A 137687-nucleotide genomic window follows, 5' to 3' on the forward strand; every position below is an offset into this window, starting at 1 on the left:
ACCCATCAAAGTTCTGGATGCCATTTTGGTAGTACAGTGATACCTCTACTTACGAACTTAATTCGTTCTGTGACCAAGTTCTTAAGTAGGAAAGTTTGTAAGAAGAAGCCATTTTTCCCACAGGAATCAATGTAAAAGCAAATAATGTGTGTGATTAGAGAAACCACAGGGAGGGTGGAGGCCCTGTTTCCTCCCAGGAGATTCCTAGAGGGGCCCCACGGAGGCTTCTCCCTGCCTTTTCCGGCCCTGTTTCCTCCCAGGAGATTCCTAGAGAGGCCCCACAGAGGCTCCTCCCTGCCTTTTCCGGCCCTGTTTCCTCCCAGGAGATTCCTAGAGAGGCCCCACAGAGACTCCTCCCTGCCTTTTCCGGCCATGTTTCCTCCCAGGAGATTCCTAGAGAGGCCCCACAGAGGCTCCTCCCTGCCTTTTCCGGTTATAGTTTCGGAGGCTCAGGTTTGTAAGTGGAAAATGGTTCTTGAGAAGAGGCAAAATAATCTTGAACACCCGGTTCTTATCTAGAAAAGTTCGTAAGTAGAGGCATTCTTAGGTAGAGGGACCACTGTAGTTGCTTTCTTTAAGATGGGTGTTAAGTTCTGGTACTGAAGAGACTTGCAGACGGCAGTAACCAACAGTTCTTGATTGCCTAGTAGTAAGATCCAGCAAAGGAACCAGCTGGGAAGCTCTCTCTTCAAATAGAGGGCTGCTGGCTGCTCCAACCAATCAGAGGTCTTTATTTTCCGGTCTTTCAACCTTAGTGCATAGCCCTGCTGAGGCCTCCCCTCCCTCGCCAAGGCAGACCCTTGCTCAGACGCCCTCTTTTCCTGAACCAAGGCTCCTGGCTCACAGCTCATTTTTGGAAAGGCCGCCTAGCCTGAGTGTCTGTAATCCACTCAGAGGGCTACAAAACACTACGGGGCAGCGTGTCAGGCGGTGGCTGCTGCTATTGTACTGCTGTTAGGCTTTCCTCTCCTTGGCTCCGGGTGAAATTATCCAGTGGTGAAAATTACCCTTCCAGCTGCTATGTAAGCGAGGCCCCTGGTCTAAAGCCCCATGACTCAGTTCACCCACCAAGCAGGGCTTTTCCTTGGCATCACCGAATCCCTCCTGACCCTCTCTCCCTTTCTCCAGGGACTGAAAGCCACAGCATGCTTCCTCCAAGCACATCTGGTTCACGCCAAGGCCTTTAACAAGCATTCCACCGGGTGTCCTCTTCAGCAATAGCAATCACAAGGGCTCTTTCCCCCTGCTGGTTCTTTGGATGTGGAGGTGGCAGGAAAGGATACTGCAAAATCCCCATTCCCTCCCCCACTCCCGGGCCCAACCAGAGGTGGTGTTTGCCAGTTCTCCAAACTACTCAAAGTTTCTGCTACCGGTTCTCCAGAACCTGTCAGAACCTGCTGGATTCCACCGCTGCGCTTAGCCTTGTAGGCCCCTTCACGGTGTTTTACAGCCCCCTCTAAGCAGATTACAGAGTCATCCTCTTGCCCCCAACAGTTCAGTTCTGATCACAGTACACTTCAAAATCTTTTAATACCGACACTGAAGAAGTAGCAATAATGCTTATCAAATGTGCAGATAAATTGAGAAAGGAGAGTTTAATGGCAAGAGGACAGAAATAACTTTCAGAACTGTCTTAATAGGTTAGAGAGATGGGCTGAAAATCAAATCTAGCAAAGCAGGTGCCATGGTCTTCACATAGGAAACGAACATGTTTCAGCCGTGTGAGGCGGCTGCAGAGGAGATTTTAGGCTGCCCCCAGCAACCTCCGATTGGTCAGTCTTCCTCTGAGTGGGATGAGAGCAGGTTCAGAATGGGGGGAAGAGACAGGTGAGTCATAACCGAGGGGGCAGGAGGATCACACTCTGCCAACCGCCCAGGGAAGGTGTTCCGCGGAAGGAAGGCGATTCCGTCGGGAAGGGGGGGGTCTTTGGAAAGCAGGAGGGGGGAATCCCAGTCCCTGCCTTTTGCCGCCTTCCATTGGACCAGCGAGTTTCAATCCTGGTTCTTCTCTTCCTGAGATGGCACAAGGAATGCAACACACACACACCCTCCTTCCCTTGATGGCGAGGGGCTTCTCTTTCTTCCAAGGGGCCTGGGTGAAATGACCCCCTTCAGGTGGGCTGCAAGATGCCCCTCCCCCCAGGTGGCCTGCTTCCTCCCTCGCTTCCATGGCATCTCCACCCTCTTGCGCTCCCAGTCAGCACAGGGTAATTTACTGGCAAAATCTTTCCCAGAATACAGCTTGAAACCAAGCTGTAAAAACAGCTGAGAGTGTAAATAATTCATGCCGACAATATGACTTTTTTATGTAAATTCAGTGCATTAACCCTCTATTATAATGATGGACGACAAATATAGGGAGCGTTGCCTTGGTAAGAGCTAATGGATGGCCACCATAAATTCACTGCACATTTTATTGTGTTGCTGGAAATTGCGCCTTCGGGCAGTGCTGTTTACTTTTATGTAAAACTCTGGGTTCCCTAAATATTACAAATATTTTACATTCAACTCCTCAGCATTTCAGAGGAGAGCACAAATCAAGCTTTCTTCATGCAAGTTGTAATTAAAGGTTTGTTGTTTTCTTTTCTAGGGACAATTATCTAGAACTCTAAAGAGATAAATTTCCTCTCCCGACTGTTCAGTCATTGGCTGATCCCAAATTCATTTAAGGAAGAAAAAGAAGGGAAGGCGCCTGGCAGGCACTTAAAGGGCTGGGCCTGAAGTTGGGCATCCTTACACACACACACACAGAGGGGGGGCTGCTGCCCGGATAGGGGGATGGACCACAGTGGGGGTAGTGGAAATGGAGCTCCACCCCAGAGCCCCCGATTTGCACTGAAAGATGTTGAAAGAAAATGCATAAGCCCCGCCCACAGTGTGGTGGTGAAACTTTTGGTAGCCCTTCGGTGCACACAAACCCCCTCCCCCCTTTGGTTTCTCTTTGGTTTACTTAGGCCTTTATTACACACACAATATTTTTTTAAAACAACAACACTATCAATACAATTTATACCTAGTTTTTAACAGACAGATTTTTAGAATCTGTTGGTAATTCTCTTAGTAATTAATTGAAAATTGAGCTAATTGGGGAAATGTCTTGATCCAGGTGCCCCGCCTGTCACTTACTTAGCTCTGGGCTGCCAAAGCCTCCTTAAGCGCCACCGAAAGGCTCCTCTGGCAGCCCAGAAAAGCCCGAGATGGCCCGGATTAAAGGGGGAAAGGCAGGAAACTGACCAGGTCTTTGTGCCGCTCCCAAATTTCCTGGGAAATTTTTCTGGGCTCGGGTTCTTAAGTAGAAAATGGTTCTTGAGAAGAGGCAAAAAGATATTGAACACCCGGTTCTTATCTAGAAAAGTTCTTAAGTTGAGGCCTTCTTAGGTAGAGGGGCCACAGTATTTCTTAATGAACCAAAACAAACCCATGTTTTTTCCACAATGCATTTTAGATACTACAAGAGGAGGAGGAGGAGGCAAAGAGGGGATGTTCTTCTTGGGGGGGGGATGAAAAGCTCCCCACTCAGAACAAAGACCTAGGAAAGGAAGGAAGCTGAGAAGGGGAGCGTGCAAGGGATGCAGCTAGAGAACCATTTTTCAACATAAAGATGCATTCCTGATTTACATAATTTATCATTTGCATTATTTTGCTGCAGGAAGGGAGCTGTGGCCTTCATCTCGCCATGTGCCTGGAGAAGGGAGGGCAATGGGGGGGGCCTCCCGGGGCTCTGGAAAGGAAGAAGGGTTTCCCTGGAGGGGCTTCCATTCTCTGATGGACACACTCGCCTTTCCAGGGAGAGCCCTTGGCTATCTCCAGGGGCCTCCTTGGGTGGACACCTGCCCCGGGCCACTCGGCCACCTCCCCTGCTGCTCCCTTCTCTCCAGCTGGGGCAGAAACATTCTGGATCCCCTCGGGCTTTGTGGCCAGAGATAAATCAGAACGGTGGTCTCAGTCCACTCTGCCTCCTCTCAACAGACAGGTAGATGTCTCTCTCCGGCCAGCAAAGGGGACCAACGTTTGCTTCCTCTCGTGCCATGTGGCCAGACATGCGCCTGCCCAGTGGTGAAAAATCCTAAACCACACACACACACACACACTCCAAAAAAATCCGAAGACAAGATGGCAAACCAAAATCCCAGCTTCTGCGTATGCGTAGAAAAAGAAAAAAGCTGGGGGGAAATTCAATTTTTTTTAAAAAAAAAAAATTCAGTTTGGACACCAAGATTTATATTTATTTATATCCCACAACCGAATTTGTCTAGATGGGGATGCTAAGGAGCAAGGAGGGGAAAGTTAGAAGCAACCATTAGAGGCAAATATATTTAATCCGGAGCTATCTGCAAACATCTGAAGGGCCATCATGTCGTTTTTTTCACAACTATGTTGTGGGATGTTAAGAGACGAAAAGAAGGAATAGAGGATTAAAATTATAAGGAAGGAGATTTCATTTGGAATCAGAAAAACACTTAACTGGAGCTCAGAAGTGGCTAGGAGTGGACTTTGCTGGAAATCATACAATAGAAGTTGGGTGACCATCTGCCAAGGTTGCTGAGGTCTAGCACGGAGCACCACCAGGTTAGAGACGGTGATCCCCCAGATCTACTCCAACACTTCAAATAATGAGGCCGTGTCAGGCATGATGGACCAGGTCCAGGGGTGCAAGTTCCAACCGCTCTGATTTATTAGGCTCATGCCTATGCGCAGGAACCTATTCTGCTCATGGTTCTTATTCATTTTAGGACTACACAAGGGCCAACAGAACTCAAGAGAAATTAGTCCATTTGTAGCTACTTAGAGACTCCAGGCTGATTCCTCTTTTGACCCCACCCTCACGTTCCACCACCCCTTCTCCCACAATTCCATGCACACAGAACAGTATCCAAGGTGGCAATTCACCGGACTCTACTTGTGCAGCCACGGTCTGTGGCCTGATCAGGCCAGAGCATATGATGAGCCCCCTATTGCTTCCTTTCATCCGCTCCACAGCCTCAGCCCGGTATCAGCTGGGAAGCGGTGCAACCTCTGGGCCTTGGCCAGCGGTGGCGGTGGGTGGGCGCATTCAGCAGAACAGTGGCAGCAGGAGAGAGACTCCCTGGGAGCTGCCACTTCCCTTGAAGCAACTTCCACACCCAGTCTGAGCCTGCTGGAAAGGCAGCTGGAGACAGATCAGCAGCAATTCTGCCTCAAATAGCGACAGCGGGAGAAGCCCAGCAAATGAGGACCTGTCAGATGAGCCACTGCCAAAGAGGTTGGAGAAGAAGGTAGCAACACATCAGGCAATGGTTTAAAGTAAAACAAACTCTATTGCAAAAAAGCCGTAAAGGTATCTGATTATCCAATGGGCAATGCCACCCAACTGCTAATAAAACTGGGTGGCCCACAGTGGAAACTATCGCTTCAATGTAAAATAGATTAAGAACAGAATTGCTTCAAAGTCCAGTGAGAGTTAACGAAGACAGAGTCAGGCATGTAATCCCAAGGAGAAAGTATATACGGACAAGAGGTTAGAACACACGACACAAAACAGAGTGATAGTAAACGTCATAGCATGACAAAATCAAGGAAGATCTTGACAGGCATAAACAGCTCCCCAACCAGATCAAATTCTACAAAGACAAACGCAAAATTCTGCCTTTGGGTAGGGAAATGAAAGGGAGAGAAGAATGTTGTCTGAGGACATGAAGAGGAAGGAGCAACATTATTCAGAGTTTGTCCAGCAGGCAGAACAAGAGACAACTTTCCTAGTGGGTGTGCAACAAAGAGGCAGGTGTGGGACTGCCAAAGGGTTAGAACAGAGCTTTCAGATATTCAAATAACAAAAAGGGGGGAGGAATCTAGGAACTACAGACCAATCAGCTTGACATCAATATCTGCAAAAAACCATGGAAAAGATATTCAAACACCAGATTTATGAGCTCCTAGAAATAAGCAAAGTGATTACTGGGAGCCAGAAAAGGTTGGTTAAAAACATGTCATGCTAAATAAATCGCATTGCCTTCTTTAATAAGGTGATTAAAACTGTGGCTATAGTATACTTAGACTTCAGTAACTCATTTCATAAAGTGGACCGCAACCTACTTCTTGGTAAGGTAGAACAACGTGGGACAGACAGGACCGACACCATCAGTCCTCAATGGAACTACTTCTAACTGGAGGGAAGCACCCAGTGAGATACTTCAAGGTCTTTGGCTCCCCAACATCTTCATAGATGACTTTGTTGAGGGGATTGAAGTGCTGCGCGTCAAATTTGTCTATGAAACCAAACTGGAGAGAAATGCGAACACTCTGGAAAATATATTAAAAGGATCTTGACAGATCTCAACGTTGTGCCCTGTCCAACAAGATGCAGTTCAATGGAGAGAAAAGATCCTGAACGCAGGCAGGGAATAAAATCTAACGCCTAGGGTACAAGTTAGGCAGCACCAGATGCCCCTGAGAGGAATCCAGCTGTTTCGATGGCCCGTCATCACTTATGTGGGAGTGAACAGCCTGCTGCAACTGCCAACACAGTTCTGGGCTACCTCAACAGAGGAATAGCATCAGAGCAAGTGGTAGTATAAGGTAGTACCACACTACCATTGATGAAGCCCCGTTTGGAATGTTGTGTTACTTTCTGCTCTGCAGAATGAAAATAAATAAGCGCTGAAGCCTTTGCATGAGTTCAGCGAAGAGCAGCAAAGGCAAGGAAGCCAAGGGGGAAGCAAGTGGGTTTAGCCCAGCAAAGAGAAGGCTCAGGAGGGAGAGGGTGGCACTTGAAGGGCTGTCACAGGTAACGGGGCCTGGACGTATTTCCCTGAAGACAGGACAAGGAGAGAGATCTCGCTTGGAAATGAGCCAAAAACGCCCTCCCAGAGCCTCTGTGTGAGCCAAAAATCAGCTGGCCGGCACACACATGCCGCCATTGGAGCTGAGCTAGGGCAACTGCTCACGTGCCGGCAGATATGGCTCTGTGTGCCATCTGTGGCCCCTGTGCCATACGTTCGCCATCACTGGTCTAGGAGTTGCAGATTACAGGATACATTTTCCCTGAAACCAAATCCTTTCAATATGATAGCATGAGAATGGAGCCACTCCTGCAGTTCCTTCTGGTGGACCAAGGTCTTTACATCCAGGACGTTTGCTCCGTCAACTGCCTCCAAGTCAGCACAAAACCATTTTTCTTCCCTTTCTCTGGCTACTCCACCTACAGGAAGGAGACTCGTTCCCTTGGCACATGCAGTGATCTTAACCCAACGGCTGAAACAAGTAGGAGAATAAGCCCCTGCAGCACTCCGGTCTCCAGACCCTCCAAGCGCTGGCGGTGGGAAAGGCACAGCAGATACTCTCCACGCCCCGTGCTCTTCTCTTCTGCTTGCCTTACCAACAGCTTGTCCGTACGCGAAGGGAGCCCCAGGAGCAGCCTCGGTTCCAGCAAGGAAGGGCAATGCGGGCCAACCCAAGCGGTGCTGGGAAGAGCAGCAGGTGTTTGTAAGGCACCTGGGATCTTCCTGGAGGCAGCTCGGGCGAGGAGGTTGCTTCTGCCGGCAGCAGCTGCCGCTCCGTGTGTGTGTGATCCGCCGCCCCCCCTTCCTCTGGCGAGCGGCTCCTCAAAGGCGCGGCTCCCTTTGCCTGTGTGTGTCCTGAACTTTGCAGCTGCCCAAGAAGCTGCCGCCAAGCGATTCCCACAGCGGAGGAGACGCTGCCCAACTGTCACCAGGGGCTGCCTGCATATTTCAGCCGGGTGAAAGTTAAGTCTCAGGATCTCATGAATCCAGCGGACTCCAGTCCCTTAGAAAGGACCCTTTCTCGCTACGTTTTGCCCGTATTTACCTCCCAGAGAGTGAGAGACAAAAGGCGTTGGGGAAGAGGAGCCGTTGCCTCAGTCAGGACGGTCAGGACGGTCAGGACGGTCAGGACGGAAGAAGCTACAGCGACCTCGCTCTCTTTTGTCCAGGCGAGTCCGGTGGGGTCCCGGATCTCTCTGGCAGACTCCCCCAGCATCTGGGCACACCGGCTGGGCTTCACACTTCGTGGCCGACCAGCTCCGTTAAAGCTGCACTCACACATGTTAGCTTTGTGGCTTAGCTGAATGTGCTTTGCAAAGCCAATCCATCTGATTAATTTAAGATCACGGGAGGGTCATCCTATTGTCTGAACCCAGTTGCAGTGCCTGTGGATTGTGCCGCACTCGGCCTCATTTCTGGCAAGGGAACCGCGTGGCCCTTCCTCTGTGGTCTGGGAGCCATTGAAGGCTCAAGGGACCCCCACCTCTTTCCCTTCAGGATTTGTGGGTGGAGACTTGTATTTGTCTGAAATGGGATATAGAGCAGGGACGGTGAATGGGCACCCAGTGCCCAAACTGGAAGGCCTGCGTATGTGCGCGCACAGGAGTGCTGCAAACCCAATACCCAGTTGGTTGGTGCGCATGCTCGCATCAGCCAGCCAGTCTTTGGGTTTCTGGTGCACGCATGACTGCTAGCCAGGTGGACTTTCTGCACGCGGGCACACCATTCGTCTGGTCTTTGGGTTTCCGGCACTCCAGCGTGCATGAAGACCAACTGTCTGGCATGCAGGCATGCGCCAGGAACCAGAAGACCAGCTGGTGATGCTACACGTGCATGCCACAGGTTCGCCCTCAGAGGTCTAGGGTCTCCTCCTTAGGCAGGAGGCTAGACTAGAAGACCTCCAAGCTCCATTCCAACTCGGTCATTCTGATATTTTTCCTTTACGAGCTTATAGGGCTTCTTGTGCATAGCTGTTCATCTAGAGTTGTTTTTGTTTGATGCATTCTGACTCAAGGCTCATGGTTGACTTTTATTTATGCATTTGTTTTATTAAAACATTTATCTATCCACCTCTCTTATAAGCAACTCTGGCGGCTCCACCTTTCTGCTCACCTCCAGGATTCCCGGCGGCTTCCTCTTTCTCTGCACAGCCACTGGTGTAGGAGAAGGGATTTCTTTTTTTGCCCGGAAATTCATGGCAGTTTACAAGCTCAACTTTTTAGAGACAAACAGTATTTATTTTAAATTTATTTGCATCTCAAATTCTTCAGCCTGACCTATAATTGAACTCAGAATAGTCAGAGACATGTGCCACATACATGTTGCTAAAGCACCAAGAGCTGAATATCACCAGCTTATTGGCATCGCCATCCGGTGAAATCCCAAATGAGTTTTCTAGTGGCATCATATAGATTTCTTATAACATAGAGGACAAGATAATAAAACTATATGGCCATAAATCACAATCTTCTGACACCCTTTTTTGATTCAGTCCAACAGATAAGACTAAAACAATCCCGTGAAGAAGGATCCAGTCCAGCTCCTAATCAGGTTGCCTGCAGCCTATTTGCTATGAAATACCATCTCAGTTTTTCCATCCCAGCCTTCCAATTAATAGATGCGAAGGAAAGTCCCAATTTCTTCCATCTATAACTGTGACAAAGCCCGTCGCCTGATTCATTCACCCAGTGACTGTTGTCTGGCTTCCTAATATTATACATAAAGAATAATACTCCTGAGGGTTTTATTTTTCTGGGAAAATGCAAAGAGAAGGACATTGGGGGTAGGTGGGCATGGGATGTGAAAATTAGGGACGCTTCCCTGTAAACCTTATTTGGAATGGAGAGGAGACATCGAAAGCAGGTGGACTTTAACAAGCTTGGTGTTCAATGCCGCACTCAACTCTGGCCACAGGCTGAGAATCCATCTGGACAGATGTTCCATGGCCTTGTTGTCCTGTCACTGATTTCTTGACATTCTCTTCGCTCTCATCCGCCCCCCACCCTCAGAAAAGTTTCCTGGAGCAAGAACGATGTTCAATCCAAAACGAAGCAGAGACCACTTGCCTGCCACGAATTCCTTCCCCTGGCCAAGATGAGGCCGGCCACTGGCGAGGGAAGGAGAGCTGGTTTCAGCACCACGGCCAGGTCCACCGGGCAGGCCCAAGACTGTTCAAAATCCTGCAGTGTGTGGGGGGGGGGGGGGGGGGGCTAGGCAGAAGATGCAACAACGGGGTCAGTCCAAGGTCATCCCAGGTTAAATGAGCATTTAGAGCTCGTTATACTTCACAGAGACTATTTCCTTGCAATAAAACTTTCATGAGCAGAATGGAGAGGGGGGGCAGTTTGCCAAATACCTTCGTTTTTCCTCCCTTTTCGAACACTTTTATCAGAGCTTGGGGGCAACGGGGGGGGGGTGCATTTGCCTTATTGTCGTTGCTGTTGTTTAAGGGGAGAAGTGAACCAGGACTGACGGTGGGACTCAGAACCTTAAGGAAGAAAGGGAAGCGAGAGGCCCACTCTGTTGGAGGAGGTGTAGGTGGGGGTGGGGGGGATGTAACCTTGTGAAATCTGAGCAATTCCTCAATGCCGACTTCACTTTCATCTTTTCCCCTAAAAGGCAACTGTGTTCAAATAGAACTGATAAAGGGGAATAGTGGCAACCCAAGGTAAATAGAGACACTTGGGAACACCTGATTGGCAGAATGAATTGTCAATCAGCAGAACTAGTTCAATGACAGCTGAGAGTAGGAGGGACCTACTGGATGCCACCTTGGAGCCCCTTTCTGTGATCTTCAGCAAATCATGGAGGCTGGGAAAGAGCCAATGTTATTTCTACCTTGGGGGGGGGGCGAGGGAGGGAAGGAAGGGGACAAGATAACCTGGGTATCCTCAGACTTCTCTCCTGGACAAAGATTCTAGGCAAAGCTCTGAAACAGACAGTTAGGCAGTTTTTGAGAATTTGGGGAAGCATTCTTGGTAAAAATCTGTTTATCAAGAACAAGGCAAACTAAACCATCAGCATTTCAAGATAATTCAAATCAGGAAACAGATTCCATAAAAAACTCTAGAAGTCTCCTTAACTGAGACAGGCTCTAATAACAGAATCCTGAAATCCTGATTTTTCCCCCCCTTTCCCTATTTTATTATTTTATTTATATAGCCACCCATCTCGAGGTTCGACTACTGCAACACTCTCTACATGGGGCTCCCTTTGAAGAGCGTTCAGAAACTGCCAATCGTGCAGAGAGCAGCCTGCCCAGATGTGCCCGTGTTTCTCCAGCACTCCACGGTTGCCGATTGGTTTCCGGGCACAATTCAAAGTGCTGGGTGTGACCTATAAAGCCCTACATGGCACCGGACCAGACTACTTGCAGGACCGCCTTCTGCCGCATGAGTCCCAGCCCCCGGTCAGGTCCCACAGAGTCGGCCTTCTCCAGGTCCCGTCAACTAGACAACGTTGCTTGGCGGGGCCTGGGGGAAGAGCCTTCTCTGTGGGGGGCCCGGCCCTCTGGAACCAGCTTCCCCCTAGAGATTCACCCCCCCCCCGCCCTCGCCCTCCTCCCCTTCCAAAAGAGTCTGAAGACTCACCTGTGTCGCCAGGCTTGGGGCCATTAGAGTCTATTCCCCTGGCTGATAAATGTAATGTATGTTTGTTGTGTAAATGGTAATGATTGGTTTTCATTATTATTCAGGTTTTTAGAATAACTAGTTTTAATTTAATTGGATTAGGATCAGAGTCCTCAGAGTGGGGCAGCATATAAATCCAATAAATAAATAAATAAATCTCACTAGAGGTGGGGAAATCTTTCATTCCTAAGCCATTCTGCCTGGATAACTTGGACCTTTGGATTTAATTTCCTGCAAATACGGTATTCATGTGCCTTATTTTGATGGGGTGCAGGAGACTACTTCCATTCTGTATCATGTGAATATTTTACCTCTGAGAATTTGAAATGAAGAGCCTATTATAAATTTTAATAAAAATATTGCAGCAAATGTTGCTTTCAGTCTAGTGAGGCTTTGTAGAAATATGTCACCTCTTTAAAAAAATGTATGTTTTAAAATGAATTAAACAAGACTGTTCTTTTTATTATTATATCTTTATTGATTTTCAAAATACAAGATTGGAAGATAAACATAGATAAAAACATTGAAGAAAAAAGATCAAGAAAGAGGAAAAAATAGTGCAAAAAGGTAAAGAAAAAAAAGATAAACAGAAAGACTTTCTGACTTTTAAATTATTAGATTTGTTGTATATTGTTTTATTGTTGTTGTGAGCCTCCCCAAGTCTATGGAGAGGGGCGGCATACAAATCTAATAAATGAATGAATGAATGAATGAATGAATGAAGTGAATTTTATAAACCCATCAAATTCTTATTCTACGGTTAACACTTGCCTATATAATTTCAATAAACCTAATTCTAATTATTAAAACCCATTAATCAACATTTCATTTCTTTCAGTTTCTGTAACAAATCCAAAAATGATTTCCATGTGGAAATAAATTAGTCAATCCCTTTTTAAAATCAAAGCTACCAATTTTGCCACCTGGACCTGTTCCATCAGCCTTTAGCTCTTCCATTGTAGGCATTTGTAAGCCTTCCACCTTTGAGCTGTAGTGGTACAGTGGTCAGAAGGCTACTTGCAGGCTGATTCAGCTCTGCTAGGAGTTCAATCCTCACTGGCTCAAGGTTGACCCAACCTTCCATTCTTCCGAGGTTGACAAACTGAGGGCTCAGATTGCTTGGGGCAATGGGATGATATGCTCTGTAATCTACTTAGGGAGGATTGTAAAATCTCTATAAAAGTCTTGCTGTTGTTAGCATAAATAAAAGCAACTTTCCATAAGATGTTTCCATTTGTTTGCCCCTAAATTTCAATAGAAAAACCTCTCATTTTCATTATAATTTCACTTTTAAAGTCTTCGGAATCAGAATATTTTCTAGCTCTGCTTGCCCACCGAGGATGACTAAACATACCCTCGGTGGGGCTGCGTGTTCTCCTGCAAACCTCTCCTTTGCCTAAGCCCAGAGCATCCTGTTGTGAGCCGCCCCGGGTCTGCGGAGAGGGCCGGCATACAAATGTAATAAATCAAACCAAATCAAATCCTCCGGGCGATGGGGCTGCCTCGTTTGAGGAATGAAGCCAAGAAAGCTCAGGGGGCTCCAGGAGCCCTCGGTCCAACCCCGAACTGCAACTATTCCCCCACCCCCACCCCCTTTTTTGGGGTACATCATTCACAGTTGCCCTCATGTCCGGTGTCAGGGATTCATCTGCTTATAGAAATTCCCTTTCAGATTCCGATTCAATGTAAATGCGGACTCTAGGGCGGCCTAGAAATCCGACCAAATAAATTGATAAATAAAAAAGACGTCAACCGGGCTTTTTACATCCTCCTCAACTGACCAAACTGCCTATTATAACCACAATGCTTTGCCCACTTTATACTGCTCAACGTGTTCATCCCTTTTCAACAAAAGTTTATACATCTGAGCAATAACATGATTGTTTGTACTCAACTCCATATCAAATTAACTTACTACTTTTAAATTCATAATTGTAATAGATTCACAATTTGTACCTGACCTTATGGCTGCTGCAACGCCCCTTAGTCCCCTCCCCCACACACGCAGGGTCAGATGAGTACAACAAGGGCACCTGTCCAGCCAGTCTCCCTTCCCGCCAACTGCAGGGGCTGCTCTCGCTCACCCATCCCACTCAGTCCCTCCTCCTGGGCGTCTTCTTCCTCATGCCACGCACCTCTCCTGGACTCACCCCCCAGGAGAAGCAGCCAAGGACCGCAGGGCCATCTTGGAAGTGGTGGCCATCCAACATCACTCAGGGCAAAACACCTGCTCACTACAGTGGCTGGACCCCAGCAATTACTCTTCAGTATCTTCATAAGTGACTTAGATGAGGGAACAGAAGGGGAATTGACCAAATTTGCAGGTGATACTAAGTTGTCAGGAATAGCCCACACCCTAGAAGATGTGCTCAATATTCCACATGGATCTTGGCAGACTTGGACCCTGGGCCTCGTGTCACAAAATGAAACTCACTGTAGAGAAAACTAAAAGTCCTGCACTTAGGGAAGAAGAACCATATAAAGTGGGTGGAACCAGGCTTAACAGCAGCGGCTGTGAGAGGCATCTTGGAGTCTTAGGAGACAACCAGCCAAACATGAGCCAGCAGTGTGCAGTGGCAGCTTAAAAAGCCAACGCCATCCTACGTCCCATTAGCAGAGGGATAGAATCGAGATCCAATACAAAGCCTTGGTCCGGCCACAGAGAGCAGCCGGGATGATTAGCAGCAGCAGCAGCAGTGGGTTCTAAAACCCTTTACTCCTGGTTCGTGCGCACGCTTTCATGCACACACAATGCTTCAACACAAGTGTAGAGGCGTCCTGGGTGGGTGGGCCGAACCTCCTGCTGCCGGTGCTGCCAGCTCTAAGAACTGGGCCGAATCAGGAACAACCTTCCGCTGCTTAGAGGGCTGGAGGCTGAAACATATGATGAGCAGCGCAGGAACTGGGCCTGGCTGGGGAGACAGGGCAGCTGTCTTCCAATACTGGAGGGGCTGCCCCAGAGAGGACGAAGGGGGGCAGGCGATCTTCCAAGGCCAGACAAGGAAGAAGGGGGGGGGGACTGATTCAGCCTAGAAATATGGAGGGACCTTCTGGCAGTGAGAACCATCAACCGAAGTTGCCTTTGGGAGTTCTGGGAGCTTCATCCGTCCCTGGGAAGCTTTCAAACGAGACTGTCAGAAAAGGTGTGAGGGGTCTCCTGTTGGGGCAAGGTGGGGGGGCTGGACTAGGTGACCTTCCAACGCTGCTCATCTCCACCTGCATCTGATTTGCATGGTGCAATCGAGAGAAGTAACGACCTGGAGCCAGTGTTCCCTCTAATTTTTTGGGGGGGGTGGGCGGAAAAGTATAGTGTCTGAGCGGCAGGACTGGGCGGCACAGAAATAATAAACAAACAAACAAACAAACAAACAAACAAACAAAAAACCCACCCTGTTTTGCCTCAGAGAATTTCAAAATAAAATACTGCACTGTGTGTCTATAACAGTGAACTCATAATAGGGCAACTCTATCAATATCAAAATGCCACTTAAATAGTTGAGCTAGTTTCAAACTAGATTTTGATTTTCTTTCTCTCTTCCTTACTCCCATTCTTTTTCTTTCTCTTTTCCTTCCTCTCTTTTTCCTATCTGTTTCTCTCTCTTCCTCTCTTCCTCTCTCTCTCCCCTCTCACTCTTTCCCTCTCGGCTTCTGGGCAGGTTTGGAAAACTCTGAGTTGATGATGATTTTTAAGTGAGCGATTGCTCACTGCTCAGCTTAGAGGGAACTATGCCTGGAGCTGCCTTACAGGAGCCGTCACTTTCGCACCTGAAACTGGGATTCAACTGGGAAGCCAGTGAACGTTTAGATTTCAGTCCAAGTCCAGAGGTTCTTCCTTACCTGTACTGGGTTTCCAAAGGGGTGCTGGCAAAAGGTGAGGACCTGCCGTGGGGCCGGACACTTGGTACCAGCATGAAAGATGCTGCTACCAATTGCTGCCAGGGAAACCGTCCGAACCATGAGCAACCCACCTCTGATTGAGGGACGGGGTGGTCACTAAGTGAGGACTACAATGTACACAGCATTGCCTTGGTAGTTTAGGTGCATCGTCAAAGGAAGCAGGAGGCTGAGCAGCCTGGCCTGCAGTTTCCTGGGTTCACTTCCAGCCCCCCCCCCTTTAAAACAACCTTGGCTTTTCTCTGGCCCCTCCCCACTCTCCCAGATTTATGCTCTCCTACCTGGGAACCCAGGAGCTCCTTTCCCCCTTTACTTCTCTTTTGTGATCTTACTTTCGTGTTTATTAAAATTCACTTTTGATGCCAAGATATCAAATCTGCTTAGTTACATTTTGCCTTAAAATCAAGGATTCCAGCATTGCCAGATCATCTCCAAGCCCTCTGCAGCAGTCGTGGCCTCTGACACCCTCCACGGCCGGTTCATGAGCACCCTTGAACATGGGCAGAGCCTAAGAACCGGTCCCGACCCACCAGTCATGGGCCACGCTCACACCCTCTTCTCCTCAACAGAGCTAGTGCCCTGATCCGGCTAGCAAGCCTCATCGCCACATGGTTAGCAAGGTGGAGGGAGCTGCGGCCTCCTTCAGTTCTGGCAGGCTCCTATGTGGGCTCCCCCCCACCGTGGCCCTTTTGGGTCGGGCTACAGCAGGGACCAGACCTCCAAACTCCTAACTTTAGTGGCCAGAGGTTTCAGCATTTTTACTGATGACCTGAATGAAAGAATTGTGGGGATGATGATCACATTTGCAGATGATACAAAATTCTAAATATTTGGCTAACAAGTCATTCATTCTGTTGGGGGGGGGATCCCTCCCTGGGAATCAGAATGGGCGGAGCCAGCCCAGGCGTTGGCTGTGGGAAGTGCTGAGGCTGCCCAGAGACGCTGAGCCTGGCCTGCCCGCCTCAAGAGGGCCAATGCTCCTGCAGTCCCCGCTGCCCTTCCCTCCACAGGGGGGACCCTGCAGGCACCCCTCCCTGGCAAAGGAGGAGGAGGAGGAAACGCTTCCAGGTGCCCAGTGCTGTTTTCATGGCCTCGTAAAGAGAGATGAACTTGAATTTTGATATTCATTTGTTTCTGTGATGTATAAAATACATATGTATGTTTATAAGGTAGATGGTCAAGGAAACGTACTAATATAAAATGTGTCCTTTTCGTGAATCATATATTTACGTGCCTGTTTAGGGTGTGGGTGACTTAAGGTTTTCTTTTTTCATGAGAAGCAAATGCAGTTAGTAAGGACATTCCCAGTTCTGGAACGTTACTGAAATCCACAACAACCCCCCCTCCCCCGCATTTCGCAACCCCTGGAAGCAGAGGCCTGGCAGGGACCGAGCCACCGTCTTCTTCCAAAGGGCCGTCCACTCTCCCACGCTGGCTGCAGCCCTGGGAATCCTCCCTGCCTCCCATCAAGCACAGACTGCAGGGGGCAGCCGCCGAGATCGACTGGAAAGTGCCGCCCAGAGAGCGGAAACCATCCACACCTCCCCTGCTTGGGACACGCTGGTTTCAGCCGTGGGCAGGACTCTGGGCAACGGCCTCATCTAGAGTGCCCCTCTGCGGGAGGGGGTGCTGGGGAAAGGCCCCCTGCCCCAAACTCTGCACTTCCGGGTCGTTCTTCCTCCAGGTCCATCGGTCTCTTCCGAAAAACCTCCCGTGATGGACAGCCACAGTTTCCGGAGACAAGAGGTCCCACGGATTTATTCTTCCCACTGATGGGAAATTTCTCCTTTGACTCTTGCGCAGTTTTCCCTCTCAAATTCTCTTAAGAACCAGCTTTAGCCCAGTGGCTGGTCACCAACGAGGCTCAATCGGTCTCCAGCCCCTCAGGAGAAATTTTCTGACTGCTAAGCAAGAGGTCACTGTGGACGGCGCCTTCCGTCCCCTGAGGAGAAGACGGAGAGAGAGGAGCATGAGGGTGGTTGCCGCCGGACATTCGGACACGGAAGCAAAGAGGACGGGTGTCCCTGGCCCACTGGAGATGGGAAGCCGAGGGGGACTTGCCAAGAATTGCCAGGTGAACGGCCGGCCGGGAGGAGACCTGCATTCAAACCTCTCTTTGCCCTCCCAAAGTCCCCCCCCAAAGGCCATGACCCGTGTCTAATCGATTGATCCACTGGGTACGATTGTGGTTGTCCTTCTGCCTGCTACGCACACACACACACACACCGCATCTCTCTGTCCTGGCCTTGCCCCATTTCTGGCCTATGGCCTGCCTGCCACTCTGCCCGATGACCAACTTCAGCCTTCAGCCCCCCAAGCCAGACCTCAAAGTAGCAAAGGCTCCATTGCCTTGGGACAGAAATGACTTCACTTTTCGCACGTCCAGCCCTTCACTCTGCAGCCATTTGTTTCTGTTTCAATAGCCTGCTCTTCCCCCCACCCTATCCTTGCAATGCTCTGCCTGGCTGGGGGCAAGGAAGGGGGCAGCTGCCTGTGCTGGCTCCCTCCTGATCCCCAGAGGCCCAGGGCGGTGTGGGGCAAGGTGGTGGCAGGCCTCTCACTTTCCCAGACGGGAATGATGCAAACCTCCTTCTCTGCCCACCGGAATGGAACTGGCGCCCGGCCAGCCACCGCCGCCACCAGGGAAGGCTGCTTCTCACCAAGTTGCAGCCACAGCAGCCGCGCAGCTCCTTGTGGGCGAGTCCAGGCTGGAAGAAATTGTCCCCGGGGCCTCGTTGACAAAAGTGGGAGTTGGTGAAATGCAAGCTGAGCAAGACAAGTTGTGGAGCAGATTGTGGCTCCAGCAAGACGGGTTCAGGGAGTGCTGGACCTCAGCCAAGGAGGCCTTGCAACACACCACAGTGGGAGACAAAGCAGAGTGGACTTGCTGAATAAGGACCTGACCCGTGGAGTCCTGCAGCGAACGATCAGAGCAGCATTCAGGTGAGGCGTTCGGAAGGACCATGTCCATTTTCCTGCTCTGGAGGACCAAAAGCCGAGCAACGTGTGTCTCCTGCCAGTCAATTAAGCAAGAACCGGCAGCGCACAAGTGGGGGCCAGTGGAACTCCTCCGACTGATCCATCTGCAGGCAAACCTGTTCTTATCTTGGGCTTCCCTGACTTCTCCATGGAGGATGTTAACGCGGAGACAAGATAAAAGAACAGGCTGTGCTGGTCTAGATCACACAGAGGGCCCAGAGCGCAGTGAGGATGGGATGGGGAGGAATGATGCAGCCCAGCAGCAGCGACCGTTGTGGACACACATTCCAGGCTTCCCACCGCACTTCCAGGAGTCTCTCTTCACGCTGGCCAGCTGATTCTGAGGAGGAAACCACGGCCAGGCCAAGCTCCCTTTGGTTTCAGGGTTCAGAGTAGGATATACAATAGAAAAACATTAATTTATGAAGGAATAACTCTGGAGTTTGAACCCAAGCTACCAACCAAGAAAGCTTTGATAATTTAATTATGCTACAATTATATGGTAAAATGAGGTGCAGGCTAAACTCTAGCCACTGAGATTGGGACCTGAATGGATTAGGGCAGGGGTCCTCAAAGTATGGGCCTACGCAGGATGAGGCTTTCCCCACCCACCTCGCCCCACCCATCCTTTCATGAGTAGAGGACTTACCTTTGTGAGCCCCAGGGGCTGGAATTGAAAGGGGGAGGCAACATTCGGAGGCCAGGGAGGTGAAAAAGGGCTTTCAAACAGCCCATTTTCACCTGCTTCTGGGGATGGGGGAGGTGAAAAACGGGATGCAGACCCCCCAGGAGGCCAAACACGGGCAAGGACAGGGCATTCCACCCCCAGAAGAGAGCGCGAGGCAGAGAGACAGAGACAGTAAGAGGGATCAGAGACAGACAGACAGAGAGAGATTTCTCTAGCTCCTTTTTGCTGCAAAACTGAGTTTTCCAAATCGGACCACTAAACTCCTAAACAACTGAAAAAACGAGCGAGCAGAAAGAAAACCCAACCCAAAGAGCAACATGCAAACTAAAGCAAGGGAAACACCCCTGGAGCAAAACCCATTAAAGTTTAATTTCTCTGCATTGTTTGATGGACTGTTAAATTGGCCAGGCCCATCCAGTCACATGACCACCTAGGCACCCCCATCCAGCTGGTCCATGCAACCCCCCCCCCCAACAGCCTGTGGGGCCGTGAATTGGGGGCCCCTGTTTAAAAAGCTTGAGGACCCCTGGAGTGGGCCCCTCCTCACGGCCGGGTGGGGCTGCCAGTCGTGCCTGGGCGCTGGGTGTCCTGAGTCCAGCCGTGTGTCCCAGGCAGGAACCCAACGGATGAAGGGGTCCAGCCCTTCCCCCTCTCGGACGGCTCTCACCGCTAGGAACATTTTTCAATCTGCCTTTTGCTGCGTTAAGCCAACTAACAACAACAACCAAATCAGAAGGAACTTCATTCATGAAAAAAAAATTAAGAGAGATAAATGCAAAATTCTTTAATTAGGAAACAGAAATGAAATGGGCAAGTATCATTCGCTTGGGGGGAAAGATCTTAGTGGAGCAGGCGATTGCCATCATAGTAGTGTGTGTGTGTGTGTGTGTGTGTGTGTGTGTGTGTGTGTGTGTGTGTAGGGGTGTGTCACTTTAGATCCAATCTCCCAGGTGCTTTTCCAGGCTCAGACCCCACCTTGAATGAGCTGCACAGGTCCAATCAGAACCTTCCAAGAAGTCCCCAAAAGCCTGGAAAGAGCAGCAGAAAGGATCCGGTCAGCAGACGCCGAGTCCCAAGGAGAAACGGGTTTTAAAAAAAGTTTGTTCAGCCTTGACTGCCTTCTTCAAATTTATGTATTTATTTATTCATTTAAATTTATGGGCCGCCCCTCACATAGAAGATTGACAACAGAAATCATCAACCGCCCCCATATTAAACATCTGTACCTCCTTCATTCAAACTACTGGCCGGAGCAGATTTTAAAGCTCAGCGGCCTCAGGGGGAGTTGATTCCAGAGGACTGGAGCTGCCACCAAGGAGGCCCTTCCCCGCAGCCCCGCCAGCTGACCATGCTTGACGGACAGGGCCTGGAGGAGCCAGCTCTGTGGGATCTGGCTGGCCGCTGGGATACGTGGGGCAGAAGACGCTTCCGTAAATCCCTAAAAGGCTGCCACCGGGGAAGGAAGCCCCACTCAAAAGGAGCCACTGTGGACCATCACTTAAACGGGCGGCGGGCAGCAGAGTGCGGCAGCAGCCAAAAGGGCGACTCCAGTCCTTGGTAGTATAAACAGAGGCAAGGAATCAAAATCACGGGAAATGTTACTACCGCTTTATAAAGCTTTCGTACAGCCACACCTGGCGTTCAGTTTTCTTCAACTAGGATGATTAAAGGCCTGGAGACGGAATAACAGTTGCGGGATTTGGGCTTGGCTAGTCTAGACTTACGAGGGGCGACATGGTCACAGTCTTCCGGCATTTGAGGGGCTGCCACCACGAGGAGAGGGTTGACTTCTTTCCCAAAGCCCCAGGAAGCAAGACAAGAAACACTGGATGGAAACTAATCAAGGAGAGAAGCAACCCGGAGTTAAGGAGAAACGTCCTGAGGACAATTAACCCATGGAACAGCTTGCCACCAGAGGTTGTGGGTGCTTCATCCCTGCAAGTTTTAAAGACAAGGCTGGACAGTCACTTGTTATGTAGGCCAAAATAGGGTGGTGAGTTTCCAGTTCAGCATCCTATGGGAAATCGGCCGTGGCACAGTGGGCAAACCAGGCCGTGGTATTAACAGACAGCCCGGCTTCTTTGGCCATCCCACACATGGGCATCCCTCTGCTGCCAGAGCAAAAGGCTGCCAGGCTGCCCCTTGCTCAGCCCTGACTCTCAAGCCCCTACCCCAGCCGCCCACCCTCTGCTCTGCTGCCTCTGCGGAATTGCTCCGGAGCCTCTGCAAAGGAGGAGGAGGCCTTGGAGCTCTGTGGCCAGCTGCACGGGCCTTCGGGAAACCCTTCCCAGCTGCAGAGAAAATGGGGGAGGCCTGGCTGCGACTGCCCACAGCCGAAGGAGCTCCTCAGAAGACCCCTGACAACAAAAAGGAGGCTGAGCGCACCGGTGAACTTCTGGTTGCAGAGCAAAAGGCAGGAGAATTCTTGGTTTCCCTCACCAGTCTCTACAAACGGGCACAAGACAGTTAAAAAGCAGAGAGGAACACAAGGAGAATTATTATTAGGCTTTGTTACATAATTACCCAGATGTGTAGGCTGGATTGGGCATTTTCAACCACTGATCACATCCTTCCCAAGGACCCGATAAAGACAGATGTTCCATGAATGGTACCATCGCAAAATGCAAGCTGTTCTGAATAAAGTCACTTTTTGCACTTGATGGAGGGGAATTTGTCAATGCCAATGGGGTTCCAATGGTTGCCCACAACAATGTGAAATCACAGCTGCGTATTATTTAGCTGCTGTTGGCCTTCATACTTATCTACTAGTTATTTCCAAGAATCCAGGATATCCTAAAGTATCAGCATCGTCAGACAATGTGGCCTTTTGCAATTGGCAAATGGAAATGTTGTCAGGGCATAGATTTCCAAAACGCCACCCAAGATCTTTTCAGCATGACACCCAGAATGGTGATAACCACAGGTACCACCACAGTCAGTTTACACCATAAACTTACAACCTCAATTTCAATTTTGATACTTTGTGATTTCCTCTAATTCTTTTGTCTTCTCTCCTAACATCCCCTGACATTGCCACATTAATTATACACATTTTCTCTTTTTTTTTCAGCCACTGTTAAATCTGACATGTATGTACCAATGGTGGGATTCAAAAAAAGATTACTACCAGTTCGGTAGGCAGTGTGGCTTGGTGGGCATGACAGGGGAAGGATACGGTAAAATCCCCATTTCCTCCCGATCAGCTGGGACTCACTCGGGAGGCAGAGAATAGATGGGGGAGGGGCCAGCCAGAGGTGGTATTTGCGGGTTCCCCAAACTACTCAAAATTTCCACTACCGATTCTCCAGAACCTGCTGAATCCCACCTCCGGTTTTACCAAGACTTTATTTATTTTATTTATTTATTTATTGGATTTGTATGCCGCCCCTCTCCGGAGACTCGGGGCGGCTAACAACAGTAATAAAAAAATGTACAATAATAATCCAATAAATACTAAAAATGATTAAAAAACCCATTAATATAAAAAACCAAACATACATACAGACATACCACACATGAAATTGTAAAGGCCCAGGGGGAAAGAGCATCTCAATTCCCCCATGCCTGGCGGCAGAGGTGGGTTTTAAGGAGCTTACGAAAGGCAAGGAGGGTGGGGGCAATTCTAATCTCTGGGGGGAGTTGGTTCCAGAGGGCCAGGGCCGCCACAGAGAAGGCTCTTCCCCTGGGTCCCGCCAAGCGGCATTGTTTAGTTGACGGGACCTGGAGAAGACCCACTCTGTGGGACCTAACCGGTCGCTGGGATTCGTGCGGCAGAAGGCGGTCCCTGAGATAATCCGGTCCGGTGCCATGAAGGGCTTTATAGTTCATAACCAACACTTTGAATTGTGACCGGGAACTGATCGACAACCAATGCAGACTGCGGAGTGTTGGTGTAACATGGGCATATTTGGGAAAGGCCACGATTGCTCTCGCAGCTGCATTTTATCAGTTCATTCATCAGTTTATCGGTTGTTACAGTTGCCAGACAAATGTTTAGACTGGATTTGGCACCTATAAATTCCTTCCGATTTAGCCTTACTCCCAATTATTGTGGCTGCTTGCCACATATCAAATATAGAATCAAAACTATTAAAAAAACAGCCCTAAGAGTCCAAAGGGAAGAGAGCTGCCTCTTCCAGGCCCCGAGGGACTGGGCACCCAACGCTTGCAAGAGAGGAGGCACAAGGGGACGAGTTTAACGGAGGGCACAGCTGCCCCTGCCAGAGCTTGCCAGGTGAGCCAAAATAACTGGAGACGGGTGGCCAAGCAGATAACCAGGCCGTGAGCCCGTGACGGTGAACCTATGGCGTGCGTGCCACAGGTGCAAACGGAGCCATATCTGAGGGCAGGGGAGGTGTTGCGCTATGTCGCCTCCAGCATGCACCTGCGCACTGGCCAGCTGATATTCGGTCTTCCAGAGAGCGGGGGGCTGTTTTCGCCCTCTCCAGGCTTCAAGAAAGCCTCCTGAATCCGGGGAAGGTGGGAAACAGCCCAAGGGGCCTACAGAAAGTTCAGAAATGAAATCCTGGTAGGCCAGTCGGCCCCATTTTTCACTACCCACAGGCTCCAGAGGCTTCGGGGGGGGGAGCAAGGACATTGTTCACGTGGGGGGGGGCAAGGACATTGCATGAGGGGTGTGTGCATGCGTGGCCTTTTAGCACCCAAGCAAAAAAAGCTTTGCAGACTTTGGGAGGCTGCAGTCTGGATCAACTGTCATCTCTGGTTGACCTTCAAAAACAGCCCCATGTGGAGCACAGGGCGGTAGTCCAGCCAGGGGACCACCAAGAGGCCGGAAGCCTTTGCCTCAAGGTCAGGAAATGGGCAAAATGGGGCCCAGGAGCTGGCAGGGTTCATCCCAACGCACACGGGGTGGTGGGAGGGAGAAACTTACTTAGGGGACTTTACTTTTATCCTTATTTAAATTCACCCACAGATTCATCACGCTGACCGGCTCAAAAGAGCGGGCAGGAAATGGGCCGCTCCCCCCCCCTCAGCCCCCTGCGGGTGGAAGTGCGCCTCTTCGAAGGACCTGCGGCTGACGGGCCAGGGGCGGGCGGGGGAGGGCCCGTTCTGGCTGAGCCGCCCCTCCCTTCCTCTTCAGGGCCTCCGCCAATGGGGCCCCGGCAGGGAACCTTTAGAGAACTAAGCCGAACACCCAGCCCAGAAGTGACCCTGCAAGCACGTTTCGCTCTCGTGCACCTCAGAGGGTGAGAGGCGACTGGGGGGGGGGGGTCTCCCTTTCTTGCCCTCTGAGCCCTCCGTCCCTAGTGTTGTCTCCCCACACACACACACCAGCCCCACAAACTCGCCTCTCGTGTGCCGATGCTTGTCAGTGGATCAAACGGAAACTTCCAATCTCAGCTCTGACCCGCGGAAGGGCTCCAACCTACCGACCGAGCAGCCCCGAGCGGGCAGAGGGCGCTGAACACTGTTTCCCGGCGATCGGGGGCCGGCCTCCTGCACTCCCAACCGGGCACGTCGAACGCCCTTCCCGCAGGATGAATCCGAGGACAAAAGCCTTCGGCCCTCACCCGCCGCTCGCTCGGGCTTCGGGGCGGCCGTAGCTGTCCAGGCGAGCGGGAGGACGGGCGGCCCCGGTACAAGCGGAGCGGAGCTTTCCCCGCCGGGCAGGGAGACCCTTCCTCGACACCCTCCAGAGACGGAGCGCCCGGAGCCCCTGCCGCTCCCCCTTCTGCCGGCCGCGGTCGGGAAGTTCGGCGGAGCGCTCGGACCTGCCGGGAGAGGCTTCCAGAGAAGCCTCAGCCACCCATTCGGCGGAATCGGAAAGCCCGAGAAGGGACGGCGGGCACCAGAGGACACCTCGTCCAAGGGCGAGCCAAGAGGGAACGGGGGGCGCGGGGAAGCGGGGCCGGCGGCAGAGGTGGCCGCGGGACTGCTCAGGTTGCCAGAAAAGCCGCCAAAGCGACTTCCAGCTCCTGCCATATGGTTCCGCAGAGGGCCCAGCGCGCAACGGCCCCTGCGGGGAAAAGAGAGCCTCGCGGGGCGCGCAACTTCCACGGCTCCCAACAAACCTCTCGGGGCCCCGACACCTCCCCCCCCAGGCCCCGTTCTTCGCTTTGGCCCCCACGGACCCACCTGGGTTGAGGCCGGCGGAGGCTTCCCGTGACTGGGGCAGCGAGGGCGGCCAGGGGGCGCAGAAAGGGCCACGTCTCTCGCCCTCCCGTCTCCTCTGGCGGCTGCCGGCGCGCTTCTTCTCTGCCGCCCACGCGCTGAGCGCCGGAGTCCCGCGAACTCGGGACCGCCCGCCCCGCGCCAAGCCCAGGCCGGCGGCCCTCGAGGGGGCGGGGGCGGGTCCCTGGCCGGGGCGCCCTATGGAGGCGCGGGGCCGCCTGCCACTCGCGGCCGCGGGAACCAATGGGGCGCGCGGGGAGGAGTGGCTGCGCGCGGGGCCGGCCGGGGCTCTAAAGCGCGCCCCGCCGCCGAGGGTGTCCCAGTGCGAACCGCCGAGCGCAGCGCCGCCCGCTTCCCTCCCGTGCGCGACCCGAGCGGCCATGGCCACCACGGCACAGTACTTGCCGCGCGGCGCCCCGCTTCTGCCCCTGCCGGCGCCCGAGGCCGAGCGGCTGCACCAGGGCCCCACCTACCGCGAGGTCCAGAAGATGATGCACCATGAGTACCTGCAGGGCCTGGCCGCCGCCCCGGGCCAACCCATGGGCTCCCTCCCGCACCACCAGTGGCTACCCGGCGCCCCGGGGGACTGGGGAGGCGGCGGCGGAGGGACCCACCTGGACCACGCCAAGAGCGGCGGCGGCGGCGGCGGCGGCTTCCACTCCCGCTCCCACCTGGTGCACCAGCAGGCGGCGGGCGGGGGCGGCGGAGGCCACTGGGGCCAGGCCGGCCCGACGCATCACCACCTGGGCGGCTGCCCCGCCGCCATGTCCCCGACGGCCGGGGGCCCGCAGTCTCTGCTCTACTCGCAGGCCGCCTACCCGGGGCTGAACGGGATGCTGGGCCCGCCGGCGCCCGCGCTCCACCTGCCGCCCGGGCACGAGGAGATGGCCGAGGCCCACCTGGAGGGCTCCCCGACGCCGCTGGGCCACGCGGGGCCCGAGCCGCCCTCCGACGAGGACGCGCCCAGCTCCGACGACCTGGAGCAGTTCGCCAAGCAGTTCAAGCAGCGGCGCATCAAACTGGGCTTCACGCAGGCGGACGTGGGCCTGGCGCTGGGCACCCTCTACGGCAACGTCTTCTCGCAGACCACCATCTGCCGCTTCGAGGCGCTGCAGCTGAGCTTCAAGAACATGTGCAAGCTGAAGCCGTTGCTCAACAAGTGGCTGGAGGAGACCGACGCCGGCAGCGGCAGCCCGGCCAGCCTGGACAAGATCGCGGCGCAGGGCCGCAAGCGCAAGAAGCGCACCTCCATCGAGGTGGGCGTGAAGGGCGCGCTGGAGAGCCACTTCCTCCGCTGCCCGAAGCCCTCGGCCCACGAGATCACCCTGCTGGCGGACTCGCTGCAGCTGGAGAAGGAGGTGGTGCGCGTCTGGTTCTGCAACCGGCGGCAGAAGGAGAAGCGCATGACGCCGGCCCCCGGCCCGCACCCGCCCGCCCTGGAGGACGCTTACTCGCAGGGCGAGGCCTCCCCGCCGCTCCACCACGCGCTCCGGAGCCCCGTGCCATGACTGGGGAGCGGCGCCGGCGGCTGGACGGCCGGCGGGTCTGGCTGGGACTGCGGCGCGGGCGGCGCCTCGGGCATCCGGGACGGCGGGGAACCTCCAAGCTAGGAGATCCGCCCGGCCGCCTTCGGACGCGTCCCCGTCGCGGGAAACCCGTGGCCTCCGCGCCGCGACTCGGCTCTAATTTCAGTCCGGTATTTATTGACCCCCGGGAAAAGGCCCGGCCGAGAGCGATGCGGAGCGGCCCCGCTCCATTGAGGACGGCCGCGGGCTGTGCCGGTCTCCTTTGGCCGGAGAACTCGAGGCGGCGCTTGTGGGTCCGATGGTCCAGCCCGCCCCGCTCGGCCCAGCGGCTCCCCGGCCTTTCCGAAGGGGGTTCGTGGCCGGCGCCGAGCGAGCGTTTGAAGGAAGCCCTCGCCTTCTCCCTTATTTATGTTACAATCAATTATTTTATTACTCGCATAAACCATTTATCCGGAACCGCCTGGTGTCTTTGTTGTTCGCCCCCCAGGGACAGAGGCGGGCGGGCGCGGGGAGGGAAGGGGCGCAGCAGAGGGCCCCCGCGCCCGCCGGCCTTCCTGCCGCGGTCCCCGCTCGCCGCTCGGCCCCCAACTCCCCGCCGTTCAGCCGGGAGAGTCGCCCGCCTTCGCCTTGCGCTCCAAGCTCGCCCCTCGGGCTCCTCCGCTCTTGCCCTGCCGTTCAAGCGGGGCCGCCGCCGGTGGCCGGGAAAGGGAGGTGGGGGGATGGGAGGTTGGCCCCGGGATCTCCAGCTGGGCGGCCGCCCTCCTTCCGTCCCCGTCCGGGGCTCCGCTTCCGAGATGGGCTTTCGCCGGCCGCCTTAGGAGGGGAGGCGGTTTTCGGCGGAAAGCCTCCACGGAATAGCTCGAGACGCGACGATGATCGGGGAGATGTTCGCCTTTTTCCGCCCAGGGGAGCCGCGCTCACGGAGGGCGCTCAGGTTGGGCGGCGAAGAAGGGCTGAGAAAGTAGCCAGACTCCCCCCCCCCCCCCCCGCTTCCTTTTAGTAGTTCGAAAGAACAGCGCAGGGTGGAGGTCTCAGCAGTGAATTCCCGAGTTAGGGCCACCTCCAGTTTACTCCGTGCTTTCCTTCGTTTCTTTAATCCGCTTAAATGCTTGAAATCCACTTTTATTACAAGAGGAAGACCAACGACGCCCCCCCCCCCCCCGCGCCGCCTTTAGGGCCCTGGGTTAGTTCAACCCCCGCTGGGTGCCTGCGAGGCCTGCTCGCTTCTTTCTGTGACTTCTTCAACTCGGCTCTCCCGGCAGCAGGAGAGAAGCGGCCGGCCAGGCTCCGCTGCAAGCCTTCCGCGGAATTGGTGAGACGGACGGGAAGGACGGAGCCTCCGCTGGAAACACGGTGAGTGTTTTAGATGCGGGTCGCCGGCTTCTCTCGCTGTTCTCTCGGCTGTCACGCAGACACCGGAGTCCACCGCCTCCTGACTCTCGCCTGGCCGAAGCTTTCCCGCCCTTCAGACCACCGCCTCTTGTGTGCGCAGCGGCACAAGTTCGAGGCAGGCGGCGTCCTGGGCGCCGCTCCACTTCTTCACCCAGGCGCCCGGGATCCCCCGTCAGAGCGAGCAGGGTCTTTATTGGGGCCAATAGTTGCCGGTCGACCAGTGGCAAGGGCTCGCCAGGCTCCCGGGAGGCGCGGAAGGAATAAAGTTCCTCAAAGCGAGATTAGTTAAGCAGCCGGCCTAAGAAAGGGGGCTCCGCTCTTCTCGGCTCAAGAGCCGGCCCATTTGCCTTGGCCGGGGCGGGAGGGAAGCCGCTCATCCAGCAGGTAGGCAAAGGGAAACAACAACGCGGAGGATTTCAGTGGCATTTTTAAAAATGCACCTGGTTAGAAAGAGCTGTTACGCTTCCTGCAGGTGAGAGATTGGCGAAAAGGGCCGCATGGAACCGGCTCTTCTCTGACTGCGGAGGCGCCCTGGGAACCGTTAAGCCTGGTAGGAAGATGAGTCCTCCATTCTCTCCAGAGGGGCTCCCCCCCGCCGCCTCATAGGAACACCCACTCTCTTCAAAAACAGCCCGGCTGCACCGATACCCTCCTTTGCCCCGGGTGCCGAGTGGGTGAAGGCCCGTAGCGGGATGGTCGTTGTCTGCACGTCGGGGCGTCTCTTCTCTTAAGGAGCCAAGGGGAGAAGGCAGGGAGGGTCCCTTTCTTTCCATGGGAGATTATATCAGCCCTCACTGGGGAACAAACGGCTTCTTTTGAGCCTGCTATTGGGGACAACAAGCCGCACGTGTATCACGACAAAACTCCAGTCAGTTCTGCTCTTTGGTTCACGATATGAAGACTCTGCCAGTGTTTAGACCAAGTTAACAAGTTCAAGGAAACAGTCGCCCCCCCCCCGCACCTGCATTCACAGGGCTGCTGCCTTGTTTCTTCTTATCCCGGATCTGTCTGTCTGTCTGTCTCCCCCCCTTCCCCCCCTGCACGCACAGACACACTCACACAGCATGGCTCCATACTGCGCAGAGTCTCTGAAACTGACTTAACTGATACACAACAGGATGTGACTCAGCCCTTGAGGATGCCCTCTTCCCAATTGTCTCCCGGTGACTCTGCTAGGCACCTCAAGGGGATGCCCGGGGGAAGGGATGCCCGTTGTGCCAATGGCATGTGGACACCAGAAGTGGGGGGGGGTGCAGAAGGGGTTTGCCACTTTTGGAGAAAAAGTGTATTCATTGTCCATTCATTGATAGATGTGAGTTCAGGTGTCTGACTTACACAGAAGATTGATTTGGTACTTGGTATTTGTTACTTCCATGCTATTCAAATGAAGAACATTATTATTACAGTTCAGATCCTAACATTTAAAATAACTAAATGGAATTTCTAAATGCAATTTCATTAAATAACTCATTAGTTAGTGAAGCTTTTACGTCTCGAGTGCAAAATTTTGTTATTGCATGCATGATTTCAAAGTGCTCGTCTTCTTCAAGGGAAAATTCACAAATTTGGTTGGTCTGAGCAAGCCAGCAGCCTTTGCCGTATGGAGGGGACCCTACTGCACCCCACGTGGCTTTAGGAACCGTCCTCAGTCCTCATCTGAAAGGCTCTGGGTGACATAAACATCCATACAATTTAGAAGGAGAAAATGTTTTTGGGAAGGTCCAGGAAGACCAGGAAGCCAGAGGGAGGACGGGGTGGCTCCCCAGGGACCCCCCTTGGGCGTGTGTGTGTGTGTCAGGAAAAGGAGACCAGCCCTGCCTAGGCAGGAGGCAGAAACAGGCCCCAGGGCACATCGCCTGGACAGGCTTCTCAGACTGAAGCCCCCCACGGGCTCCAGCCATGAGCAGGCCAAGAGAAAGAGAAGCAGCCACATCTTGTTCAGGTATTTTCTGGGCAACTCGTGTAAACTGCAAAAGTTTCCTTTAATTTCAATGGGATCTAAGAGCAAGGTTAGTGGCTGTGAGGAATGCAAAGAGCCCTGAGAAAGCAAAGGCAGGCAGCACCTGGGGGGGCTCCCCTGTCCAACCTGGAGAGGAGGAGGAGGAGGAGGAGGAGGAGGAGGAGGAGGAGGAGGAGGAGGAGGAGGAAAAAGCAAGCTTGAGCAGGGTGGAGTCTCCCGGCAGAGTCCCTCCGGCTCAGCCCTGTGGCTACCACAGGCAGGCAGGTGCCAAGGACCATTAACAAGGCCACTAACCCTCTTGTCCAACCCTCAGTCTGTACCATTTACACAAGGCCTCCATGATACAGTTTTTATTTTGCAACTGCTTTGGCTAAAGAATATAATACAATAACAGAGATAACGCTACCTTGGAGGTCTTCTAGCCAACCCCTGTACAAGCAGGAGACCCTGCAGACCCCTCTGGGGAATCTCCTCAAAACCTCCAGTGATGGACCACCCGCAACCTCTGAAGGCAAGAAGCTGTTCCATCGATTGAGTGTCCTCATTGCCAGGAAATTTCTCCCTGATTAGCTTGAAAATCGAAAGAAAATTGATTTCATTTCACCACTATAATTAAAGACATTTTTCTACCTTCGAACATTCACAAAATGGTTAGATCTCACCCTGAAAAAGATAAAATGTTCACTTATGGACAAGTCTAAAACAATACAATTTGTTTTCAAACATCACTGTAACACAGAGATTTATGTTCAATATTTTCATGAAATGTGCTAGAAAATATGAACTTACTCTGCGAGACCGCCTTCTGCCGCTTGAATCCCAGTGGCCAGTTAGGTCCCACAGAGTTGGCCTTCTCCGGGTCCCATCGACTAAACAATGTCATCTGGCGGGACACAGGGGAGAGCCTTCTCTGTGGCAGCCCCGACCCTTTGGAACCAGCTCCCCCCAGAGATCAGGACTGCCCCCATCCTCCTTGCCTTTCGTAAACATCTTAAAACCCACCTCTGCCATCAGGCATGGGGGAACTGAGACGTCCCCCCTGCCTATGTAGCTGTATGTATGATATGTTTGTGTGTATGCTTTTTTATATACTGGGGTTTTTAGGGTTTTTAATGTAAAATTGTTATTTTAAACTTTAATATTAGATTTTTTACTGTATATTGTTTTTATCACTGCTGTGAGCCGCCCCGAGTCTGCGGAGAGGAACACCATACAAATCTAATAAATAAGACGAAGAAGAATGAAGTAGATTAAAATGAGGATTCAAAACCATTCACATACAATAGTTTAACTGAAATGAAATGTGATTGGATGTCCTACATTAAAATAAAAGGTTTCTTTGTGATAACTACAAAGGCTTGGTGGTAAAACATAAATTTTATTTTCTGACATATTCCCTTGAAGCTTTCATTTCAGGGCTAGAGTTTTCTCACACTAGCATACATAAGAATTTCCTAAAATAATGTTACCTTTACATTGAGCAAAACTGGACACTTCTCCAGTAATTTTTGACCATCTCCTTAAAGTGGCATTAGTTAAGGAGCATACATTGCACAAATAAGGTAACCATCTTTCCGCAGTGACAGGTTTCTTGAGGCATCCAGGGACAGAAAATCCTTAGACAGCCACCCTGTATTCACTTTGCTGTGAGACGCTGCTGCTGAGCTCACTGGGGCTTATTTCTGATGAGAAGTGTATGCAATTCTGTTGCAGGAGTCAGGATGAAAAGCATAGGCTTCCTTTTATTATTAAAAGGCATCCTGGTTTTGTTTTAACCTCGCCTGCAGATTCCCTGGGCCTGCTTGCCAGCAGAAGTGGAATGGTGAAGGGGACAATATTAGCTTGCCTTGGCTGTCATATCTACCAGAGTAAATAGGATCGTAACAGACAAGTATTTTCAGCATCTAGATTCTAGTCTACGAGATGTGGTGTTTGTTAGTAAATATATTTGCTTAGTAAATAAAGGACAATATTTGTAGCTCAGGATTAATATGAGGGGTCTTTGGTGCTCTCTGAGGTTTTTAAATCAATAATATTTAAATATGTATAAACCGAATATCTTTGAGAGGTGCTTGGTACTCTCTGGGCCTGGTTGTTTTCTTCCAGACATTTTATTAGGCAAACTAGCTAACATCAGCATTGCTAAATGTCCATGGAGATTCTCTGCCCTCCAGGTCCTGGTGGTTGCCCCAAAGTTGCCAAAAGCAACTCGGCTTTAAAATAAAATAAAATTCCTCGAAGGCATTTTGCTTTTCATCCAAGAAGCTTCTTCGGAAGCAAGGAAAGTCCAGTTGCCTTCAGAAAAACACCTTTGGGACCATCATCAGTGATAAAAAACATCACTAGCGCTGATTATGTTACCTAGTTTAGATAATGAAAACAACCAAACAACTAGACCAAAGACCCCTGAAATATATTCAGCTTGTGCATATTTAAATATTACTGTCAGGCCGAAACCATCGTTTCAAGTTGGAGAATGCTGACAATTTCTGATTTTTTTTAAAAAAAATCCTATAGTGTCCAATAATAGAAAAAGCAATGATTAATCAAGTAGCACAAAAATATTAAATGACAGCAAAAATGCAACACGCAGCAAACTAATCAAAGCCACGTTAAAATGGGAAAATAACCTGTTTTCCTCTTACCCCGTAAAAGTGGGAGGAGTCTCACAAGCTTGGAACTGGCATGGGATTGACTGCCAGAACCTCTCATCCCACAAGTTCATTTATTATTTGCTAGGTTTCTATGTCCCTTCAATAAAAAAATGATGCTTGAGGTTTCCCAAACCTCATGCAGCAATTGAATCAAAAGATAAAAAGGTTAACAATAAGAACAGCAATAAAGTCAGCATCATAACCATGCTAGCAAGAGAGAAAAGGGTTGGGGGGAAAGAACATAACCGAGCAACATCTCAACCCTGTACGAAGGGACCCCTCCCCCAACTTTTGGGACTAGCCGATCTCCAAGAGAAACTCTGTTTCAGAGAAGTTGGGAGCCACATAGAAGAAGGCCCCTTCTTTTCTGTTGCAGTTTCACTGGAGATTTTTTTAAAGATAAAGATTTTTATATTAATACAAACTATCATAAAGTAAGAAAAAGGTGAAAAGAAATCCAAGAGAAAGAAGGCCTATTCTGAAAAGCTTCCTTTAAACAGGGTAGGGACCTCCAGGGAGCTCATCCTCTTAGATGTTATCAGACCACTGAGAGACACCCAAATCCACAGCCAAGAAGGGCTCCAAAGGTAAAAGGACCCCCTTGAATTTCACCCCTTGAATTCAATGATCCAGGGATGCTCCCACAAACCATCCATTTAATACCCTGAACTGCTGAATTCTGCATCAATTGGAGGGAACAGGGGAGAGAAGGGGGAGGGAGGTAGAGAGAGAGGAGGAGGAGGAGGAGGAGGAGGAGGAGAAGAAGAAGAAGAAGAAGAAGAAGAAGTTCGTGCCATTGTGACATCCACCAATTTCATCCTGTTTAAAGAGGAAGCCGACCAACTCTGATTATCGGAGCAGATACCTGCCACTGGCGACTAACCGAGTGACTGTTCCAAGGTGTGAGAGGCACTGAGGTGGCTCTCAATGGAGGTGTCTGTGTAGCTGCCCCTCACCGCACCATCCTTTGCTGGCTTTGGGACAATTATTTGGATTCAAACCTCTTGTCCGCCATTCGGTGGCACCCTTCCACGAATTCGGGTTCAGAGGAAGCAGCAGCAGCAGCAGCATCTAAGTAGGTCTATGGGTGACTCTCTCTGTTTCCCAGCATGGTCCCTCCAGGGGATTTCCAGACTGCCTGGCTGACAACTTCCTCCTTGAGCGGATTATCCATCCTTACCTGGATTCTCACCTGCAGAGAGAGCTCTGTGGCAGAAGGGAAGAAAGAGCATCGGGCGAGGAGGCCACGTTTGTCGCTTGGAGTTTAATCAGAGGGAAATAGGAAACAAGAAGAAAAGGGGCCTTGAGGAATTCCAACCTGAAAATAATAGAAGGCCAATAGAATAAAACAGCTCTCTAAACAACAGCAGGAAGAGCCGACCCACAAGGCAGGGAACAAAGGCAGGTGGCTTGGAAGGGCAGAGAGGGGCCCAGGGGAAACGGGGAGCTCCGAGGCTTTTGCAAATGCCCAGGAAAACCAGCCGAGGGACAGCCGGTAGCTCCCCAGTCAGCTTCACGGATCCTGACTGACCTCTGCTTGCCAAAGAGGAGCAGCCATGTGCCCCGCCAGGTGTGGGAGTCTGCTGGGGCCCATCTTCTCTTTGCCCACATCAGGCAATGGTTTGTGGTTTAGTTTAGTTTAGTTTAGTTTATTTAGATTTGTATGCCGCCCCTCTCCGCAGACCAGGTGCTTGTCCTCTCAGGAGGTTTTGTGGGAGCTCCCCCCCCCCCGCAGCTTTAATGGCACCTGGGATACCTGACACCTAGAAGTTCTCCAAGGTTGATGTGTAAAGCTGATTTTATGTCTATTTCTTGTTCCTTGTTGGCCAATAAAGAATCTTCATTCACTCATTATTTCTATGGCAGCTCTGAGTCAGGTAAAAAAGAGCTGAGACATCGTCAGGCAGAGCAGCCTTAAAGGGAACCCCAGCTCTGGTAGATAGGTCCTGAGCTGAGGAAAGGGGAGGGAGGGAGGAGAGAGGGAGGGAGAGAGAAAGAGAGAGAAGGGGGGAGAGAGAGAGAGGGAGGGAGCGAGAGAAAGAGAGAGAAAGAGAGAGAGAAAGAGGGAGGGAGAGAAAGAGAGGGAGAGAAAAAGAGAGAAAGAGAAAGAGAGGGGGAGAGAAAAAGAGAGAGAGAAAGAGAAAGAGAGGGGGAGAGAAAGAGAGAGGGGGAGAGAGTGGGGGAGAGAGAAAGAGAGGAACAGAGAGAAAAAGAGAGAGAAAGAGAGAGGGCTGGCAGCTGGGCAAACTCTCGTGGCGTTCGGTGCCCGACGGGGACTCGGGCCAGGTCTGCTGGGGGGCGGCAGGGCGGCGGGGGAAGAGGAAAGCGGTGAATCCCCCCACCCGCGCTGGCCCAGCTTCCTCCGGGTGCAGTGAGGGGGACGGGCCAAGCGGAGGGATCCCCCTCCGTTCTCAGGGGGAGAAACGCGGCGCGCTGGCCCAGAGCCCAAAGCCCGGCAAGGGCCTCATTAGAGGCGCAGCGCGCTTGGCGGAGCTCCCGCGCCTTCCGGCTCCTTCCAGAGGTCCCGGGGCTGCTGGCGGCGGCCCAATCGGCTCTGCAATCAGCGCCTTTAATTAGCTCCATTAAATTGTATCAACCTGACAGGGACGGGGTTCCCAGAGGCTGACGAGCCAAAGCAGCCCAGCCGCCGCCGCGCCCCCCCCCAACCGGAGACGCCTGCATACTGAGGGGGGGGGCTTCTTCCCGAAGGGGGCCGCGGGGTCAGCAGACAGGTAGGTGGTCCCGCTCGGGCTCGGCACCCCGCCCTGCTCGGCGGGCTTACGAGCAGCTGGCGGCTCCGAGTCTGCCGGACGGGCTCGTCTTCCCCTTCGAAAAGCCGCAGCTCCTGGCGCCCCGGTTCTGTGAAGCCCTCCGTGGCCCGCGACGCGATGGGCTCCCCGGAACGCTTCCTGGCGGGGAGACGAGCCTCGCCCCGAATTCCCGCTGGGGACCGGCCGGGCTGGGGGAGGGGGACCGCTACCTCTGCACACACACCGGCCACACACATGCCCGTTTTCCCTTCCGCGGCCGCCTGCCCTTCCTCAGCTTCCTAATGCCCAAATTGAACTGTGACCCCAACCTTCTACCAGGTCCCGTGCTGGCTGCCTTCTAGATTGGTTTGAATGTGTGACACAAGTGACACAAATCAATAACGGTCCAGTTTTATTTCCTTCCATGTTTAATTAGAATTTCATCCCAGCCTTTTCGGGGGGGGCGCCTCCTGGTTTCAAGGCACCACCGAGGGCCCCCCAGCCAGCCAGGGAGACTTGACTGCAGCTCTCTGCAACTGCTGTTGAGGTCACTGCCCTGAATCCCCAGCTCCTGATGGCCTTGCAAGACAGCCCTCCCCCCCAGCGCTCTGGCGGGCACATCCCCCAAGGCCCAACAGCCACAGGAAGACAGAGAAACGGAGGGAGGGGCCATAAGCTGCTCAGGGTGCTGCCTCTCTGCTCTTCCCCCCTAGCAGGGACCGTGATCCATCCAGCCCCGTTTGCCTTCCACCGTGCAGCATCTTTTATCTTTTAGGGACAGATCCTTTTTTTTGGGGGGGGGGGGGGGCAGCAGGACAAGATGACCACATTGCCTCCAGTGAATCTGCTTGGAGAAGCCTAGTAAGCCCACCCAACCCAAAGCCCCCCTTCTAGTGAGCGCTCCAATCTAATCAGAGCTGTCAAGTCCCAAGCCAGCCTTTAGTGTAGCAGCACTGCCCCCTGCTGGGCATCCATTCACAACACCACCACCCCTTGACACTGGGGAGCACACCTGGAGACAGTAACTCCCCCCCCCCCCCCGGAGCCTCAAGGGCAGGTAAGCACAGGCACAGCTCCAAATTCTGCCCCACCTTTTTCTATACTTGTGTCACAACCCTGGAATGCCCGTCTTGTCCTTCCAGGTCTGCCAATCCCTGTGAAGGCGGGCGGGGTGGGTGGGGGGTGGACCTGTTCCCCACCTCCAGAGCCCTTCAGGAAGGCAGGACGGGGGCAGCCTGGCCCGATTCCCCCCCAGCCCCCCACCCTGGTTCTGCCTCGGGAGGGGAAGGCGGGGGGGGGGAGAGCGGGGAAGGCAGCAACGCACTCACAGCTGTTCCTCCGTATCGGCTTTATTGAAGACGCTGCACACAATCGAGAGAGGGAAACCCCCCCCGCCCACCCACCCCCCTTCCCAGAAGACTCAGCGCTTCCGCCTGAACTGGAACTTATAAATGGCTGGCTGGCTCTCCGTCTCCTCCTGCAGCTTCACCCTCTCTGTTTTGTCCTGGAACCAAGAACAAAAGTCTCCCTGAGCAAGACGCCCCCCCCCCCAACACACGCCGACGGGGGGGGGGGGGGGCAAAAGGGATCTCTGCTCACCAGGAGATCCTTCCGGGTCTGGAGCTTCTGTGCGACCACAAACATCTTCCGCTCGCGCTCGATGCGCTGCCTCAAGAGGCTGTACTGGCGCTTCCTCTGCCGGGCCAAGCGCTGCAGAGACGGGGGGGAGAGAGGGGCCTTTTCCACCCGGGGGCTCTCAAGGGGGCAGGCCTGCCGTCGACCCCACTGACCCCCCCGCCCCGCAGAGGCCCTCCGCTCACGCCAGGCTGCAGGAGGAGGCAGGGCAGGGCCCCCGTCCTCATGGAGGCGCCCTGAGGCTGCTCTGGGGAGGGGGCAGGAGGGGCCGGGCTCACCCCAGCAACCAGGGGGCCCATTCCTGCCGCCCTCCGAATGCCCCAGCTGAGCATTCCCACCGCGGCAGGTGTGAGCTGATTGGCACCCCTGTCAATGAGGAGGGGGACTGAAGACTTCCGGGCAGAGAAGAAAACCCCTCAGGGGTCTGTCCCCCCGTCCCTCCTCTGCCGTGGGGTCCTGCCATTGCGTCTCCACTCCAATTTCTGGAGCTCCGCCCCCTCCCGCCCTACAGGAGACCAAGTGGGAGGAGCCCTGGCCGAGGCCCCCCTGGAAGGCCGGCCTGAAACCCACAACTCTTCTGCAGCTCCAGCCACTCGGGCAGCCGGCCTCTGCCGATGGAGCAAGAGGAGGCCACCATTTAGAGACCGAGCCTGTCCGTCGGCCGCAAACCAAACGGGCGGAGGGCCCCTCGCTTCCTTCTGAGCCTAAGCCAATCTGGGGGGATCCAGAGGGGCCTCTCCCTACAGGCTGCCCCGTCCAGGAGGGAGGGGGAGGGCGCAGGCTGGGAGGAGCACCCAAAAGAAGGCAGCCGAGCGGCCCTTCGGCCTGGGTGCTCTGTCCACTGCAGGAAGATCTTGCTCCTCCTCCTCCCCCCACCGCTCTCGGGAGCTGAGAAGTGTCGGCAGACCAGACCTGCAACTGTCCATCGGTGGTGATCCCCGAAACGGCGTTTTTCTTCAGGATTTCCAGGGTCGGCCTGTTGTAGACCCTGCTGACCAGCTCCGGAGCAGTCTTCAGATGGAGGGCCACGTCAAACCCTTGCACTGAGAATAGGGCAGGTCAGTCCCTCATCGTCAGCTGGGCACCCCCCGCCCCCGAAGGTCAAATGACTGACCAGGGATGCTACATTCACTTAGAAGAGCTGCAAGGGGGGGGGGGGGGAAGCTGGCTGCATTCTTCCTGGGGGGAGGGGTGCACCCCCTCAAAGAGCCATGGCTGGGTTTTCCCCAAAAATACGACACGTCCTGAAAAGGCAGCCAGGCCTGCTTTGTGGGGTGGGCATGGTCAGCAGAGGAGGCAGCCCTTCCCTTCCCCAGCCAGCTAAGGCAGCGGGGGCCCTTCCTCCTGACCCCTGGGGCCGCCTCTCTCCCCAGGGCTCTAGTATATAACGTAAGTCCATGGAGAGGGGCAGCGTATAAATCCAAGAAATAAATAAATAAGCTGTGCAGTTCAATAAAAAAAAATCTTTTAGGAGAAAAAATAACAGTAAAAAGATACAAGAACGTGGTAGCTTAAGTCTGTACGGCCTCTTATAAGTAGGGATCTGGCTGTGTTCAGAATTGACCGTTATGGTAAATAGTACACATCTATCAATTAAAGTGGCCCTGATGATCAAGCCCATATAAAGTTTAGCCGTTCTTGCAATTTACTCAATTGCCTCCTAGTAATCTGCAAAGACCTTGCGGAGCATTGAAGGGCTCTCATCGTTCTATCAGTCAGGAGACAAAGCAATGTCCGAGGCATTGGATACAACACAGGGCTCCGTGAAGAGAGTCATCAAAATGTAGCATGACACTGACATTGCTAAGAACTGGATGACCCTCCAAAATTGATCTTCTTTTTTTTCTTAAAAACATACAGCAGGAATTTCTGGCAAGCACTGGTCATTTGCTACAGGTGACAAGAATCCCCTGTGCCTGTCCTAGACCTGTGCTGTGGACCAGGTGGCAAACCCAGCGCCAACAGAGCAGCCCCCCCAGCCCCCCCCCCCGTGATTTTCCCCCCCCCCCTTCGCTCACCTTCCTCCTTGGTGTCAAAAAAGAACAGGTGCCTGTTTGGCTGCTTCCCGTCGGCTTCCAAGAGGTGAAGCTCCGACTTCAGCTGCTCGATTTTCTGCTCCATTCAAAAGAGGCAGGTGCAGAATTGAGAACTGAAGGGTCAGCTGCCTCCCCCCTCGCTCCCCCCCCAGCACAGCTCCCAGGTCAGGCAACAGCTCCCTCCCCCACCCTCCAAAAGGGCCCCGTTGCTAGGAGAGGGTCCAAGTGAGCCCACAGGAGGGAACCCTCTGTTGGGGGTTCCCTCCGGCCTGAAGCCCTTCCCAGCACAGGGGGAGGGGGGGAAAGGAGACAAGGGTTCCCTTGCTGGAGGTATTTGGGTGTCCGGTGGGAGGGACAGCAGCCACAGGGGCCCAGGCCTAGGAAGGGGACCCAAAGGGGCAGCTGGGCTTTCTGGGCAGGAAATCGAGGTGCCTGCTGAGAAACACCCCTTTGGGGCGACCAGGGCTCCTCTGCACAGCCATGGGGGGGAGGGGGGGCTCTCCTGACCTTGACCTCAGCTGCTCGCTTCATCTCCACGTACTTCAGGTCCTGCGTCTTCAACAGCTTCTGCTGCTCAGGCGTGGACGCGGCTTCCGGCCGGCTGACCACATGCACCCCGTCCTGCGGGCAAGGCGAGAAGCGTTGGGCTCCCAGAAGGAGGGGCCCCAGAGGGCCTGGGGGGCCCAGGGTTGGGGTGCAGCCCTGCAAGTGGCTTCTGCTGAGTTCGGCAGCTGGAATCCCACCAGGCTCCAGGTGGACACGTCCTTCCGAGGTGGGAGGGCAAATGAGGGTGCAGATGGTGGGGGGGGCACAATAGACGCTCGGAAGGGGCTGGAAAAGCTCCGTGAGGCGGCAGAGGAGTCTCCATGCTATTATTATTATTATTATTATTATTATTATTATTATTATTATTATTATTATTATTATTATTTATTAGATTTGTATGCCGTCCCTCTCCAAAGACTCGGGGTGGCTCACAACAGTAATAAAAAACACAATAGTAATGGAACAAATCTAATATTAAAAAACATATAAAACCCTATCATTATTTTAAAAAACCAAACAGCACATTCATACCAAACATAAAACAAAGTATAAAAAAGCCTGGGGGAAAGGTGTCTCAACTCCCCGGTGCCTGGCAGTATAAGTGAGTCTTGAGTAGTTTACAAAAGACAGGGAGGGTGGGGGCAGTTCTAATCTCTGGGGGAAGTTGGTTCCAGAGGGCCGGGGCCACCACAGAGAAGGCTCTTCCCCTGGGGCCCCCCAAACGACATTGTTTAGTTGACGGGATCCGGAGAAGGCCAACTCTGTGGGCCATTATCGGTCGCTGGGATTCGTGCGGTAGCAGGCAATTCCAAAGGTACTCTGCTCCAGTGCCATGTAGGGCTTTAAAGGTCATAACCAACACTTTGAATTGTGACCGGAAACTGATCAGCAGCCAATGCAAGCCAAGGAGTGTTGAAGCACTGGCGGCTGTGTTCTGCACGATCTGAAGTTTCCGAACACTTTTCAAAGGTAGCCCCATTTAGAGAGCGTTGCAGTAATCGAAACTCGAGGTGATGAGGGCATGAGTGACTGTGAGCAATGACTCCCTGTCCAAGTAGGGCCACAACTGATGCACCAGGCGAACCTGGGCAAACGGCCTCCTCGCCACAGGCCGAAAGATGATGTTCCAATTTGAGCAGTGGATCGAGGAGGACGCCCAAATTGCGAACCCTCTCGGAGGGGGGGTCAGTGGTTCCCCCCCCCCAGGATAATGGACGGACAGATGGAATTGTCCTTGGGAGGCAAGACCCACAGCCACTCCGTCTTGTCTGGGTTGAGTTTGAGTCTGTTGACACCCATCCAGGCCCCAACAGCCTCCAGGCACCGGCACATCACTTCCACTGCTTCGTTGACTGGACATGGGGTGGAGATGTATAGCTGGGTATCATTGGCCTATTGATGATACCTCAGCCCATGCCCTTGGATGAGGAGGCTATGAGGAGGCCGCACCTCCACACACCCCGCCCAGCTTCATCTCCCTCGGCTCGGCCTCACCTGCAGCGGCGCCCGGATCATCCGGAAGTAGAACTCGTCCGGGTTCTTCTCCTGCGCCCGGCGGCGCAGCGCCCGCAACGCATCCCGCTTCCTGTGGAAGTCTCTGCGGGGGGAGGGGGAGGCGCCCGGTGAGCCCCCCCCACCGACCCCCCCCCCCGCCTGCCGAGCCCCCCCGCTCCCCCAACCGCCACTCACGCGGCGCGCAGCCGGTAGTCCGCCTTCTTCTCCAGTAGCCCCAGGGCCCCCCGCGAGGACGGCTGCGGGGAAGGAAAGGCGCGGTCAGGAAGGGAACCGGGCGCCCCCTGCCCAGAGCCTCCCACCGCCCGCCCGGGAGCCCACCTGGCCCCGCTCGAGGTGCGCCCGCTGCCGCGACTTGGCCGCCTTCGTGAACGCCGCCATGGCTGCCACTTCCGGGAGAGGGCCCGCCCCTTCCGCAGACCCGATGCGCGCCCCGCCCTGTCCCGCGAGGACGCGCCCTTGGCTCCCAAGCCCCGCCCCCCGCGCTCCCAGGACCCGCCTCTGGGGGCGGCAAGGCGGACGGCTGGCGTGGCTGCGCGGACTCGGCGGCTGCCTCGTACCGGCCCCGCGGCGCCTCGGACGGCTGCCGGTAAGAGCGGGGCGGCAGGGGAGCCGTTCCCGGGTGGTGGGGGCAGCGATCGTGTGGGGAGGGGGGGGAGGGAAGCCGCCCCTTTGTTCTGCACAGGCGGGAGGGGCGGGGCGGGAAGGGGGGCCGCGTGGGGGGGGGAAGGGGGCGCTCTCTCCCGCTGCCTGGGGTCCCGCAGCCGAGCCTCTCGGGAGGGAGTCCCCGGGCGGGGGGGGGCGAGGCCGCTTCCTTCGCGGGGCCCCCACTGATCCCCCGAGAAGTCCCGGGGCTGCTCTGGCGGGCGGCGACGCGGATCCTTTGGGGGCTGTTAGCCTTCCCCCCCCAGCGAGGGATCTTGTGCCCCCCCCCCAGGATCCCAGCCTCCCCGGCAGCGGTGGGTCCACCGGGCGGGGGGGGGGCAGCAGGGCTGGTTCCCCTCTTTCCCTCCGGGGGTCTGGGCGGGGGGAGGAAAGAGCCGCCCGGCCTCCGAGGCGGATCCCGGGGAGTGGGGCGCGCGTGGCATCTTCCCGGGGGAGGAGCGGGTGGAAAGTTCAGGCGGGGAGAGAAAAGGCCCCGCGGACCCCTCCTCTTCCTCCTCCTCCCGCTCCCCCCCACCTCCTCGGCTCCAAAGCATTTCCGGGGGGGGGGGCGAGGCTTCTGTGTGGAGGGCTGGGCCGGGGTCCCACTGGGGATGTGGGTATGGCAGCGGGGGCCTTTCCTGGGGAAGCAGGGAGGCTGCAGCTGGGGGAGGGGTTGGTTGCAGCCCTGGAGGGCGGGGGGGGGGGGAGGAGAAGGTTTGGTCTGCAGGGAGGTCCAGTGGCAGCCCTGACCTGGAGTCCCATGGGGTGACCAGAATCGCTCCGCAAAGGGCTCTCAGTAGATCGGGGAGAAATGGGGCCTCCTGCACTTGAATAGGGAAAGCCGGATGCACAGGTCAGGGGCACCACCGGGGGGGGGGGGGTGTCCACATGGGGACCACAGTGGGCTTGGGAGGCGCTGGCAGAGGTCCGGCCGAAGGGGCAGCTCCGCTCTCTGTCCAGCCAGATGTGCAACAGTTGGATCTACCCGGTGCCCGTTAGCAGAACGAGTAGCTGGCCTCCTGCCCGCTTGGCCAGAGTGCCCAGTTCTGCAGCTACCCTGTGCAGTGGACCCTAGGTCGGGGCTTCCAGGGCAGCCCGAGTGAGAGCCCTTTGCGTTTGGGGGCAGAAATAAAGCCAGGCCCCTTGTCTTGAACGTTTGCTCCCGCAAAATAGGCCCTGCTGGGCTCTCTGGCCACAGAACAGGGCGGCCACGTCCAGCATGGAAGGAACTGGATCCCTGCTATTCCTGGAGCGGCAGGCTCCGTCTGTGGGGGACCCCTCCCCAGGAACGGTGCCAAGGAGCAGCCGGCCTGCGGACGGACTTGGCTGCCAGACTCTGCTGGGCGAGGAGCCTCCTGTCACTGGCTTCCCAGGCGGCCGAAGAAGCGCACAGACTTCTCCTGCGTGGCCCCTGCAGCGCCTAAAGGGCCTCCCCACTCTCTGGCTGATGTGCGGAGAGCTTTCTGAGCCTGTATTGGGCCACTCAAAGCCTGGCCAGGGCAGAGCTGCAGGCAGGGGTCCTGCTGGGAAGGTTTCCCTGGCGGCCTCCCCCCCACCCAAAGGGCCCCTGGGTGCCCCCAGCTGGAGACAGAGGAAGGAGGGGCGGGGGGGCAAGGCCTCCAAGCGCAGCTGCTGCCTGGACCCCCCTGCCCTCCTTCCTGCTCTCCCGAATGCCCAGCATCGCTCAGGCTAAAAATACCCCTCCCGCCTGTCAGAAGGCCTTCCGTCCTTCTGTGGCAGCCCATCATCCCATGGATGCCCCCCCCAGGGTCCGAAGCAGCTGTCCAGGGCCTTGGCACCCCCCCTTCCCCAGCTGCTCCTTCCTGCACAGCCACCCCCCCACCCCGGTCTTTCCCAGGCTGGGCAGCCCCCAAAATAGGCCCCAGGATGGTCACAGGCCTCCTGCCTTCGCCTGCCAGCCCCCTCCCTCCTGCTGCCCTTGGGAGGGGATCCGGTGGGGGAGGAGAGCGCCCCTGGCACAAAGGAAGGACTGGGCAGCTGAGCCTCCCCCTGCAGCCCCCCACCCCCAGGACAGAGCTCGAGAGCCGGTTTATTCCCTGCAACCCGTTCACCGGGAGGGTGAGTGGTGCCGTTGGGCACCAGGCGAGAGTCTTTGGACTTGGAGGTCTCCCTCCCTCCCTCGGGGGACTGCAGGGGGGCTCCCCACGGAGGATTCCTTCGGCCCTAGAGGGGGCTCTTCCGGGGAGCTGCTCTTCCCTTCTTCTCCCAGGTTTGGTGGGGAACGAAGGTGCTGCGAGTCAGGGGGGAGCTGCCCCAATGCCTCTTCCCTGAGGGAGGGAGGGGCCTGTGGGGGAAACTCACGAGGGACACCAGCGCCCCCCCCCCTGTTTGGACCGGTGGCCGTTGGATTCTCCGGTCGTTCTGAGCCTTGCCACCCCCTGGCCCAGCCGCAGCTCTGCCCTTCCTCCATCCTTGGGCCGCAGGACCCCCTCAGCCGCCTTTGCCCAGGAGGGGGAAGCCGCTGCGTGGACCACAGCATGACAGCCAGGGCGGAGGGCGCCAGATCCGGCCCTTCCTCGCCCTCCCCAAACTCCCCTTCTCGGTGCAGACACACACACACACACACACACACACACACACACACACCCTTCAACCCAGCTACTTGTGCACGGTGGGGAGGCCTCAAGGCCCCCCAGGGCAGGTTGGTCCAAGGGGTCTCCTGTCCTGCTGCACTCTGGGCAGAGCCCAGCCCCCCTCACATCACACACACACACACACAACGCCGGGTCAGCTTGGACTCAGCTGGGTTGCGGTCTCCCTGGCTTTCCCTGCTGGAGAAATGGAAAGAGGGAGGGAGGGGCTGCCCCGGAAAGGACCCTGCCGCCTCATCCGGTTCCTGTGCCCATTGGGGGGAGGGGTCCTGGGTGATGGAGGGTGGTCTCCCTTTTTCCCCCTTCCCCCCTCGCAAGCCCTTCCGGGGCCCCTTCTGGGACCTGGTGGGGGCAGTTCCGGCCAGCGGGCTTTCTCAGGCTGGCCCAACTACCACCAAACCTCCCGGGGGGGGGGGGGGGGCATGAGACGGCTTCCCTCTGGAGCACAGGGGGGTGGGCTTTGTGATGGCCTCGAAAGGTCAAAGGGCCTCATCCTGGGATGCCTTCTGCAGAAACCCCCTCCTTGCTTGAACTGGCCTTGGGGGGGAGGGGGGGAGAGAGAGAGGAGGGGGAGATTTCGTGCAGCGTGCCCCCCCCACACCCTCCACACACACCCCCATACCCACAAACACACAGATGGCTGGAGAAGGGCAGGCTCGGCTGAAAGGGGGGAGGGGGCAGGGGAGGGGGCTTCTCCTTGCTGTAGAAGGGGTCCAGTGGTCTCCTCAGGGCCACTTGCCATGGTTCCTCCCCCCACCACCCCCACCCCAGGGAGGGTTGCAAAGCCTTCACACCCTCAGACACCTGACCGATCCCCTCCCCTCCCCGTGGCAGCTCTCCAAAGGAAGAGTCACCACCACTGAGGAGCAGCAGCCTGTTTTGACCAAATTTGGGGAAAAAAGTTCCCTAGCCGTTGAGCAACATCCGCGTGCGTTTGTGCGTGTGTGTGTGTGTGTGTGTGTTGCCTCTGCCTCCCCTCGTCCAACGTTGGCTCCGCCTGGGCAGCTCTGCTTGTTTTGGGGAGGCGGCCTGGACAGCCAGACCAGGGACTCTGGCCATGGGGGTGGAGCCGGGGGGAGGGGGCATGGCTTCAGGGGGGCCCCACTCCCCACCCTGCAAGGGGGGCCGAGCCCCCACAGAAGGAGCGGCCAGGCGGCTGCCCTCCCTGTACAGCCCCCCCTCCTCCACCAACGGGGCCTTGCCAGGCAGGACAGGGGAGGCAGCCTCGGCACCTGGCCAGCCGCCCCCCTGCCCCCCCCCAGCCCTTCTCCCTCCTCCCTCTCTGCGTCTCTCTTTTAGGGGCTGTGCACAGATTCCACAAGCATTTTCTCCATCTTAATCCTCCCATAAAAATGGTGAGCAGCAAAGGCCCCAAGACTGACCCCTGGGTGCACCCCACCCGGCTGCCTCCGTTTGATGGGGAATAATTGACCATCCTCTTTAAGGAGGGTTTGGGGGCCAGGAGGACCCTCAGAACCCTGACCGGCCTCCTTCATTGGACTTCTTCTTCTGCGGCTGCTCTGCCACTGGCCGGAATTCCCTCTCCTGAGATGGGGGGGGGCATCCCTGCCCCTCCGCCAGCCACCCTCGGCCCTTCCCTGTCCTGGGCTTCCCGAAGGCAGGCGCGCCAGGGACCGTCTGGACCGGTCTTTCTTCCCTCCCGGTGGTCTGAGCCCATTCAGAACCAAGAGCCCCCCGCCCACCCCCGTCCATCCCGTCTTGAGCCAGAAAACAGCGGCCTCTGTTCCTAGGGGCGTGAGGAGCGCTGCAGCCTCTGGACACTGTTGGGTGCCCAGGTTCACGTGCAAGTCTGCTGGAGAAGGGAGGAAGGGGCCGCTTGGGAGAGTCCGCGGCTCAGATGGGCGGTTGGGCAGCAGAGAAGCTAAACGGGCGTCATTTTAAAATTAGAAGTTTTGTTCCCGTTATGGACCCTGGACCCGGCCACTGCCTGGGAAGGGGGCTACGGGGGGTCGGGGGGAGCCAGGAGGGGGTTTTGCTGCTCAGGACCCGCGGAGGTCCCACTTTGGCTGCAGCACGGCAGGGCCGGGGCTCCTCCTCCTCTTCGTGCCCCCTCCCTCCTCTGGGTGATTTCAAGAAGGAAGGAAAGGCCGGGATTTCCTGGAGGCCCCCCGGGGGTCCCCCTCCCCCCCTCCCCCAGGCTCAGGACCAGTGTTCCCTCTAATTTTTTTGGGGGGTGGGCAGAAAAGTATAGTGTCTGAGCGGCAGGACTGGGCGGCACAGAAATAATAAATAAATAAATAAACAAACAAACAAACAAAAAACCCACCCTGTTTTGCCTGAGAGAATTTCAAAGTAAAATACTGTACTGTGTGTCTATAACAGTGAGCTCATAAAAGGGCAACTCTATCAATATCAAAATGCCACTTAAAGAGTTGAGCTAGTTTCAAACTAGATTTTGATTTTCTTTCTCTCTTCCTTACTCCCATTCTTTTTCTTTCTCTTTTCCTTCCTCTCTTTTTTCTATCTGTTTCTCTCTCTTCCTCTCTTCCTCTCTCTCTCCTTCCCTCTCACTCTTTCCCTCTCGGCTTCTGGGCAGGTTTGGAAAACTCTGGGTTGATGATTTTTAAGTGAGCGATTGCTCACTGCTCAGCTTAGAGGGAACTATGCTCAGGACAGCCGGTCCGGGCATGCTGGCGTGGGACAGCAGCCCGTGGGGACAGGACAGCAGCGCATGGCTCATCTGCTGGGGATGCTGTGGGTCCCCGACAGGGCACAGAATGGGCTCCGGGAGGGAGGGGGGCTGCCCTCTTTTGCAGCCCTGGGAGGCCCCCCTCCCCTGTGGCTCTGGTCAACCACGGTTGGTTTTCCCCGCTTCCCAGGAGGCGCCTCGACGGCCAGCCGGCACCATGACCGAGGGCTTCGACTGTGCCAGCTGCAAGGAGACCCTGTACGGGCGCAAGTACATCCAGGGGGAGGAGGGGCCCTTCTGCATCCCCTGCTACGACGCCCACTTTGCCAACACGTGTGACGAGTGCAAGGAGCTGATTGGACACGACTGCCGGGTGAGCTGCCCCTCCCCCCAGCACCCAAAACGGACCCCCGTTGAGGCTCCCCAGCATCCTGCCACGGGGGAGGGGGTGGAAGGCCCCCAACCCCCAATGAGCAGCAGGTAGGCCCCAAGGTTCCCCATCTTTTGGGGGTCCCTGAGTGGCCCCCTTGGCCTCCCCAAGGCTCAGGACCTGCCCTTCCCAGCCCCCCGTCTCAGCTGCTGCCCCCTGGGACGCCTCCCTCCCTCTGCCAGCACTTTCGCCCCCGCTGCCCCCCCACCCCCCAAGGCCCTGCCCAGCTTGAATTCTCCTCTGCAGGTGTCAGCAGTCCCGAGGGTTTGTAGAAGGGCCCCAGGAGCCCCCCGACTGACTGACCCACGTTATGCAATGTAGACCTCTGCGGCTGCCTTGGCCTTGGCTGGGGGGTGGGGGGGGGGCTGGATTGAGAGGGCCCAGACAAGGAAGGGAGGGGGGAGGGAGGTGGCGATGCCCAGACAAATTCAGGATAAAAGACCTCTGTCAGGGGTGCGTGTGTGATTGTGCCTTTATTAACACAGCCCGGATGCCCGACAGTCTGGTGTGTATAAACCCAGGAGCCTCTGCCCCCCCTCCCACCCTGTCTTTGTCCCAAGAGAGCCGAGAGGTGCAGGGGCCAACGGCTCCCATGTTGCTTTGTTGCCCTTGTCAAGCTGAACTGTTTGGCACAAAGTTTCCCCCACTCGTCCTGTGTAGAAACCCCAGGCCAGAGGCGCCTCCAACCTCGTGTGTGTGTGTGGGTGGGTGTCCTTTGTTGGGACCCCTGGTGGTGGTGCTTTAGAGGTGGGCTGAGTGCGGGTGGGGGGCAAAGTGAAGGGGGCCTTGCTTAAGCCGGCTTCAAGGATGAACATCGCGTCTCCTCAGGAGAAGCTGCGGAGTCTTCTCTGCCAGCGTGGGTGGCCCTCTCGGGCAACGGCAGCACCACGTCTGCTCTGGGCAGGAGAGGGGGCAGGGGGGGCTGCTCTGTTTGTAGAGCTGCCTGCAGGGCACGGGGTGGGGGGCACCGTGCAGGAGAACCAGAAACACCCACTCCCCAGACAGCCTCTGACCTCTGCTTCTCCCCACCCCCACGCAGGAGCTCTACTACGAGGACCGCCACTACCACGAGGGCTGTTTCCGCTGCTTCCGCTGCGACCGCTCCTTGGCCGACGAGCCGTTCACCTGCCAGGGGAAGGAGCTGCTCTGCAACGGCTGCTACTGCCGCGAGTTCTCCTCCCAGTGTGTGGCCTGCCAGCAGGTGGTCATGCCAGGTGCGCGGGGGGGGAGGGCGGCCAGTCCCAGCGCCAGCTGCCCCGGGCCCGCCAGGGGTTCACCCGCCCCCCCTCTGCCCTGTACAGGCTCCCGGAAGCTGGAGTACAACGGGCAGGCGTGGCACGAGCACTGCTTCCTCTGCAGCCACTGCCAGCAGCCCATCGGGGCCCGATCCTTCGTCCCGGAGCAGAGCGAGTATTACTGCGTCTCCTGCTACGAGAGCAAGTTTGCCCCCCGCTGCACCCGCTGCAAGAAGGTGGGGCCTTGGCCGGGAGGAGGCGGGGCGGGTGGGGGGATGCGGCTGGGGGGGAGCCTCCTCTTCCTCTTCTTCTTCTTCCGCTCTGCCGACAGGCGCTGGCCAAGGGAGGGGTGACTTACCGGGACGAGCCGTGGCACAAGGAGTGCTTCGTCTGCACGGGCTGCCAGGCCCCCCTGGCTGGGCAGCAGTTCACCTCCCAGGAGGAGCAGCCCTACTGCCTCCAGTGCTTCGGCAGCCTCTACGCCAAGAAGTGCAGCGCCTGCGCCAAGCCCATCACGGGTGAGCCGGGCGGGAGGGAGGGGCCCCGGGCGGGATCGGGCGAGAAGGGGAGGGCCCCCGCCCCACGGCTCCCCTCTCTCTCTCTCTCCCCCCCCCAGGTTTCGGGGGAGGCAAGTACATCTCCTTCGAGGACCGCCACTGGCACCAAAGCTGCTTCAGCTGCTCCCGCTGCGCAGCCTCCCTGGTGGGCCAGGGCTTCATCCCCGACAACGACGAGATCCTGTGTCGCGACTGTGCCGGCAGCCTCTGAAAGGGCCTCCCGGGCAGTGGCCCCCTCCCCTCTGGATTGCGTGTGTGCCAAAGTTCTCTCCTGGGGCAGCGGCAGTGCGGCCATTGTCCCCGTCCCCATCCCTGGCATGGCTGACTGGTGCCATCTCCTCCTCCCCCCCCGCCTCCATCTCAAATGAGTTCCGGCCACTCCCCTAGTTCACCAGCAATGGGCGGCAACGTCCACCCCCACCGTTCGTGGCCTGGGCTGTCCCCTTCTGAGTCCTCCAGGAGACAGCAGAGGTGCCCCCCCTCTCTCTCCCTCTGTCTCTCTGGGAGGGGGCAGCCTTCCTTCCTTTTCCCACCCGAGGGCCTCGACTCATAGTAGGGGCCCGCTCAGCTCTGCCCCCCACCACCACCCTGTGTCTCTGCAGCCTGCCCACTTCTGCAGGGGAGAGGAGAAGCCCCACCTCTCCCAGAGCTCGGGGGGGGGGGGCTCCCTCCTTCGGTTTGGTCTCTGGGAATCCCTGAGTGGCCGGAAAAGGAAGCTCCCCCCCCCCCCCCGCTGGGCTTGAGTTTTCAATCCCCTGCCCCCCCCCCCCCGGACTGGACTTTCTGCCCTGCTGCTTTCTGTCCTGGGAGTCTCCCACCCCTCAAGCCCCCCACCTGGAAGAAAGGGGCTCCCTCGCTCTCTGCAGAGACCTTCTCTGTGGCCTGGATTTCTTTCCTGCTTCTCTTGGGTGAAATGCTCTGCCCCTCCCTCAAGTGCTTTGCTGTTGTGGGGCCAGAGAGCACAGCTGGGGGGTCTGCCTGTGGGCGAGGTTGCTCCCCTCTCCTCAGTGGCTCTTTCTCCCCTCCTCGGCTAACTCTCTCTAATAAATCATGTTAATGGATTGCCGAAGGAGAACTCCCTTGGAGAAGTGTGTGTGTGTGTGAGAGAGAGAGAGAGAGAAATTCCCAAATTCCAAAGAATTCGGGGCTTCCAAATCTGATGCTGCTCCGCCCACCCAGGATTTAGTGCAAGGGAGGGGGCAAGGGGGGCGGGGGGGGTCATAACCTGCTGTGTGAGGCGGCCTGGCGGAGGGAAGGAGGCCAGAGGACCTTGCAGCCCTGCTTCCCTTGACCCTCCTGGAAAGATCGCCCACCCACCGCGGCCTGGAATGAGCCCGAGTCCAGTTCTGTCCATCCCAAAAGATAATCAGGCCACAGACCTGCAAACACCAGGAAGCAAGCAAAGCTGTTCCTGGAAGCCGGCATTTGTCCAAAACGGGTCACGCCGGTCCAGCCTTACTGCATCCTGTGAGAAAGTGGCTAAATGGGCCGTAAGCTACTTGGTAAAATAGAAAAGCGTGGGCTACACAGCATCGCCGACGAAGGTGCCGTCCTTTATGGAGCCCCACACGGGAGGAAGGGGCTTCATCTTGGGCCCAGTTCCCTCTGTCCACCAGTGTCTTCACAGACGATGCAGCCACCGCCCCAGAAGACGGGACGGAGACCGGAAGACGGGGGCCTCTAGCAAGATGGAATTCATCAGACTTTTCTTTTTTAATGCAGATGTCTACAAATTCAACCTATGAGTTTCCTCCCCTTTTTTACATTTACAGATAAGATCTTTATTTCATCAATGTGAGCTTTAGTTTGTAGGTCCCTTCCCCTTGTCTGGCCTCGGCCCTTGCCCTGGCTGTGGGACCTTGTGTCCTGTTCTCAGTCTGTTTTCTCTGTCCAATAGGTTTTCTTCCGAGCTTAGTAATTCCAGCCCATCCTTATCTCTTCCCCTGTCCTCTTTATTTTCCCGATCTTCTGCATTTTTAATATGCTGATCATAAAATTATTTTGCTTCATCCTCTGTGGTGATTTTACATTTTCTGCCTGAAAAGGCTATTATCATTCCCTCTGGGGCCAGCCACCTAAAAGGAGCAGTTTTGTGGACAAATATTGATGCTTCCTCCTCTCCTCTCTCTCTCTTCATGGGATCTGCCTCAAGGGAGAGGAGTGAAGTTTTGCTCTTGGGGAAGAAAAAAACAGCCAATGTGTAGATACAGAATAGGTGACACCTGCCTGGCTCTATAGCAGTCGCTGCAAGAGGGATGCAGAGATTCTAGTGGACAGCCACTTACATAGGAGGCCGTGTGCTGTAGCTACCAAAAAGGCCAACAGCAGGATCACATCAAGGTCATGTGAACGGTCAGTACCACTTCATCCTGCCTTGCTAAGACTCCAGTTGGAATACAATAGGGGAGGGAAAGGTTAAGGTTCTATAAAGATTGCAGGAGAGCCACAAAGATATGATAAGGGATCGGGAGGCTAAAAACAGGCAGGATGGATGGTTGAAAGCCCTGTGAGTGTAACAAGGAACAATCAAGGAATAACCGTCCCATGTTTGAGTGGCTGTCACAGAGAAGAGAGTGTGGAGCTATCTCTGAAGCACCTGAGGACAAGTAACAGATGGAATCGTATGGAGATTTAATTTAGAACTAAGAAATTGCCTGAAAGGATTAATGGAATGAATTGCTTTCAGAAATTGTGGGTGTTCCTTCGCTGGGCTTTTTAAAAAAGAGATTGGGTGACTATTTGTCTGGAATGGTATAGGGGTGGTTGAGCAAAGGGCTGGACTAGAAGACCTCCACGGTCCCTTCCAACTATTCTACACATGAGCCACACCGGTCCATCTTCAGTTCTAGCTTTGCTATCTGCCAGGATGCCTCACTTGTATGTTTATTGAAGGATGCTTCCATACATCTAAAAGATGTGACGTAGCTTATTCAGAAACACAATTTAAATTCAGTGACTAAATAATGGGCAGAGTGAAGCCAGTCGTACTTGCAGGAAGCTACCAACACTTAATGCAGCGTTTCCCAACCTTGGCAACTTGACGATATTGGGACTTCAACTCCCAGAATGCTGGCTGGGGAATTCTGGGAGTTGAAGTCCAAATATCTTCAAGTTGCCAAGGTTGGGAAACACTGGCTTAATGCATGTTTCAGGCTCTTCAAACTTCTTGAAGTGCAACAGCTGCAGGAACAAGCTGAACCGTTGGTGCCCCCCCCCCATGTAAAAAGATTTTAAAGGCAGGCAACGAAGGGGGGCTGTGAGCAAAGGCCCCTCTCAGAGCGATGTTAACAGACCTTACAACACTGGTTGCTGCTGCTGCTGCTGCTGCTGCTAATAACCAGCAAGCAGGTTGGGGAGCAGCCACGTTTTGCTCCTCAAAGCAGCTTTAAAACTAATCTAATGGTGACATTAATAGATGGCTTGCTGGAGCTGTCCAGCCTTTCTGAGTCCGCTCCTTTCCCCTGGCATTCTGTATCCCAAAACCTATTTGTATTTGATTTATAGTGCCTCCCCTCTTTTCCATAGTTCTACAATAAAAATAGACCAATGCATAGCTTGGCATCAATTGCTCCGTTAGCTGCACAGCCGGGCTCTCTGGCTCCCTCCCAGGGCACAGCCGCCACATGTTTTCAAGGGCATCCTCTGCAAATGCACGTCAAGGTCAGCTCCATTTAAAGCCCATTGCAGGAGTACAATATCTGGAGGTCACAAAGGCATGACCACAAACGGGAAATGCCCCAGTCCAGGCTTGGGTACAACTGGGGCGTGATCTGAAGTTGTGCGAATGCCCTCCTGGCAGGGCTGCCACCTGCTTCTTGAGCAGGGGTTGTGAGTCCAGTGGGATCCTGTGGTTTGCACACTCGCTCTGCGTAATGAACTTTGGAAAAAATTCAGAGAAGAGAAACTGAGACAATCGAAGCCCTGGAGACCAAACCATAACAAAGAACGGCTGCAGGGTTTGGGTTTGGCTAGTCTTAAGGAAGGAATTAGGGGCGGACATGATAGCAATGTTCCAGTATTTGAGGGGCTGCCATAAAGGAGGGGGGCGCAACCTATTCCGCAAGGCTTCCGAAGGCAGGAGAAGAAACAATGGCTGGAAACACGAAATTTCCCAGCAGAGAGGACAATTAGCCAGTGGAACAACTCGTCTTCAGAAATCGGGGTGGGGGAGGCACTCCGTCACTGGAGGTTTTTAAGATGAGTCTGGACGGTCACTTATCTCAAATGGCGTGGAGGTCCATGGAGGGGCACCTGTGGCAGGCAGAGCCCTCCACGGGCATAGGAGCCATCGCCCCACGAAGCCTCACCATGCACGCACCAGTGCCCCCTGCCGGACAGCTGGGTTTCTGGTGCACATTTGTGGGGGGCGGGGTAAGGCACATGCGGGAGATGTGTGTGCATGTGGGGGAGTTATGTGCACAATGGGGGCGGGTGAGCATGGAGCGGTTGTGCATGCATGTGCAGTGCACAGAGCATGCGCAGGGCTCACATGCGCACATGGAGGGTTGGGGCATGGGTCGCACATGCATTGCGTGATGGGTGTACATGTGCGCCATCACTGGCACAGGCTCTGGTGCTTCAGCAGGAGGCTGGACTAGAAAACCTCCAAGGTGTCCCTTCCAGCTTCTGTTCTGGAGGAGCAAGAGGAAGAGCCACAGCGGAGACAAGGGTCAAACAAGAGAAATATTTGGTCTCGGACAAAAACCTCCCTAGTTCTCTTGAAGGAAGGAACAGATAGTTCAGAGTTGCAAAATAACGTTAGCATAGCCTTGTAATAAAAGTAAATATTAGCATAATCCTGGCTTCCTGGAATGATCTGACACAAAGGGTTGCCACAATTTTAAGGTGGTACCACTAGAGCCAGGAGGACCAAAACCTCTGATCCCTTCACTTTTCTTTGAATCATGCGGACGCCAGGCTCTGAGACAGAACTACCCCACATCCCTCAGACAATCTGGGATGGAGATCTCATCCCCAGTCAACCACTGGGTGCCTTCACCCAGCAGTCACCGAGCCCTGTGAGGCCCCACGAGAGGGGCTTATCTCCCAACATCGACTCAAGGGAATGAAGACAACCAGCCTAAAACAGTGCTTCCCCCCCCCCCCGGCTCCCAGAGCCAGAAACCAGACGTCTAGTACATCGAGGGGAGCACGGATGGGTGCACTACCTCTTCTCTCTGCCAGTGAACCTCCAGAGAATCCATAACCGGGGCGTATGCCCAGAGCGACCCACTTCTTCTCCTGAAGCTGCACCTCAACACTTTCTGCACATGCTCTAACAACCCCCTTATGAAATGGGAAGGCACCGCTGTGGCCCCACCTTCTCCCAATGAGGAATCGCTCCCCACCTGCGTAGCCAGGACGGGGTCTGACATGGAGGTGGCGGAGTGCCCCCCTTCCTGCTGCCCCCCAGGTAACTGAGCCATCCCTGGGCCCAAGGCCTGAGCTGTACCTTAGATCTGATCCACCGTCTCCAAGATGCCCAGCATCTTCTCCCCAAACCGCTTCCTTTTGGGGGCAGAGAATGCCCAGCGTGGCTGCCATCAAGTTTACTCTTGACTAAACGCGAGGCATCTTTTCCAGACGCTCCTCCATGAAGGGGGGAAGCCCTGCACTCCTTGGTCGGGGGGTGGGGGGAGGAGGCGCAATCCCCCCTGCAGCCCCTGCGGCCCTCTCACCCCAGGGAGCCCCTTCAGCCCCTCAGCAGACGCCCCAAGACGCCCCAAAGTCCCTCGGGAACCCCTCGAAAGCCCCCTCGTTGCCTGGCGCACCTATGGATGCCCTCGGCTGCCCCTCTTGGGAATCGGGCTGGGAGACCCCCGACCTCTCTTCCAGCTCCACCCCATTGCAAACCGGGACTGAGAGCAGCTTTGCCACTTTAATATATAATAATAATAATAATAATAATAATAATAATAATAATAATAATAATAATAATAATAATAATAATAATATCATCACGCTGGCTCCCGTGACGTGGAGGAGGCGCCGCTCCCTGGACGAAGCCCCGCCCTACGCAGTCAGTCACGGCTCAGGCCCCGCCCCGCCCCCAGCATGGCCAGCCCAGCAAAGGGCCACGCGGGGGTGGGCCGGCAGGGGAGCGCTCGAGGGCCCCGCCCTGGCAACGTCCCTGAGACTTCTCCAAAGGCCCCCACTTTCTGCGCAAGCGCAGACACATTCGCCGAAAGCCTAGAGAGTCGCCTCCTGCTGAGGTGGATTGAAGGGACTTTCTAGCTCGGCGGGAGTGACTTCCGCTAGGCCGGTGCCGTCCGGGCGGAACCTTCCTGCGCGGGCGAGGCGGGCACCGGGGCGCGGGAGAGACGGCTTCCGGGCTTGCCGCCACCGCCGCTATGGAGACCATCCTGGAGCAGCAGCGCCGCTACCACGAGGAGCGCGAGCGGCTGATGGACGTGATGGTCAAGGAGATGCTCACCCGCAAGTCCACGGTGGGGGCCGGGGGAGGGGGGGCCGCCGGGGGGGGAGGAGGGAGGGGGAGCGGAGCCTGACCCTCCTCTCGCCCCTCCAGCAGCTGCGGGACCAGATCAATTCCGACCACCGCACGCGGGCCATGCAGGACGTGAGTAGGCGGGGGCGGGGGCGGCGGAGGGGCGGCGGCGGCGGAGGGGGCGGCTGACGCGACGGCGGCTTCTCTTGCAGCGCTACATGGAAGTCAGCGGGAACCTGCGGGACCTCTACGACGACAAGGACGGGTGAGCGGGGCGGCCAGCGGGGCTCTTCTGCCCGGGGGCGGCCGCGGGACCCCCCGACTGACAACCCCCCTCCCGTCCCCCGTCCCCAGGTTGCGGAAGGAGGAGCTGGCAGCGATTTCGGGGCCCAATGAGTTCGCCGAGTTCTACAACCGCCTGAAGCAGATCAAGGAGTTCCACCGCAAGCACCCCAACGAGGTCGGCGGGGAAAGCCCGGCAGAGCCTCCCCTCACCCGGCCTCCTCTCTCCCTCCCTCCCTCCGCTTCTCTGGCAGTGGCTGGCTGGGCCGGAGGGCCCTTTGGGGAGCTTAAGCAAGGGAGTCTCCTCTTGGACTTGGAGGGCTGGGGGGGGGGTCTCGGTACACTCAGTGCTTAAGCTTTTAAATTTTTTAACCCTGTGTGAGCTCAACTGGCTGCAGCTTTCCCTTTTTGCCAAGAGGACAACTGTTGCTCTTAGAATGGAAGAGCTTGAAGGGGCCACAGAGGTCCCCCCACCCAGCCCTTTGCAGATGAAGTCAGGGATTACCTGTGCTACACTCTCATTCTACTATCCCGGGCATTGGCCAGATGTCCAGTGTTGTCTTACCTGCAGATTAGATAAGCAGCCCATTAAACTCGGCCAAATCTTAAAGAAAATGTGGAATGTTGTGGCCTCGAAAGAGATCCCATCCATCAGCTTAAGGTAGAGCCACTGATGGCTCTGAATTCAGACTCTCATTGTTGTGCAGTCTCAATTCTCTCTAAGAGATGGTCACATGGAATGTTGTCAGACACTGATTTTGAGGTTGATTAACTTTACTGCAGTTTCTTTTTCAAAGGAAATAAGATTTATCTCTACAAGCATCTTCATAAAGCCATGTTGATGCTGTCTTCAACTAATTGCTTAGTTGATAATTTCTAGAATCTTTCCAGAAGAGGGGTGCCATGTTTGTTTTTCTATTGTCCTCTGACACTTCCCCAACTCCTGAAAAAATAAGTTAAGATCCTGATAGGTCTTGGGTCTTTGGATATACAGATAGGCAGAAGGCATTCCTCTGCTTTCTCCATTTGGAATCGACAGAGTTCACAAGCTCCAGTCTTCTTATTCTTGACATATCTGAAAGAACTCTTCTTGCTGGGAGAGCTGGTTTGGTGTCAAAGTTAAGGCACCAGGCTTGTCTCAGTTTGGACACTTGCCTCTCCCTCCGTCTAGGGCAGGGGTAGGCAAAGTTGGCTCTTCTATGACTTCTGGACTTCAACTCCCAGAATCCCTGAGCCAATCAAGCTAGTTCAGGAATTCTGGGAGTTAAAGTCCACATGTCATAGAAGAGCCAACTTTGCCTACCCCTGATCTCGGGGGGAAACGGTGAAGGCAAGTCATTTTGAAATTTAGCCAAGAAAACAGCAGGAGCTTGTTGTCCAGGCAGTTATAAGGAGTTAAGAGTGATTCTAAGACATCCGCACTACCTCGCTACTGGATTTTGCCTCTCCCACTTCCCTGTCCTCATTTCTGACTTCCTGCCCTTATCTCTTGGTCTTTTCTACCATTTCCAGAAATGTTGCTTGTGAGCTACATCTTTAGCCACACTGACGTCTTCATGTGTCTCCTCGTTTTCTTTGTTGATATTGTTGGAAAAAATGCTGTCCTTAATTTCCTTTACAAGAAATTCTAGTCAACTACAAAATCTTTTTCCTTAAGGTTTTCTTTCCAGGAGGTTTTGCTTTTATTGCTCTTTATTAAAATAGAACCTCCTAAAATCTGTGGCTTGTGTCTGAGCACTTTTTCAACCAGGCTTTTGCATTTGCATCCAAATAGTAATGACTTTAATCGTCCACCTCCTTAAGAAGACACAGCAGCATTTCATTTGTGAACTTTGTACCGTTGTTGCAAAACCCAAACCTCTGTTGCTGGCAGTGAAGCTCACTTGAAGGACTTTCCTGTCCGCTCCCTCAGCCCAGAAGGCCCTCTGGCCATGACAGGGACCTTCCCTCGCAGCGTCCTTTGTGCTGGTGCGGAGGAACCAGAAGGGTTCAACTCTATCCCAACATGCTGGAGTGACTTCCTGCCTGCAGCACTTTCTTCTTTCTTTCAGTTTTTGGGGAGGGGGATCGTGAAGCAAAACCAGAAACCATGTGTTCCCTTTCTAGATCTGTGTGCCGATGTCCGTAGAATTTGAGGAGCTGTTAAAGGCCCGGGAAAACCCAAGCGAAGAGGCTCAGAGTAAGTCTGCGTGGCAGGACTCGTGCTAGGCTTCCTTTTTTCACACGAATAAACTCCGTGCTGAAGGTGGCTGTCTCTGCTTCCTCCTCCTCCTCCTCCTCCTCCTCCTCCTCCTCCTCCGTGATGGCCCTCTTTCACTCTTGTAGACCTTGTGGAGTTCACTGATGAAGAAGGATACGGCCGCTATTTGGACCTGCACGACTGCTACCTGAAGTACATCAACCTCAAGTCGTCTGAGGTGAGGTTTCCCTACTGTTCCATACAGGCTTGGGGGGGGGGGGGAGAAGGGACACAGCTGATATGTCTATCTATCTTATCTATCTACCTATCTAATTATCTATCTTATCTATCTACCTATCTGTCTATCAGAATTCTAGGCCGCCCTTTTCAACCGACTCAGGGTGGCGTACAACGTGATAAATACAGTACAAGTGTGTAGGAATCTAATATTAAAATACTAAAAAGTAAAAGATCCTAAACCCCCATTTATCCTAACACAATCATTCACATTCATCCCAACTGGGTCTAGTTAGGCCCCAGCTCTCATCAGATCAGTCTTCGTTCCTGGGGGCCGGGGCTGCCACAGAGAAGGCTCTTCCCCTAGGTCCCGCCAGACGACATTGCCTGGCCGACAGGACTTGAAGCAGGACCGACCCTGTGGGACTGAACCATCTGCTGGGATTCGTGGGGCAGAAGGCGGTCCCGCAGGTAGTCTGGTCCTAAGCCACGTAGGGCTTTATAGGTCATGACCAACACTTTGAATTGTGTCCGGAGACCAATCGGCAGCCAGTGCAGCTCACGGAGTGATGTTGAAACGTGGGCAGATCTTGGAAGACCCACAATAGCTCACGCGGCTGCATTTTGCACAATTTGCAGTCTCTGAACATTCTTCAAAGGCAGCCCCATGTAGAGAGCATTGCAGTAGCCGAGCCCCCCCCTTGTTCCGCTCTCCTGCTTGCGGATTGTGGCCTCAGATTTGTGCCTCGTAGAGCTACATCAAAGGGAGGGGGGGAAATGGAAGGGCGGTTGTCTCCTGCTGGGCTGAAAGGGGGGGGCAGCCGTAGGACCCTCCCGGGGGCAGGTGCTTCGGCCTGGGGTTTCTGAGGATTGTAGCAAGCCCCTGCTCTTTCTTCGTGCCGTTGCAGAAGCTGGACTACATCACGTACCTGTCCACTTTCGACCAGCTCTTTGACATTCCAAAGGACCGGAAGAATGCCGAGTACAGAAGGTGGGGCTCTCCTGCGGAAGGGGGGGGGTCACACTCACAGTTTTGCGTGAAGGAAAGGAGATCCACTGCGGAATTTATCTCATTTCCCCACTTGGGTCACAGTAGCAGGCACAGGTTTAATGTGGTTTGGCTTTGTGCCAGCGCATTCCTGTCTGGTGCGGTGGTTCTCCGTTGACGGACGGACGGACGGGACAGCCCCCCCACCTCCCCCGGGTTGGAGAGTGGCCGGCCCTCCTGGCATGGTCCGTTTCGGGTTTTGCAGGTACTTGGAGATGCTGCTGGAATATCTGCAGGATTATACGGACCGAGTGAAGCCTCTGCTTGACCAGAATGAGCTCTTTGGCAAAATTCAGGGAGATTTTGAGAAAAAGTGGGAGCTTGGCACCTTCCCTGGCTGGCCGGTGAGTGAGGCTTAATGTGGGGCATGTTTCCTGCTGGCCTGGGCCTCTGTGCCCCCGGTCAGCCTCCTTGGCTGGGAGAGTTGGGAGGGGGCTGAGCGCCCCTGGGGGGCCCTGACCTGCACCCCCTTGTTGTCCCTTGACAGAAAGAGACCAGCAGCGCCCTCACACACGCTGGGGCCCACCTGGACCTCTCGGCATTCTCTTCTTGGGAGGTTGGTAGCCGTTCTGGATCTCTTCGGGGGGGGGGGAGGTTAGGAGTGACACAACCACCACTCCCTCCCCCCCCCCTCCGGCCCCACTTTCCTCTATGGCCCTGCAAGGAGGGAGGGAGTGAGCCAGCTTTTGGTGCCTCCCCACAGGAGTTGGCCTCCCTTGGTCTGGATCGGCTGAAATCTGCCCTGCTGGCCTTAAGCCTGAAATGTGGAGGGTAAGTGGGAACGGCTTCAGCACCTGTGGGGGACCTGCAGAGAAGCGGTCCTGCCCTGGGCTCTCCTGGGGAACGTGGGTGGGGGTGGGGAGGGCAAGCAGAAGCCGTTGACCTCAGCAAGGGCCAAAATAGCTCTTGTGCAAAAGGATCGAGCTTCCTGGCCCATAATCCTGGGGTGGCAAGCAGGTCCCGGCGTCTTCCAGCTCCCCAGTTCCCTGGTTGCGTGCCTGGGCCGGAATGTGGCCTGGAGCCAGACCTGAAGGGGTCCCTGCTCCCCTTCTTGCCCAGGACTTTGGAGGAACGGGCTCAGAGACTTTTCAGCACAAAGGGCAAGTCCCTGGACGCCCTGGACCCTGCGCTCTTTGCCAAGAACCCCAAGACGAAAGGGAGCAAGCGGTGAGTCTGCTGGGGGCGGGGGGGAGGGCCGCCTTGCCTGCCCAGGCCCTGGTGGAGCCGGCCCCTTCCTTCAGGGGCCCTGGGCGGGAGAAGGACTCGCCACCGTTGCCTTGGCAGGGACACGGAGCGGAATAAGGACGTGGCCTTCCTAGAGGCCCAGATCTACGAGTACGTGGAGATCCTTGGGGTAAGAGCCCCCCTCCCTCCCTCCCTCCCTCCCCTGTGGGCACGGAGGGTCCCGGGCAGGGGCTGCTGTGCTCACAGGCCTTGCCGTCCCCCCAGGAACAACGGCAGCTGACGCATGAGAATGTGCAGCGCAAGCAGGCGCGGACTGGGGAAGAGCGCGAGGAGGAAGAGGAGGAGCAGATCAGTGAGAGCGAAAGTGAGGACGAAGAGAACGAGATCATCTACAACCCCAAGAACCTGCCGCTGGGCTGGGACGGGAAGGTGAGGCCCCTGGCCGGAGGAGGGAAGGGCCTCCCCCTGGGACCGGCCTCGCTCCCGGCCCCCGCCCACCTCTGGCGCCCTTTGCCTTCCAGCCCATCCCCTACTGGCTCTACAAGCTCCACGGGCTGAACATCAACTACAACTGCGAGATCTGTGGGAACTACACCTACCGGGGGCCCAAGGCCTTCCAGCGACACTTTGCGGTGAGAAGCCCTGTGCAGCGCCTCCGTCTGGGGGGGCCAGAGCAGTTTCTTCCAACTTCAAGGCCCAGTGGTCAGAATGCGGTACTGCAGGCCATTTCTGCTGCCTGCCGGCTGCCTGCAATTTGGCACTTTGAATCTCACCAGGCTCAAAGTTGACTCAGCCTTCCACCCTCCCGGGGTGGGTCAAGCGGAGGCCCAAATTGTTGGGGGCAAGGAGCTGACTCTGTAAACGGCTTGGGGGGGGGGCTGTGAATCTATGTGCTTGTGCTATATTATCTGGTAACCTCCGCTCTGCCTTTGCCTCCTGCCTCCCTCGAGACCCCAGCGCCACAGGATTCTTTCAGGAAAAGGCCAAGGACACGCATGTGTGTGTGTGTGTGTGTGCCTCTGGGACCCTTTAGCTAGGGTGGGGGTGGCCCAAATGTTTCCATTAAACGCCGGGGTCCCTAACTTCTCCAGGCCACCTGTGGCTTCGTCAAGAGCAGCCCTTGTCTTAGGGGGCCGGGTCCTCGGTTTTATGACCCCCTTGCGCTCGCTCCACAGGAATGGCGCCATGCTCATGGGATGCGATGCCTGGGGATTCCCAACACGGCTCACTTCGCAAACGTTACGCAAATCGAAGACGCCGTGTCGTGTAAGTGGGCCCAACGCCTGTTTGCCCTGAACCCCCAGGGTGGGCGAGGGGCTTGCAGCAGGGAAAAGGGGGTGGGGAGGGGCTATTGTCTCCCAGGAAGCACCAAATAGTAGTAGTAGTAATAATAATAATAATAATAATAATAACTGACTTGACCCCCCTCTGTTTTGCAGTGTGGGCCAAGCTAAAGCAGCAGAAGGCTTCGGAGCGGTGGCAGCCAGATACAGAAGTAAGTTAGGGGCTGGAGGGTCCGGATTGGAGGTTCCACTATAACCTCATGGGTTGATTCCGGCCCCTGGGAGAGATGACCCTTGAGCCGCAGTAGGAAATCACGTTACGTAACTCTTCTAATTTCATTTTAAATCATCCTTGTTAATACTGTGTTGCAAACGCACTGCATCTTTCCAAAGGATGTTTTTGGAAATTTTAAATGACTCTCCCTGTCCTCTAGTGAGGGGCTCCAGGTTAGAGTAGGGGGTCTTTCTTGTTTTCCTTCACTCGCTGCTGTCGCCCTTCCTGTCTGATACAAATTGGTTGGGGTTTTTTTTTAAAGCAGAAGGCGCCTCCTGACCTTCACTTTGTATACATGACTTATAGTTTTGCCAGTCTTCATGTACAATTGTGACTGCAGATTTGGGACAGTTCATTCCTTAGGATGAATTCCAAAGCTTTATGACATCTGATCCGTTTCTTCCCCTTGTTGAGCGGCTGGTTCTCCTACAAAAGGGGTCTGCCATTGCTCCCCTTGCACTGACCAAAGGAACAAGAAAGAGGGAGGTTGCGACAGACAGACCCCGCCCTCTTCCACCCTGGCCGCCTCCTTCCTCGCCCCCCTTTTCCAGTTCACAAAGCATCGAACGTACTCTGTGCTGGGCCGCCTGTCACTCACCTGTCAGAAACCCACCTCAGCTGCTTCCTCCCTCCTAGCGCAGGCAGTCCTCCACCTGCAGCCGGCCACTTAAGAACTGGTCATTTCACACACCTGCGACCATTGCAGAATCTCCTGGTCACGTGGTTTGCGTTTGGAGGCTGGACAGCCAGTCACGTGATCCCCTTTTGCAACCGGACAAGCAGAGTCCATGGGAGGGGTGTGTGTGCTCACTTAACAAATGTCTCGCTCAACAACATGACTTTTGGGCTCAGTTGTGGTGGTCAGGTGAGGAGTCCCGGACGTGGCCTTTAAGCAGAGCCCCCTCTCTCCTCCCCCCGGTTCTATGGGGGCCCAGGATCCCCCGGCCTGCTGTTGGGCAGCGCTGGCCCCCACAGAAAGACAGGACAATAGAAGCTGGCAATGCTGTTCCACGTTGCCACGTAAGGCCTGGCAAGGGGCGTGGGGCGGTTGAAGGCCTCCAACTCCAGGCCCTGGGCTTCTGGTTAAGGATGGGCAACGTTTAGGGGGGGCGGGGGGGGGGGGCAAAAGGAGAAGGGAAAGTGGCGGCCTCCAAAACGTTCGAAGCTGGGGGAGGGGGGAGGGGACGGGTCGAGTGATGCCGGCAGCCCCACCCGGGGTCACAAGGGGGGGGGAAGAGGAAGAGCAGAGTTGGCTACAGCCGTGGGGAGGAAGAGCAGGGGAGGAAGCGGGTCTTGGACCCAAAACACCCCTCCCCCATGGATGAGCCCAGAGGGCCCCCCCCTGGAGGATTCCCAGGCTGGACCTGCAGCCCAGAGACAGAACCGCGGGGGGGGGGGGGCGGCTCCTGGTGGGCCAGAATCTCTTGTGGGGTTGGGCTGGGCTTTTGGCTTTGCCTTTGGCTGTCAGCAGCTCCGTTTGTCATTCCAGGAGGAATATGAAGACTCCAGTGGGAATGTGGTCAACAAGAAGACGTATGAGGACCTCAAGCGCCAAGGCCTGTTGTGAACAACACACCCAACACCCACCTCCCCTGGCCTCCCTTTGGGCGGCTGGGGGCCTTGTGGGCAGCCTCTCCAGAGAACGGCTTCGTCTGGAATTGATATATATATATAGATAGATGGAAATAAACTACTTTTAAAGGCAGGTGGACTAAGCGTCTGGTCTGGTGCTGTGGCCTCGCTTGGCGGGGGAAACCTCCTCCCGTCCTTGAGCCTCCTTCTCTGAAGCCCCCACCCCCCACCCGTCCGGGCCCAGGTGAGCTTCCCTCTGCAGGAGACGTGGAAGGGGGGGGTGTCTCGTGCTTGGGTGGAGAGCTGAGGGGCTGCCCTCCCCTCCCCTCCTCTTGGCAGCCGTTGTTGCCGAAGGGAGCGGAGGGAGGCAAGCGCTGGAGCCTGGGGGGCAGCAGCCCTGGGGGAGGAGAAGAGCTGGCCGCCCCACACAGCCGGATTCTCTTGGCAGGTGCCGTGCAAGTTGGGGGGGGGGAGGCTGCTGCCCTTCCAGGGCATGAATTTGGGGAGGAGGCCGCCATCGATTCAGCCTGCGCCGGTCTGATTGCACTGTTTTTCCTTTGTTGACACCTGAGCTGCTGCTCTCGGGCCCCCCAGGAATAGCGAGAGTGGATCATTAAGTCTAATTGGGGCGGGTTGGTTGCCGTAATTGTCCCAGGAAGTTGCGGCCGGGGGGTGAACCGAAAGCGAGCCACAGAGGGGGGGATCCTTTTCTGGGAGAGGGGGCCAGCGCTCCCTCCTCTTCCAGACGCCCCCAGGTGCGGGCAGGGGACAGCAGCTCCAAGCAAAGGTTGGCTCCCTGGCGTGTGTGTGTGGGGCGGTCCCTGGGGTGGGGTGCGTCTTCCGGAGACTGACAGCCCAAAGAGCAGGCCGGGGGGGGGGGGGGACACATGATCTGGGCCTCCAGAAAGAGATGGCCCCACCCTAGGAATCAGAGAGGGAGCATTGACCGGCAGGATTTCCTACAGCCACTGGGAGTTTTCGGACCCTCTGGAGCAACAGCAGGGCCTGAAGGGGGCCCTTCTCTCCGTTTCCTGCCCAGTTGGTGTAAATCGGGTGGCAAACTTGGAGGGCCATCCTGGAAAGGCTCACACTGATGCGGAGGCAGGGAAGGGGTTGTCTCCCCCCCCCCCTTGGCATGTTCCCGACTGGCTGCCTCCGTCTCTACCTGGGCGGAGATGCGGGTTCCCCAGGGGCCGTTTCTCCTGCCAGTGCTGCAGATACAGAGAGCATCCAGACAGGCTCCAGGGCTCCCTGCAAGCGAGACAGCCAGGTGAGTGAGCAGAGCAGGCAGGGGGCCTGGGGGGGGCGGACAGAGGGCAGAAAAGTCAGCCGGGGGGGGGGGCAAGCCAGAACCCTCACACTCAAAGCCATAAGCCACAGCCTGGGGAGGAATGAGTCGGCCGAGAGACTGGTCCTCTTCCTTGTTCTTGGACCAGCCAAAGGGGGCTTCAGAGGGAGGGGCTTTGGCAGCTCTAGGAGGACGGAGGCTGCTGCGGCCTGTTTACTCCGTCGTAGGTTTGTGGCTCAAGCAGGAAGTAGTTCAGTTTGTTTGTCAAGTACATAGGTAGTATACAAAGGAATAACACTGTTTATATACATGACATTGGTACTAATAATAGAGGAGCATTAGGACAGGGGACGGGAGGCACTCTGGTGCACTTAATGCACGCCCCCTTCCTGACCTCTTAGGAATCGGGTGAGGTCAACAGTGGAGAGTCTGAGGGTAAAGTTTGGGGTGGGGGGGTTGGTGGTGAAACTCAGTTACTGAAGTCATATTTTCTATGGTCGAGTTTGGAGCGGTTTACTTTGAGTTTGTATCTGTTGTGTCCTTGTATGTTGTTGTGGTTGAAGCTGAAGTAGTGATTGACAGGAAGGACGTTGTAGCAGATGATTTTATGGGCTACGCTTAGGTCGTGTTTAAGGCGACGAAGCTCCAAGCTTTCTAAGCCCAGGATGTCAAGCTGCGGCCGTGGGGAGGGACTGGAGGACCCAGGTTCCTGGGCAGCTCAGTCAACCCAGCCAGCTGGGCGTTGGCTGGCACCAGGCGAGGGGCAGCTCTCTGTTCTGGATGCCTGCCTGGGCCTCCCTGGCTTCCCTCGGGGCCGAGCCAAACAAGCGTTGCTGGGCCAACAACGCGTGCCATTAGCCTGCAGCCCTGGGCCTTCGGGCCTGTCACTTCCCCGTCTCCCTGGCAGCCACAAGCCACGTTGGGGATGAGCCCAGTGCCACCCTCGGCCCTGCAGTCGCCCTTGCAGAAGTGTTTCCACGGATCGAAGGATGGTTCCAAATTCTTTTGCTGTGGTGAGGTTTCATCCCAAAACATGCATTCCAGGAAACACTCGGAGGCTCCATCCCAGGTGGAAAGGAGGGGCCACCAGGAAGGCTCAGGGGGGCCCTGACTGAGGGAGTTTGAAGGGGCCCCTGAAGGCGGAGGGGCAGCAGGTGCCGTTTTTCTCAGAAGGCTTCACTCCCTTTCGTACCAGAAATTGGAATTTATCTAATTTATATGGAATGTTTAACTTCCTTATATATTGGGGGGTGTCAGCCTTGGATGCGGGAGGGGGGGGCTTTTTGCAGGGCCTGCTCGAAAAGGAAAGGCTGAGGAATAAGGGGGTCTTTGATGCAGACCCTCCCTGCTCCTTGGCCTCCCTGCTCCTTGGCCCTCCTGCATGTTTTCGGAGAGGGGCGGCATACAAATCCAAATAATAAATAAATAAATAAATAAAGATTGCAGCCTCACCAAGCAAACACAGACCCCAATGACTGGCTCCAAAGAGCAGAGATTCTCCTAGTGAAATGGGAGGGAGGCGGAGGGAGAGAACATACAACAGGATGACAGCGTTGGATCTTGGAGGTCATCTAGTCCAGCAGCTGACCGGCCTCTGCCATTCCAGTCTCTTCTCAGACCCCCCAGGGACGGAACCCTTGGTGCTTCTGGAGGGAAGCCGTTCTGCTGGCTGGCTGGTTCCCACCGTCTTGGGTTGAAATGGCTTCTCTCCATGGCTCCTTGTGCTGCGTTCTGGGCTCCCCTGGTCTTTGTGAGAGCCCCCCAAGGACTAGCGCGCCTCCCCCCGTCCTTCTTTTCACTAGGCAGGACCTCCGCAAATCCCTCCCAGGGACCAGACAGAAGCTCTTCCCAAAACTGCCCTAAGAGAAGGAGGAAGACTCTGCAACAGGCCCTTAGGTGACGCAGCGCCAGAGTGCGGGCGTCAGGTTGCCCAGATCGGAGAGGTTGGTAGCCATAGCAAGAGCCTGTAGACTTGTAGGCTGCTTCACGGTGCTCTTCCAGCGCTTGACAGAGAGTCGGCCTCTTGCCCCCAACCCTCTGGGTCAGCCTGGAGCCTGGTGGGATTCGAACTGCAGCTGGAGTGGCCGGCAGTGCTGCACTTTGACCACTGGGCCCTCCTGCCTAAGACTTGGAAGAAGCCAGCTCCAGCTTCCCTTGCTGCTGGATGGGTCAGGGGGGGAGGGAGAGCTTGGTCGGGCAGCTGACCCCCCACCCAGCCGAGCGGAGGCAAGAGCCGTGACCCCGAAGGGGGCGCCTACTGGGCCCTGGGGTGAGGTGAGGCAGGGCTGTGGCAGGACGAGGGCCCCCACTGCCAGGGCCCCGCATTCAGCCGCCTCCCCAGGGCTTGGCCTGGCATGTGTGTGGACCTTGACCTCTTGGTCCCCTGCAGAGACCCCGGGGGCCTCCCACCTCCTGCCCTCCGCCTCGAGAAGCCGGTCCTGCCCTCCAGGATGATCCAGCCCAACCCCCGGCTCCCTCCAGCCCCAGGTAAGGGGGTCCTTGCAGAAGCCCCCCACCCACTTCCATGCTGCTTCCAGTCTGCTAAACTTCTGCCCACCAACCACCCTTGTCCCAGGGAGGAGACCCCAAAATACGCACGGGGGGGGGCTCCCGAGCTGGGCGATTATTGTAGATCCCTCTGCAAAGGGCTGGGGGCGATGTTCCCACCCCCCTTCCAAGCCCCCCTCCTCTGTGTCTCCGCAGGCCGCCTGCTCCTCCTCCTCCTCCTGTTGGGCAGCCTCCCCTTCTTTGGCCCCAGAGGTCCTTCTGCCGAAGCAGGTGAGAGGGCCAGGCAGGCCTGAGTGGAACCCATGGGCCCTTTCTCTGGCCTCTCGGGAAACACCCGGCCTGACTCAGGTTCTGCCCCACAAGAGCCCCTTCCCCACCCCATCCCCGCTTGGTCCAGGGGCTGATCGCTCTCTCTCTCCCCCTCCCTCCTTCCAGGGTCAGAGGCCGTCTCGGGAGCAGCCCCTCCCTCCAACCATTCCCTCAACGGGACAGCTGGGGTGCCTGTAAGGAAACGGGGGCCCTGAGCGGAAGGGGGGCTGTTTCCCTTAGCTGGAGGGAGGGAGGGGGAGGGGCTGGGGCAGCCGTGGGGGGGCTATGAGCGGCCGCATCCCCCACCCCCAGCTCCCTCTCTTTCCCGGCAGCTCACTTGCCAGAGTTTCCAGTGTTCGGGAGAGAGGTGCTACCAGGAGGAGGCCCTGGGCAACAGCTCCCAGCTCTGCCCCAACGCTTCCCACTGCGAGGTGAGGGTCCCGGCCGGGCGGGTGGGGGTGGGTGGCTGGAGGCGCCCCTTCCTGAGCCCAGCAGGGCCTCCTGCTCCTGGGACGGCAGCCCCGCTGATGCTCTGGGCCCTGTCAGCTCTTCCGCCTCAACAGCAGCAGCTACCACGCCCGATGCAGCGGCGACTGTGCAGATGCCAACGCCACCGAGATGTGCCTGCAGGGCGGAGCACTGGGCACGGAGCTCTGCCTCATGGAGTGCTGCAGTTCCCCCAACTGCCTGCGGCTCAATGCCACGGTGTACGGTAAGCGAGTCCCTGGCGGTTGGGCGTCATGGAAGTCCAATGAAGTAAAGTCAGCTCAGAGACGAGGCAGCCCAACAGGGGCTTTTGGCCACCGCCAGCGGTCTGGCTCGATGGGACTGTCAGCAAGAGGCCTTATTGGCACGGTTGTCCCGGAATTCCCCCCCCCCCCCGGCTCTCCCCTCGCCCCCCCCCCCCGACCTCCTTGGAACAGGAGCTGGCTGCCTGGGAGTTTCAGAATGGTCCCCTGGCCGCTCTGTGGCTGTGGCCTGGTGGGCGTGGCGGAGGGAGGATGCTGCAAGCCCCCCCTTCCATTCCATCCCTGCTCTGGGGCCAGGCAGGGAGGGTGTTTGATTGACAGCTGTCCGAACCCCTCAAACCTTCCGCTAGCAGCTTTCCAGGACCTGCTGGATTTCAGCCCTGGTTTCAGTGCTTGTGCTGAGACCTTCCGGGGGGGAGGGGGAGGCAAGGAGTCCACGTTTCCTCCTCTCTTCCAGGTGACAGGGCCACCACCACCACCCCAGTCCCTACCACCACCACCGCCACCACCACCACCGCTGCACCCCCCCGCAATGTAAGTGTTCTTCCATGGGACCACCACCACCCCCTTTGCAAACTCTAAATTAGAGTCAGATCTGTTGCCATGTGGGAACCTCCTCTGTCCCCCCCCCCCACGGTCGTGGTTCTAGTGGAAGACACCCCCCCCCCCCCGTCCACCCTGTCCCCCCGGCTGCATGGCTGAGCTGAGCTTCTCTCCCGGCCTGTCTAGGGAAAGGTTTGCTCCAGCTTCACCTGCCACGGAGAAGGCTGCTTCAAAGGCCAGAAGTCCTCCACCGGCTGCCTCGTGGGCCACGACTTCTGCGAGGTGGGAGCTCTGCCGGGGCCTTGGGAGACCAGCGTTGCCCCCCCTACTGCCACTTTCTAAGGAGGGATGGGACACACACACACACGCACAGCCCAAAGGTTGGTGGCAGAACCAGGGGTCTGGCTGACACCCTCGGATCCACCAGCGCAGGCAGTGGGCTTCGTTTGGACTCTTGGGATTTCCTGGTCCCCTAGACTTCTAGCTACCACAGACTTTGTGATGTAATTGTTAAAATAGCTGGTGGGGGAGGCTGCGGCTGGGGGCCTCTTCTGTCAGCCCCCCTTCTGCAAGAGCCAGAATTCCCTTCCCTGGGAGGGAGGCCTCCCCCACCCCCGACAGGCTCTCCCTGGCCCGGCCCCCTGCAGAGGAGGAAGCCTTCCCCAAGAGGGTCTCTGCCCCGGCCTCACCCACCAACCTCTCTCCCTCTCTCTCCTGCCAGATGAAAAAAACAGGGGCCCATTTTGTGGCCGGCTGCAGCCAGAGTTGCAGAACAAAGGGCCACCCGTGCGCCCACACATCCACCGCCGCCTGCTATCAAGAGTGCTGCCCGGCGAGGCCCAAAACCAGCTGCCTGAAGCTGGATGGGAAAGTGCACTTCAACAGGGCAAGCGGTCTGGCTTCGACCTCTCTCTTCCAGCTCCTGGCCTGGGCTGTCCTGCTCAGTCTCAGCTGCGCCAGACCCTCCTTGGCTGGGACCAACTGACCATCCCCCTGCACGGTCAGCCCTGAGATCTGCTGGGCAGCAAAGGACTCCCCCCCCCTCCAGCTGCTCCCCTTCTGTTCTCCTCGGCTCCTTCTGCCCAGGAAAGCAAGAGGCCTTCGGGCAAAGCGCTTCTCTCCTTCCCATCCTGCCAACGCCCCGGTCATTATTCTGTTTTCACCCCAAAGATCAACGAGGCTCAGCAGAGCCATGCCACATTCTTCAGCCCGGCTGCAGGGACCCTGGCCCGAAATTCCTGGAGCTGGGATGAAGAATTCTCCTGGGTCTGCAGGAAACCCTCTTCCAGGAGAAGCTGTGGGTGCTGCCCCCAGGCAGTGTTTTTCCTTGGGGCGCCTGTGCTGAGCCCCCCCAGGGCCTCTCTCCCTTTCCCTCTTTCTTCAGAGCTCTGCTTCCCACAGCCCCCTTTCTTCCTGTCAATTCTTCCCTTGTTCTTTTGTAGGACGCCCCCAGCCTTTCCCAGCCCCCCCCCTCCCTCACAATCCAGCTGTTAGTCATATGGAGGCTTTCCCCACGTGGTCACTCCGTATTCCCCTGAGACATTCCCGCATTCAAGCCTCTCTACTTTATCGTTTGCCTTCTCCCAATAAAGCTGCCTACAACTAACTTGCTTTGTCACTCACACATCTTTCAATGACCTGCTGAACAGCAAAACGCTCTTTGCCTGCCTCTCATGCCCTTGAACCGTTTTGAGCCAGATGAGCCTGGTCCGTCTGAGCATCGGAGGATTCAGACAGTGAGGGGGAAGGAGGGATGGAAGCTGAAGGTGCTGGAGAGACAGAGTTGGAGGCCCCTGCAATGCCTGTGGAACCCACAGCTAGGGCAACGTCTGGGATGAGGAGAGGGCGATTAATGACCCCATCCTCAATATACGTGCGTGAAGGGTTAGGGGGAGACAGGAACAACTGCGCAGATGCAGGAGGAGACCTTGATCACAGCTGAGAGTCATAGGGAATTCTGCAGCATGCATAAAAGGGGAGGTTTGTTGGAGTGTCCTTTGCGAGAGTTATCGTTCGTGGTTTAACAGAGAAAGAGAAACAGATCCAGAGTTTTCTCTAAAACCAACATCCCTGCATTCTTGGAGAAATCCAGCCTTTGGGAAATTGCTTTATGAAAGACTGTAGCTATTGCAAAAATAGGGAGTGCCTTTGCTTCAGCCCAGTTTGGAGAAATTATTTACAAACCTGGGGTGTTTTGGGACATTTGTTATCAGCTTTGAAGATTGGCAGTAAACAGACATTCTTTTGCCGTACTTGTGGTTCTCAGCCAACGTGTGAATGGAATATATTTTTGGGTGGCTGAAACTGCAGTCTGTGTGCTTTGTTTGGACCTTAATTACTGCTCAGCTGCCACCTCAGGCAGAACAAAACCATCCTTTAAATATTTATTTTGCGTCTCTTTAATCTTTAGTCTTGCCATTTTCTTATTTGGAGATTGTTTTTAAAAATTTTAACTTGGGGTAAACTTTGGGTAAACTTTAATAAAATTTGGAAGTCATCTCACCCAGTCTCACTCCTCAGTCCCCGAGCACAAGATCTTAGTATCCTGGTTGTCCCAGCTCCTGACGGATCCTGCTGCTGTTAGGAGAGCTGTCTTCGGATCAATAAGGAAATTGCAATTTTCTTGTGATCTTTTCTTCATCACCCCCAGACGTGCTGTCATTCACGTGGGACAACCTATCCAAGATATATTGCCAGAAGCCATCAGCAAGTGGGTGAGAATTCCTGTCATGACCCCATTTGCACAAGAACACAGGCCCTCATTGCTTCTTGTTGGACCCTCAGATGCTGGATTTCAGAAAAACAAATTTCAATGAAATGGGGGAATATTTAAATACTGAATTAAAGGGGAGAGATAACCCGACAGGAGCGAGCGCAGTGGACCGAAAGTAAAAGCATTGCACCTGCTCCATAGGGCAAGCGCTGTGCAAGGGATCTGGGAATCCCAGTGGACGGCAGTGTGCTGCAGCTGCTCCCAAAACCCAGGCAGTCCTAGGACAACTTGGCCTGGCAGGGGAACGACCCCCACTCAAGGCCCTAGGAAGGCTTCGTAGGTGGACAGAGACGGGCCTGGACAAAGACGGCGGGAACGAACCTTTGTCTCTGACTGGGCCAACTTTGTTTCTAGCAGCGTAAAATGGAGGTCCTACTCCGAGTAGCCCCCCTCACAAGGGGGGGGCGGACGCTTCTCACGTGCATTTGCTCTGTGTGCCTCGCACACAGTTTTGCCACACAGCCTTTTCACTCTGGCCATCAAAGAGATTTTTCAAGCCTCGCCTGGCATCCCTTCGTCCTCTTCTCGGGGGCTCAACAGGGAAACCCCCGGGGCCTTTTTAGGAACTGCCTGCCTTCCTTTCCTTCCTTCTTTCTCTACCTCCCTCCCTCCCTCCCTTTCTTCTTTCTCTTGCTTCCTTCCTCCCTGCCTCCTTCCTTCCTCTCTGCCTCCTTCCTTCTTTCTCTTTCCTTCCTACCTTCCTCTCTGCCTCCTTCCTTCTTTCTCTTTCCTTCCTACCTTCCTCTCTGCCTCCTTCCTTCCTTCCTTTCTTATCTTTCTTTCCTTCCTTCTTTCTCTTGCTTCCTTCCTCCCTGCCTCCCTCCTTCCTTCCTGCCTCCTTCCTTCCTCTCTGCCTCCTTCCTTCTTTCTCTTCCTCCCTTCCCCCTCCCTCCCTCCCTCCCTTCTTTTTCTTCTTTCCTTCCTCCCTGCCTCCTTCCTTCCTTCATTCTCTTTCCTTCCTACCTTCCTCTCTGCCTCCTTCCTTCTTTCTCTTTCCTTCCTTCCGCTTCGTTTATTCTCTTCCACTACTCCTTCGGGGGGGGGGGTTTCTAAAACACAGGCTGCCCATGAAATATGCAAAGGAACCAGGAGGAGGAGGAAGAAGAAGAAACAAGACCTTTGGGGAGGGGGGAGAGAGAGAGAGGCGCCCCCCCCTCCCCAGAGGGACTGGCCCTGGGACTCTGACGCGCCCCCCCCAGGGGGGAGGGGGGGGGCGTGGCGGGGTTTCCCCTGGACTCAGGACACCCCTTTCCCTCCCCCGCCCGCAGGAACAGCGCCTCTTGATGGCCAGGGGAGCCAATAGGAAGCTGGTGGGGGCGAGGCCAGGGCTCGGGGCGGAAGTGCGGCGTCACGAGGGGCTGGCCGGAAGCGGAAGCGGGACGGCCTGCGGGGACCCAGGCGGCGGCGGCGGAGGAGGACGACCAGTGTCATGGCGGCGGCGGCAGCTCCGCCCGGGCCTGACCCGGCTCTGAGGGCACCCGGTGAGACCTCGCTCGGCGCTGCTGCTCCGGTCGGCGGGGGGGCGGGGCGCGGGGGCGGGGGGGGTCTCGGGCGTGAAGGGCGGCCACCGAGGCTGGTTCGTGGGTGGCCGAAGAGCGGCCTTCCCGGCTGACGGCCGCCCTTCCCGCTTCCCTCCTGGGCAGACAGCGGCTGGCAGCGTCTCCTTCCTCCCGTGGCCGCCCCCGGAGCCCTCTGAGCCATGGGGGAGAACAGCCCGCGGAGCGTCATCTACTACAAGGTGGAGGAGGACGAGGAGCCGATCGGGTTCCACCCGCGGCAGAATGGCCTGGCCGCCTCGCCTCCCTCCGGGACCGTCTACGACAGGACGACCGTCCTTATCGAGCAGGACCAGGAGCCGCTGGAGGAGGAGGAGGAGGAGGAGGAAGAAGAGGAGGAGGAAGGGCACGGCGGGCATCTCCTGCCTTTCCTGCAGGAGGAGAGGTTCCACTTGATGGCCGACCCGGAAGGCATCGCCCAGGGCTACGTGCAGCACATCATTTCGCCGGATCAGATCCACCTGACCATCAACCCGGGCTCGACTCCCATGCCCAGGAACATTGAGGGGGCCACCCTCACTTTGCAGTCCGAGTGCCCAGAGACGAAGCTGAAGGAAGTAAGTTGCCAGCTTAAATCGGACCCTCTTTCCCAGAGTCTTCTGGAATAAGTTCCTCATTGAAAGAATTTTGGCTCATGTTAAAAAGTTGTTCAGTGCCTTCTGGTTTGTCTAAGAAAATTATTTTCTTTTGTATTTTAGGAGATAATATGCCAATATATATATGTTAAGGTGCTTAAATTTCTAAACCAATTTTGTTTTTGTTTTTATTTAATTTCTACCATACACGTTTCCCTGAAAATAAGACCGTCTTAAATTTTTTCTAACCCTGAAATAAGTGGTTTGCCTTATTGCCATGCACTCAAAAGCCCGATTGGGCTTATTATCAAGGGAGGTCTTATTTTGGGGGAAACGAATATTACTGCCTATTTCAGCCAGTGACTCTGAACCATATATATCATACAACATAAAAATATACACTGTATTTAGTCATGACCAAAACTACTGCCACAGATACTAATGTAACCAAGAAGCAGGGCGCTTAACATACTTGGACCCCAGGTCTGGGGGCACACTACCAAGTCTTCACAATCTTATGGGAGGCCAGCAGGGTCGTGCTCATCCCATGCTGTGAAGGAATGATATTCCAGAGGACAGAGAGAACCAGAGAAGGCGCATCTCCTGGTTCCCACCACTTGCCGGACTGAACTGGATCAGTAGAAACAACTTTTGTGTGCTCTTGAGTGGGGGATGTAAAAAGTCTACATACCCCTGTTAAAATGTCATATTTTTTGGGTAAAAAACAACAGACCGAGATTAATCATTTCAGATTTTTTTTTTACCGTTAATATACAGTATGTGAGCTGTGCAAATCAATTGAAAAATAAATTGTTTTGGGGGAAAATAATATTAAAATTCAGTAACATGTATAACTGTACACAGCCTTAAACTAAACTTAAACAAAAACTTGAAGCAACTTTTGATTTATGATAACACTCAGTCTTTTGGGTAGGTGTCAGTATCAGCTTTGTTTTGGGAAGCCCTCTTCAGATTTACAATTGGATTCCAGTCTGGGCTCTGGCTGGGCCATTCCAAATCTTTGATCTTCTGGTGAAATAATTGTTTTGTTGGTTTGGAGATATTCTTTGGGTCATTGTTGTGTTGAAAGGTGACATTCATCCTCAGCATTTTAAGCAGAGGCAGGAAAGCTTTGTGCCCAAATTGACTGGTACAGTGATATCTTGTCTTACAAACTTAATTGATTCCAGGATGAGGTTCTTAAGGTGAAAAGTTTGTAAGACGAAACAATGTTTCCCATAGGAATCAATGGAAAAGCTATTAATGTGTGCAAGCCCCAAATTCACCCCTTTTGCCAGCCGAAGCACCCGTTTTTGCGCTGCTGGGAAACCCCACCTCCGGCCTTCTGTTTTTTTGTGATGCTGCAGGGGAATCCCAGCATCGCAAAAACGAGTGCTTTGCTGGCAACGGAAGTCCAGAGGTGGGGTTTCCCAGCGAAGGGAGTATCAGTGAAATCGCAGCATCGCAAAAACACCGAAGTCTTCGAAACCCCACTTCCGGACCTCTGTGTTTTTGCGATGCTGCGATTTCAGTGAGGCTCCCCTTGCTGGGAAACCCCACCTCTGGACTTCTGTTGCCAGCGAAGCACCCATTTCTGCACTGCTGGGATTCCCCTGCAGCATCACAAAAACACGGAGGTCCAGAGGTGGGGTTTCCCAGTGAAGGGAGCATCAGTGAAATCCCAGCAGTGCAAAAACGGGTGCTTTCGCTGGCAACAGAAGTCCAGAGGTGGGGCATCCCAACGGCGGCGGTGGGTTTGTAAGGTGAAAATAGTTTGTAAGAAGAGGCAAAAAAATCTTAAACCCCAGGTTTGTATCTTGAAAAGTTTGTATGACGAGGCGTTTGTAAGACGAGGTATCACTGTATTTAGAACTCCTCATAATTCCTTCCACCTTGACCAAAGTCCCAGTTTCATCTGAAGAAAAGCAATGGTTCACTGTAGGTGTAATGTATTTTTGGTAGTTGAGAGTGGGTTTTTTTTGGCCAAATATAGATTTTGGAATTATTTGGGTGGGGGGAAATCCAACTTGGTCTCATCAAAGACCCATTTGCACACTTGCTTTTGTCAGAAATACAAAATGTAGCTGGGTTTGGATGTTTTTCTTTGTAAGAGAAAAGCTTCTGTCTGGCCCTCCTACCCCATAGCCCAGGCATACGACCATTGGAGTAGATTGTGGTCACATGTCAGGCATTGCTGCAGCTCCTTTAACGTTGCTATAGGCCTTTTGGCAGCTTCTTCAACCAGCTTTCCTATTGCTGTTTTTTCATCAATTTTGGAGGAACAGACAGTTCTTGTTAATGTCACTGTTGTGTCAAATTTTCTCCACTTGCTTGATAACTGTCTTCATTGTGTTCCATGGTATATCCGATGCCTTGGAAATATTTTTATACAGTTCCTCCAACTTAAACTTTCCAGCACTGAGATCCCTTTGATGCTTTGTAAACTCTTTGCAGACGATGGCTTTTGCTGTAAGAAGCAACTAAATGTCAGAAAAATCCTACTAGAAAAGCTGAAATTTGTATGGTTTGATCAAAGTCACTTGACGGCAGGTGTGTACTATTTACCATGGTTTGAATTTGATTGGTTAATTCTGAACACAACCACATCCCTGTTTATAAGAGGGTGTGCACACTTAAGCAACTACGTTATTAGATGTTTTAATGTTATTCCAACTCCCCCCCCCAAAAAAATTCAATTTGGTTTTCAATTGAATTGTACAGCTTATATCTTATATTAAAGATGGAAAAAGAGCTGAAGTGATTTATCTTGGTCTGATTTGGTCTTGGTCTTAAAATCCTGGCATTTTACTGACTATGTGTGTGTGTGTAGGATGTTAGTATCTACTGCATATAGTACACATCTAATACATGTTTGTATCTTTTTAAATTGCTGCAAAATGATCAGTCGCATTTCATTAAAAAAACACAGAATGGAGGCTTAAAAAGGGTTATAGCAATGTTTTTCTGATCAGTCAGATAACTTTGCTATCTCTGAATTCTTTTCATCATTATTGACATGTTGGCTTAGGCATTTTCAGTACTAAAATTAAGAGAAAGAATCTAGTGATTGAGATAAGGAATTAGGTTTAATTAGTTTCCGTTTTAAAATTGTAAATTCAGAGAGCAGTTTTTGGTTCAGTGAGAAGTTTAAAATAAAGTTTTTCACAATAGGGTGAATCACCTTGAATCACCTTCAAGCAAAGTCTCCTTATTGTCTTATGATTTAGAAGTGATAATAATAATACTCAGGCTTTTTTAGAAAAAAAAGAACTCAGATCTGTCATTGCTACCCCCCTGACTGATTTGTTTAACAAATCCCTGTTAACAGGAGATGTTCCTGAGGATTGGAGAATGGCCAGTGTTGTGCCTATCCACAAGAAGGGCAGTAGAGAAGAAGCTGGTAACTACAGGCCAGTTAGCTTGACATCAGTTGTAGTTAAAATGATGGAGACTCTACTCAAAAAGAGGATAAATCAGCATCTAAAAAACAATAACTTATTGGACCCAAATCAGCATGGCTTTACTGAAGGCAAATCGTGTCAGACTAATCTCATTGAGTTCTTTGACTATGTCACAAAGGTGTTGGATCAAGGTGGTGCCGTGGATATTGCCTATCTGGACTTCAGCAAAGCCTTTGATACGGTTCCACATAAAGAGCTGATAGATAAATTAGTGAAGATTGGACTTAATCCCTGGATAGTTCAGTGGATTTCAAGCTGGCTGAAGCATAGACATCAGAGAGTTATTGTTAATGGCGAGTATTCTGAGCAGAGTCAGGTTACAAGCGGTGTGCCACAAGGGTCTGTTCTGGGTCCTATTCTTTTTAATATGTTTGTGAGTGACATAGGGGAAGGTTTGGTAGGGAAGGTTTGCCTATTTGCCGATGACTCTAAAGTGTGCAATAGGGTTGATATTCCTGGAGGGGTCTGTAATATGGTAAATGATTTAGCGTTACTAGATAAATGGTCAAAGCAATGGAAACTGCAGTTTAATGTTTCCAAATGTAAAATAATGCACTTGGGGAAAAGGAATCCTAAATCTGAGTATTGCATTGGCAGTTCTGTGTTAGCAAAAACTTCAGAAGAGAAGGATTTAGGGGTAGTGATTTCTGACAGTCTCAAAATGGGTGAACAGTGTGGTCGGGCGGTAGGAAAGGCAAGTAGGATGCTTGGCTGCATAGCTAGGGGTATAACAAGCAGGAAGAGGGAGATTGTGATCCCCTTATATAGAGCGCTGGTGAGACCGCATTTGGAGTACTGTGTTCAGTTCTGGAGACCTCACCTACAAAAAGATATTGACAAAATTGAACGGGTCCAAAGACGGGCTACAAGAATGGTGGAAGGTCTTAAGTATAAAACGTATCAGGAAAGACTGAATGAACTCAATCTGTATAGTCTGGAAGACAGAAGGAAAAGGGAGGACATGATCGAAACATTTAAATATGTTAAAGGGTTAAATAGGGTTCAGGAGGGAAGTGTTTTTAACAGGAAAGTGAACACAAGAACAAGGGGACACAATCTGAAGTTAGTTGGGGGAAAGATCAAAGGCAACATGAGAAAATATTATTTTACTGAAAGAGTAGTAGATCCTTGGAACAAACTTCCAGCAGACGTGGTTGGGAAATCCACAGTAACTGAATTTAAACATGCCTGGGATAAACATATATCCATCCTAAGATAAAATACAGGAAATAGTAAAAGGGCAGACTAGATGGACCAAGAGGTCTTTTTCTGCCGTCAGTCTTCTATGTTTCTATGTTTCTATGAGGTTTTGGTTGATGGCTGCCTCTCCAGACCATGTGACTTGCAGGTCAGAAACCAGGCAGCATCCCACGGTCACATGACCACAAAGAGAAAATTCTGCCTGCCTTCCCCAGGTGAGTCTCATCCTGTTAGGGAGGGAGGGTCATGGTCCTGCTAGCGGTTCCTCTGTTTTGAAACAACTTGCTCCCACTCTTTTGACCTTTCAGGGAATACACACGATCTGGCTTGTCACATTGTTTACAGAGTGGGAATTTATTCTGCATTGAGATTTTATGCCTACAGAGTGAGGCATAAGTGCAATCATTCAGAAGATTTCATATTGCATAGAAAAGGAAGCAAAAGGAAAGCTACTTTATGCAAGTTTTGTATACTGTATTATTCTCAGTATACCTATTACACTTCCTCCAAATCCTTCAAAGTAAATTGCTCACTGTGAATCCTGTTAAAGGTTTTCCTTTAACTTAGCTATGGGAAGCAGTAACTGGGATTGTAGTAGGAGTTTGTCTGGACTGGGAGACAGCATCTGGGATTTACATAAAGGATATTAGATATGTTGAAGATGTGACTGTGGAGGGATGAACCTTGGTCGTTCCAGTCCACCTGGGGCTTCCATTTTGGAAGGATGTGATGTGAGGAACCCAGTGTTATTTTTCACTGTATTTTCAAGCTTCCTTGAAATGTGCTGAATATAATTATAGTAATAATAATAATAATAATAATAATAATAATAATAATAATAATAATAATAATTATTTATTAGATTTGTATGCTGCCCCTCTCTGAAGTCTCCAATATTTTTAATCCAGTATTAAAAACAGATTAAAACCCTTATCATAAAAAATAATCACACAACCCAAACAAACCATACAATATCTGACCCGAGATATACTTTCTGGGTATTTTACCAGATAATTTTGATAAAGAAGAGACATATTTAATTATACATATAATTACAGCAGCTAGGATTGTATATGCACAATGTTGGAAATTGAATAGGATACCAACGGAAAGGGAAGTTTTGAGAACAATTATGGATTGTGCAGAGATGAGTAGATTGACTTTGAAACTTAAAGATAAACAAGACTCGGATTATTATAAAATTTGGGGGAAGTTTTATGATTGGATAGAAAACTAAGAGATGTATGTATTAGTAATTGGTTAATTTTGAAAAAATTGAAACATGAGAATTTGATTTAAACTTTTCAAGCCAGATGGCAAAGATGAGAAATGGTGGTAGCGTTATATAATGATATAACACAAAATTTACTTATTGTTTAGATTTTAAACATATAGAACTTTATTTTACGACGTACGTGATATATTATGAATACTTCCTTTTATTAAAGATATATATATATATAGAGAGAGAATTTTTATTTAGCTATATGATACAATATTAAAATTTAGATAAAATAAATTTTATTCTTTGCATTGATGTAATGTAACCTTTTGTAGTAAGATGGTGAGGGAGAATCTTTATTTAGATTTTTAAGAATTGATAATGTATAAAATTAGTAGAAAATTTTAGACGAGGAGAGATAAGAGCCTCCATTGAGGGAGTAATAAGAAAAGAAAAGTTTATATATGATTGATTTTAAGCATTGTTGTTGTGTTTATAACTATATATTGTTTTACTTTATGATGGAGAAAAATAAAAATCTTATACTGAAAAAAAAATATCTGAGCCACATCTATCCTTCATATATATGCAGCAATTATTTGTATTGTAGTGTATTGCTAGCTGAAGGAGAAATTTATATTTACTATTTATATTTGATGATTCATGATAGTCACTATTTTTATATTGTAGGTTATCAGGGATGCTGTTAAAATGTCAGTTTCATTCACTGGAGACAGTTAGAAAAGGCTTTCCAGTGAAGTGATCTTCTATATACATATCCCTTAAAGTTGCATACAATAACCTGCAAGGAGAAGCTGGGGAGCCTGCTTTAGCATAGAGCTCACGTCTAGCTCTATTTCTCTTGCCTGCCCTTCCGAATCTAAAAGTTCTTACTGTGCCCCTTAATCCCCAAGCAAAGGGCAGGGTCATGGGAATATCTGTGGACAAAGGAGGGTCCACTCTGATTCTAATCAAAGCATGCAGCTATGTTTGCATTGCTTTTGCTGCCTCCTGAACTCAAACATCTCTTTTCTCTTCCAATAGCTCTGTGAAATGGACTGGGCCAACACTGATTTGAACCATGCTCTTTCTCTGGCAGGTGAAGCGCTACCAGTGCACATTTGAGGGCTGCCCTCGTACCTACAGCACTGCAGGCAACCTGCGCACCCATCAGAAGACCCACCGTGGGGAGTACACCTTTGTGTGCAACCAGGAGGGGTGTGGGAAGGCCTTCCTGACCTCGTACAGCCTAAAGATCCATGTCCGGGTGCACACCAAGGAGAAGCCCTTTGAGTGCGATGTCCAGGGGTGTGAAAAAGCCTTCAACACACTGTACAGGTAAGAGGGGAGATTTTCCGGAAATCTCATATCCATCAGGAGAAATCACTGCTTACACCTGGAGAGAGAGAGAGAAACGGTGACACTGGTTGAACTGACTGATGTCCCCATGAAATGGGTTTTGCTCTGCTCTACGCCCACTCCCCCTATACTGTTTTCTATGTCCATCCCAAGATAAAATGCAGGAAATAGTATAAGGGCAGACTGGATGGACTATGAGGTCTTTTTCTGCCGTCCACCTTCTATGTGTCTATGCCTTGGATCAGAAATGGAGACCCCCTTCTTCCTTAGGTTAAAAGCCCATCAGAGGCTCCATACGGGGAAAACCTTCAACTGCGAGTCAGAAGGCTGCAGCAAGTACTTTACGACCCTCAGCGATCTGCGGAAACACATCCGGACTCACACTGGAGAGAAGCCATTCAGGTGAGTTGTCATTTGCAAGGCTTTTCCATCATGTCTGCTGGGAAGAAGCAGTTGATTCGCTGAGGCCTATAAGGTGTCAATCCCCAACGACGTTTCCCCTGTGTGAAGCTCCCTGGCGGAGTGCACAGCCTCACTGGTTCAGTGTCACTCGACCTTCAACTCGGTTCCCATCGAAAAGCAAGTAGTTTAAATTCTCTTCACTAAGCAGGTGGAGGTGGTCAGTTTGATGCAGAACCAGCCAATTCTGCAGAAGCCCAGAGGCATCAAACTGCTCTTGCGTGTTTGGCCTCAGTTGACTTGACTGGCTGCCTGTCACTGGTCCCAACGTACGCACACACCTTCTGAGATTCATATTGGAGTCCAACCATTAGTTTGGTGGGCAGGAAAGATCCCAGAATTCCTCCAATCAAGGTCATACCAGACTCGGCTCTCCTCCTGGTTCTCTCCCTCCCCCATGCCCACTCCCCCCCCCTCTGCTCTAGCTGGACTCAGAGCTGGCCTGACAGCTCCAGGCTCTGAAGACAGAGCAGCCGCGAGTGGGGAGCCCAGCCCAGCTGAGGAAGATCTGAGATTGGCTGGAGTGTGAGTTGGGCAGGGGTCAGTTAGCTTTCCACCAGGTTCTTTTCTTTTAGAGAGAGAGAGAGAGAGAAGGAGGCGGGCGAAAAACCAGCTTCTCTAGAGAAAGACACGTGTATCTCCCATCAATTGCAGCGTAATTCTGTCTTTCTTTCTGTCTCTCTGTTTTTACATTGCAATTGATGGAAGATACACATTTCTTTCTCTAGAGAATATTGTTATTCTCCCACCCTCTCTCTCTCTCTCTCTCTCTCTCTCTCACTCTCTCTCTCTCTCTCTCTTTAAAAGAAAAGAACCTGGTGGAAAGCTACCCCTACCCCCACCCCCCAATCTGAACTCACACCCCAGCCGGTGGGTGGCCTTCCTCAGAGCTCCCTTACATTGCAAGTAGAGCAATGCAAACAAACCTTGCAAAGACTTTGGGCTTGGAAAACATTCTTCACAGAGAGAAGCAAGGAAGGAGCTGACATAACTTACTCAGAGCAAGTTAGAGCAATGAAACAAACCCTGCAAAGACCTAGGGCTTGGAAAACATTCTTCACAGACAGAAGCAAGGAAGGAGCTGAAATAACTTACTCAGAGCAAGTTAGAGCAATGAAACAAACCCTCCAAAGACCTAGGGCTTGGAAAACATTCTTCACAGAGAGAAGCAAGGAAGGAGCTGACATAACTTACTCAGAGCAAGTTAGAGCAATGAAACAAACCCTGCAAAGACCTAGGGCTTGGAAAACATTCTTCACAGAGAGAAGCAAGGAAGGAGCTGACATAACTTACTCAGAGCAAGTTAGAGCAATGAAACAAACCCTGCAAAGACCTAGGGCTTGGAAAACATTCTTCACAGAGAGAAGCAAGGAAGGAGCTGAAATAACTTACTCAGAGCAAGTTAGAGCAATGAAACAAACCCTCCAAAGACCTAGGGCTTGGAAAACATTCTTCACAGAGAGAAGCAAGGAAGGAGCTGACATAACTTACTCAGAGCAAGTTAGAGCAATGAAACAAACCCTGCAAAGACCTAGGGCTTGGAAAACATTCTTCACAGAGAGAAGCAAGGAAGGAGCTGACATAACTTACTCAGAGCAAGTTAGAGCAATGAAACAAACCCTGCAAAGACCTAGGGCTTGGAAAACATTCTTCACAGAGAGAAGCAAGGAAGGAGCTGACATAACTTACTCAGAGCAAGTTAGAGCAATGAAACAAACCCTGCAAAGACCTAGGGCTTGGAAAACATTCTTCACAGAGAGAAGCAAGGAAGGAGCTGAAATAACTTACTCAGAGCAAGTTAGAGCAATGAAACAAACCCTCCAAAGACCTAGGGCTTGGAAAACATTCTTCACAGAGAGAAGCAAGGAAGGAGCTGACATAACTTACTCAGAGCAAGTTAGAGCAATGAAACAAACCCTGCAAAGACCTAGGGCTTGGAAAACATTCTTCACAGAGAGAAGCAAGGAAGGAGCTGACATAACTTACTCAGAGCAAGTTAGAGCAATGAAACAAACCCTGCAAAGACTTAGGGCTTGGAAAACATTATTCACAGACAGAAGCAAGGAAGGAGCTGACATAACTTACTCAGAGCAATTTAGAGCAATGAAACAAACCCTCCAAAGACCTAGGGCTTGGAAAACATTCTTCACAGAGAGAAGCAAGGAAGGAGCTGAAATAACTTACTCAGAGCAAGTTAGAGCAATGAAACAAACCCTCCAAAGACCTAGGGCTTGGAAAACATTCTTCACAGAGAGAAGCAAGGAAGGAGCTGACATAACTTACTCAGAGCAAGTTAGAGCAATGAAACAAACCCTGCAAAGACCTAGGGCTTGGAAAACATTCTTCACAGAGAGAAGCAAGGAAGGAGCTGACATAACTTACTCAGAGCAAGTTAGAGCAATGAAACAAACCCTGCAAAGACCTAGGGCTTGGAAAACATTCTTCACAGAGAGAAGCAAGGAAGGAGCTGACATAACTTACTCAGAGCAAGTTAGAGCAATGAAACAAACCCTGCAAAGACCTAGGGCTTGGAAAACATTCTTCACAGAGAGAAGCAAGGAAGGAGCTGAAATAACTTACTCAGAGCAAGTTAGAGCAATGAAACAAACCCTCCAAAGACCTAGGGCTTGGAAAACATTCTTCACAGAGAGAAGCAAGGAAGGAGCTGACATAACTTACTCAGAGCAAGTTAGAGCAATGAAACAAACCCTGCAAAGACCTAGGGCTTGGAAAACATTCTTCACAGAGAGAAGCAAGGAAGGAGCTGACATAACTTACTCAGAGCAAGTTAGAGCAATGAAACAAACCCTGCAAAGACTTAGGGCTTGGAAAACATTATTCACAGACAGAAGCAAGGAAGGAGCTGACATAACTTACTCAGAGCAATTTAGAGCAATGAAACAAACCCTCCAAAGACTTAGGGCTTGGAAAACATTCTTCACAGAGAGAAGCAAGGAAGGAGCTGACATAACTTACTCAGAGCAAGTTAGAGCAATGAAACAAACCCTGCAAAGACTTAGGGCTTGGAAAACATTCTTCACAGACAGAAGCAAGGAAGGAGCTGACATAACTTACTCAGAGCAAGTTAGAGCAATGAAACAAACCCTGCAAAGACTTAGGGCTTGGAAAACATTCTTCACAGACAGAAGCAAGGAAGGAGTCTTCAGGACAAGAGCTTGGAAAATCTTTAGCAGCTAGTTAGCGGGGGCGGAGGGGGGGCTACGTTCAGTGTATAAGATGCAGCCTAATTATCAGCCTAATTTAGGGAGGGAAAAGATGCGTCTTATACACCAAAAATACGGTATTCCTTTTTACATTTCCAGATAATTGATACATAAACTTAAAAAAAGAAAAAGACATTGCAGTAGCTGGAGCCACCACATTCCCAGATGCCCTCAGTTGCCCTCCAAGTGGTCCATAATGGGCACAGACCCTCCAGAGGGTCTCAGGTGTTCTCAGCTGAGGACGTGATGCATGTGGAAGAGCCATCTAAGCCACTCGAGTTCCTGAAGGAAAGGCAGAATTCCCCCACCGCCTCTCCGTCAATTACTCTTTTTGAGTCACTGGTTTCAGTGTTCTTCTCAGCTGCCCTCCTGTAGCTTAAATCTCTTAATCCAAGAACCGTTCTCTGAAACAATAGAGAATATAACTCTGTTACATCCCATAGTCTTCAAAGCTAAAGACGCCTGTGTGGGTCTCATCCACGTCACCCTTTTCTAAACCTCTTCCAGCACTCAAGATGGGACCTGAGGGGGGGGGGGAGGAGTGGGCCTCTCCTAATTTTGAAACATTCCTTTTCCCCCTTCACTCTGTGCTGTGGCTTGATGTCCTGTGCTCACGCCACAGAAATATCTCCAGACAATGCTAGTAGCTCTTTGGCTTAAGAAACAGAGGTGAGCGCTGCTTCCAAAAGCCAGGCACGGCTTCTGGGCTAAAACTCATGGGGACACCTTTACTTTTTCATTCATTTGGATGAACCCAAAAAGTAAATAGCTCTTTTTGCAGCCATATCATATATTTATTCATTTGTTTGATTGATTTTTTTGGGTGCCGCCCTTCTCCTTAGACTCAGGGAGGCTTACAACATGTTAGCAATAGCACTTTTTAACAGAGCCAGCATGTCCCCCCCCCCAAAATCCTCATTTGACCCACCTTGGAGTCCACCTTGAGCCAGTGATGAGATTTGAACTGCTGACCTGCAGATCTAGCAGTCAGCTTTAGTGGCCTGCAGTACTGCACTCTACCCGCTGCGCCACCTCGGGGCTCATGGATGTCTATTATTCTCTACTCAACTTGGCCACCCACCGTCACTCCCGCAAGTGCAAAAGCTTTGCAAGGCCAGCTTGCCTGAATGGAGCTGGAGCTGACCCAGTGATGCCGAACGCTCCCTGCTTTCTCCCATAGGTGTGACCACGATGGTTGTGGGAAAGCCTTTGCTGTTAGCCATCATCTGAAGACACATGTCAGGACCCACACTGGTAAGACCTGGAGGGCTACTGACCCCTGAATTCTTTTACAGAACTTAAGAAAGTAAAGGTGTTGGTGTGAACATTGACAGGGCTGACCAGTTGAGATATGAGGGTGTTGAAATTTGCTTCATTGGAATTCTGCTTGCTAAGGCTGCTTATTCTGCTGGTGGATGATCTCTGGTGGGCCCGGGACAGGGGTTTATCCTCTATCCTGGTGCTTCTTGACCTCTCGGCGGCTTTCAGTACCATCGATCATGGTATCCTTCTGCCCCGGCTGGAGGGTCTGGGAGTGGGAGGCCCCATTTTACGGTGGTTCACCCCTACCTCTCTGGTCGGTCGCAGAGGGTGCTGGCAGGGGGTCAGAGGTCGACTCCTAGGTCCCTCCCTTGTGGGGTTTCTCGGGTCAGTCCTCTCCCCCCCTGCTGTTTAATATCTACAGGAAACCGCTGGGTGAGATCATCCGAGGGCCGGAGGTGAGATACTTAGCTATACATCTCCACACCGTGTCCACTCAGTGAAGCAGTGGACACGGTCTGTAGGCTGTCGGGGTCTGGGTGGGTGTCAACAGGCTCAGACTCAACCCCAATAAGACGGAGTGGCTGTGGGCTTTGCCTCCTAAGGACACTATCTGTCCGTCCATTACTCTGGAGGGGAGGACTTTTGGCCCCCTCAGAGAGGGTCCACAACTTGGGCGTCATCCTCAATCCACAGCTGAACTTGGACCATCATCTTTCAGCTGTGGTAAGGGGGGTGTTTGCCCAGGTTCACCTGGTGCACCAGTTGCGGGCCTATTTGGACAGGGAGTCTCTATTCACAGTCACTCATGCCCTTATCACCTCGAGGTTCGACCACTGCAATGCTCTCTACATGGGGCTGCCTCTGAAGACTGTTCGGAAACTACAAACCATCCAAAATGCAGCCGTGTGAGTGGTTATGGGCCTTCCAAGTCATATTCGCACTTCTACAGCACTCCGCAGACTGCATTGGTTGCCGGTTGGTTTCCAGACACAATTCAAAGTTTTGGTAATGACCAATAAAGCCCTACATGGCATCGGGACTGCTTTCTGCCGTATGAATCTCCGTGACCAGTTACGTCCCACAGAATCGGCCTTTAACAAGTCCTGTTAACAAGACAATGTTGTTTGGCGGGACCCAGGGGAAGAGCCTTCTCTGTGGGGGCCCGTCCTCTGAAATCAGCTCCCCCCAGAGATTTGCACCTCCCCCACCCTCCTTGCCTTTCGCAAGAGTCTTAAGACTCATTTATACCACCCGGCTTGGGGCCATTAGGCTTTAGATAAATAAGGGCTTGGTCCTCACCCCCTGCAGTGACTTTACCCTGTTTCCCCAAAAACAAGACCCTGTCTTACTTTTTTTTGAACCCTGAAATAAGTGCTTGGCCTTATTGCCATGCACTCAAAAGCCCGATTCAGGGGGAAGTGTTAGTGTGGGGAAGACAGTGTAGAAATAAGTCTATTGTAAGTATTCAAAATTGTGGATCTGTTAGAATGCGGAGATTGATGGACTTGTACCTTTGGTTTGATCGATATGTCTGTTGATTTCTCCCACTGTAGGTGAGAGACCTTTCTTTTGTCCCAGCAATGGGTGTGAAAAGGCCTTTAGCACGCAATATAGCCTCAAAAGCCACATGAAAGGACATGAAAAAGGATCGTCATACACTTTGTTCTCCAACAACAACGTCTCCGAGGTGAGTATTTAGCTCTTCGGGGGTCATCTTTCCTAGAAGTCCAGCTTCTGCAATCTTTGCAGCTCAAATCTCAGACGGAAGTTGGAGGGTCAAGCAATCCTCTGCCTCCAAAACAGGTGGATAATGAGATCTGAGCAGTACTGTAGGACCCTCTATAGACTGCATTTGGTACTGGATTTCTGGAAATTCTGGCTACGGTTGTATGTACCTGGTTTTACAGTGGTCATTAAATAAATCACTACAGTTATTAAGCAAATCCACCATTGTTAACCAAATACTGCAGTCACAAGGGTGAAGTCATTCTTTTGAATGGATTTTTGCCAGAAACCGGCAAAACAAACAGATCACAATCATGTGACCCTGGGATACCACAACCCATTACAAAGATGAGCCAGGTACCGTCTTTATTTTTTCATTTTATTGTAGTTTCATTGCTATTGGATAGTATCAGCTTTACCAGGGAAACATACCGGATGAGCCAATTCTATTTTGCTGTAAAGCTACATCGACCGGAACTTGCAGTACAGTTCTCCCACTTGGTTCCCTTGGAGCCTCGGGCTCTGCTCTCTGTGCCTGCTCTTGTTGGGGGCTCTTCCCCAGGCAACCTCTGTTCACGTGGCCCCCCAAGGCCTTTCCAAGTTCAAATAAACACTTTAACGTCTTTGATTGTTGAGAGCTGTTCCGTCATTTGAGAATTGGGTGGCATACAAGTTATAAGTAAATAATCATTTTATTTGTGATTACTCACAAAATTATGCTGGTAAAAATAAGGAAGTCAAATCCCTCCTGCCTTAACTGGCCAATCTTCTCTCTCTCTCTCTCTGTCCTTTTCTTTTGATTTTGTCCACTCTAAAGTTTCTGGCTCCTTCCTTGGAGTTGACCCCATGGCAGGTCCATCACTTGTGCCATGTTCTGTAGTTCTCTTCTACTGCAAACTCTCAATGGAGCAGCCCCTTGTGTTTTACAAAAACCAGAAGAATCTTTGCCGAGTGCTGACCACTGCATATTCTGAAAGGAAGGCCTGATGGCTATTGAAAAGTGTGACCCCAGAGATGGACTCACTATGGCTGTAATTTGGGGTTTAGGGGATTTTGGCCTTCAGGACCATTGGTTGTGCTGGATGTGATTTGACAGGATGGGGCAGGGGGCACTCGCTTAATTCAGGCTCCCTCTCTCCTTCTTCCGCAGGACACAAACCACTCACTCTGCCTGAGCGACTTAAGCCTTATGTCCACAGATTCAGAGCTGCGGAATAGTTCAGACCCAGTAAGCACCTCTTGCCTTTGGCTATAATGTCCCAGCAGAGCGTGTCTGGTGTGTAAGTAGCCTCTTGCCATCAGTCCACGATGCTTGTTTATCGTGCCTCAGAAAGCAAGCTGGCTTCTTGGATCCCTCCAGCTCTTTGTTGCCTTAGCTGAGCTTGGGCACCGGGTGGTCACTGAGCCCGGAGGCCTTACGACTGTTTCATTGGTGCAGGCGCACGGACAAGACCTGAGTACCATCTCACCAGCAAGCATCTTCGAGTCGATGTTCCAGAGCCCGGAGCCTCCTCCCACTCAGGAAGACTCTCAGCACACAGGTACGGGTCCACTGGGCAGCCTGGTCTGAGCAAGGCTCAAGGAGAGCGGGCCGGGCAGGCCGCTAGAGGAGCTGGAAGAGGAGGAGGAGGAGGGAGTCCTGGTGCTGTGCCCTGAATGCTCTGAGGGAGGGAGGGGGGTGCTTGGGGCTGGACTGCTCGGAAGGAAGACCTTGCCACAAGTCGGCTGAGGCCCTGCCTGACCCGGGCAGTGCAGGCACAGGGCAGAGTTCAGCGGAGGGGCTTCTTTCCCAGGCCTCCAGCTGTGCCTCTCCTGGCTTCCCTCAGGGCCACACGCCTCGGGCGACCGGTCCCTGTGCTTGCTTGACAGATGCCTTGATGGGAGATTTTGGTGGCGATGCCCAGCCAGCACCAGGAGAGACGGTGCCCCTGTCTCTGCCGCTCGTTCTGCAGCTTGGCCTCTCTGAGCCTTCCCTCCACGCACGGCCTCCTGCCCCCACGGGTGCCAGCCTCCTGCAGCCTCCCGAAGTGCCTCCTCCTGACCGCTCACTTTTGGCAGCCAGCGCCCAGGGCTTCCTGCACCCCCTCCGGAGCCCGGCACAGCCCACGGGGGACGGGCTCCCTGGCGCCTCAGAGGCCCCCTCTGGACCAGCCCCAGCTGCAGGGGGCCCGGAGGCCCTGCCCGGCAGAGCCCAGGCTGGGGGCCCTGCGCTGCCCAGCAACCCCAGGGCTACCATCGGCCCCTCCCAGAACCCAGCCGTCTTTCAGTCCAGCATCATCGTGGGGGAACAAAACCTCCAGTGGATTTTAAACGGTGCCACTGGGACGCTGCAGAACCAGGAACAGATGGTAAGTCCCAGGGGCTTGAGCGTGTGTGTGTGTGTGTGGTCACAGCTGTGTGACAAGATCTCAGGGCGTCCTGCAGTGACCTCGACCAGACCCTGTGTGTGTGTGAGGGGGGGGGGTCAGAGCTGTGGGGAGCTGCAGCCTCTCTCCTCACAGGCTTCACCCAGCCCCCCCCTTCTCTCTCCCCCCCCCCCCCCCAGCCACAGCCGCCTGTCGTAGAGAAGGTCTTCTTCACAACTGCCCTCCCTGTGGCTGGCGGTGCAGGTAAGGCCCCTTTGTTTTGCCTGATCCTTACGCGCACACACACACACACACACACACACACACACACACTCCCAGCCAAGGGAAACCTGCAGCCGGGACGGGCTAGGGGGGAGGGGCTGGGGGAGCGGAGGGCTCTCTGCACCCCCTTCCTGACTGACAGATTTCCTCCTTACTAATGCAAAATGGGGGGGGCACCATACATTCAGAGAGGGGGGCGCATAAGGGGCTTTGCTCAGGAGGGCAGCAAAGCTGTGGGCAGAAAGAGGACATTTATTTCCATGGGTGTGGAGTGGATGCTGGGTCATGTCGTTTCTGCTTCCGGAAGAGGAGGAGGCGCCTGGCCACGGCTCCTTGGAGGAAGAAGGTTCGGCTACTAGCTGAGGGAGGGGCCTCTCCGTGGAGTGACCGCCCCTTCCCTCCCTCCCTCCCTCTCTCTGTCCAGGGAGTCCGGTGCAGCAGATCGGCCTGAGCGTGCCCGTGATCATCATCAAGCAGGAGGAGGTGTGTCAGTGCCAGTGCGCCTGCCGGGACGCCCGCAAGGACAAAGCAGGCGGCAGGGGCTGTGCCTCCCTCCCCCTCTCCAAGGCCTCGGGGGAGCCCCCGGCCCCAGGGCCTCCCCAGGGCCTCCCCAGGGCGGGGGCCGGCTCCTCCACCAGAGCTGCCGGCTGTGCATCGGCCTTGCCGCCTGCTGGCCCGCAGAGCCCCCTCCTGGGCCCCCAGCCCCAACTCAGTGCCGCCGATGCCTCCCGCTTCCTTTCCCTGCAGGGCCTGGAGACGGCCTCCCCCCTTGCGCCCCTCCTGCCAGGGGAAGAGGGACTTGCCTTGGGTGGCCCCTTCCCTTAGGGAAGCAGCAGCCGCAGCAGTGACGGAGGGCCAGCTGCCCCCGAGCGTGTCCCAGGACCCCTTTCTCCCAAGGGGAGGCGCTTGTCACTTTGGCTCACAGCACCGTGAGCGCAGGAATTGGTCACTTTGGAAGGCGGGGGGGGCTGCCCCCGGCTTCTGGGAGGGTGGAAGGGAGGCTCTCTGGCCCTGGGGGGGACTCAGGGTGGGGAAAGAAGTCAACGCTTGTTGTGGGGAAAGAGGGAGACCGGGGGCGTGGGGGGGCCACCTCTCCTAGCATCAGCAGAAGCCGAGGGGCCTGCGCCCCACCACGGCCAGACTTTGCACATGAGTCCAAGGGCCGCTGGCTCTTCCGTCTGCTCCTTCTGCCCTTCTCAGCCTGGGTGTTTACATGAATTCAGGGGCTAAAAGGATTTGCACTGTTCAGCTTTATCAGAATGACTCTCTCCGCGTGGAGCATCTCTGGCCCGAAAATGTCCCTCTTAGATTGGCTGGCTTTAGGGGCCCTGGGTGTTGGTCCAGTGGAGCCTGAGGAGCTTGGTCCATTCTTCAGCAGGCAAGCGGGGTGCAGTGAGCCTTTCTCTCTTAACTTACTCAGGGTAAACTCCCAGCGTAGAATGCCTGGAAGGTTTTGGGAAGCCTTGTTTCTAAAGTTTTGTACATGTTTTTATTTTGTCACATCCACTGTCTTTGGATTTGTCTCCAGGACAATTGCTCCTTGCTCAGAATGCCCCTCCCAAGAGCTTTTCTCAAACGGAGAGGTGGACGAAGCAGGCTCCTTGCCACTGGGGTGGGCATTTCTGATGCTCTGCTCCCTCCTAAGTTAAACCCAGGCGAGAACTCCTGGCTGGTGTAGTTAAGGTGTCTACTCTACTATGGTCTAATAGCGTTTGTTCCCTTTGCTTGATATTGCCTTTTGGGAAGATCCCCCCCCCCCTCCAGTGACTTTGGGGGCCAGCTGATCCTGTGGATTTGCTTCTGGGCTGAGGGTTGAGTAATTTAATTGTACCAATTGTATCCACGGAATAATGAGTCCCAGTGGACTTCATCTCAGCTGTGTATTGAAGGTGAGAGCAGGTTATTAGAGCAGGGCAAGTAGTCAGTTTTTGGGCTATGGACCTCTCAGCAGTGATGATACAGGCTGGAGAATTCTGAAATCGTATCCATGAACACGGAAATGACTACGTTTTAGGAAAACCTGCTCTGGAGTCCAGTGTTTTGTGGCAGTTGCTTCTGTTATTTAAGTTTAGGGAAGGAATAGAGTTCACTGGGGCTGATCTAGTTAACACTTGCTGGCCTCTAAAATGCACTTTAGTTCTCTTTCAGCTGATGGCTGCAATGTCATTTGTAAATAACTCTTCACAGTCCTTGGGTATTCCCCCCTTTTTTTTTCTGAGTAAAGTATGTGATGTGCAAAAAAAAGTACTTAACTTCAGTGCAATACATGTAGCTAGAAGTGTCCACATGCACTCTGTGAGTGTGGTTATATGTATGTATATGTGCGTGCATGCGCACAAGTGTGTTTATGTGGGAGCGATGGAGGGGGCACAAAACCACCCCTCGGCCCTTTTCTGACTTATGTATCTCTGAGCAAATGCCCCGTCTATGCAAAACCTCTGTTGGCAGCCTGAGCTGAGCAGAGTTGGCCAGATAAGAATATTTCCCGCTTTGGTCTCTGCTTGGAGATCTTCCCAGCTCTGTCTTGCTCCTCACAGGGGAAGCGGGGGGGGGGGGGAAGGACACAGACTGCCCTTTGCTGTTTGGACGGCTCCCCCTCCTGAGTGCTTGGCTGCCACCCACCTGCCTTATTTCCGAGACACCAGACGTTCTAAAATTTCAAGGTACCCACAAGAGAGAGAGAGAGGTTGATCTTGGAAGAGATGGCAGCAACATGGGGGAATTCTTATCTATTAAAGGACAGGAAATCTTGTTTGGAGCATCTGCTGGCCTAGGATGCCAATGCTTCTATCGTATCCCTTACATTTGCTTCAAGTTCAAAATAGCATCTTCTGTTCTTAGCCAATACTTCCTGCTAGTGAGGGCTGGTTTTCAATTTCTGCATTGTTTATTGTTTTTGAGCTTTGAAGTCTGTTCTGCACTGAAAAATGCCAAGGAAACTGGATATATTTATGTATGGTGTGTCTGTGGGTGTTTGTGAAAATGGGTGAAAATGGTATGTTATCCACACTGTGTTTTCAATAGTGTGCACGCCGGCCAAACCCAGTTTCTATGCAGTGGACACTTTCAAGTAAATGCATTATATTTTCCTTATCATTTGGGTATTTCAGTTTTTCTTCCCACATAGTCTTCACCAGTAAAGTCCAGGGAAGAATTATTGTTGTTCTTATTTCAAAACATGTTTTTGAAGTTTTTTTCTTTTGTTTTACAGTGTTATTTCTTTCCAAATACTAAGATACTGGCTTGGATTATGTGGGCAAAAAGCAAAGTACCATTCTGTCTAGCCACAGTCAGGATTTAGGAGTGGAGCTAAATGTGGAATTCTACTGAATATCAGAAAAGAGTCTAAGCCTCTCTTCCGATTTTGGATTAGTCCAAATGGGCAATTTCCCATTGTTCAAACCATGGAAGTTTCAGATGCACCTTTTCCTATTGGGCAGAAACATGGAGGGAGAGAAAACCCTTTAGTTGAAGAGAAGTGGTTTCCTTTTTTTCCCAGTAGGCACTTGCCCAACAAATAACTATTGATTGCTTCCCTGAGTAAGGAGCCTGGTGACCACAAAGGTTCTTAAATAATTTTTGAAAGTGCCTTCCTGGGTCCCCTTCACTTTTGGACTGTGATCTAAATCTTCATGATCACATTCTGGCTGAGTTTCATGAAAGGTTTAGCCGATTTATGAAAGGCTTAATTACCGCAATGCACCGTTTAGTTAGTCTTAGTTTGGTCATTGATCAGCCCATTGTGTTAATTCATGATATGAGGTGGTCTGTGACTTGGGTGAATTGAAAGATCAGGTTATGCATGTTGTGGGAACCCTGCCTCAGTATTGCAATGGCTAAATTCCATAACCTCAGAGGACACATTGGGGAGAATTTGAAGTAACCTGTTTCTCTCAGGAGTACCTATATTGTATTTAAGCACATTTAGTTTAACTTTGAAACCTGGGATCAAATATCTGTGCATTGAGTGATGTGAAGATGCTCACTATAGGTACAGTACTTCCAAAGGAAGAGCTTTCCAAAACACCAGAAGAATAAACAAAGTTGTATTTTTGAAGAATGTAAAATGTGAAATAGGGTTTGCTACCTGCTCCAGTTTGTATAAAATTAATATTGTACTTTGAAATATCTGCAAGGAATTAGAAATATTTTTTTAAATTGAAGGCAATATTAGTAGCAATTAAATATTAAATGCTTATTTAAATGTGGTGCCTATGGAAGATTTCTTTCTTCAATAAATGAATTACTGGGGAGAAGATGCATGTCAGTTCCCATGCTATTCACTGAGATGGCAGAAATCGGGCCGAGCCATTCTGTGGGCTTCCAGTCCAGAGGGGGAGCATTGACATTGGAGGACAAAACAACCGAAGCTGGAACAACTTTTGCCTCTGCTGGAACAGGGAACAGCAAGATATTCCTGTTGGTTTTCACCTGGTCCTTCCCAGTGTGCCTTTGGGAGGCCATCTGGACCAGAATCCCAGAGCCAAGTGCAGTAGGAGGCTGGAGTCAAATAATGTGGGAAATTGGAGCACTCATTTCTCATATGGAGGCTTCCACTGTTTTCTTTCATAATATTTTCTTCTCCAATTTCTTTAGGTCCTGCAGAATATAAAAAGCAGCAGCCGAATAGAGTTGGAGCTGCAATCTTGGAGGTCTTCTAGTCCAGCAGACAGGCAGAGCTTGTACCATGGCTGTCTATTTTCTTGAAAACCTCCAGCAATGCAGCATCCACAACCCCAAAAGGCAAACCCTCAAGTCCTTTTATCATCTTTATTGCTCTTCACTATACACTTTCTAGGGCTTTAGCATCTTTTCTGTATCATGGTGACCAGAGTTGGACTCTATTCCAAGCATGGTTTCACTAGTGCAGCCTCACTATAGCTTTATAGTATCTACTGATGCAACCTAGGATTGCACTGGCTTTTTTGGTGGCTACATCGCATTGTTGGCTCATAACAATGGTGGTCCACAAGGCACCTACTTCCCCATCACAGTTACTACTGTTGTGCCTGGTATCACCTACACCTGTGCATTTAGTTTTTCCTGCCTAAAAGCAACACTTTCCTTACCATCCTGTTGCATAGGACCCATGCTCAAGTCTGCCACAGTCCTGAATTTTGAGTCTATGTTCCTTAAAGCTTTAAAGAGACAACATGGAATCCAGCACCTGCTGTGATTGCCACCTTGCCTCCCAAATAGAACCCTGCACTTTCGCCTACCGATGAACATAGGAAGCCTATAGGTAATCCTTGGCTAACAAGCTTTATTTTGCTGACCATTGCAATTATGGTGGTAGCCAAGATTATGGCTGCTCCGGCACTCCCACCATCACCTGGCCGCAATCTGCACGCCCGCCTCCCTTCTCTCCTCTCCTGCCCAGTTGGGTTTCCTGGGTCTATTTTCCCCTCACTCTGCTCCGCTTCCTTCTCCTGAGGCGGCTTTCCCCAAAAGGAATCCGGCCACGCGGCCTTCCCGACTCCCCGGCGCCCGTCCTGAAGGCAGCTGCGGCCCTCGAAGCGAGCGTGCATGGGGGGGGGGACGACCCCCGGAGAGGGGATGTCGAGGCCTTGCGACCCCCCGCTGAGGCCCTTCCGCCTCGGTCGCTTCTTCAACGCGCTCTCAGCCGACAGAGCAATTGGCGGGGGGCTGGCGGCGCACCGGAAGTGCGTGAGCGGCACCGGAAAAGCCGCGGATGCCGGTGGGCCTGGGGCGCTGGGCCATGCTGGCGGGGCCGGTGGCGCGGGGGCGGACGCTCTCTCCTTGCGCGGGCGCCGAGCGGCGCGTCTGCTTGGTCGGTGAGGCGGCGCGGGCGGCGCGGGCTGCGGCGGCGGCGCTCCGCGACGGGGGGCTGGTAGCGGTACCCACCGACACGGTCTACGGCGTGGCCTGCTTGGCCCAGAACTCCGCGGCCGTCGAGGCCCTGTACAGTCTGAAGGGCCGCCCCGCCGGGAAGCCGCTGGCCATCTGCCTGGGCGACGTCGAGCACGTGTACAGGTGCGCCGGCGGGCGGGTGGGGCGGGCGGGGAGCGCCGGGCGGGTCGGCCCAGCCGCTGTGAACGCTCTTCTTGGCCCACAGGTACTGCCGCGTCCCGGTGCCCGAAGAGCTGCTCCGTGACCTCCTGCCGGGCCCCGTGACGGTGGTGCTGCCGCGCTCGGACGCCCTCAACACCGACCTGAACCCCTTCACGCCGGTGAGCGTGGGCGGGCTTGGCGGTCCCCCCTCCACTTCCCAGGGTGGGCCGGGTGCCTCCCTTTAAGCCGCGGGCCTCTCTCTTCCTCTCCTGCAGCTGGTGGGCGTCCGTGTCCCCAACCACCGCTTCGTCAGGGATCTGGCCAGGGCCTGTGACGGTCCTCTGGCTCTAACCAGCGCCAATGTCAGCGAGAGGGCCAGCAGCCTCAGCGTCATGGTAAGAAGGCTTCTGGCCCTGCAGCTTGCTTGGAACATCTCCTGGGCCTTAAGGCCCGCAGCCCTGGGACAGAACAGTGCTTGCTTGTGAGAAGTTTGCCTTTTGTCGTCTGGAACTCGGCAGCCTTGTATCTTGTGGTTCTGGACTTCGAACCTAACTTTGTACCTTCTTGGTTATTTAATGCAAACAAGAGCTGCTGCCAATGTAATAATCACAGTACATAGCAATAATTAATACAGTATTCTTGGTATTGGGAGCTCTACAACATTCGAGTCCCAAAGGACTTCCAAATGTGCCATGCTTTTCTTCACTTGCTTGGGGCCAGGAGGAACTATTCAAGAGAAGTGCCCATCCATTGCACATCTCAATAAATGGGGATGTTTAGAGACATTCTCTGTTTTTGGATTGGGCAGGCACTGTTTCAACCTTTTGCTTAGACCAGACTCCTACCTGCCTTTCCCATGCTTCTAGCTGTTCCTCCCACCCCACCCCACAATATTTCCTGTGAAGTGTATTAACTACTAGGTTCTAGGAGTTAATTTCTTATGTATCTTTTCTTCAGGAATTCCAGGAACTTTGGCCTCATCTTTCATTGGTCATCGATGGGGGCCCAACTGGGGATGCCCTTAGTCCTAAGTGTCGGCTAGGCTCAACTGTGGTTGACCTCTCCATCTCTGGAAAATACAGGGTTATTCGACCAGGATGGTAGGCAGCACATTATTTTAGGGTTGTTAAGTATCTTGTGTGTATTACACTTCTTATGAAGGGGGAACATTATTGTTGTCCAAAAGAGTTGATGATGCAAAATAGATGCACTTAGGCAGGCTTCTCATTTCTGCACGTGCCTTGTGGACATTGCATTCCAGAATATTACAGCAGGAACCCCTCTCCTTCCCTGGCTTTATTTTGTAATTATTTCTTCTTCTTTTTTTTCCAGTGCACTTACTCAAACCGTTGAAGTCCTGGCATCCAAGTATGGATTGAGAGCTGAGGTGTCTGGAGACTGAAATACTGGACCTTGTGGGCGCTCAAGTGCTGTCAGGTTTTTCCCAGCCAAGAACCCAAATGTTTATTATGATTTCAAAGACTCTCCTTTAGGTGACATCCTTGATGCTGTTGTAGCTTCAGAAATTGTACAATTTGTGATTTTGAGGAATGTGGCCAAAAGACTGAATTTCCTTTAAGACTTAAAAGTGCAGCTATTTCTGATTGCCTGAAGCATTTCTGCATCTGCTTTGCTACAGGGACTAAATAACTTTTCCCACTCTGTCTAAAGAAACAAGATGATGGGAACAGAAAACAGATCCTGCAAGGGATCATTTGATCATTTGGATATGAATAGTTCAGTTGAACAAATTGAATAATGTGGGAATATTGAATGCAGAGGATTGAATATAGGACTAAATAAATGGGTCTGGCTATTTCTGTTGACCCTTCTCATATTCTAACAGTAGGACCAATGTCACTAAATGAAAACTGTAGGCAATTTATATTCTATAAAAACAGGGTCTATTTAAGGTTGAACCCAATTATTGCATAATTTGGTGGACAGCAGACCACCAAAAATCCCAAGGCAGTAAGGTAGTTTGGAAAATCAGAAAAACAGATTGGGTGGATGCCGGGGAGATGAGTCAGTGGCAGATTTTCTGTCGAGATAAGAGTGTATTCAAAAAGACTTTAAAGTTGGGATTGACTTAACCTTGAATGGCTTGTTAGAGAAAAAAATAAGCTGTTGAATGAAAGGAGTTTTCTCAGACCTCATATCAATTATTGCAGAGAGAATAAATTTACCTTAACTGGACAATGGGCCTTTGCATGTCTTTATCCCCCATGATTGTTCATTATAGATAGATGCAATTGTACACTATTCCATATGCTCTGAAAATAACATCTAAAATGGAAGTGAAGGCAGCTGTTCCTGAAGTCTTAAGTACAGCTTGCATTAACAGCCATTCTTTGTCCCTCTTTCTTTGGCTGAGCTCTTCCGAAGTAGAAGACGTGCTGATTTTATTTTATTGAAATAATAAGCACAGTTGACAGTGGCATTCCTAATACCAGAATAAAACATACAGACATAAGAACATAAGAAGAGCCCTGCTGAATCAGGCCAAAGCCCCTCGAGTCCAGCATTCTGTGTCACACAGTGGCCCACCAATTGTCCATGGGGCTCTTGAGCAGAAAGAGAAGGCAAAACCCTCCCTTTCCCTTGACCCCCAACAAGTAGTACTCAAGGGAATCCTGCCTGCCTCAACCAACATAGAGGCAGCACATGGACATCCATTTCAATAACCACCTATGTTACACTTGGCATCCATGAATCTAGTCCTGCCTTGAAGCTATCCAGGCTGACAGCTGTCACGACCTCTTCTGGAAGTGAATTCCATAAACCAACGACCCTCTGGGTGAAGAAATATTTCCCTGGGAGGGGCTCCTGGTTCTAGTATAATTTTTCTAATTTTCTAATTTTTCTCTATCCACCTTTTCTCTCCCATTCATGATTTTATACACTTCAATCAAGTCACCCTTTAAACCCCGTCTTTCAAAGCTGAAGAGACCAAGGCGTTGTAACCTGGTATCATAAGGGAGGTGCTCCATTTCCTTTATCATTCTTATTACTCTTTTTTGTACCTTTTCCAGTTCCATTATATCCTTCTTGAGGTGCGGTGTCCAGAACTGTACACTATTCCAAGTGTGGTGTCACCATCGATTTGTACAGAGGCAATACAATGCTTGCTGACCTATTTTCGATTCCCTTCCTAATCATGCCAAACATGGAATTTGCTTTTTTTTACTGCTGCTGAGCACTGGGTTGACATCTTCATTGAGCTGTCCACCAAACCCCCAAGATCCCTTTCTTGGGTTGTCTTGGAAAGTTTTGTCCCCATCAGTTGGTAGTTGTTGTACATACTCCTGGTCAGTTGGAGGATGATGAAGAACTTGAGGACTCTGATACAGATAGTGTTTATGAATTAGTGGTGGGCCCGGGGTTACAGGTAGTAGTAGAACAGGTGGGGGGGCAGCCACAGGATGTTGCTATGAGTCCAGAATCTAGCGAGGAAGAATCAGACGTTCGCTGGGTCGATCCTAAATGCAGAAGGGTCCAAAAACGTAAGGAACAAGTGTTTGGAAGAAGATATTAAGGGGAGGAATGGGTTAAATACTGGAGTGATGTATTTGGTAGTCAGTGGGGAAGAAGGGTGGAGTTTCAATGTTGTAGAACAAAAATGGAAGCTGTTCCCATTCAGCTTCCAAGCAAGCAAACTCATTCTGTGTTATTTTCTAGTCATTTCTGCTGTTTTTGAATCATGCTGTGAGTACATAAACCTTGGTGAACGGAGGAGGCTGGGAGGAATGCAAAAGGAATGTAATTAGGAGAGATAATGAGTGTTGTGGTTCAGCCTGGGACCCCTCCGGGAATGGCTGATTTGCTGTCGGTGTCCGGCTCAGAGGCTGAGGACCAGGAGGGGCAGACTGATGAAGAAGCTGAATCCCAGGCTGAAGATGAAGGACAGCCAGAGTTCCACCAGGGGGAGCTCTCCCCAGCAAGCAGCCTGGATTCCCTGGGGGAAGATGCTAGTGACTTCATAGATATGCGACAGAGGAGAGCTAACGAGAGAAGAACGCAATTGGCCAGATATTTCCAGCATTAGGGGTCGCAGCTGGGTTTGGGTGTGGTGCTTGGGAAAGGATAAAAGGTGGCCCCACCCTTCCTGGCTTGTGGAGTGTTATCTTGGAGATTCGTGAGACCTGTTTGTGAACTTTGGTGGCTACAATCCTGGTTTGTGCCTTGGACTCTTGAAACCTTGGGGGGGGGTGCCAGCAAGAAGCTTTTGGAATTGACTGGACATCAGGACCCTGTTGTAAAGTATTGTAACCTGTCTGCTGTGAAGACAGGTTTTCCTTTGTGCTTATTTTTTCCTGCTATAAATTACTTTTGGATTTTACCAGAGTGTCTGGCTATTTTTCAGTGGGTGTGGAGGTCTGGGAAAACCCAGACAGAACAATGAGAGAACATGAAATGTGCTAGTATGAAGTGTATTTTGAATACAGAAGGAAGAGAATAAAGATGGAGTTTCTTTGTTTATGAAATACTGCATTTAGTTAAAGTTATTTGTAATAGCTAAAATTCTACCAGAAACCAGAACAATAGGTATAATTGGGGTTCTTTGCCCCAATGTGCATAACTTTGCACTTGTTTAGGTTAAAATGCATTTGCCACTTTGTTGCCCACTCACTCAATTTCGAGAGATCCTTCTGCAGCTCCCAACAATCAGTTTCACTTTTCACTGCCCGCAAAAATTTAGTGTCATCAGCAAACTTTGCTACCTATTTACTTCTACATCCAGATCAGACAATATTCTCTTGGAAGGAAAGAAGCCAGGCAGTTTGTAGTTTTGGGGCTCTTAACTAGCAATAACATATAAGTAAAAAACTTAGTGTAAAATAGAATTTAATATTGTAAGCTGCCTAGACTTGCCCCTCTGAGGGGCAACTGATGGGCAGCAAATAAAGTTGACATACAGATCTGGCTTGAAGATGAAGGGAAATTTCCTCCAGAGTCCAAACTGTGTTTTGGGGTACAGCCTCTTGCAAAAAAAGCAGTGATGTGCTATATCCTCAAGTCCATCTTGAGTCATGTCAACTCTCTGAAGAAGCCCTTGCAGTTTTTAGATAACATTTTTTTGAAGTGGTTTGCCACTGCTTCCTTCTTTCTAGGGCTGAGAGACAGCGACTGGCTGAAAAACACCCAGCAGGCTTTGCGCCTAACGTAGGAGTAGAACTCACGGTCTCCCGTTGTTTATTCTTCTCTATCTTTAAGTTTCATTCTCGTTCCGTTCATCTCGGTGCAGTCCAATTTTTTTTTAAAGTACAGTGGTACCTCATCTTACGAACTTAATTTGTTCCCTGACGATGTTCGTAAGTAGAAACGTTTGTAAGATGAAACAGTGTTTCCCATAGGAATCAACGTAAAAGCAAATAATGCGAGCAAACCCATTAGGAAAATCCTATTTTTTTTATTTTAAAATGTTAAAGTCGCTTTGCAATCACAGCTACCCGATTGCGTGGAAACAGTAAAGGAGCTGAGTTGGTATTGCATAGCTGGTTCTATAAGCAGAAATACATTGAATAAAACAACAGCTTATTATCAATATAGCTAAAATAGATATAAGATACATACCGTAATAATTTGAGAAAAATAAGGCCAATCAGAAAGCCAATCAATAAAAATAGACCAAAAGTTTTCTTGGTGCACTATTATTTTGAATAGCATGACCAAGGCCTAAAGGTTGATCTCCAATTGTTTTGTTAAGATCTTGAAAAGTAACTTTACAAGCTTGATATCCAACCAATTTGTAAAATCCACCTGTCTTGGTGAGCAGGTTGACTATAGCAAAACAAAGTTGCATCTGCTCTTGATGTAATTCTAAAATCCCTTGCTGCATTTCTCAAACAATGACAGAGTTGCATTTATTGATTTTTCTAAACAACTTCCAGCAGACATGGTCAGTAAATCCACAGTCACTGAATTTCAACATGCCTGGGATGGATAAACATAGATGTATCCTAAGATAAAATACAGGAAAAACTATAAGGGCAGACTAGATGGACCAGGAGGTCTTTTTCTGCCTGTCAATCTTCTATGTTTCTAACATTAAAATCAATGAAACAAACACGTGTACATAAACATGATCCTCTTTGTGGATTTGGAGATTTTCTTCATTGGCTTCCTGCAAGAAACGGCCAGTGTCCCAGGTCACATTGCTTGTGTGCTTCACAAAACGCACTTTCCGGGTGCCAACACTCATGAAGCGGTAAGAGCCCATAAGAACCTAAGAACGAATCGGGCCAAAGCCCACCGAGTCCAGCCTTCTGTGTCCCGCATTGTCCATTTGGGATCTCGGGCAGGAGGAGAAGGCGAGACCCTCCCTGGACCCCCAACAAATGGGACCCGAGGGAACAGAGGCGGCACATGGACATCCGCCCAGCAGAAGATGCAACAAGGCAGCGGGTTCCCACGGGAGGGAGGCGCAGACTTGCGGCCTCACCTGCCTTTAGCCGCCGGTCGCAGCGGGGAAGCCAGCCCGGGAAACCCGCCGCGGAGGCTGAAGCGGGAGTTGGCTTCGGGCCGGGGGCCGCCAGGGGGCGCTCCGAGTCCTTTCGGGCAGCCACTTGAAGGTGGGCCAATGGCGGCGGGGCGGGGCCAGGCCGAGGAAGATGGCGGCGGCTGAGGCGGCGCTGCGGGGCGGCCTCCGTGAGGGGCTGCGAGGCCTCAGTGAGCGGCACCGCGGCTGGCGGGAGACGCTGGCCGCCTGCCTGCCGCTGCTGCAGGCGCTGGGTAACGTGGCCCGCCAGGCGGAGGCGGCGCGGCGGGTGTCCTTCGCTGAGACGCCGCTGCAGGCTTTCGCGGGCCTCCCTAAGCGGCTGCGGGTGAAGCAGCGGGCGGCCATGGAGGCCCTGCTGGCGGAGCTGCGTCGGGAGAAACTGTAAGGAGGGCCGCACCCCACCCCACCCCGGCCCTCCCTGTTGGGCTCAGCCGAGCCGCCCGCCTGCCTCCCTCCCTCCGCTTCTCTCCTGTTGTTTGGGCAGGCCGGCGCTGCGGGAGGCTCGGGATGCCGTCGGGGCGCGCCTGGTGCCGCTGCTGGCGCTCGGGAGGCCCTTCCCGGCCTGGGCCCACCTGGTGGCCGGGCTGCTGGACGCCGAGGCGCTCTATCACGCCGTGTATCCTTGGCCTGCGGGGAAGCGGGCGGGGCGGGGCGGGGAAGCGGGGCGGGCGGCGGCTGAAGCTCCTTAACTGCCCCGGCCGAGGTACGTGGAGGCGCAGCTGCTGCTGCTCTCGCTGAGCTACCGGGACGCGGCGGGGCTGCAGGCGGCTCCCCGGGCCTGGGAGCGGATCATGCAGCAGCACCGGCAGCCAGGAGGCCGCGTGGAAGGTAACCGGCGGACGGAAGCCTCCCCTGCCGGGCCCTTGCGGGAGGGCAGCAGCCGCCCCGGCCTTGGTTGGAGGCCTCCGTGGGAGGGAGGGCGGGCTTCTGGCTCCCTTCAGGCGCAGCCCAACCTTCCCAGCCTGGTTCTGGCCGGGGAGGGGGGCGCTGCTGGAGGCCGCAGTGACCCCCAGGAGCCTTTCCCTCCTTCTCTTGCCCAGAAACGTTGCTGAAGGCAGCCTTCCTCCTGGAGGAGCCCTGAGGGCCCAAAGCAGCTGCTTTGCCCCCCCCTCCGCCCCCCCCAATGAAAGGACGGACCCTTCAGGAAGAGCTCGGCCAGCCCTGCTGTTGGAAGCCACAAACTCCCGCTGGGATTCTGCCCAGGGCTGAGCCCCACTTGCAGCTCAGCCTCTTTTCCAACTTGGAGCAAATGGTTCAAATGAAGGCACCGCAAATAAAAGCTATTTCCTGCCCATGAGGTGTCCCTTTTCTCTTTCAAACCAGCAGGGCCTATTTCTATGGCCTGCCTTTGCCGAAAGGAGAAGATCAGAAGTAGAGATGGGCTGGGTTCTCTTCCGGGAATTCTGCGGCTAGGAGGAATCAATTGTTGGCTCATTCCTCCATGTCCTGCTCAGGGTAGGGACTTGTTTTTGTAGAGGAGAGGGAATAGTTGCCACCTCCTAAGCCTTGGAAAGGAAAGCTTAGCCTGCTTTACAGGGCACTCCAGGCAGGGTCTGTTCTTCTCATTGGAACAGCATTTTAGGGCTAAATATTTTATAAAAATAGAACTTTCACTTCACTGCACTTATTTATTTATTTATCAAATTTGTATGCCGTAGACTCTGGGCGGCTAACAACAGCAATAAAACAATATAAACAAATCTAATATTTAAGTTAATTTAAAAAGAAACCCCAATTTGAGAAATCAATCATACATACAGACATACCATGCATAAAATTTTTTATAAGCCTAGGGGGAAGGGAATATCTCAATTCCCCTATGCCTGGCAACAGAGGTGGGTTTTAAGGAGCTTACGAAAGGCAAGGAGGGTGGGGGCAACTCTGATATCAGGGGGGAGTTGGTTCCAGAGGGCCGGGGTCACCATAGAGAAGGCTCTTCCCCTGGGTCCCGCCAAACAGCATTGTTTAGTTGACAGGACCCGGAGAAGGCCAACTCTGTGGGACCTAACCAGTCGCTGGGATTCGTGCGGCAGAAGGTGGTCCCGGAGGTATTCTGGTCCGATACCATGAAGGGCTTTATAGGTCATAACCAACACTTTGAATTGTGACCGGAAACTGATCGACAACCAATGCAGACTGCGGAGTGTTGGTGTAACATGGGCATATTTGGGAAAGCCCATGATTGCTCTCGCAGCTGCATTCTGCACGATCTGGAGTTTCCGAACACTTTTCAGAGGTAGCCCCATGTAGAGAGCATTACAGTAGTCGAGCCTCGAGGTGATGAGGGCATGAGTGACTGTGAGCAGTGACTCCCGGTCCAAATAGGGCCACAACTGGTGCGCCAGGTGGACCTGGGCAAACGCCCCCCTCGCCACAGCTGAAAGATGTTTCTCTAATGTGAGCTGTGGATCGAGGAGGACGCCCAAGTTGCAGACCCTCTCTGAGGGGGTCAATGATTCCTCCCCCCAGGATAATGGACGGAGAGATGGGATTGTCCTTGGGAGGCAAAACCCACAGCCACTCCATCTTATCAGGGTTGATTTTGAGTCTGTTGACACCCATCCAGGCCCCAACAGCCTCCAGGCACCGGCACATCACTTCCCTTTCTTCAAACACCTCCTTCAGCATGATCATGTGGCCAATACATGCTCTGCAGGACCGCAGTCCCCAACCTCTCTGCTTTTGCGGATCAGTGACGGGGTGGTTGAGCCCACTCTGCTTACGCAAACGTGGGACTTCTGCTCGAGGACATTCAGGTTTGCTTACTGCTCGGATTGGAGAGGTGCCGTTTTTGTGCCTTAAAGTGGTTTATTTATTACTTAGATTTATATGCCGCCCCTCTCCGAAGACTCCTTTAAGGGCACTCGTGCACTTTCTCATGAAGAAGAGAAGCGAATTTGGCAAACTCTAAAGGGGATGCACCTCTTTCCTTAGAAACATAGAAGTCTGACGGCAGAAAAAGACCTCATGGTCCATCTAGTCTGCCCTTATACTATTTTCTGTATTTTATCTTAGGATGGATATATGTTTATCCCAGGCATGTTTAAATTCAGTTACTGTGGATTTATCTACCACGTCTGCTGGAAGTTTGTTCCAAGGATCTACTACTCTTTCAGTAAAATAATATTTTCTCATGTTGCTTTTGATCTTTCCCCCAACTAACTTCAGATTGTGTCCCCTTGTTCTTGTGTTCACTTTCCTATTAAAAACACTTCCCTCCTGGACCTTATTTAACCCTTTAATATATTTAAATGTTTCGATCATGTCCCCACTTTTCCTTCTGTCCTCCAGACTATACAGATTGAGTTCATTAAGTCTTTCCTGATATGTTTTATGCTTAAGACCTTCCACCATTCTTGTAGCCCGTCTTTGGACCCGTTCAATTTTGTCAATATCTTTTTGTAGGTAAGGTCTCCAGAACTGAACACAGTATTCCAAATGTGGTCTCACCAGCATTCTATATAGTGGGATCATAATCTCCCTCTTCCTGCTTGTTATACCTCTAGCTATGCAGCCAAGCATCCTACTTGCTTTCCCTACCGCCTGACTGCACTGTTCACCCATTTTGAGACTGTCAGAAATCACTACCCCTAAATCCTTTTCTTTTGAAGTATTTGCCAACACTGAACTGCCAATACAATACTCAGATTGAGGATTCCTTTTCCCCAAGTGCATTATTTTACATTTGGAAACATTAAACTGCAGTTTCCATTGCTTAGACCATTTATCTAGTAAAGCTAAATCATTTACCATATTACAAACGCCTCCAGGAATATCAACCCTATTGCACACTTTAGAGTCATCGGCAAATAGGCAAACCTTCCCTACCAAACCTTCCCCTATGTCACTCACAAATATATTAAAAAGAATAGGACCCAGAACAGACCCTTGTGGCACACCGCTTGTAACCTGACTCTGCTCAGAATACTCACCATTAACAATAACTCTCTGATGTCTACGCTTCAGCCAGCTGCAAATCCATTGAACTATCCAGGGATTAAGTCCAATCTTCACTAATTTATCTATCAGCTCTTTATGATAGATAAATTAATGAAGATTGGACTTCCTTGCTTAGCTAGTTTAAAAAAGGGTAAGTTCTTTTGTAGGCCCCACATCTGGGCAGCATCAGCAGAGAAACTGGCTTCCAACACTTTGACTTACAGGTAATAAAAGTAAGAAAAATCTTACTTCTGGAGAGCTAGATCCTGATGCTTGTAGCTGCCTCACTCTTCATTGGCAGTTCATAAAAATGCCTTGAGAACAGCTCAAGTATTTATACCCCCTGAGTTTTGTTTATGGCATTTCCTTTTCTACGAAAAGTGGTTTAAGTAGCTGTCTAAACCTAAAAGTGGTATTAACTTGAGGTGATATGCCAGCGGCCACCCAATGCGGACATAGAGGCTGCTGCTTGAAACACACAGAAAAGTTTAGCATGTCAGTGTATCCGTGGCTGAACTAAGAAGATTGAGTCTTGTTTCTTATAATAACACTGTTGGAAAGGACCTTGGAGATACTCTAGTCCAACCCCCTCCTTAGGCAGGAAACCCAATACTATTCAGACAAATGGTTATTCAACATTTTTAAAACTTCTAGTATGGGAGCAGTCACTTCTGGAGGCAAGCTGTTCCACTGATTAAAAGGTTTTGTTTTTCAACAGACATTTGTACATTTTGTTAGAAAACTGCAGGTACAAACGACACGAAATTTGTATTTACATTGCTTTCTGTTAGTGATTCCTAATTTTTATTTATTTATAACATTACACACTCAAATAAGACATGGCTTAAGATAAATATATTAGTAAATAAATATTCTGAGAACATCTTTCTGTAAATGAAATGTGTTGACATACATACAAATAGAAACAAATTGTTTTCTACCATTAAAAACAATACGCCCTTTAACCATCTTACAAACCTTACAGTACATTTTATACAAAACAGTTTAAATGCTACAGAAATCTCCTTTTCTTAATTTTTTTTTGAATATGAGCGCATCATAGTGGCGATAATTACTTTGATAAAAAGGCCTTTTAAAATAAAAACATTTTTTACTCACTGTTATAAAAAATTGTCATGAAGGGATGCCCAATAGGCAAAAGGAAACTACTTTTTCTATTAAAAAAAATAAGAGACTGGACACACAAAGAGGTTTGGAGGTGTGGGCAGGGGGGCAAAGGGAGCTGAAGTTGATTTGTGTCGAAGAAACCCCCACTTCACTTTCAGGGAGGCTTATCAACTGGACGGTTAGGGCCGGCCGGTCACCCAGAAGGGCAGGGAGGTTCTCTCTACTCTTTTTGAGTGTCATCTCTGCATCTGTGCAAAGATTTTGAAAGTTTGGATGGGGGGGGGCGTAGGCAGCATGTCCCTGTCAACAGCAAGGATAGACTTAACCATACAGCCCCCCACCCCCCAAAAAAGGAAGCACAGCTCTTGTACTATGTGCCAGGTAACTTGTAAGTGCATCCACCACACTGAATATGCACCAATCCTAGTGAGCAATTCAAACCCTGCGGCCCACATATACAGGAGGCCCCCAACATTAAGCTGCAAAATGGAAGCATTGCAGTCACATATTTACAGTAGTCCCTCGCTATATCGCGCTTCGCCTACTGCGGCTTCACTTCATCGCGGGTTTTCAAGAAATATTAATGAGAAAAATAATTCGCGGATCTTCGCTGGTTCGCGGGTTTCTGAGGAAGTCGATTGGCAGGTTTTTCAAAAAAAATATATCTAAAATTGTAAATACTGTATTTAAATACTGTATCTAAAATAAATACTGTGTGGGAAGGGTTTATAAACACTTAAAACAATGAAAACGTACCAAACAATTACAATATAAATACTTAAGTACTATCAGTCGATAAATTCCCCATCGCGGATTTCACCTATCACGGCCGGGTCTGGAACGTAACACCAGCGATAGGTGAGGTCTTACTGTATTATCAGAAATGAAAAATGAAGGGAGAAATGGGGATTGGAAACATCTGGCAGGTTAATGGCTGTTATTTATAATTTCAACCCCAAAGCCTCAAATGCGGTGGCATTTATGTAGCACTTATGGTTACAGGCATGACATATCTTCCAGCAGCTGATGCCATGTCTGAGCAGCACCTCCAGAAGTGTACAAATTGGCTGTCTTGCGGAACAGCCGCTGTGGTAAAACCAGGGGTGAAAATGCTACTGGTTTGGCCCAAACTCCCTGAATTATGACTCTGGGAACTTCCTGCTGGTTGCAGGGGGCGTTTTGTGTAAAGTGCAGCTGGTTCTGCATTGTGAGTCAGTTCTGTAAGAGTCAGTTGCATAGCTTTTGTGTTATTTTGTGTGAAGAGCGATTATCCTTTATTATTAAAACATCATTAGTATTAATAGGCATCATAGGCTTTAACTTGTTTCAAGGCTTGCGCCTCCCATTAACCTATTAAAATTGATAATACTTTAAAAATATACAGGATAACTTTAAAATCCGATTTAAAAAGTCGATTCCTTTGTGTGGCTGCAATATCTGTTTTGACCACAGAAGGGCAGAGTTTTCGGTTTCAGGATTTAATATTGAGGCCAAGGGACAGAATATCGCCAAGGGACAGAAGACTCTGCCATTCTATTGTCAAACAAGGAATATGGGAGAGAAAAAGGAATCAACCCTCTTAACGCATTTTAAGTTTGTTATTCTGTATATTTATTATTAAACTCCTTAATAACATTCATAGGGCAACAGGAGGCCCGGGGGTGGCAACGCAGGGAGAGAAGGAATCCTTCAAGAGTTAAAGCTGTCAGGCGGGGAGGGGCATCCCGTCCTAGCACGAACCGGTCAATCGCCAGGCAGAGAGCCGGACCGTTTGATCGGTCACAGCCGGTGAGAGCGGATATTCGAGAGCCAGGAGAGCACAGCCTCCCAGAGATTTTCACAGCGCCATTGGGTTTTTTCTTGTTGCGCATTTTGTCATTGTAACGGAATAAAGTCGTTTCTATATAGCCGCTCGTCTACTGACTCTTACCAATATTCAAAACTCACTTTAAAGCACAGGGCGGTTCCAATATCATATAACACTCTTTTCTCCCAAATTCTGGAACCCGGCCACTCGAGGGATGCAGGCGGAATCCTACCGAGGCGACGTTACATCAGCCCGCCTAGTGTGTCGCCGGCAAGATGACCATCCCGTCCTTTGCGGGGCACGGGGAGAGCTGGGCCTTTAAAGGCAAGGAGCGGGTGTTTTCTATAACATTTCTTAACAGGTGCCACTCGGTCCGTCGTCATAGATAGCGGCCTCTGAAGTCATAGCAGACCAGAAAGACCCCACATCCATCAGCTGACCCCACATCCATCGGCCGTCCCCGGGGGTAGGCAGAGGATAAGGCCACCGTGGTTCCCCTGACCTAGGAAAGGTAGAAGAATAACGTTTGTTTTCCGTTTCTTTTTTTCTAAAATGAGGATAAAAGGCATTTGTCCAGAGTCTTCCTCAGAAGGCGTTAGAAGCGTGTTTCAGGGGTTCAGGAAAGAGCCCACGTACACCAGCGCAAACGGAGTGAGCCCACGCCACTACGAAGGAGCCAGAGAAAGAGCTTCAACCCAGCCGATGAAGAATTTGCTTCTTTCCACTATCGAGATGTGGTGGGGGGGAGCAGAGAACAGAAAGGAGACGGCTTTCAGGAATGGCTTTTGGCTGAAAGCTCAGCGAAGCTAAAAGATCCATCTCACTTTGTAAACCGTTATTATTATTTCTTTGCAATAAATACGCTTTGTTTTTAGTCAATGCAAGTTTCTTTTATTTATTTCGAAGAGCTCTTTGTATTTTTCCAAGGGTGAGAAGCCCCCGGGAAAAGTAAAGGTCCAGGTTTTCTCTCCAAAATTCGGGGAACAGGTCTCCGGCATAGTTACGCATAAGTAATAGAGGCAGAATTCCCTTTTTGCATCTTTGGGGAAAGGTTAGTGTTTTTTGTATTTATCGATGCAGGAACGCGTGGATCGATCGTATTTATACGCCGCTCAGTCCAAAGCGGATTCAGAGAGGCTAACGTGGTATAAATAGAGCAGTATTAAATGAAAATGACATTATTTATTGATTGGTTGATTGATTGATTGCATTTGTATGCCACCCCTCTCCGTAGACTCGGGGCGGCTAACAACAATAGTACAAAACATCACGTAAAACCAATACTAAAAACTAATACTAAAACAATTAAAAAACCCTTATTTGTAAAACCAAACATACATACAAACAAACATACCATGCATAAAGTGTAAAGGCCAAGGGGGAAAGAATATCTCAGTTCCCCCACGCCTGACGGCAGAGGTGGCTTTTAAGGAGCTTACGAAAGGCGAGGAGGGTGGGGGCAATTCTAATCTCCGGGGGGAGTTGGTTCCAGAGGGCCGGGGCCACCACAGAGAAGGCTCTTCCCTTGGGGCCCGCCAAACGACATTGTTTTGTTGACGGGACATATCAGTCATACAATGAGAATAATGTAACGTCTTTAAAAGAACCATACACACCCCAAGGTCAATGCTATTCCAGACCTGCCAGAAAAGTCAGATCTTAACGGGTTTCCGGGAGACTGGTAGGGGGGAGATAGCACGAAATTACAAAAAGATATTGACAAAATTGAATGGGTCCAAAGACGGGCTACAAGAACGGTGGAAGGTCTTAAGCATAAAACGTATCAGGAAAGACTTCACGAACTCAATCTGTATAGTCTGGAGGACAGAAGGAAAAGGGGGGACAGGATCGAAACATTTAAATACGTTAAAGGGTTAAACAAGGTTCAAGAGGGAAGCGTTTTTAATAGGAAAGTGAACACAAGAACAAGGGGACACAATCTGAAGTTAGTTGGGGGAAAGATCAAAAGCAAAATGAGAAAATATTATTTTACTGAAAGAGTAGTAGATCCTTGGAACAAACTTCCAGCAGACGTGGTAGATAAATCCACAGTAACTGAATTTAAACACGCCTGGGATAAACATATATCCATCCTAAGATAAAATACAGAAAAGGGCAGACTAGATGGACCATGGGGTCTTTTTCTGCCGTCAGACTTCTATGTTTCTATGAGCATGTTAGTTGCTCATGCTAGTTGCCAAGCATCGCAATGTTCAACACGTGACCATGGGAATGCCATAAAAAAATCACTTTGTTCAGTGCCTTTCACTAAGTAATTCTCTGAGTCTTCGTAGAAGGGCAGAACACAAATATAATAATAATAATAATAATAATAATAATAATAATAATAATAATAATAATAATAATAATAGATGATGATGATGTTGATAATAATAATAATAATAAGAGTAATACTACTACTACTACTACAAATAACAATAATAATTGTCTGCATGGCTACCAACTTCTTTCTTAAAAACCTATGATTCATATTTAGGCCATCACAGCCCTTCTTAACTGGGTTTCAGGCTTTTACAGGATTATTCCCAATTCCTTTGATTTAGCAAAATGCATCATCGCCTGTTAATATTAATATGGCATTGATAATAAAGATACAGGATAATAACGTTAAAATCCAATTGAAAAAGTGTATTTCTTTCTGTGGGTGCAATACCAAATTTGACCACAGGGAGGCAGTTTTCTATCATTAAGGCTCAAATAGGGATAGCGTGGGGGGGGGGGGAAGCCCGCAGTTCCTTTGTGCCCTTCTGGCATTCCCTCACCAACTTCCTTTGGAGTGACCTTCTAAGCATGGCCGACTTCCTGTGTGTCCTTTTCTTCGCATCCCTTACCAACTTCCTTTGGCATCGCCCTTCTAAGCATGGCCGACTTCCTGTGTGCCCTTCTCCTGGCATCCCTTACCAACTCTGACTTCATGTGTGCTCTTCTCCTGGCATCCCTCACCAACTTCCTTTGGCAGCATTGCTCACCTCCTGTCAGTTTCCTGCCCCCCCTTTGGAAACCCCGCCCTCTTCTCCATTCCCTCTCAGCTGTGAGGAAGGCTGGTTGATGACGTTTAAGAGCAGCGCCAGAGCAGCTTGGCCGATGTCTCTGCAATTGACCGGCCATGGGAGCTGAAGGACCCCTGCAGAGCGTGTGAACCGCCGGTGGAGAGCTGTGGGAAAAGGTTATTTCTTGTGCCTTTTCATTTTTAGTGCTGTTGTTGGATGTCTTCCTCCCTAAAATCAGTAGAGCTAGTGGTAAATATTCTATTTAGACCTCACACTTAAATTATTTCTGTCTCTATAGATATTAAATTAAGAATTGCTTAATCATAGATTGAATAATCCTACCCCTGTTCTATTGCATCCTATTTATGATATATAAAAGAAAAAACCAGGTCCCAAACCAAATATTGATATTAATTGCATAAATCACGTAGTAACATCAAAATTCATTGACCCCAACCGAGAGAAAATTATCACTTTCTTCAGTGCCTTTCACTAAATAATTCTCTGAGTCTTCGGAGAAGGGCAGAATACAAATATAATAATAATAATAATAATAATAATAATAATAATAATAATAATAATAATAATAATATAAAAGAAAAAAACAGGTTCTAAACCCAATATTGATATTAATTGCATAAATCACGTAGTAAGATCAAAATTCATTGACCCAGCGGAGAGAAAAGTACCGGCTGGTTCTCTTCCACGACATATACACGTCTCAGATAATTTCGGTAACTAATTTATTTATTTCATAGACTCACACACACACACAGACACCCCCCCTGGCAGTCAATGGTGTCCCGCTTTACCAATATTAAAATCTGGTCACCTTATGTAAGAGTCAGTTGTGTAGGTTTTGTGTTATTTTTGTGTGAAGAGCGATTATCCTTTATTATTAAAACATAATTAGTATTAATAGGCATCATAGGCTTTAAGTTGTTTCAAGGCTTGCGCCTCCCATTAAGCTATTAAAATTGATAATACTTTAAAAATATACAGGATAACTTTAAAATCCGATTAAAAAGGTCGATTCCTTTGTGTGGCTGCAATATCTGTTTTGACCACAGAACGGCAGAGTTTTCGGTTTCAGGATTTAATATTGAGGCCAAGGGACAGAATATCGCCAAGGGACAGAAGACTCTGCCATTCTATTGTCAAAAAAGGAATATGGGAGAGAAAAAGGAATCAACCCTCTTAACGCATTTTAAGTTTATTATTCTGTATAATTATTATTAAACTCCTTAATAACATTCCTAGGGCAACAGGAGGCCCGGGGGTGGCAACGCAGGGAGAGAAGGAATCCTTCAAGAGTTAAAGCTGCCAGGCGGGGAGGGGCATCCCGTCCTAGCACGAACCGGTCAATCGCCAGGCGGAGAGCCGGTCCGTTTGATCGGTCACAGCCGGGGAGAGCGGATATTCGAGAGCCAGGAGAGCACAGCCTGCCAGAGATTTTCACCGCGCCATTGGGTTTTTTCTTGTTGCGCATTTTCTCATTGTAACGGAATAAAGTCGTTTCTATATAGCCGCTCGTCTACTGATTCTTACCAATATTCAAGACTCACTTTAAAGCACAGGGCGGTTCCAATACCATATAACACTCTTTTCTCCCAAATTCTGGAACCCGGCCACTCGAGGGATGCAGGCGGAATCCTACCGAGGCGACGTTACATCAGCCCGCCTAGCGTGTCGCCGGCAAGATGACCATCCCGTCCTTTGCGGGCCCGGGGAGAGCTGGGCCTTTAAAGGCAAGGAGAGGTTGTTTTCTATAACATTTCTTAACAGGTGCCACTCGGTCCGTCGTCATAGATAGCGGCCTCTGAAGTCATAGCAGACCAGAAAGACCCCACATCCATCAGCTGACCCCACATCCATCGGCCGTCCCCGGGGGTAGCAGAGGAGAAGGCCACCGTGGTTCCCCTGACGTAGGAAAAGTAGAAGAATAACGTTTGTTTTCCGTTTCTTTTTTTCTAAAATGAGGATAAAAGGCATTTGTCCAGAGTCTTCCTCAGAAGGCGTTAGAAGTGTGTTTCAGGGATTCAGCGCAAACGGAGCGAGCCCACGCCACTACGAAGGAGCCAGAGAAAGAGCTTCAACCCAGCCGATGAAGAATTTGCTTCTTTCCACTATCGAGATGTGGCGGGGGGGGGGGGGGGGCAGAGAACAGAAAGGAGACGGCTTTCAGGAATGGCTTTTGGCTGAAAGCTCAGCGAAGCTAAAAGATCCATCTCACTTTGTAAACCATTATTATTATTTCTTTGCGATAAATACGCTTTGTTTTTAGTCAATGCAAGTTTCTTTTATTTATTTCGAAGAGCTCTTTGTATTTTTCCAAGGGCAAGAAGCCCCCGGGAAAAGTAAAGGTCCAGGTTTTCTCTCCAAAATTCGGGGAACAGGTCTCCGGCATAGTTACGCATAAGTAATAGATGCAGAATTCCCTTTTTGCATCTTTGGGGAAAGGTTAGTGTTTTTTGTATTTATTTATCGATGCATGAAGGCGTGGATCGATCGTATTTATACGCCGCTCATTCCAAAGCGGATTCAGAGAGGCTAACGTGGTATAAATAGAATAGTATTAAATGAAAATGACATGATTGATTGGTTGATTGATTGATTGATTGCATTTGTATGCCGCCCCTCTCCGTAGACTCGGGGCGGCTAACAACAATAGTACAAAACATCACGTAAATCCAATACTAAAAACTAATACTAAAACAATTTAAAAACCCTTATTTGTAAAACCAAACATACATACAAAGAAACATACCATGCATAAATTGTAAAGGCCAAGGGGGAAAGAATATCTCAGTTCCCCCACGCCTGACGGCAGAGGTGGCTTTTAAGGAGCTTACGAAAGGCGAGGAGGGTGGGGACAATTCTAATCTCCGGGGGCAGTTGGTTCCAGAGGGCCGGGGCCACCACAGAGAAGGCTCTTCCCTTGAGGCCCGCCAAACGACATTGTTTTGTTGACGGGACATATCAGTCATACAATAAGAATAATGTAACGTCTTTAAAAGAACCATACACACCCCAGGGTCAATGCTATTCCAGACCTGCCAGAAAAGTCAGATCTTAACGGGTTTCCGGAAGACCGGTAGGGGGAGATAGCACGAAATTACAAAAAGATATTGACAAAATTGAACGGGTCCAAAGACGGGCTACAAGAACGGTGGAAGGTCTTAAGCATAAAACGTATCAGGAAAGACTTCACGAACTCAATCTGTATAGTCTGGAGGATAGAAGGAAAAGGGGGGACAGGATCGAAACATTTAAATACGTTAAAGGGTTAAACAAGGTTCAGGAGGGAAGTGTTTTTAATAGGAAAGCGAAGCCAAGAACAAGGGGACACCATCTGAAATTAGTTGGGGGAAAGATCAAAAGCAAAATGAGAAAATATTATTTTACTGAAAGAGTAGTAGATCCTTGGAACAAATTTCCAGCAGACGTGGTAGATAAATCCAGAATTTATCTGGAATTTAAACATGCCTGGGATAAACATATATCCATCCTAAGATAAAATACAGAAAATAGTATAAGGGCAGACTAGATGGACCAGGAGGTCTTTTTCTGCCGTCAGACTTCTATGTTTCTATGTTTCTATAATTTTCTGCATGGCTGCCAACTTCTTTCTTAAAAACTTATGATTCATATTTAGGCCATCACAGCACTTTTTAAATGGGTTTCAGGCTTTTACAGGATTATTCCCAATTCCTTTGATTTAGCAAAATGCATCATCGCCTGTTAATATTAATATGGCATTGATAATAAAGATACAGGATAATAACGTTAAAATCCAATTGAAAAAGTGTATTTCTTTCTGTGGGTGCAATACCAAATTTGACCACAGGGCGGCAGTTTTCTATCATTAAGGCTCAAATAGGGATAGCGTGGGGGGGGGGGGGAAGCCCGCAGTTCCTTTGTGCCCTTCTGGCATTCCCTCACCAACTTCCTTTGGAGTGACCTTCTAAGCATGGCCGACTTCCTGTGTGTCCTTTTCTTCGCATCCCTTACCAACTTCCTTTGGCATCGCCCTTCTAAGCATGGCCGACTTCCTGTGTGCCCTTCTCCTGGCATCCCTTACCAACTCTAACTTCAGGTGTGCTTTTCTCCTGGCATCCCGCACTAACTTCCTTTGGCATCGCCCTTCTAAGCATGGCCGACTTCCTGTGTGCCCTTCTCCTGGCATCCCTTACCAACTCTGACTTCATGTGTGCTCTTCTCCTGGCATCCCTCACCAACTTCCTTTGGCAGCATTGCTCACCTCCTGTCAGTTTCCTGCCCCCCCTTTGGAAACCCCGCCCTCTTCTCCATTCCCTCTCAGCTGTGAGGAAGGCTGGTTGATGACGTTTAAGAGCAGCGCCAGAGCAGCTTGGCCGATGTCTCTGCAATTGACCGGCCATGGGAGCTGAAGGACCCCTGCAGAGCGTGTGAACCGCCGGTGGAGAGCTGTGGGAAAAGGTTATTTCTTGTGCCTTTTCATTTTTAGTGCTGTTGTTGGATGTCTTCCTCCCTAAAATCAGTAGAGCTAGTGGTAAATATTCTATTTAGACCTCACACTTAAATTATTTCTGTCTCTATAGATATTAAATTAAGAATTGCTTAATCATAGATTGAATAATCCTACCCCTGTTCTATTGCATCCTATTTATGATATATAAAAGAAAAAACCAGGTCCCAAACCAAATATTGATATTAATTGCATAAATCACGTAGTAACATCAAAATTCATTGACCCCAACCGAGAGAAAATTATCACTTTCTTCAGTGCCTTTCACTAAATAATTCTCTGAGTCTTCGGAGAAGGGCAGAATACAAATATTATAATAATAATAATAATAATAATAATAATAATAATAATAATAATAATAATAATAATAATAATATAAAAGAAAAAAACAGGTTCTAAACCCAATATTGATATTAATTGCGTAAATCACGTAGTAAGATCAAAATTCATTGACCCAGCGGAGAGAAAAGTACCGGCTGGTTCTCTTCCACGACATATACACGTCTCAGATAATTTCGGTAACTAATTTATTTATTTCATAGACTCACACACACACACAGACACCCCCCCTGGCAGTCAATGGTGTCCCGCTTTACCAATATTAAAATCTGGTCACCTTATGTAAGAGTCAGTTGTGTAGGTTTTGTGTTATTTTTGTGTGAAGAGCGATTATCCTTTATTATTAAAACATAATTAGTATTAATAGGCATCATAGGCTTTAAGTTGTTTCAAGGCTTGCGCCTCCCATTAAGCTATTAAAATTGATAATACTTTAAAAATATACAGGATAACTTTAAAATCCGATTAAAAAGGTCGATTCCTTTGTGTGGCTGCAATATCTGTTTTGACCACAGAACGGCAGAGTTTTCGGTTTCAGGATTTAATATTGAGGCCAAGGGACAGAATATCGCCAAGGGACAGAAGACTCTGCCATTCTATTGTCAAAAAAGGAATATGGGAGAGAAAAAGGAATCAACCCTCTTAACGCATTTTAAGTTTATTATTCTGTATAATTATTATTAAACTCCTTAATAACATTCCTAGGGCAACAGGAGGCCCGGGGGTGGCAACGCAGGGAGAGAAGGAATCCTTCAAGAGTTAAAGCTGCCAGGCGGGGAGGGGCATCCCGTCCTAGCACGAACCGGTCAATCGCCAGGCGGAGAGCCGGTCCGTTTGATCGGTCACAGCCGGGGAGAGCGGATATTCGAGAGCCAGGAGAGCACAGCCTGCCAGAGATTTTCACCGCGCCATTGGGTTTTTTCTTGTTGCGCATTTTCTCATTGTAACGGAATAAAGTCGTTTCTATATAGCCGCTCGTCTACTGATTCTTACCAATATTCAAGACTCACTTTAAAGCACAGGGCGGTTCCAATACCATATAACACTCTTTTCTCCCAAATTCTGGAACCCGGCCACTCGAGGGATGCAGGCGGAATCCTACCGAGGCGACGTTACATCAGCCCGCCTAGCGTGTCGCCGGCAAGATGACCATCCCGTCCTTTGCGGGCCCGGGGAGAGCTGGGCCTTTAAAGGCAAGGAGAGGGTGTTTTCTATAACATTTCTTAACAGGTGCCACTCGGTCCGTCGTCATAGATAGCGGCCTCTGAAGTCATAGCAGACCAGAAAGACCCCACATCCATCAGCTGACCCCACATCCATCGGCCGTCCCCGGGGGTAGCAGAGGAGAAGGCCACCGTGGTTCCCCTGACGTAGGAAAAGTAGAAGAATAACGTTTGTTTTCCGTTTCTTTTTTTCTAAAATGAGGATAAAAGGCATTTGTCCAGAGTCTTCCTCAGAAGGCGTTAGAAGTGTGTTTCAGGGATTCAGCGCAAACGGAGCGAGCCCACGCCACTACGAAGGAGCCAGAGAAAGAGCTTCAACCCAGCCGATGAAGAATTTGCTTCTTTCCACTATCGAGATGTGGCCGGGGGGGGGGGGGCAGAGAACAGAAAGGAGACGGCTTTCAGGAATGGCTTTTGGCTGAAAGCTCAGCGAAGCTAAAAGATCCATCTCACTTTGTAAACCATTATTATTATTTCTTTGCGATAAATACGCTTTGTTTTTAGTCAATGCAAGTTTCTTTTATTTATTTCGAAGAGCTCTTTGTATTTTTCCAAGGGCAAGAAGCCCCCGGGAAAAGTAAAGGTCCAGGTTTTCTCTCCAAAATTCGGGGAACAGGTCTCCGGCATAGTTACGCATAAGTAATAGATGCAGAATTCCCTTTTTGCATCTTTGGGGAAAGGTTAGTGTTTTTTGTATTTATTTATCGATGCATGAATGCGTGGATCGATCGTATTTATACGCCGCTCATTCCAAAGCGGATTCAGAGAGGCTAACGTGGTATAAATAGAATAGTATTAAATGAAAATGACATGATTGATTGGTTGATTGATTGATTGATTGCATTTGTATGCCGCCCCTCTCCGTAGACTCGGGGCGGCTAACAACAATAGTACAAAACATCACGTAAATCCAATACTAAAAACTAATACTAAAACAATTTAAAAACCCTTATTTGTAAAACCAAACATACATACAAAGAAACATACCATGCATAAATTGTAAAGGCCAAGGGGGAAAGAATATCTCAGTTCCCCCACGCCTGACGGCAGAGGTGGCTTTTAAGGAGCTTACGAAAGGCGAGGAGGGTGGGGACAATTCTAATCTCCGGGGGCAGTTGGTTCCAGAGGGCCGGGGCCACCACAGAGAAGGCTCTTCCCTTGAGGCCCGCCAAACGACATTGTTTTGTTGACGGGACATATCAGTCATACAATAAGAATAATGTAACGTCTTTAAAAGAACCATACACACCCCAGGGTCAATGCTATTCCAGACCTGCCAGAAAAGTCAGATCTTAACGGATTTCCGGAAGACCGGTAGGGGGAGATAGCACGAAATTACAAAAAGATATTGACAAAATTGAACGGGTCCAAAGACGGGCTACAAGAACGGTGGAAGGTCTTAAGCATAAAACGTATCAGGAAAGACTTCACGAACTCAATCTGTATAGTCTGGAGGACAGAAGGAAAAGGGGGGACAGGATCGAAACATTTAAATACGTTAAAGGGTTAAACAAGGTTCAGGAGGGAAGTGTTTTTAATAGGAAAGCGAAGCCAAGAACAAGGGGACACCATCTGAAATTAGTTGGGGGAAAGATCAAAAGCAAAATGAGAAAATATTATTTTACTGAAAGAGTAGTAGATCCTTGGAACAAATTTCCAGCAGACGTGGTAGATAAATCCAGAATTTATCTGGAATTTAAACATGCCTGGGATAAACATATATCCATCCTAAGATAAAATACAGAAAATAGTATAAGGGCAGACTAGATGGACCAGGAGGTCTTTTTCTGCCGTCAGACTTCTATGTTTCTATGTTTCTATAATTTTCTGCATGGCTGCCAACTTCTTTCTTAAAAACTTATGATTCATATTTAGGCCATCACAGCACTTTTTAAATGGGTTTCAGGCTTTTACAGGATTATTCCCAATTCCTTTGATTTAGCAAAATGCATCATCGCCTGTTAATATTAATATGGCATTGATAATAAAGATACAGGATAATAACGTTAAAATCCAATTGAAAAAGTGTATTTCTTTCTGTGGGTGCAATACCAAATTTGACCACAGGGCGGCAGTTTTCTATCATTAAGGCTCAAATAGGGATAGGGGGGGGGGGGGGAAGCCCGCAGTTCCTTTGTGCCCTTCTGGCATTCCCTCACCAACTTCCTTTGGAGTGACCTTCTAAGCATGGCCGACTTCCTGTGTGTCCTTTTCTTCGCATCCCTTACCAACTTCCTTTGGCATCGCCCTTCTAAGCATGGCCGACTTCCTGTGTGCCCTTCTCCTGGCATCCCTTACCAACTCTAACTTCAGGTGTGCTTTTCTCCTGGCATCCCGCACTAACTTCCTTTGGCATCGCCCTTCTAAGCATGGCCGACTTCCTGTGTGCCCTTCTCCTGGCATCCCTTACCAACTCTGACTTCATGTGTGCTCTTCTCCTGGCATCCCTCACCAACTTCCTTTGGCAGCATTGCTCACCTCCTGTCAGTTTCCTGCCCCCCCTTTGGAAACCCCGCCCTCTTCTCCATTCCCTCTCAGCTGTGAGGAAGGCTGGTTGATGACGTTTAAGAGCAGCGCCAGAGCAGCTTGGCCGATGTCTCTGCAATTGACCGGCCATGGGAGCTGAAGGACCCCTGCAGAGCGTGTGAACCGCCGGTGGAGAGCTGTGGGAAAAGGTTATTTCTTGTGCCTTTTCATTTTTAGTGCTGTTGTTGGATGTCTTCCTCCCTAAAATCAGTAGAGCTAGTGGTAAATATTCTATTTAGACCTCACACTTAAATTATTTCTGTCTCTATAGATATTAAATTAAGAATTGCTTAATCATAGATTGAATAATCCTACCCCTGTTCTATTGCATCCTATTTATGATATATAAAAGAAAAAACCAGGTCCCAAACCAAATATTGATATTAATTGCATAAATCACGTAGTAACATCAAAATTCATTGACCCCAACCGAGAGAAAATTATCACTTTCTTCAGTGCCTTTCACTAAATAATTCTCTGAGTCTTCGGAGAAGGGCAGAATACAAATATTATAATAATAATAATAATAATAATAATAATAATAATAATAATAATAATAATAATAATAATAATAATAATATAAAAGAAAAAAACAGGTTCTAAACCCAATATTGATATTAATTGCATAAATCACGTAGTAAGATCAAAATTCATTGACCCAGCGGAGAGAAAAGTACCGGCTGGTTCTCTTCCACGACATATACACGTCTCAGATAATTTCGGTAACTAATTTATTTATTTCATAGACTCACACACACACACAGACACCCCCCCTGGCAGTCAATGGTGTCCCGCTTTACCAATATTAAAATCTGGTCACCTTATGTAAGAGTCAGTTGTGTAGGTTTTGTGTTATTTTTGTGTGAAGAGCGATTATCCTTTATTATTAAAACATAATTAGTATTAATAGGCATCATAGGCTTTAAGTTGTTTCAAGGCTTGCGCCTCCCATTAAGCTATTAAAATTGATAATACTTTAAAAATATACAGGATAACTTTAAAATCCGATTAAAAAGGTCGATTCCTTTGTGTGGCTGCAATATCTGTTTTGACCACAGAACGGCAGAGTTTTCGGTTTCAGGATTTAATATTGAGGCCAAGGGACAGAATATCGCCAAGGGACAGAAGACTCTGCCATTCTATTGTCAAAAAAGGAATATGGGAGAGAAAAAGGAATCAACCCTCTTAACGCATTTTAAGTTTATTATTCTGTATAATTATTATTAAACTCCTTAATAACATTCCTAGGGCAACAGGAGGCCCGGGGGTGGCAACGCAGGGAGAGAAGGAATCCTTCAAGAGTTAAAGCTGCCAGGCGGGGAGGGGCATCCCGTCCTAGCACGAACCGGTCAATCGCCAGGCGGAGAGCCGGTCCGTTTGATCGGTCACAGCCGGGGAGAGCGGATATTCGAGAGCCAGGAGAGCACAGCCTGCCAGAGATTTTCACCGCGCCATTGGGTTTTTTCTTGTTGCGCATTTTCTCATTGTAACGGAATAAAGTCGTTTCTATATAGCCGCTCGTCTACTGATTCTTACCAATATTCAAGACTCACTTTAAAGCACAGGGCGGTTCCAATACCATATAACACTCTTTTCTCCCAAATTCTGGAACCCGGCCACTCGAGGGATGCAGGCGGAATCCTACCGAGGCGACGTTACATCAGCCCGCCTAGCGTGTCGCCGGCAAGATGACCATCCCGTCCTTTGCGGGCCCGGGGAGAGCTGGGCCTTTAAAGGCAAGGAGAGGTTGTTTTCTATAACATTTCTTAACAGGTGCCACTCGGTCCGTCGTCATAGATAGCGGCCTCTGAAGTCATAGCAGACCAGAAAGACCCCACATCCATCAGCTGACCCCACATCCATCGGCCGTCCCCGGGGGTAGCAGAGGAGAAGGCCACCGTGGTTCCCCTGACGTAGGAAAAGTAGAAGAATAACGTTTGTTTTCCGTTTCTTTTTTTCTAAAATGAGGATAAAAGGCATTTGTCCAGAGTCTTCCTCAGAAGGCGTTAGAAGTGTGTTTCAGGGATTCAGCGCAAACGGAGCGAGCCCACGCCACTACGAAGGAGCCAGAGAAAGAGCTTCAACCCAGCCGATGAAGAATTTGCTTCTTTCCACTATCGAGATGTGGCGGGGGGGGGGGGGGGGGCAGAGAACAGAAAGGAGACGGCTTTCAGGAATGGCTTTTGGCTGAAAGCTCAGCGAAGCTAAAAGATCCATCTCACTTTGTAAACCATTATTATTATTTCTTTGCGATAAATACGCTTTGTTTTTAGTCAATGCAAGTTTCTTTTATTTATTTCGAAGAGCTCTTTGTATTTTTCCAAGGGCAAGAAGCCCCCGGGAAAAGTAAAGGTCCAGGTTTTCTCTCCAAAATTCGGGGAACAGGTCTCCGGCATAGTTACGCATAAGTAATAGATGCAGAATTCCCTTTTTGCATCTTTGGGGAAAGGTTAGTGTTTTTTGTATTTATTTATCGATGCATGAATGCGTGGATCGATCGTATTTATACGCCGCTCATTCCAAAGCGGATTCAGAGAGGCTAACGTGGTATAAATAGAATAGTATTAAATGAAAATGACATGATTGATTGGTTGATTGATTGATTGCATTTGTATGCCGCCCCTCTCCGTAGACTCGGGGCGGCTAACAACAATAGTACAAAACATCACGTAAATCCAATACTAAAAACTAATACTAAAACAATTTAAAAACCCTTATTTGTAAAACCAAACATACATACAAAGAAACATACCATGCATAAATTGTAAAGGCCAAGGGGGAAAGAATATCTCAGTTCCCCCACGCCTGACGGCAGAGGTGGCTTTTAAGGAGCTTACGAAAGGCGAGGAGGGTGGGGACAATTCTAATCTCCGGGGGCAGTTGGTTCCAGAGGGCCGGGGCCACCACAGAGAAGGCTCTTCCCTTGAGGCCCGCCAAACGACATTGTTTTGTTGACGGGACATATCAGTCATACAATAAGAATAATGTAACGTCTTTAAAAGAACCATACACACCCCAGGGTCAATGCTATTCCAGACCTGCCAGAAAAGTCAGATCTTAACGGGTTTCCGGAAGACCGGTAGGGGGAGATAGCACGAAATTACAAAAAGATATTGACAAAATTGAACGGGTCCAAAGACGGGCTACAAGAACGGTGGAAGGTCTTAAGCATAAAACGTATCAGGAAAGACTTCACGAACTCAATCTGTATAGTCTGGAGGACAGAAGGAAAAGGGGGGACAGGATCGAAACATTTAAATACGTTAAAGGGTTAAACAAGGTTCAGGAGGGAAGTGTTTTTAATAGGAAAGCGAAGCCAAGAACAAGGGGACACCATCTGAAATTAGTTGGGGGAAAGATCAAAAGCAAAATGAGAAAATATTATTTTACTGAAAGAGTAGTAGATCCTTGGAACAAATTTCCAGCAGACGTGGTAGATAAATCCAGAATTTATCTGGAATTTAAACATGCCTGGGATAAACATATATCCATCCTAAGATAAAATACAGAAAATAGTATAAGGGCAGACTAGATGGACCAGGAGGTCTTTTTCTGCCGTCAGACTTCTATGTTTCTATAATTTTCTGCATGGCTGCCAACTTCTTTCTTAAAAACTTATGATTCATATTTAGGCCATCACAGCACTTTTTAAATGGGTTTCAGGCTTTTACAGGATTATTCCCAATTCCTTTGATTTAGCAAAATGCATCATCGCCTGTTAATATTAATATGGCATTGATAATAAAGATACAGGATAATAACGTTAAAATCCAATTGAAAAAGTGTATTTCTTTCTGTGGGTGCAATACCAAATTTGACCACAGGGCGGCAGTTTTCTATCATTAAGGCTCAAATAGGGATAGCGGGGGGGGGGGGAAGCCCGCAGTTCCTTTGTGCCCTTCTGGCATTCCCTCACCAACTTCCTTTGGAGTGACCTTCTAAGCATGGCCGACTTCCTGTGTGTCCTTTTCTTCGCATCCCTTACCAACTTCCTTTGGCATCGCCCTTCTAAGCATGGCCGACTTCCTGTGTGCCCTTCTCCTGGCATCCCTTACCAACTCTAACTTCAGGTGTGCTTTTCTCCTGGCATCCCGCACTAACTTCCTTTGGCATCGCCCTTCTAAGCATGGCCGACTTCCTGTGTGCCCTTCTCCTGGCATCCCTTACCAACTCTGACTTCATGTGTGCTCTTCTCCTGGCATCCCTCACCAACTTCCTTTGGCAGCATTGCTCACCTCCTGTCAGTTTCCTGCCCCCCCTTTGGAAACCCCGCCCTCTTCTCCATTCCCTCTCAGCTGTGAGGAAGGCTGGTTGATGACGTTTAAGAGCAGCGCCAGAGCAGCTTGGCCGATGTCTCTGCAATTGACCGGCCATGGGAGCTGAAGGACCCCTGCAGAGCGTGTGAACCGCCGGTGGAGAGCTGTGGGAAAAGGTTATTTCTTGTGCCTTTTCATTTTTAGTGCTGTTGTTGGATGTCTTCCTCCCTAAAATCAGTAGAGCTAGTGGTAAATATTCTATTTAGACCTCACACTTAAATTATTTCTGTCTCTATAGATATTAAATTAAGAATTGCTTAATCATAGATTGAATAATCCTACCCCTGTTCTATTGCATCCTATTTATGATATATAAAAGAAAAAACCAGGTCCCAAACCAAATATTGATATTAATTGCATAAATCACGTAGTAACATCAAAATTCATTGACCCCAACCGAGAGAAAATTATCACTTTCTTCAGTGCCTTTCACTAAATAATTCTCTGAGTCTTCGGAGAAGGGCAGAATACAAATATTATAATAATAATAATAATAATAATAATAATAATAATAATAATAATAATAATAATAATATAAAAGAAAAAAACAGGTTCTAAACCCAATATTGATATTAATTGCATAAATCACGTAGTAAGATCAAAATTCATTGACCCAGCGGAGAGAAAAGTACCGGCTGGTTCTCTTCCACGACATATACACGTCTCAGATAATTTCGGTAACTAATTTATTTATTTCATAGACTCACACACACACACAGACACCCCCCCTGGCAGTCAATGGTGTCCCGCTTTACCAATATTAAAATCTGGTCACCTTATGTAAGAGTCAGTTGTGTAGGTTTTGTGTTATTTTTGTGTGAAGAGCGATTATCCTTTATTATTAAAACATAATTAGTATTAATAGGCATCATAGGCTTTAAGTTGTTTCAAGGCTTGCGCCTCCCATTAAGCTATTAAAATTGATAATACTTTAAAAATATACAGGATAACTTTAAAATCCGATTAAAAAGGTCGATTCCTTTGTGTGGCTGCAATATCTGTTTTGACCACAGAACGGCAGAGTTTTCGGTTTCAGGATTTAATATTGAGGCCAAGGGACAGAATATCGCCAAGGGACAGAAGACTCTGCCATTCTATTGTCAAAAAAGGAATATGGGAGAGAAAAAGGAATCAACCCTCTTAACGCATTTTAAGTTTATTATTCTGTATAATTATTATTAAACTCCTTAATAACATTCCTAGGGCAACAGGAGGCCCGGGGGTGGCAACGCAGGGAGAGAAGGAATCCTTCAAGAGTTAAAGCTGCCAGGCGGGGAGGGGCATCCCGTCCTAGCACGAACCGGTCAATCGCCAGGCGGAGAGCCGGTCCGTTTGATCGGTCACAGCCGGGGAGAGCGGATATTCGAGAGCCAGGAGAGCACAGCCTGCCAGAGATTTTCACCGCGCCATTGGGTTTTTTCTTGTTGCGCATTTTCTCATTGTAACGGAATAAAGTCGTTTCTATATAGCCGCTCGTCTACTGATTCTTACCAATATTCAAGACTCACTTTAAAGCACAGGGCGGTTCCAATACCATATAACACTCTTTTCTCCCAAATTCTGGAACCCGGCCACTCGAGGGATGCAGGCGGAATCCTACCGAGGCGACGTTACATCAGCCCGCCTAGCGTGTCGCCGGCAAGATGACCATCCCGTCCTTTGCGGGCCCGGGGAGAGCTGGGCCTTTAAAGGCAAGGAGAGGTTGTTTTCTATAACATTTCTTAACAGGTGCCACTCGGTCCGTCGTCATAGATAGCGGCCTCTGAAGTCATAGCAGACCAGAAAGACCCCACATCCATCAGCTGACCCCACATCCATCGGCCGTCCCCGGGGGTAGCAGAGGAGAAGGCCACCGTGGTTCCCCTGACGTAGGAAAAGTAGAAGAATAACGTTTGTTTTCCGTTTCTTTTTTTCTAAAATGAGGATAAAAGGCATTTGTCCAGAGTCTTCCTCAGAAGGCGTTAGAAGTGTGTTTCAGGGATTCAGCGCAAACGGAGCGAGCCCACGCCACTACGAAGGAGCCAGAGAAAGAGCTTCAACCCAGCCGATGAAGAATTTGCTTCTTTCCACTATCGAGATGTGGCGGGGGGGGGGGCAGAGAACAGAAAGGAGACGGCTTTCAGGAATGGCTTTTGGCTGAAAGCTCAGCGAAGCTAAAAGATCCATCTCACTTTGTAAACCATTATTATTATTTCTTTGCGATAAATACGCTTTGTTTTTAGTCAATGCAAGTTTCTTTTATTTATTTCGAAGAGCTCTTTGTATTTTTCCAAGGGCAAGAAGCCCCCGGGAAAAGTAAAGGTCCAGGTTTTCTCTCCAAAATTCGGGGAACAGGTCTCCGGCATAGTTACGCATAAGTAATAGATGCAGAATTCCCTTTTTGCATCTTTGGGGAAAGGTTAGTGTTTTTTGTATTTATTTATCGATGCATGAATGCGTGGATCGATCGTATTTATACGCCGCTCATTCCAAAGCGGATTCAGAGAGGCTAACGTGGTATAAATAGAATAGTATTAAATGAAAATGACATGATTGATTGGTTGATTGATTGATTGATTGCATTTGTATGCCGCCCCTCTCCGTAGACTCGGGGCGGCTAACAACAATAGTACAAAACATCACGTAAATCCAATACTAAAAACTAATACTAAAACAATTTAAAAACCCTTATTTGTAAAACCAAACATACATACAAAGAAACATACCATGCATAAATTGTAAAGGCCAAGGGGGAAAGAATATCTCAGTTCCCCCACGCCTGACGGCAGAGGTGGCTTTTAAGGAGCTTACGAAAGGCGAGGAGGGTGGGGACAATTCTAATCTCCGGGGGCAGTTGGTTCCAGAGGGCCGGGGCCACCACAGAGAAGGCTCTTCCCTTGAGGCCCGCCAAACGACATTGTTTTGTTGACGGGACATATCAGTCATACAATAAGAATAATGTAACGTCTTTAAAAGAACCATACACACCCCAGGGTCAATGCTATTCCAGACCTGCCAGAAAAGTCAGATCTTAACGATTTCCGGAATACCGGTAGGGGGAGATAGCACGAAATTACAAAAAGATATTGACAAAATTGAACGGGTCCAAAGACGGGCTACAAGAACGGTGGAAGGTCTTAAGCATAAAACGTATCAGGAAAGACTTCACAAACTCAATCTGTATAGTCTGGAGGATAGAAGGAAAAGGGGGGACAGGATCGAAACATTTAAATACGTTAAAGGGTTAAACAAGGTTCAGGAGGGAAGTGTTTTTAATAGGAAAGCGAAGCCAAGAACAAGGGGACACCATCTGAAATTAGTTGGGGGAAAGATCAAAAGCAAAATGAGAAAATATTATTTTACTGAAAGAGTAGTAGATCCTTGGAACAAATTTCCAGCAGACGTGGTAGATAAATCCAGAATTTATCTGGAATTTAAACATGCCTGGGATAAACATATATCCATCCTAAGATAAAATACAGAAAATAGTATAAGGGCAGACTAGATGGACCAGGAGGTCTTTTTCTGCCGTCAGACTTCTATGTTTCTATGTTTCTATAATTTTCTGCATGGCTGCCAACTTCTTTCTTAAAAACTTATGATTCATATTTAGGCCATCACAGCACTTTTTAAATGGGTTTCAGGCTTTTACAGGATTATTCCCAATTCCTTTGATTTAGCAAAATGCATCATCGCCTGTTAATATTAATATGGCATTGATAATAAAGATACAGGATAATAACGTTAAAATCCAATTGAAAAAGTGTATTTCTTTCTGTGGGTGCAATACCAAATTTGACCACAGGGCGGCAGTTTTCTATCATTAAGGCTCAAATAGGGATAGCGTGGGGGGGGGGGGGGGAAGCCCGCAGTTCCTTTGTGCCCTTCTGGCATTCCCTCACCAACTTCCTTTGGAGTGACCTTCTAAGCATGGCCGACTTCCTGTGTGTCCTTTTCTTCGCATCCCTTACCAACTTCCTTTGGCATCGCCCTTCTAAGCATGGCCGACTTCCTGTGTGCCCTTCTCCTGGCATCCCTTACCAACTCTAACTTCAGGTGCGCTTTTCTCCTGGCATCCCGCACTAACTTCCTTTGGCATCGCCCTTCTAAGCATGGCCGACTTCCTGTGTGCCCTTCTCCTGGCATCCCTTACCAACTCTGACTTCATGTGTGCTCTTCTCCTGGCATCCCTCACCAACTTCCTTTGGCAGCATTGCTCACCTCCTGTCAGTTTCCTGCCCCCCCTTTGGAAACCCCGCCCTCTTCTCCATTCCCTCTCAGCTGTGAGGAAGGCTGGTTGATGACGTTTAAGAGCAGCGCCAGAGCAGCTTGGCCGATGTCTCTGCAATTGACCGGCCATGGGAGCTGAAGGACCCCTGCAGAGCGTGTGAACCGCCGGTGGAGAGCTGTGGGAAAAGGTTATTTCTTGTGCCTTTTCATTTTTAGTGCTGTTGTTGGATGTCTTCCTCCCTAAAATCAGTAGAGCTAGTGGTAAATATTCTATTTAGACCTCACACTTAAATTATTTCTGTCTCTATAGATATTAAATTAAGAATTGCTTAATCATAGATTGAATAATCCTACCCCTGTTCTATTGCATCCTATTTATGATATATAAAAGAAAAAACCAGGTCCCAAACCAAGTATTGATATTAATTGCATAAATCACGTAGTAACATCAAAATTCATTGACCCCAACCGAGAGAAAATTATCACTTTCTTCAGTGCCTTTCACTAAATAATTCTCTGAGTCTTCGGAGAAGGGCAGAATACAAATATTATTATAATAATAATAATAATAATAATAATAATAATAATAATAATAATATAAAAGAAGAAAACAGGTTCTAAACCCAATATTGATATTAATTGCATAAATCACGTAGTAAGATCAAAATTCATTGACCCAGCGGAGAGAAAAGTACCGGCTGGTTCTCTTCCACGACATATACACGTCTCAGATAATTTCGGTAACTAATTTATTTATTTCATAGACTCACACACACACACAGACACCCCCCCTGGCAGTCAATGGTGTCCCGCTTTACCAATATTAAAATCTGGTCACCTTATGTAAGAGTCAGTTGTGTAGGTTTTGTGTTATTTTTGTGTGAAGAGCGATTATCCTTTATTATTAAAACATAATTAGTATTAATAGGCATCATAGGCTTTAAGTTGTTTCAAGGCTTGCGCCTCCCATTAAGCTATTAAAATTGATAATACTTTAAAAATATACAGGATAACTTTAAAATCCGATTAAAAAGGTCGATTCCTTTGTGTGGCTGCAATATCTGTTTTGACCACAGAACGGCAGAGTTTTCGGTTTCAGGATTTAATTTTGAGGCCAAGGGACAGAATATCGCCAAGGGACAGAAGACTCTGCCATTCTATTGTCAAAAAAGGAATATGGGAGAGAAAAAGGAATCAACCCTCTTAACGCATTTTAAGTTTATTATTCTGTATAATTATTATTAAACTCCTTAATAACATTCCTAGGGCAACAGGAGGCCCGGGGGTGGCAACGCAGGGAGAGAAGGAATCCTTCAAGAGTTAAAGCTGCCAGGCGGGGAGGGGCATCCCGTCCTAGCACGAACCGGTCAATCGCCAGGCGGAGAGCCGGTCCGTTTGATCGGTCACAGCCGGGGAGAGCGGATATTCGAGAGCCAGGAGAGCACAGCCTGCCAGAGATTTTCACCGCGCCATTGGGTTTTTTCTTGTTGCGCATTTTCTCATTGTAACGGAATAAAGTCGTTTCTATATAGCCGCTCGTCTACTGATTCTTACCAATATTCAAGACTCACTTTAAAGCACAGGGCGGTTCCAATACCATATAACACTCTTTTCTCCCAAATTCTGGAACCCGGCCACTCGAGGGATGCAGGCGGAATCCTACCGAGGCGACGTTACATCAGCCCGCCTAGCGTGTCGCCGGCAAGATGACCATCCCGTCCTTTGCGGGCCCGGGGAGAGCTGGGCCTTTAAAGGCAAGGAGAGGGTGTTTTCTATAACATTTCTTAACAGGTGCCACTCGGTCCGTCGTCATAGATAGCGGCCTCTGAAGTCATAGCAGACCAGAAAGACCCCACATCCATCAGCTGACCCCACATCCATCGGCCGTCCCCGGGGGTAGCAGAGGAGAAGGCCACCGTGGTTCCCCTGACGTAGGAAAAGTAGAAGAATAACGTTTGTTTTCCGTTTCTTTTTTTCTAAAATGAGGATAAAAGGCATTTGTCCAGAGTCTTCCTCAGAAGGCGTTAGAAGTGTGTTTCAGGGATTCAGCGCAAACGGAGCGAGCCCACGCCACTACGAAGGAGCCAGAGAAAGAGCTTCAACCCAGCCGATGAAGAATTTGCTTCTTTCCACTATCGAGATGTGGCGGGGGGGGGGGGGGCAGAGAACAGAAAGGAGACGGCTTTCAGGAATGGCTTTTGGCTGAAAGCTCAGCGAAGCTAAAAGATCCATCTCACTTTGTAAACCATTATTATTATTTCTTTGCGATAAATACGCTTTGTTTTTAGTCAATGCAAGTTTCTTTTATTTATTTCGAAGAGCTCTTTGTATTTTTCCAAGGGCAAGAAGCCCCCGGGAAAAGTAAAGGTCCAGGTTTTCTCTCCAAAATTCGGGGAACAGGTCTCCGGCATAGTTACGCATAAGTAATAGATGCAGAATTCCCTTTTTGCATCTTTGGGGAAAGGTTAGTGTTTTTTGTATTTATTTATCGATGCATGAATGCGTGGATCGATCGTATTTATACGCCGCTCATTCCAAAGCGGATTCAGAGAGGCTAACGTGGTATAAATAGAATAGTATTAAATGAAAATGACATGATTGATTGGTTGATTGATTGATTGATTGCATTTGTATGCCGCCCCTCTCCGTAGACTCGGGGCGGCTAACAACAATAGTACAAAACATCACGTAAATCCAATACTAAAAACTAATACTAAAACAATTTAAAAACCCTTATTTGTAAAACCAAACATACATACAAAGAAACATACCATGCATAAATTGTAAAGGCCAAGGGGGAAAGAATATCTCAGTTCCCCCACGCCTGACGGCAGAGGTGGCTTTTAAGGAGCTTACGAAAGGCGAGGAGGGTGGGGACAATTCTAATCTCCGGGGGCAGTTGGTTCCAGAGGGCCGGGGCCACCACAGAGAAGGCTCTTCCCTTGAGGCCCGCCAAACGACATTGTTTTGTTGACGGGACATATCAGTCATACAATAAGAATAATGTAACGTCTTTAAAAGAACCATACACACCCCAGGGTCAATGCTATTCCAGACCTGCCAGAAAAGTCAGATCTTAACGGGTTTCCGGAAGACCGGTAGGGGGAGATAGCACGAAATTACAAAAAGATATTGACAAAATTGAACGGGTCCAAAGACGGGCTACAAGAACGGTGGAAGGTCTTAAGCATAAAACGTATCAGGAAAGACTTCACGAACTCAATCTGTATAGTCTGGAGGACAGAAGGAAAAGGGGGGACAGGATCGAAACATTTAAATACGTTAAAGGGTTAAACAAGGTTCAGGAGGGAAGTGTTTTTAATAGGAAAGCGAAGCCAAGAACAAGGGGACACCATCTGAAATTAGTTGGGGGAAAGATCAAAAGCAAAATGAGAAAATATTATTTTACTGAAAGAGTAGTAGATCCTTGGAACAAATTTCCAGCAGACGTGGTAGATAAATCCAGAATTTATCTGGAATTTAAACATGCCTGGGATAAACATATATCCATCCTAAGATAAAATACAGAAAATAGTATAAGGGCAGACTAGATGGACCAGGAGGTCTTTTTCTGCCGTCAGACTTCTATGTTTCTATGTTTCTATAATTTTCTGCATGGCTGCCAACTTCTTTCTTAAAAACTTATGATTCATATTTAGGCCATCACAGCACTTTTTAAATGGGTTTCAGGCTTTTACAGGATTATTCCCAATTCCTTTGATTTAGCAAAATGCATCATCGCCTGTTAATATTAATATGGCATTGATAATAAAGATACAGGATAATAACGTTAAAATCCAATTGAAAAAGTGTATTTCTTTCTGTGGGTGCAATACCAAATTTGACCACAGGGCGGCAGTTTTCTATCATTAAGGCTCAAATAGGGATAGCGTGGGGGGGGGGGGAAGCCCGCAGTTCCTTTGTGCCCTTCTGGCATTCCCTCACCAACTTCCTTTGGAGTGACCTTCTAAGCATGGCCGACTTCCTGTGTGTCCTTTTCTTCGCATCCCTTACCAACTTCCTTTGGCATCGCCCTTCTAAGCATGGCCGACTTCCTGTGTGCCCTTCTCCTGGCATCCCTTACCAACTCTAACTTCAGGTGCGCTTTTCTCCTGGCATCCCGCACTAACTTCCTTTGGCATCGCCCTTCTAAGCATGGCCGACTTCCTGTGTGCCCTTCTCCTGGCATCCCTTACCAACTCTGACTTCATGTGTGCTCTTCTCCTGGCATCCCTCACCAACTTCCTTTGGCAGCATTGCTCACCTCCTGTCAGTTTCCTGCCCCCCCTTTGGAAACCCCGCCCTCTTCTCCATTCCCTCTCAGCTGTGAGGAAGGCTGGTTGATGACGTTTAAGAGCAGCGCCAGAGCAGCTTGGCCGATGTCTCTGCAATTGACCGGCCATGGGAGCTGAAGGACCCCTGCAGAGCGTGTGAACCGCCGGTGGAGAGCTGTGGGAAAAGGTTATTTCTTGTGCCTTTTCATTTTTAGTGCTGTTGTTGGATGTCTTCCTCCCTAAAATCAGTAGAGCTAGTGGTAAATATTCTATTTAGACCTCACACTTAAATTATTTCTGTCTCTATAGATATTAAATTAAGAATTGCTTAATCATAGATTGAATAATCCTACCCCTGTTCTATTGCATCCTATTTATGATATATAAAAGAAAAAACCAGGTCCCAAACCAAATATTGATATTAATTGCATAAATCACGTAGTAACATCAAAATTCATTGACCCCAACCGAGAGAAAATTATCACTTTCTTCAGTGCCTTTCACTAAATAATTCTCTGAGTCTTCGGAGAAGGGCAGAATACAAATATTATTATAATAATAATAATAATAATAATAATAATAATAATAATAATAATAATAATAATAATATAAAAGAAGAAAACAGGTTCTAAACCCAATATTGATATTAATTGCATAAATCACGTAGTAAGATCAAAATTCATTGACCCAGCGGAGAGAAAAGTACCGGCTGGTTCTCTTCCACGACATATACACGTCTCAGATAATTTCGGTAACTAATTTATTTATTTCATAGACTCACACACACACACAGACACCCCCCCTGGCAGTCAATGGTGTCCCGCTTTACCAATATTAAAATCTGGTCACCTTATGTAAGAGTCAGTTGTGTAGGTTTTGTGTTATTTTTGTGTGAAGAGCGATTATCCTTTATTATTAAAACATAATTAGTATTAATAGGCATCATAGGCTTTAAGTTGTTTCAAGGCTTGCGCCTCCCATTAAGCTATTAAAATTGATAATACTTTAAAAATATACAGGATAACTTTAAAATCCGATTAAAAAGGTCGATTCCTTTGTGTGGCTGCAATATCTGTTTTGACCACAGAACGGCAGAGTTTTCGGTTTCAGGATTTAATATTGAGGCCAAGGGACAGAATATCGCCAAGGGACAGAAGACTCTGCCATTCTATTGTCAAAAAAGGAATATGGGAGAGAAAAAGGAATCAACCCTCTTAACGCATTTTAAGTTTATTATTCTGTATAATTATTATTAAACTCCTTAATAACATTCCTAGGGCAACAGGAGGCCCGGGGGTGGCAACGCAGGGAGAGAAGGAATCCTTCAAGAGTTAAAGCTGCCAGGCGGGGAGGGGCATCCCGTCCTAGCACGAACCGGTCAATCGCCAGGCGGAGAGCCGGTCCGTTTGATCGGTCACAGCCGGGGAGAGCGGATATTCGAGAGCCAGGAGAGCACAGCCTGCCAGAGATTTTCACCGCGCCATTGGGTTTTTTCTTGTTGCGCATTTTCTCATTGTAACGGAATAAAGTCGTTTCTATATAGCCGCTCGTCTACTGATTCTTACCAATATTCAAGACTCACTTTAAAGCACAGGGCGGTTCCAATACCATATAACACTCTTTTCTCCCAAATTCTGGAACCCGGCCACTCGAGGGATGCAGGCGGAATCCTACCGAGGCGACGTTACATCAGCCCGCCTAGCGTGTCGCCGGCAAGATGACCATCCCGTCCTTTGCGGGCCCGGGGAGAGCTGGGCCTTTAAAGGCAAGGAGAGGTTGTTTTCTATAACATTTCTTAACAGGTGCCACTCGGTCCGTCGTCATAGATAGCGGCCTCTGAAGTCATAGCAGACCAGAAAGACCCCACATCCATCAGCTGACCCCACATCCATCGGCCGTCCCCGGGGGTAGCAGAGGAGAAGGCCACCGTGGTTCCCCTGACGTAGGAAAAGTAGAAGAATAACGTTTGTTTTCCGTTTCTTTTTTTCTAAAATGAGGATAAAAGGCATTTGTCCAGAGTCTTCCTCAGAAGGCGTTAGAAGTGTGTTTCAGGGATTCAGCGCAAACGGAGCGAGCCCACGCCACTACGAAGGAGCCAGAGAAAGAGCTTCAACCCAGCCGATGAAGAATTTGCTTCTTTCCACTATCGAGATGTGGCGGGGGGGGGGGGGGGCAGAGAACAGAAAGGAGACGGCTTTCAGGAATGGCTTTTGGCTGAAAGCTCAGCGAAGCTAAAAGATCCATCTCACTTTGTAAACCATTATTATTATTTCTTTGCGATAAATACGCTTTGTTTTTAGTCAATGCAAGTTTCTTTTATTTATTTCGAAGAGCTCTTTGTATTTTTCCAAGGGCAAGAAGCCCCCGGGAAAAGTAAAGGTCCAGGTTTTCTCTCCAAAATTCGGGGAACAGGTCTCCGGCATAGTTACGCATAAGTAATAGATGCAGAATTCCCTTTTTGCATCTTTGGGGAAAGGTTAGTGTTTTTTGTATTTATTTATCGATGCATGAATGCGTGGATCGATCGTATTTATACGCCGCTCATTCCAAAGCGGATTCAGAGAGGCTAACGTGGTATAAATAGAATAGTATTAAATGAAAATGACATGATTGATTGGTTGATTGATTGATTGATTGCATTTGTATGCCGCCCCTCTCCGTAGACTCGGGGCGGCTAACAACAATAGTACAAAACATCACGTAAATCCAATACTAAAAACTAATACTAAAACAATTTAAAAACCCTTATTTGTAAAACCAAACATACATACAAAGAAACATACCATGCATAAATTGTAAAGGCCAAGGGGGAAAGAATATCTCAGTTCCCCCACGCCTGACGGCAGAGGTGGCTTTTAAGGAGCTTACGAAAGGCGAGGAGGGTGGGGACAATTCTAATCTCCGGGGGCAGTTGGTTCCAGAGGGCCGGGGCCACCACAGAGAAGGCTCTTCCCTTGAGGCCCGCCAAACGACATTGTTTTGTTGACGGGACATATCAGTCATACAATAAGAATAATGTAACGTCTTTAAAAGAACCATACACACCCCAGGGTCAATGCTATTCCAGACCTGCCAGAAAAGTCAGATCTTAACGGGTTTCCGGAAGACCGGTAGGGGGAGATAGCACGAAATTACAAAAAGATATTGACAAAATTGAACGGGTCCAAAGACGGGCTACAAGAACGGTGGAAGGTCTTAAGCATAAAACGTATCAGGAAAGACTTCACGAACTCAATCTGTATAGTCTGGAGGATAGAAGGAAAAGGGGGGACAGGATCGAAACATTTAAATACGTTAAAGGGTTAAACAAGGTTCAGGAGGGAAGTGTTTTT

General features: G+C 50.8%; 8 protein-coding genes and 2 long non-coding RNA genes across 12 annotated transcripts; 9 read left to right on the forward strand and 1 right to left on the reverse strand.

Moving 5' to 3' along the window:
* Positions 1-25459: 25459 nt before the first annotated feature.
* POU3F1 (POU class 3 homeobox 1) lies at positions 25460-26587 on the forward strand. Its single transcript, XM_070763812.1, has one exon. It carries the CDS (start codon positions 25460-25462, stop codon positions 26585-26587), a length of 1128 nt encoding a protein of 375 aa, XP_070619913.1.
* A 10107-nt stretch (positions 26588-36694) lies between these two features.
* On the reverse strand, positions 36695-41553 carry UTP11 (UTP11 small subunit processome component). The gene is made up of 8 exons (XM_070764581.1): positions 41412-41553; positions 41268-41329; positions 41073-41175; positions 39540-39653; positions 39015-39108; positions 37909-38039; positions 36961-37071; positions 36695-36865 (listed from the first exon to the last, which is right to left on the reverse strand). Exons 1-8 carry the CDS (start codon positions 41469-41471, stop codon positions 36782-36784), a joined length of 759 nt encoding a protein of 252 aa, XP_070620682.1. The 5' UTR covers positions 41472-41553; the 3' UTR covers positions 36695-36781.
* A 19-nt stretch (positions 41554-41572) lies between these two features.
* On the forward strand, positions 41573-50280 carry FHL3 (four and a half LIM domains 3). Its single transcript, XM_070764580.1, has 6 exons — positions 41573-41679; positions 47188-47370; positions 48467-48641; positions 48729-48898; positions 48994-49180; positions 49279-50280. Exons 2-6 carry the CDS (start codon positions 47215-47217, stop codon positions 49428-49430), a joined length of 840 nt encoding a protein of 279 aa, XP_070620681.1. The 5' UTR covers positions 41573-41679; positions 47188-47214; the 3' UTR covers positions 49431-50280.
* Positions 50281-55247: 4967 nt separating this feature from the next.
* Positions 55248-63857, forward strand: SF3A3 (splicing factor 3a subunit 3). 2 transcript variants are annotated; one of them, XM_070764494.1, is made up of 17 exons: positions 55248-55665; positions 55749-55796; positions 55877-55929; positions 56019-56124; positions 58053-58125; positions 58272-58363; positions 59271-59353; positions 59616-59754; positions 59898-59966; positions 60114-60181; positions 60470-60577; positions 60695-60764; positions 60860-61024; positions 61117-61227; positions 61771-61861; positions 62035-62090; positions 63642-63857. In XM_070764494.1, the coding sequence occupies exons 1-17, from the start codon at positions 55570-55572 to the stop codon at positions 63717-63719; spliced, it is 1506 nt and encodes a 501-aa protein (XP_070620595.1). In that variant the 5' UTR covers positions 55248-55569; the 3' UTR covers positions 63720-63857. The 2 variants fall into 2 exon arrangements, with proteins under 2 accessions (XP_070620595.1, XP_070620594.1); XM_070764493.1 differs by having other exon boundaries at positions 55296-55665; positions 55746-55796.
* A 1034-nt stretch (positions 63858-64891) lies between these two features.
* On the forward strand, positions 64892-70727 carry LOC139173902 (uncharacterized). 2 transcript variants are annotated; one of them, XM_070763790.1, is made up of 9 exons: positions 64892-64994; positions 67402-67499; positions 67716-67790; positions 67956-68023; positions 68162-68260; positions 68376-68541; positions 69036-69112; positions 69308-69403; positions 69843-70727. In XM_070763790.1, exons 1-9 carry the CDS (start codon positions 64900-64902, stop codon positions 70104-70106), a joined length of 1038 nt encoding a protein of 345 aa, XP_070619891.1. In that variant the 5' UTR covers positions 64892-64899; the 3' UTR covers positions 70107-70727. The 2 variants fall into 2 exon arrangements, with proteins under 2 accessions (XP_070619891.1, XP_070619892.1); XM_070763791.1 differs by lacking the exon at positions 64892-64994 and adding an exon at positions 66878-66955.
* A 2531-nt stretch (positions 70728-73258) lies between these two features.
* Positions 73259-94769, forward strand: MTF1 (metal regulatory transcription factor 1). The gene is made up of 11 exons (XM_070764710.1): positions 73259-73375; positions 73538-74007; positions 81008-81246; positions 81538-81669; positions 86131-86204; positions 87767-87900; positions 89089-89166; positions 89377-89479; positions 89808-90286; positions 90484-90547; positions 90990-94769. The coding sequence occupies exons 2-11, from the start codon at positions 73594-73596 to the stop codon at positions 91388-91390; spliced, it is 2118 nt and encodes a 705-aa protein (XP_070620811.1). The 5' UTR covers positions 73259-73375; positions 73538-73593; the 3' UTR covers positions 91391-94769.
* A 1473-nt stretch (positions 94770-96242) lies between these two features.
* On the forward strand, positions 96243-100916 carry YRDC (yrdC N6-threonylcarbamoyltransferase domain containing). Its single transcript, XM_070764711.1, has 5 exons — positions 96243-96559; positions 96642-96756; positions 96853-96972; positions 97535-97677; positions 97910-100916. Exons 1-5 carry the CDS (start codon positions 96258-96260, stop codon positions 97977-97979), a joined length of 750 nt encoding a protein of 249 aa, XP_070620812.1. The 5' UTR covers positions 96243-96257; the 3' UTR covers positions 97980-100916.
* Positions 100917-103157: 2241 nt separating this feature from the next.
* AIRIM (AFG2 interacting ribosome maturation factor) lies at positions 103158-104368 on the forward strand. Its single transcript, XM_070764078.1, has 4 exons — positions 103158-103457; positions 103561-103692; positions 103780-103904; positions 104117-104368. Exons 1-4 carry the CDS (start codon positions 103189-103191, stop codon positions 104155-104157), a joined length of 567 nt encoding a protein of 188 aa, XP_070620179.1. The 5' UTR covers positions 103158-103188; the 3' UTR covers positions 104158-104368.
* Positions 104369-125850: 21482 nt separating this feature from the next.
* On the forward strand, positions 125851-128098 carry LOC139173825 (uncharacterized). The gene is made up of 2 exons (XR_011560232.1): positions 125851-125988; positions 127796-128098. It is a non-coding gene; the product is annotated as an uncharacterized lncRNA (long non-coding RNA).
* A 2033-nt stretch (positions 128099-130131) lies between these two features.
* On the forward strand, positions 130132-132373 carry LOC139173838 (uncharacterized). The gene is made up of 2 exons (XR_011560239.1): positions 130132-130269; positions 132068-132373. It is a non-coding gene; the product is annotated as an uncharacterized lncRNA (long non-coding RNA).
* The last annotated feature ends 5314 nt before the right edge of the window (positions 132374-137687 follow it).

Source organism: Erythrolamprus reginae, chromosome 11 (assembly GCF_031021105.1).
Source record: "Erythrolamprus reginae isolate rEryReg1 chromosome 11, rEryReg1.hap1, whole genome shotgun sequence".
Taxonomy (NCBI): Eukaryota; Metazoa; Chordata; class Lepidosauria; order Squamata; family Dipsadidae; genus Erythrolamprus; species Erythrolamprus reginae.

What these genes read in the sequence shown, in the direction of transcription:
- POU3F1 (XM_070763812.1), top strand. Translation starts at nt 25,460, where the DNA reads ATGGCCACCACGGCACAGTACTTGCCGCGCGGCGCCCCGCTTCTGCCC.
- UTP11 (XM_070764581.1), bottom strand. Translation starts at nt 41,471, where the DNA reads ATGGCGGCGTTCACGAAGGCGGCCAAGTCGCGGCAGCGGGCGCACCTC. An exon ending in GACTACCGGCTGCGCGCCGC is followed by an intron (nt 41,176 to 41,267) that starts GTGAGTGGCGGT and finishes CTCCCCCCGCAG; the next exon opens with AGACTTCCACAGGAAGCGGG. An exon ending in AGCGAGCAGCTGAGGTCAAG is followed by an intron (nt 39,109 to 39,539) that starts GTCAGGAGAGCC and finishes TGAATGGAGCAG; the next exon opens with AAAATCGAGCAGCTGAAGTC.
- FHL3 (XM_070764580.1), top strand. Translation starts at nt 47,215, where the DNA reads ATGACCGAGGGCTTCGACTGTGCCAGCTGCAAGGAGACCCTGTACGGG. An exon ending in TGATTGGACACGACTGCCGG is followed by an intron (nt 47,371 to 48,466) that starts GTGAGCTGCCCC and finishes ACCCCCACGCAG; the next exon opens with GAGCTCTACTACGAGGACCG. An exon ending in GCTGCACCCGCTGCAAGAAG is followed by an intron (nt 48,899 to 48,993) that starts GTGGGGCCTTGG and finishes CTCTGCCGACAG; the next exon opens with GCGCTGGCCAAGGGAGGGGT.
- SF3A3 (XM_070764493.1), top strand. Translation starts at nt 55,570, where the DNA reads ATGGAGACCATCCTGGAGCAGCAGCGCCGCTACCACGAGGAGCGCGAG. An exon ending in CTCTACGACGACAAGGACGG is followed by an intron (nt 55,930 to 56,018) that starts GTGAGCGGGGCG and finishes CCCCGTCCCCAG; the next exon opens with GTTGCGGAAGGAGGAGCTGG. An exon ending in AATCGAAGACGCCGTGTCGT is followed by an intron (nt 61,862 to 62,034) that starts GTAAGTGGGCCC and finishes TCTGTTTTGCAG; the next exon opens with TGTGGGCCAAGCTAAAGCAG.
- LOC139173902 (XM_070763790.1), top strand. Translation starts at nt 64,900, where the DNA reads ATGCGGGTTCCCCAGGGGCCGTTTCTCCTGCCAGTGCTGCAGATACAG. An exon ending in AGGTCCTTCTGCCGAAGCAG is followed by an intron (nt 67,791 to 67,955) that starts GTGAGAGGGCCA and finishes CCCTCCTTCCAG; the next exon opens with GGTCAGAGGCCGTCTCGGGA. An exon ending in TGGGCCACGACTTCTGCGAG is followed by an intron (nt 69,404 to 69,842) that starts GTGGGAGCTCTG and finishes CTCTCCTGCCAG; the next exon opens with ATGAAAAAAACAGGGGCCCA.
- MTF1 (XM_070764710.1), top strand. Translation starts at nt 73,594, where the DNA reads ATGGGGGAGAACAGCCCGCGGAGCGTCATCTACTACAAGGTGGAGGAG. An exon ending in ACTGGAGAGAAGCCATTCAG is followed by an intron (nt 81,670 to 86,130) that starts GTGAGTTGTCAT and finishes TTTCTCCCATAG; the next exon opens with GTGTGACCACGATGGTTGTG. An exon ending in CCCTGTGGCTGGCGGTGCAG is followed by an intron (nt 90,548 to 90,989) that starts GTAAGGCCCCTT and finishes CTCTCTGTCCAG; the next exon opens with GGAGTCCGGTGCAGCAGATC.
- YRDC (XM_070764711.1), top strand. Translation starts at nt 96,258, where the DNA reads ATGCCGGTGGGCCTGGGGCGCTGGGCCATGCTGGCGGGGCCGGTGGCG. An exon ending in CCAGCAGCCTCAGCGTCATG is followed by an intron (nt 96,973 to 97,534) that starts GTAAGAAGGCTT and finishes TCTTTTCTTCAG; the next exon opens with GAATTCCAGGAACTTTGGCC. An exon ending in AGGGTTATTCGACCAGGATG is followed by an intron (nt 97,678 to 97,909) that starts GTAGGCAGCACA and finishes TTTTTTTTCCAG; the next exon opens with TGCACTTACTCAAACCGTTG.
- AIRIM (XM_070764078.1), top strand. Translation starts at nt 103,189, where the DNA reads ATGGCGGCGGCTGAGGCGGCGCTGCGGGGCGGCCTCCGTGAGGGGCTG. An exon ending in GAGCTGCGTCGGGAGAAACT is followed by an intron (nt 103,458 to 103,560) that starts GTAAGGAGGGCC and finishes TTGTTTGGGCAG; the next exon opens with GCCGGCGCTGCGGGAGGCTC. An exon ending in GAGGCGCTCTATCACGCCGT is followed by an intron (nt 103,693 to 103,779) that starts GTATCCTTGGCC and finishes GCCCCGGCCGAG; the next exon opens with GTACGTGGAGGCGCAGCTGC.